This window comes from Rhea pennata, chromosome 7 (assembly GCF_028389875.1).
Source record: "Rhea pennata isolate bPtePen1 chromosome 7, bPtePen1.pri, whole genome shotgun sequence".
NCBI classification, from domain to species: Eukaryota; Metazoa; Chordata; class Aves; order Rheiformes; family Rheidae; genus Rhea; species Rhea pennata.
The window spans coordinates 6,229,170-6,351,335 of record NC_084669.1 but is presented as its reverse complement, the minus strand read 5'-3'; the positions used below and the strand labels follow the sequence as shown (position 1 = coordinate 6,351,335).

The following is a 122,166-nucleotide window of genomic DNA, read 5'->3' as shown; positions in this document are numbered from 1 at the left end:
ACACTGTAAAAATACGCAGTGTCTTGTAACCATTTGGCGACTCTAGCTTTTGGAGCAGCGTTGTAGGCATTCCAGCATTAGAGGTGTGAAAGTTCATCTGCCTGCATAATACTTGTATGAACTCACTTCAGTGACGCATTCCTCCAGTAGGATTGTATTTCAGTTCAGGGGACACGTCTTTGACATCACATGACAAAAATACTTAAATCAAGGAAAATCAGCTGTGAGTTCACACAAACTATAAACAAGGCCTGTGGAAGGCTTAAGGCTCTCTCTAGTTTCCCTTAGTGGCCTAATAGAAGCAATTCTCATCAAAAATACATCGTTAGCAGAGATGGCAATGTGGAAATTCGGATTGCAGTCATAAAAGCATGCTATTTCCAGGAAGTTGTAACTACACAGATGCTATCCTTTCAAAACGTCATCCGCAGCTAATGGGGCCTCATTCATGTTATATTATATAATGTTGGTCAGAGTAGGTGGAGTCAATTACAATTTTTAAAACCTTTTTATTAAGCAAAGCTAGGGCTAGAACTATATTACACTTAGCAGCACTTTAAAAGGATTTTTAAAAACAGTGATACTGTAGAATAAGGCACCAGTCAAAATGAGGAAAGGTTTCATGTTCTGCCCTAATAAGGGAAGTACATCTGCCTGTCCTGGAGCTGCCTGCTTGGACGGTCCTTGCTCTGAGTCACAGTCTCTCTTTGTTTCCTCTGTGGCTCAAGAGTAAATTACACCTGATCCAGCATGTATGTCCTGACACATCGGTATAGCTACAGATTCTGCATTCAGACTGTAAAGCGGGAGGAGAGTAGAGAAAGATAAAGCAGATAAAGCAAAAACTCCATGTATTATTTCACATGAGCTTGTGCTTACTCTCCATCTTTGCAGAGCCTGCTTGCTTCGTCATGTTGGTATCTGTGATGTGGGTAGCTGGCAAAAGAGGGATCCTTTGTAACTTAATCTCTGTGTAAGGCACTAGCTGCCCTGTGTTTTGACCCTCACTGACAAGCTGTGGAAACTTTATTTTGAAATTCAGGTAGAAATTAATTAGGCTTTTAATAGTAACAATAACAATTACATCACATTACATTTCAAATACAGCCGTATGCAACAAACAGCAAATGTGCTGTGCTGTGGAATACAAAGTATTCAAATATAAACGCTGGATTTGCAGTAGCCATTTTCAAACATGAAAATACTCAAAGGTTTTCAATAAAAAAAAAAAAAATAGAAGCGACCTGTTACTTATTTGAACCGATGTCAAGCATTTATTTTTTTCAATAGGCAAGTAATTCCTAAGTCAGTGAAAGGCAGCAAGCTTCCTCTGCTTCAACTCTCATACAAAAGTAGCAAGAGGGATATGAGAAGCCTCTATATAGAATCACAGTAAAAGCTTAGGCTATTTTCTTATTGCTCTATCTTGTCCCGCTAATGGTATTTTAAAGACTTGTAGTGGTCTGTTCTGTATATTTAAACTATCACAGCAGTGAGGCATTGTGTTTCCTACAAGTATAGCATTTTGACTATTTACGCAAGGCCAAATAATATCCTACTCTGAGAAAGGAGCAGCAGATATTTACATTGCCCCCAGGAACACCTAAGAGACGCTGTTGGTGTCAGATTCCTCCCTGTCTTCATGGGGAGGCACAAACCCTTTTTCTGGGGGGTGTTTGACTTTCAAGTTTGTGTTAGCTCAGCGGTGTTTCAGGACAGGCTGGAGAAGGAAAAGCGTACAAGGCAATCTCCACCCACAAGGCATGAAAGCAGCATAGCAGTTCATTAGAAGCAGTTCATCCTCCAGGCACTCTAGCAGCCATGTGAGCCAACATTTCAGACTTGGGGTACTCACCGAGGATGTCGTGTGGTTTACTTGTTAACATGACAGATGAAATACAAAAAAGGCTTCTGCTGGCTGGCATATAGCTGCTAAAGAGGATGAAGGCTAATCTCAGTGTGCTTATGAGAAGATTTTCGTTTGCTGGGTTTTTCATATCCCTCCTTTGATGTGCATGTATTGTTTTTTTTTTTAAATATGCAAGTAACCAAATAAAGACACTACTGCATCATGAACATGAATTAAATGAGACACACACTAACATAAACTTTGAATGGGCTCAGTTTAAAGGACTAATTGCAGATAGTAATTTCTGTGACTTTTGGACAGGTTATGTCCAAGTACTGAGATTTAGGCATGTTACGAAACTAAAATCCAAATTGTCAGTTGTAAGTATTTAATACAGGATCAATTTTGGTTTTGTTACAAAAAGTAGTATTGCCCAATAATGCAAAGTTACTCTGAGAGGAACAGAAAGTGAAAAGGTCAGAGAGGCTTTTAGAAATAGCTAATTGAACTCAGTAGTTCACACTATAGAATACAGTTTGAAGCTATTTGTTAATCAAACAACATATGATTTCCTAGAGTTTTAATAGGGTAAATATTAAGACTCAAAATCCAAATATTTCTCTGGATATGTACATAATGTCATTACGTACACTTGGACACAATCATTTTAGCAATAAAGTGATCTTACTAGCACATTCTCCTATTTATGTGAGTAGGAATATCTTATAATGGTACAGGACATTCACATGGAATAGTCTGTTTAAATTGTTTTTCTCTCAAGGCAAATCATTTGCTTAAAGATAAGTAGATGACGCTAAACTCATTAACCTTGCTGCACAAAGAGTGATTCTTTTATACTGGTACTTTGGATTTCCTCGCCCTGCACAAGCAACACATTCATTGTATTGTTTATAGTATCACTCTACATTCCTATGAATGACAATGTGAATGTGAACAGTATGTCCACCCTTCTCTAACTTTAGATACAAATGTTTTCATATGTCAACGAAGGGAATCTAAAGCAAAAGTTACTTTAAAATCAACAAGAACCTAGCTACAAAGCAGTTTAACATGTACCAATTTTCAGCCAAATACCTTTCTTTTCTGTTTCAGAATTTTAAATAGCCAACTTAAAAAGTGAAGAGGAGAGGCTCTTTAGTTATTGCTCACCTGAATTTTTACTAATATCTCTAAAAGATGGTATTCTTCACAAAATGAAGGAGCAGGTCTAGCCTTCAGTACCATATGCCCCTGCAATATGGTCAAACAGAAGTCAGAGGTCTCACAGTAAGTTTTAGTTTATAGAAAGAAAAGTGCATTTTCCATGCGTATTTTAGTAAGAATACCAAAAGGCATGGATCTATAAAGGTGCGGTTCACGTTTCAGAATTAAAAATGGACTATGGAGTTTTTCACCATTTGTCCTTTATGTTTGATGTCTATTCAATGACTGTATTCTGTGAAGTGTGTTGCACAACATGCAAAAATCCCTGTTAGAATTTCCACTAATTGATACTATTGTTGGAGGTCTCAGTAAAAAGGCTATAGACTGAGCAGTCATGAAAATAAATAGCTTCTCCCAATAAGAAATGATACCCACCTATGAATGAGGCAAGCAGGAAAGAAAATGTAATGAAGCTTGACGTGTCACTACATTTATAATATTCATTCAGCAGATAAACAGATGATATAAACATTCAAGGCTGTTCAGTTGCCTTCACAAATACCAAATTCATTTAAAAAATGGGGGGTTGTATTAGTTTCAAAAGAATGAAAAGAAATACATCGAATCTCACAACAAAGGAGTATAGAACTTTGCCTGGCTACTGCATTTCTGTGACATCTGACAAAGAATAGATTGTATTTACAAAACCATCTAAATGGCTTGCCTATAATGTGAAGCCCTGATTTATTGCTTTTAATCATCTTGTGAATTTGAGCTCTCATCCATTGCTGTCCTGTCAGAAAAGTTCAGCTCCTTCCATTTGCAGAAATGAGCAATATGTCCAGAATAATTATCTTGTTATATTTCCCACAGGGTTGGTGGGCAGGTGATGAATATTTTCTGCAACCCACATACATTTAGGAGAAAGAATATGAAGCATCAGCAGTGCAGACCTGGGAGCAGATCTGTTAGTAAAAACTACAAAATTTAATCTAGGGAGTTTACCCATTTAATTTGAATAAAAATGAGCTTAAGTTAAGTAAAACCTGAAGCAATATTGCTCAGCTGCCAAAACAGATGGAGATTTTTGCTTCCAAAGGATAGTTGAAATGGTAGGACATACCCCTAAGTAAGTTTTTCTACATGTGCTGGTGCTTGCTTGATCCCCAGGGTCCCCTTCAGTGTCATCATTTCTGATCAGCTCTTATCTTACCTCTCATCCCTGCTCTCCTCAGTTGCATTCCCAACCACCAAGAAACCTTCCTCTTCTTATGGTCCATTTCCCCTTAGGAAAGAGTGAGATGGAGCGTATTTGTATATGCAGATTTCTTGTTGGACAATTTAGAGAGTGTGAGAAACAAAAAAGTTTGTTATTCAAATCAAGAAGTGATCTTGATCCTCAATCATTAATCTCAAAACTTAACCAAAACTTCTAGATATCTAGGTATCAGATATAAAGCCAATCAAAGCATATAATCAAACCAAACCAAAGCAGGATTGCAACATGCCTGGGTGGCAATAACAGCATTTTGAGTCCTTTTAAATTGGGCTCCACCCAAAATACTGAAATTATACATTTACTCCAAAACTTTAGAATTTTGTACCTTTGGAACATGTAAGTGTCTGGAATAGATGCTGAAAGTGCACAGAATTACTACTGACTTTTATTGGCAGTAATTCCAATTAGCCAAAAAGCCTCATTCAAACTCTTTCAAACATTTTACTCATTTTTGAAGGTTATACAAAGAAAGAAAAAATGCTAGCAGTACAAGACATCCAGACAAAGAATAAATCTACATCAGAGATATTTTATAATTCTTAACAGTAATTACTTTAATCTTCCACTCTGTAGAAATAAAAATATCAGGGTTGAAATTTAACTATGGATACTGATGGAACAGTTATAGTGAACAAAGGATATAAGGTTATATAATGATAACATAAACAAATATTGGTGCCTAGATACAGCAAGCATAGACACATTAAAATATTTAAGGTATCTTAAATATTAACTGCCTAGCAACAAGTACCTGATTACTTCAAAGAAAACGTGTATTCCTTTGGAAGGCAGAAATCATAGCAATCATTATCAGAGTTTTTTTTTTTTTTTTTTTTTTTTTACAATAGCAGCTAGACATATCACTCTGTTGCATAACGTAAAATTACATGCATAGGGAATCCATACATTAAATAGTTTACACTTGACTTCACTATGAAACAATATATGATGATGAAATACAGGATATGTATTTGATACGGTAGAGGAACTGGCTCTGAATCACTGGATCCTAGTTCCTACTCTACCTATGATTTACAGTGTGACTGTAGCAATGCACTTAAGGATACATGTTCATATGTTGATACCTGCAATTATAATGTAACTGTGTCATAGTATTTAAGGTTAAAATTTTATTATCCTCTTAGAGCTTCTATATTTCACCATTGATGAATATTTACCCCAGACACTAACCAAAAGACTAGTCAGTCATGATGAAATGCCCAAGAGCTGAGCTCTCCTGTCAGCTGTTGTGCACAGAAGAATTTCAAGGGCTGTCCCAGATCCTTTACAAACATTTGAGCAAGCATTTAAGAGCTGGCCAAAGTGTTTCTTCATATGATGATAACGTGAAAGAGCCTCAGCCATGGACGAGCATCTCACAGTTCTAGGCACTACAGAAATACATAGTGAAAAGTTCTATTTTGAAGAATGTACAATCTAAATAAATACCTCCATAGTCCTCTATGCTGAAATAGAATGTGCATTTGGCTAGAGGATTAGTATGCACACTGTCATCTGAGGTGAGCGTTATCTGAAGCAAGTTGCATGAAATAGTTTGCTGAAAGAATCAATGCATGCTGTGAATCTTTCTTCCCTTAATGGTGCTCATGTTTCTTAATGTTACTATACATTACTCATGTAGTGGCCTACGGTGCTTTCTCATAAGAAATTCCCTAAGGTTTCTGCTCTGTGTTCCTAAAAATATCTGTACAATTGTGTGTTCCAAGAGTACAAGCCTAAACACAGAATTTCCTCTAACAGTATTTGTAGAGCAGTTGGACGGACAGTGATAGAATACAATTTCCAGTAGTACTTAAACAGACTTCCCAATGTGTTCCTTACAGCAGTGAGCAAACGTGTTGACAGGATGCTTACATGTTGTGGTGGCAGGCTCTAGTAGATGTCTACATTCTTATGAATGATTTTTTTAAAGCTCATGAAAGGTGTCAGGTTAATGTAGGTTTGTTGGATGTTGGAGGCCTTGGATTCCTGCAGTTCAAGTTATAACAATCAACTTTGACATATCCAGCTTTTTAAAAGCAAGGATGCATTCCAATTTGGGATCTGGACTAGTAGAACTCTACCTGCACATGATGCTTTTGAAGCTCCACCTAAAACCAATAAGCACTCCCAGTCTGGGACATAAATGAAGACAGTAACCTAGCAGAGAGATTAGAGTTTGGTTTATAGATTGTAAACCTTAAAAAAAAAAAAAAAAAAAAAAAAAAAAAAAGAGAGAGAGAGAGAGAGAGAGAGAGAGAGGCATTAACTGATTACTATGCATCTTCAATCCATAATCCCAGCTCCAATCATCATTCCAAAGCTTAACCCTACTGACAGCTCTAGTCAATCAACTCCTTTCTGCCTCAAAAGAAATAGAAGCCTGCAGATTCCTGCAGCACAAGTCTTCATTTTTTCTAGCAATATTTCAGGACCCAACACTAGCAGCAGTACATCATTTCCTGCATGCTTGAAACTCAGCACAAACCTAACTGTGGAAAAGGATGGTAACTGAAAGTAGAAAAACACTAAGTGAAGGTATCTCCAATTCTTTATTCTCAATGAAACTTACTTTTGAGATGATTTAACAGGTTAACATTTATGTAATATACTTGACTTTCAATAGGAAACGAGGGAATCAACACATTACAAAATCAGACCTATATAAATGCTCATCTAGGCACATTTTACAGTCTTTGCTCATTCATTTGAATTTGTGCTTTTACTACATGAGGAATGCATAATTTAGCCAGTTTTTTATTATTTGTGAATTTATATTGAGCTTTCTTCTGACAAACCAGTACTTCATTTCTTTGCCACAAAGTCATATTTTCTTAGTATCTCAAAAAATGCACCAGTGACTAATTTATGCAAGTATTTTCAGGCAGTCTGGGGCAACAGCAGAGAGGTACAAGCTGCTGCTTTCATGTCTGTGGTTGGTTAGCTTCAAGCTCCACTGTTTGGGAAGGATCATTGATATCACTTATCAGAGGATCTATGAGTGGTATGCAGAGAAAAGTGACAGAAGAAAACTTCACGCTGCTCTTTCTGGTTCCTTGGATAGTGAAGCATTCCTTACAATCACCACTGAAAGTGAATTACCCTAGACTGCCTCAATTCCATTAGAATAAAATACATGTTCTCAGAATTTTAAATGGATGCTCAAAGCGCTAATTTTTGTAATTTATTGTTTCAGATTCTGTACCATCCAAGCTCCTTCTTCTAGATGGTGAAGATGAAATTCTTCCAGTTTCACGTGGCTATGTTTTTGCTTTTTCCCCTATAGGTTTTCTATTGGGAATGCTCCATGAATCTTCAGTAGAAGTGGTTGGCAGAACCTAATAAATCAGTGTAACCTACACAGGATACCCCGTCCCTTGTAACACTCCTCTCTCACAGGGAAAGGAAAGTCAGGGACTTCTTTGTGCCTAGGAATTTCCTCTTTCTCCCCGGGTGGATCTTCTGTCTCGAAGACTGCATAACAGAAACTGCCTTCTTTGTCATCAGAAGTTGGAAATTAATCAGAGTAAATTTATGTAAAGGATGGACAAAGAAAAGACTGCTTTTTTATTATTAGCTAAAATGGTAATTTCAGTGTGTGATGCAAGTAGATCATGAGCTGCAGGCATGTTTTGGCAAATCAATTTTATGGATGTTTTAAACTCAAACTCTAAAAGACTTCTAGTGCTTGAGCAAAGTAATATGTTTCTAAGTATTTGCTGCATAGTGCTCTGATAGCAGCAAAATCCAATCAGTAAAGAAAAAACAATAGTGATAATTTAATATACATTTAGCCGATGGTTAAATAATAATAATAATAAAGACTATGACAGCATTATTACTAAATCCAGCATATACTGTGTAATTTTACACCATGAAAAATTTATATTTCTCACAGCCACCTGAGCCAAGGAGCTCCAGTTGCGTTACTGTGAGTGGAAAATACAGACCTTCTGTTCTTTCGAGTCTGCTGGGCCATGGTCCTCGTACATGGACTTCTGGGGTTCATGCATGACGTCAATAGCAGCTTGACGTTGGAATCTGGAGGAGATTTGCACCCCAGCGGCCAGCAGGGGGCAATTCATTCCCAGGGATCTGTGGCATCATCGCAGACTCTGCACCTCCCTCTCCCGGGAAGATTCTCCTGAAATTCCCTAAAAATTAGGCTTGGAAACAAGACTCCTTAATTTCCTTGATTTTATTTATGCCTGCTACGACCCTAAAAAAATCCAGATTCTTGCTCTAACTTGGCAATTTTAGGATATGAAAAATTCCATCCTGAGATCAGTGTAAGAAACAGTGACACTGAGGTAAGCATTTCTGTGCCAGAGCAGGTAAGGTTTATATCAATATTTCTTACGGTGTGTAAGCATTATTCTTAACTCAGTACAGTATTGTTCATATGGGGGTAGGCCCAAAATCACTCAATCTTCAAAACTGCAAGATATGAGCAGTGGTTAACTGTTTCTGTACTTTGTATCAGAGTGATTTTTCCTTATAAGGCACTAGGAGGCTTTTAGGACTAGCAAAATACAGTATTTCAGCCTTCCTTATCAGTATAGCTCTGCTTCAAGTGGGAGACTGGACTAGATAACCTTCAGAGGTCATCTAACCAATACTGCTATGATCACTTGCCTGTATCTGTGTTTTGATTTCTGCAAGGTTCATTTAAAATGAGCAAGGCGTTAAAAGCACAATAAATTACTCAGCAATACTTTCTTTGGTCAGTGATGCTATTTCTCAAAGCCAGACCAAACTGGAATTCATACAAGCCACTTTTTCTTTCAGATGGAGCAATTGCATATCCTATTTTAAAAGATACTATTGCAATGATTCATGTCAGCACAAAAGCTGCCAAAAGGTCACAAGCCAGCTGACTCGAATGGTTGCTCCAGTCTCTTTTGATTTCATAGCTGATGCAGCCTTCTTGTAAACAAATGAGGCTTTGAATAAAGAACATGTTAGCAAAAAGAAAAAAAAAATGCAGTAACTGAGCCCTGTCCACATAAATTCATCCTATTATCACAATGATTGGGATTATTTTTTACCTAATTTTTATCTCAGGAGGCAATTTTGCATGTTCTGCTTTGTACTCATATAGAATTTTAATTCTGTGATTCCGAAGTGCTTTCCAGTCACGAAGTCCTCCAAAATACAAAATACACAGTAAATTATTTGCCAAATCAGTAGTACAACACAGGAGTGTTGATTCTCTATCCATTCTGAATCCTATTGCTACAGGAATATTGTTGTGACATGACATCATTTTTCTTATTTTAACTTCCAAAAACTGAATTCAAATATATTGAACAAAACTTGCAGGATACATGGCTACTTAAAGTGACATGCCCTAACTGAGAATCAAACCTGTGTCCACAGTTGTTTTGTTAGCATTTAAATTGTATTTGCCTATGGATGCTGCATCTGACTAAGTATGGAGTAGTAGCATTTATTTTTAGTATTTTTAGGAAGCTTTAAATACAAAGTCTGTAGTTATTCTTTTCACCATAATTAACTGAGGCTTGAGGCTAATTGAATCAGCCAAACAGACAACTGGATGAAGAATGCATACAATAGTTGGGCTCAGAAACCTCACTTCAGGCCATTTTATCTGAGCAGGAAAGTTACTTGGGGACTTGCACATGCTTGCCTTTTTTGTTATTGTTGTTGTCACAGAGCCCCAAAAGCTGCTGGTTCTTTAAAGGTATTAGCATGGCTGAGTGGGGAAACATGGAATACTAGCTTTTTTCCTCCCCCTCTCCCCTCCCCAGTTGCTATGTGAACTTTTTTTTAGATCATTTTTTCATTTTTTTTTACGGAAAACATTGAAAACATTCTCCCTCAAGTTCTAAAGTTTGGAAAACAGATTCCTAGAAAGAAAGCATCAATAAAGAGCATAGAAATTAATAAATAAAGGAAGGGAGAATTTTTTCTTAATTAGAACAATAAATTAAGAAGCTATGACCCAAACTTTCTGACAAAGTATGTGCAGGACATTTGTGTGTGTGTATGAGAGAGAGCAATTTAATCCTATTTAGAAGCTCAAGGAAGCGCTAAAATGCCTTGGCTTGAAATTTGAAAATCTCACCACTTGTCAGGTGGGTCTGGATGGCTAATATCAGCTTGCACGTTATGCACAAAGGGGCAGGTTTGACTTAAATAATCTTGTAAGAACTGAGCCTTGGACATGACACTAATGACATTCTGAAGACTGAAGATAACTGGAAGAATATCAAGGGAAGGGTTAGGTTGGATGAATGCTGGAATTTCTGGTTGCCTAGAAAGTATTTGCAATTCCTAATATTTTGCTACACCTTGACAGGAGCTTTTGCTACTATTTGATAGATTCTCACGGTAGAAGAAAGACAGATTGGGATGAATGGAAATAAGGTTAAGGAAATGCAGAGCTGGGCAGAGAGACTAAGCTCTAAAAAATAAGCTTGCAACAGACCATGAAAAGTTGGGGAAAGGAAGAGATCATTTTACCTCCTTCTGTCTTGCTCTACCTGGTTTAAAAATCAGTAGTGGTGGATATTGCACAGATGACCTCAACGAATAGTCCATTCCCATGCTTATTTATCCAAACAGTTAGGATTTTTTTTCTTTATGTTTAATCTAATTCATTTTTCCTGCAACTTGAGTTCACTACTTCACGTCTTATGTAGGAGACAAGAACTAGGATTGTTTAGCCTCAAGAAGAAATGTCTTAGGGGAGATCTTATCAATGTGTATCAGTACCTGATGGAAAAGACTAAAGAAGATGGAGCCAGATTCTTCTCAATGGTATCCATTGATAGGACAAGAGGCAATGGGCCCAAATTGAAATACAGAAAAGTCCACTAAAAGATAAGAAAAAGATTTTTTATTGTAAGTGTGATCAAACACTGGGACAGGCTGCTAGAGTTGTTGAGTCTCTGTCCTTGGAGATATACAAAACCCAACTAGACACAGACCTGGACAACTTGCTCAAGCTGACCCTGCTTGAGCAGGTTGGTTGGACCAGATAATCTGCAGAGGCCTCTTACAACCTCAACCATTCTGTGATTCTGACAGCGGACAAAGAAAACAGCTATTCTTGTCTCTTTTCCAGCAGTCTTCCTGTATTTCAAAACTGTTTTATCTGTTTACTAGGAGTCTTCTCTAGATGAAACCATCCTAATTCTTCAAATCATAAAACACAACTTCTAAAACTCAGATTATTCTTGACTTCCTTTGGCCTATTTTCAGTTGGTTCATGTCATTCATGAAATGCCTGTGTCAAACATTACAGTACACAGTAAGTCAAGTCTTACTGGTAATAGAGTGAAAGGATTACTGCATAGGTCTTAGATAGGCCCCGGCACTCATCCTAGTATAACTGGATTTTTTTTTCTTTTTTTTTTCTTTTTTTTTTTTTTTGTAACTGGTTGGTGCTGTTGATTTATATTCAGTTTGTGATCTAGGATCACCCCAGAACTCCTGACAAATCAGTTGCTCCTGATTCTATATTCATATAGATGATCATCCTTCTTTGAAATTTTTCTTGTCATTCACTTCGAAACATTTCTTCAACCTGTCACAGTAATGTTGTAATGGAATACTGATATCCAGTGTGCTTTCAGGTCCTCATCACTTGCTAATTTACTAAATATACTGGTTATTCCATTATTTGAACCATTAATAAAGATATGAAATAGTACTAAACTCAGGAGTTAACCACCCTGCAAGAGAAATTTCCCAACTATTTCTGTATCTGCCTTAGAGGAGTCTTAGCCAGACCATATTTCCTCAGATAATTAAGAGAAAATCACAAGAGACAGGTTCAAAAGCCATATTAATGTCAGTATATACCCTATATGATACTTCATTACCATCCCCAAGGACAAATAGATTGTTGTAATAGGAAAGTATATTGATTCAATCTTAAATTCACGTTAATTGTTACTTAACTGTTGTCTTACAGGCATTTGAAAGTAGACACTATTTTTTTCTGTTCTTTTTTCAGTTAAGAAATGAGGCTGACTGACTTAAAACTCCGCAGGTCTTCCTTCTTTTCTTTTATCAAAGCTAAGGATTGTGGCATAGATTCAGCAATACATATAAAGTCATAACCCACTGATTTTGCAGACATCGGGAAAATAATTGTAAATAAGAAACCCAAACACTTTTTGCTTTCTAGATCCTAAGTGAGCCTCTGTTAGTTTTCAAAGTTCATCACTTACCTGTAGAAAGTTATAATGTATCCACCTGATCCTACTGGGTTGATGGGATACTGTACACTCCCACAATAACAACATACGCTTGTAACTTTTCCCTTTGATAAGTACCCAGAGACTTGAAATAGATCTGTTTCCTCCTACATTTTATATAGTGTACCTGGCAAGCCTATGATGACTTCATAAATTAAATTAAATCTTCAGTAGATCACATAATACTGATTAATATTATTCTGAGATAAACCTTACTCTAGGAATGGCAGGAATATGTATTGAAGAGAAAAAATCTCCTAGGAGACTCTGTAATTTTAAAGGATTCAAAATTACCACTGCCTGGAACATATGTTCTGAAGGACTACAGAAGTATAACAGTAAAAAAAACCTTCTTTAAGTAGTTAAAGCCTTGCAATTCTTTGTCTCTCTCTCTTTTTTTTTTTTTTTTTTTTTCTTTTTTTCTCACCAAGAAGAGGTAACTGACTATATGTAGTTTCTAGTACTTTTAAATATTTGTTCAGGAATGTCTTTGACCTTTTCTCAGAAACATCTTCTGGTAAAGCTGAGTCATCTATGTAGCTAAATATCAGTCATAGCACTCTAATTCTTTGATATATCGCACACAGTCTAGAGACAACTAAAATATGAATGTTCTAGGATTGCTGCTGGCTTTGTCACAGATGTAGGGTATAAAGCTATAAAAGATATGTAGTGTCTATATTTCACAAATATATATATATTATATAAACATACACAAATACACACACACACACATATCTGTTGTAGAATAATTAAAATGTCAAACAGTGAAAAGTGTGTTAGCCGAGTGTTACTAATTACTCTGATTCCACCTTGGCTTCTCACTGGTATTCCTCTTCAAAAATGTAAATGCCCCCTGACTCCATGGACAATACAGAACTTCCTTGATTTGTGTTAGGTGTAGTCTTAGGTCAGCTTTTTTCTTTTATTATTTTGATAAAATATAAATCACAACTTAATTTATCTGCATAAAAATGCAGTCATAATATTTTCCACCAGAGCATTTTAAAACACCTTACACATCTGTACAGTTTGACTATAATACTTTTGCCCAGCAGGGAAATCTTACCTTTAGTCATCTTTGTAAACTAAAGAAGTAAAGTCATTTATCCAAGGCTAGAGAGACAGGACAAGGAATCAAATTTTCTGATTTTCAGCCCTCTTTTTAAATTTTATGTCTATCATTTATTGCTAGGTTTTATAATGACCTACATATCATTGCACAAGAAATGCAAAGCCAGCAATGAATGTTTTAGCCTCTATATTACAATGATCATCTATCCTAGTTATTCAAATATAGAACATTTAATCTCTCCGGAAAATAAAGTTCTTTTAATCTTCTGGTTTAGCCCTTTGAGAGTCATAAGAATTCTAATTACCAGTACGGTACTTAACTGTGCATCAAGTGCTTGAGGATTTCAAATTTAGACATGCCTTTTTTATCCACAAGCCACAGATGAAGGAAAAAGCTAATAGTGTTTTTTGACCTAAATTATTCCCTAGCAGCTAGAGATTCTGCTCTTGGCAGAAAAAGATTCAGTGTCACTCTTAGAGCTTTATATATCCTTGATCTTTTCCTAGCAAATAGCGATGGGTTTATCTGCAATATAAATGCTGCTTTAGGTGGAGGTCTATAAACATGACTTCTGTTAGAGAACAGTAGATATGTCGGACAGGGTTTTATTATGGCTCTATATGTTATTATGGCTCTAAATGCCTATTAGAACACATACATCGGCTATGTTGAAAATAATCAGCTCTTCAGCCACACAGCTGTTTTGGCAAATCTAGTTTTGAAACATCAAGGCTTACAGACAACTGCTCTTATTGCTCCAGCTTACGTCATTTATCAAGGTGATGTAGCTTATGTCAGTAGAAAATGCCCTCCTGATGACATCCTCTGTGTCTCATCACAGGGCACTGCTGCTCTAAGCATGGATGCATCTATGGGCACATCTTCATTACAGCGTTTCAGATTGGCTCAGGACTATACTTCTAAGTAATTCTTCCAGTCATCCCCTCATGCTCATATTACAGGGCAGTTTTATGCACATGAACTGGACGCCTTTCAGCTGAAACCACTCCAGGACTGCATCTAATATGCTCCAGTTGCTAAAGAGTCCATAGGACAAAACTGGAGCTAATCTGAAGTAAAACTCCTGAAATGTGCACAGAACAGACATTGGATCCTCAGCTTTGCTCTTCAAATCCTTTCTTGTAGCGCTGCGCTGCTTGCTCACGTAGACGTAGTTGGCATTGGCGTATTCTTTGTCATATAGCCATGATCTAATTGCGCATTGCTCTGCAGCTCGTAATGAAGTGCCAAGTGAACAGCACTGAGGTGATGTTGACTCCATACAATTAGGCTTCTTATGCTCAGTAAGGAACAGGTGAGTTTACTGTTACTCTGGTTACTGTCACTTGGAGCCCAGTCTCACTAACAATATTTTAGTAGATTATTCCACAAGTAGATTAGTTCCCTGAATCCAGATCACAATACGCTGCAGAAATGCTTGTGGCTATACAATGCAGGCATGGTACAGGAATAGAAACACACAGCTGGGGAGGAGGAAATGATTTTTTAAGCTGGCTTTAGCAGTATTGTTGCTGAATGTCACAGCCTGTCAAACCTTACTCTGAAAAATTCCTCTGGAACATCTTTTGGGGTAAGGAGAGGAAAATTTGATCCTCATTAATTTATAGCATAGGCTTTTGCTACAACTATATAAGTATATATAGTATTTTAAAAACATGTTAGCGACAGCATATAAAAAAATGAATCAACTAAAACGACAGAACAGAAATATTCTGTATCATAATGTAAAAACTGAATGGAGTACATAAGTATGTTTTCTATCACAATTTGGTAATACTTAATTCCTGGAGTGCTGAGATCACTGGCTTCCAGACTGATTAAGAATGTTTTATCATCTTACATTCTACCTCCTAGACATCTGTTTCTGTTATTATTCCTTTTCTTTTGTAATAGTTTTAAATCTTTGGAGACTGAATAGACATTACGTTCTGGCTTTGTTCAGCAGCTAGCACAGAGGGGTCCTGATCCATAATTACAGCTCCCAGGCACCACAATAATGTAAACAAGGTATAATAAGGAATAAATGTTGTATAAAATACACAATAATGAGTGCTGTGAGAAAGGGGAGTGAGGAGAAAGCAATAAAAAAGAAAACAAGGAAAGCTAGACTTCTTTTACATTTATATCTATCACATTCCACTGACAGATTTTTGCACTGACTAACACACACATTTCTTTTTTTTACAGTATAGCCAAAACCAGGGTGAAAAGTGGCAAAAAGAAAAGTGCAACACCTCACTATTGCTACTCTTCAGGCATTATTTGATGTTTAGCCTTAACAGTATTCACAGCACATAAAATTCTGTTATGCCAAGAATGAAATACATACACTTTTCTATTTTGGTGAGCCATACTATCAAATTGCCTCAACGTTAAGAATCAGAGTAGTCATATTCATAAAGAAAAGACAGAAGGTATGATATATTTCAAGGAAAAAAATAGATCCAGTGAACCCAAATAACACTACAAAGATAATTGAATGTTTTTTTACTTCTATAATACTAAATCAGCAAAAACAAAACCAGGGAAAATAGAACTACTTACAAATTTGACTCAAATTGGCTGAATGATATTGGTTAAAAATGGATTTTCTTTTTGTAAAAAAAGACATATCAAGTTCCAGATATTCTAAAAAATTACTTTCAATTCTTTATAAAAGCAGAAGTTTTGACTTTCATTTTTAAATATGACCTATTTTGCTTTTAAAAAAGCAACCTATATTAAAAGAAAAAAAGTGAGGCAAACTTTTCAAAATGATAACAAATCACTTAATTTGGTGTCAAGCTATTTGTTTTGGTTTTATTTTGCTGAATATTATCATTTGAATGAGGTACCAATGGATTTCCATCCCATTTTTATTAAATTTGTTTTGCCCTACTCCTAAGACATTGAGTTTAATACTGTTTCTTAGCTAGGACCTACAACACGAAATCTTTGTAGCACTTCTGTAAAAGCCCAAGTTCTGACCTCATGCTGCCCTAATAAAGAGACATATAGTTGTGGGTAAGCCTATTTTAGAAGCATCCACACTGAGCCTCTAGATCAGAGAAGAACTGGTATATAAGAGATCTAGAAAGTTGCCTGTAAGGCAAAAGTGCAAAAGCCCATACTTGGAAAAATGAGTCTGCTGTGTAGAAGATTTCCTTCATAATTTCTGGAAAATTGATTTAATGCTTTATCAGCCGTTAACCAACAAAAAGACTGAATTGGGGCTGCAGAACAAAAAGTAGAATTTACTTCATGAAGGACTTTCTGTTTCTGAACTCTATTTTCCTACAAAACTACTGGAAAAGCAGTAGGCCTATGTGATCAAACAAGAAAAAAAAATAGAATCTGCTGTAAATTTTTGTGCACTTTATTAAAAAGACTATGAAGGCTGACCTGTCATTTATGATGGAGAAATGTATGAAGTAAATTTGGCCTTGATATTGGCTACTGTTATCACATATGTAATATGTGAAATTACATTGCTGCTCTTGTTGTTAAGAAAATTAGCTTACATTATATGTATACAATTTATTAAACATGTTGCCATTCAAATACTATCACAGGTCCCATATAGTATAAAAAGTATTTTAACTGATGAAAACAGACCAACAACACAGTAAAACCAAGGAATCATTACATGAGCGACTGTATCAGTTTGCTGGTTTACAACACTAAAATTGTAGTTGTAGGATAAAATAAAATAAAACAAAGAAACCATAGGCAGTCAAAACACTCTCATTTATTTTTGCAAATGGTCTCATTGATTTGATCTTAACAGTAAGTGCAAAAGAGAGAAATCAATACATTACCCATAAAGCATACAGTATATTGCAGATCTTAGCCATATGCACATTGCTTTAACGGAAAAATTACATTGTTTTTCTGTGGCTTGATTCAAAGCCCAATGAAGTCAACAGAAACATTCCTATTGGCAACTATGAAGTTTTCAGGGGGAAGAAGGAAATACCAGAGTCCCTCTTCCTTTAGAAATAACAACTATGGCTGCCATATGAAAATGTTATTCCAGTAGAAGGAAAGTAAAAAATATATTTAGACAAAAATTCTCATGCTGAACTATTTTCCAAATTTTGGTGGAAATTTTTCATGTTTTTGTTAAAAATTAATACTGATGCTTGTTACAAAACATAAAATGTAAGTGTTTTTCAGAATATTAAATATTAAAAAAAAAATTTATAGGTGCTTCACAAGTATTTTGTTGACAATTGTTGGCTGTCACAAACAAATCTCTTCTCATCTGTTAATCAATCTGCCAATCAGAAGAGCCTACTGTGTTACTTTTGTTCTGAAGTGGTTATTTCTAAAAACAGACTTTGAGAGCTTCAGTTTAATGCATAACATAATCTCTAAAAAAATACATAAAAACATTAAAAAAGAATTTCAGCAGAAGCAGTGCCTTGAGACCTTCCTGCACCATAGTTTTTTAAACATCTTACACAGTTGGGAAGTTGCAATATCAGATTAGTAAGTATGTGATTAAGGTTTAAGGAAATTACAAAAATCTGCTTGGAATACTGTAAGCCTTCATCCATGAGTATGATTTCTTAAGAACCATTTCTTAAGAAAAAAGGGATATATAGCATCATGGATTTATTATGCAAAGTTCTTTATGAATAGGAACACATTAAAACTCTCTGAGCTACAGAAACGGGCAAACCAGTTTGTCTTTTCTGCAAAAAAAAAACAACTTGCAAGAAAACCAACAGTGATAACAGGAGGCCAGGACTAAATGGGGAACTCCTAACTGAGCTCAAATGCAAAAAGGGAGCAGTGAAAGTGGGTATGGGCTACCAAGGAGGAATACAGAAGCATTGCCTGGGCATGCAGGGATGGAAGTAGAAAGGACAAAGCTCAACTGAAGGAAAAAAAACCTAATGAGAAGTGTCAAGGGTAAAAATAAAGGCTTCTGTAGCTACTTTCACAGCAAAAAGATGATCGAAGAAAATGTGAGCAACCCTACAATGAAAGATATAGAATAGGCTGAGAATAGGCATTTTTCTCCTCCATTTTCACTGGAGGCCTCCCAAGCTTCTGTCGATTTTCTTTTTGTAAAAAAAGACATATCAAGTTCCAGATACCCTAAAAATTTACTTTTAATTCCTTATAAAAGCAGAAGTTTCAACTAACAGTAAAGTTTGGGGTAGGCAAGTACTACCAGTGGTGGAGGAGGACTACTTAAATAGACTGGACATACTAAAGTCCATGGGACCTGTTGGGATGCATCCAAGAGTGCTGAGGGAACTGGATGATGCCACTGCATTGGCTTTCTATCATCTTTATCACAGCACTGGACAGTTCTGTACACAGCCCGACTGAATATACCCTAGGTGAACAAATGAGGCTGCAAAAATTATTTCTGCTCTTCGTTGGAATACACATATTCCATATGCATAAGTGATACGCAAACTACATAAGTGATGGTTCAGTCTCTCAGTTCAAAGCAAAGTAATAAATGCTTGTACCATAACACTTACACCAACTTCACTTAAGAACTGGTATCTTTGACTACCAAAGAGGTAAGATCTGAATATGAAGATATCATACCAGTAAATAGGAGTGCTTCAAATACATTATAGGCAATATTGACTGCCAAGAAGATTGTTCTGATGTTCATGTGGAAGTTACCAGGAGCAAGAAAGCCTTTCCAAACAAAAAAACAATTGTTCCACCACTTGTTAATCATTGGCATTGATAAATAAAGATCCTCACATTCTTTGACACTTTCGTTTTCAACACTGATATCACTAATCTCAGGAAGAGTTGCATATTTTTCTAATCCATTCAGTCAATTGTACTTCCAAGTATGTCTGTTGCTAAAACAGATTAGATCACTTCCCATTAATCAACTTATAAACTTGAAATCAAGCTGCAGGCAATCAGGTAATATTGAGAGAAAGAGTGAATGACTAATTGTCAGCCCACACATTTCCTTCCCATTAGCTTTTGTCAATGAATTACAAAGACGCAAAATTCCTTTCCTTTCCTTTTTTTTCCTTTTTTTTTCCTAACTAAAGCTGATAGTTTCTTTTCAGTTGTGAAAAGAAAATACACTGAATGTCAACAGAACACTGCCCAAGGGGGAAAAAACCCGATTAAAAGGTGAACAAGGGCAAAATGAAGTCTATTCTTGAATTCCTGCAGGTAGCTCTGAATGATTTTAATGGCAACTTTATGCATTGCACTACGTCATTAAACTACTTGGAAAATGCATGCAGAATGAAGATGATGCTGGAAATGGAGGTGAAAAATATTTAGCAAATGATAGTTCAGACTACCAGGAAACAGAGAAAAGAGATGAAAGCAAAAGTAAAGGGCTATATTTTGACCCACTGAGATATTCAGCACCTAGTCTTAAACCAGTTGAGTTCTGAAGCACATGCTCATCTTAAAAGATGTCCCATTAAATATATTTAATTTATACATCTAAAGTCAAGCTTACTTTTAAATGCCTTTCAAGATTGTATGCTCAGTACCTTCCAAAATCAAGCTCTTGCCTGGTCTTGAATGCAAACATTTAAAAAGGAAGGTTTTCATTTTGGAATGTCCTTGAGTGACATGTTTTGTAGCATAAATAACAGGTGTATTTGAATAATATATTAATGTAGAAATATTTCATGAGAGAGAAACTAGTCCTTTCACAGAATGGTATGAAAACAGCGCTGTTCAATGACAAGTAGTTTAATGATGATTGATATATCTTTTTATCTGTTAGCTGAAGAGGCTTACCTCCCCTGTGGTTCATCCCCCTCCATCAGTAGAGGCTTCTGTCCTCTCAGCTAGCGTGTGTCCAAACAACCACTTTATTTGGCATGATAGAGGTGAAGCAGAAACCTCTGGCAGGGGGAGGAAACTCCTAAAATGGATCTGTCCACAGAATGGTCACTTTCTGGAAACTCAGACCTCAGCTGCTAGTTCCCATTCCCACTCCACTGTTGTGACAAATGCAGGTCAACTGCTCATGCAGCCACTCTTTAACTGAGGAGGTGGAATCTGTGGCAGGAGGCAGGACATTTTTTTTTACTGTCATTTTCAAACTGATTATCCTTTGTTCTTACAAGAGGAATAATTATCTTAGTTAAAAGTCTCTAGAGGTTTCTCAGATAATTAATTCAAAATATGTGTAAAAGTGTCATAAGTAAAAGTCAAATGCTTACATTTATGAGGTTTACTTGCACTGTCTAGAACACAATAAAATATTTCAGGCACACAGGTGTATATATACAGTATATAGAGTCTGTCACGGTACACTCTCCCCTGTATGTTCCTCCTCCCCCCCCTCAGCTTGACCTTTCCACGAACACGTAGGCAGGGACTAATTGAGCACATGCCACCAGAAATCCACCTACTATGCAAATATGACCTAGTCCATCATCTTACCCCATAAACAAAGGGGGTAGCCCACTAAGCTCTCCTGCATGGCAGTGGGCTGCACTGCAGAACCTCCTCTCGAGCAGAGATGCCTCTCAAAGTTGCTCCTTGAGGTTGTGAGACTGCTTACCCAGGATAGATCCTTGGTAAGTGACTAATAGCATGCTAAAGCTTTGCAAACTTACCTAAGTTACATCTCTGATTGATTGGGCAAATAAACCTTTAGAGATAAACCGCTGACCAAATCTGAGACTAAGATAGGATCCAGCTGCACCCAAACTCCTCTGAGAAGGAGTTTGGAAAGCAAGGGGGTCCACTCTGAACCTCACAACTCAATGGGAGGGTCTCCTTGATGATTTTGTCTGATCCTCTCCTCTATGCAGTAAATACCTGAGTGAACCTTGCCAACAACCCTTGTTAAATCACTCTCTTATTTATCATTGAACTTTGTTAAATTACTGTCTTATCACAATAATACATTACTGCTTCTCTCTCAATAAGTGAAGTGCACCTCTCCTTACTCTTCTGTGACAGAGGCTCAATTATCATATAAGCATTGATTTATTGAAGGTTTGTAACATCCAATATGCACCCATAATCCGTATGCTTTTTCCCTTACAGTCTGCTTTTTTTATAGAGATATCTATATTCCTTGTACTTCAGCAAGACAGAAAACCAGCAGGGGAAACAACTACCCATAGGCTAGATTCTAGTCCAGAATACACACAGTGTTGAGAAGCTTACAGACCTGCTTTGATAATAAGACAGCAGGACACAGATGGGATGGTTTGTATGTACAGGCTGCGTTTTTGTTTTTTCCTTTTCACTTGTGACTGGCAGTGCAGATCATCTAAACTCATACCAGCATTGTGTGCAACCAGTATCTTTTACAGACCCAGAGGAACACAGATTATATCTGTATGCTCTTTATAAGGAAAAATTTCAAACTTATCACCAGTGGAGCAATTCCAATACAAAAAAGAGGGAAAACACAAGTTTCCATTAGTGTACATTCAAAGCCATCTCTTTTTTTTTTTTTTTAAACCAGTTTTTCCTATAAACTGCAGTTGTTCTTCCTCTCCATTTACCAATCCCCATTTACCTCACATTTCTGTTCTTCCTGTTTTCCCTTACCTCTCATTTTCCTTCTGCCCTTACAAAGTCATTTGCTTCCCCTAAAACCTTTAAAAGATCCTGAAACAGTCATTTGCTTCCCCTAAAACCTTTAAAGCTGCTGGAAAAAACTGAATTTCCCATAAGAGGAGCTCTAAATACATTCTATATAGTCTCAGTGAACACTTTTCAGACTGTATTTCACAGATGAGACATTAAATTATACTTTTACTCAAAAATACTTGGAATGAAAATTTTATTGGTAGTAGGCTTCTGATGAATAGTTAATATTTAATTACTTTTGCCTGTGTGATACCTTTTGGCATTATCATATTTTTAAAGTTGTAAAAATGTTAATCTTAAAAATGTTATATTTATTTATTTTTTTATTTTTACTAGTATCAAAATAAGCACTGTCTGAAATCTAGTTGGACTAATCAATATTAATCCTTTGGCCCACATATGTATTTGGTGAGGAACAGAGCTTCTGTAACTTCTGCAAAGTTCTAAAAATCAAGTATCAGGAAAACTTGAAGTTGTAATAAGGAGAACAGCTATTCCTCCAACACATGAAGCAAGTTGCTGCTTCAAATTTACTAACTAGGAAGCTGGTCCCGCAGATAGAATTCATGTCAGTAGATTTAATATTTTCTTGGCATACTTCACTAGTTCTCTGCATGGATATAAACCCTTTCTTAAAGACTGGACACAGAAATACTAAACTTCTGTTTTACAGTCAGTCTTGTGAATCAAGTGATAAAGTGACAAGATCACTTTAATAAAGCAGGACTATTTTTAACAGTATTTGGATGAGACATTTAATTGGTGGGCAGAGTCACCAGTAAGTAGAATCCAGAGGCCAGATATTCAAATTCAGTGTCAACATTCCTTTTCTAGTACACACTTATTAATTAATAAAACCTCACAAAACCTCAAAATAATACAAAACACTTGACAGCAGAGATCTTTCTTTTTTCTGACACTTAGAGAAGACTTATCCTTTCCTCACAGAAACTTTTCCTTAGTCAGAATGAAGAAATAAACAAACTAATGAGCTTGTTCCCTCCTTCCTGTGTTTCCTGTGTGACACAAATCCTGTATCTAATTTTTTTAGCTCTGTGTTTCAAAGATTCTAATTCAGAAAGCTTCAAGAAAAGCATTGAACTTGATGATATTAAGCCTGTGATTTGATTGTAACATTACTAAATCAGTCCTGAAACAATTTTCCCTCATGTTGGATACCGATTCTGCAGACTGTCCTTCACTGACAGTTCTGTACAGCTATAGAATTCTCTCTGATTTCTACATGTATTTGTTAAGAAAATTGACAGAATGGAAGATATAAGTAAAGCTATTCAGCAAATTTCATTTTAATTTTGTGCTTAAGTTCTATTTATTATAACAAGATTAATTACATTAATTAACAGGGATGGACTTAAGTGTACAATAACTGTTAAGCAAATGTTGAAATGCAGTTGTAGTGAGCAGTGCACTCCTTTGAATGACCTAAAGCTAACATATTGAGCTTTTGTTATCATAATAAGACCACAGGGTATTTGGGACAAAACCAGCGATGCTATTCAGGCATTCTACATAAAGTCTAGTTGGGTAATCATAACCCTGAAAGGTAATTAATCATACTCTATACTTAAAAATCCCTCTGAAATTTCAGACTTACGAAGTTTTATACATTTCTTGCTCATATTCTTGAGCATTTTTTCTTGTAATTTTTCTAGTGTATTCAATACCTATGTACCACTGAGATTTTAGAAAACTGCATGCAAGTAATCTTTAATGTCTTTATTAGAGAGTATTAACACTTTAAATATATCAACTAGCATTTGTTCACCCAAAATTTTGAGCTTGCTTTCAGATTCCTTCTTGCCTTAAAATACCCTACTTCTATTTAAGTCTTACGCCATCAAAGACAAGAAGTTATACTGGTGTATTACTGGAGAAAAAGATCTGTTTCTTCTAAATGCCACAAAACATGGATGGATTAATCTCAAAAGCAATCCTTTGTGAAAATTACGCTAACAGATGTGAACACAAAGTAATGTTTTCTACACAGAGGATAAAGTAGCTTCTTTTCCTTTGTACTTCTAGAATTTAATGAAATGAGAGGAAAGTAGTATAGCATAATGAAAGATGTGTGACCAGCACCCTTGGCTGCAGCTATGTATGGCAATACTAACAGTGGGTTGATTGCCTGTGTTTACTTAAATGCATACTTTTAAACATGTTCCTTCAAAGGAATTCTTTCAATATCAGACCTATGGACCAATTCATAATTGTACTTCATTTCTGTGTGTGTTTGATATGCCTTTGAAAACATATGACATTGTGCTCATGGTAAAATCAAGAAGAAAGTAATTCAGAAGAGAGCTTTTCAGCATTTTAATAAATAAAAAATATTTAAACTCTTCTCTTGCCTAGTACTTGCAGAAGTGACCTGAATTACTAACATAATTCTGTCACTGACATTGGCTGCTACATACACGCATCAGTAAGGACAGCACTACTATGCTGGAAGCTGTAGGGCATTCACAAAGCATAGCATTTCAAAATCAGGATCTGTAGTCCAGAAAGGATAGTAAGTCTATTTTACATAACCGCCATAGGGAAAACATTAAGAGTGACTAGAATCTATTGCCAAATCAAATAGAGCTGTGCCACTCATAACCTCTGTATTATTTTATATTTACTTAAACTCCTCCCCCCCAATGACATCAGAGAGCTCAGATCCCATTAGCATTTTTAAAATAAAAGTGATAAACTGTTTACACAGAAAGCTATATAAAGACTTGAAAAGAAATGAATTTCCTATAGACATTTGAAAAGTTAATCATTCTTCTCAGAAAGAGCATAGATCAAGACAGAGAAAAAGATGAGAAAAATAATTTTCTAGTACTTTATAAAATTACTTGTGAGCACCATTAATTTTTAAGATATGCTAAAGATGCTCTTTAAACTAAGCTGCTTCCAAATGCCTGCACATATGGGATGTTTTTTGTCTACGCTCTTCTCTATGTAAATTTAATAGGGAGTGGGACACTAGTTCCTCTATAACACTGTGACAAACAAAACAAAAGCTCTGGAAACCTGTGGAGAAGAGACGGACCAGGCTGGCGGGAGGGTCTGTAGCAGTGAAGAGTTTTCTGGCACCAGCAGACATTTTTCTGTATTGCCTGGAGATGAGAGATGGTACAATTACCATTTTATCCAGAGATGCTCCGTTCTGTGTAAATACGCAAAACCACCGCGAAGCCTGTGCTGTGGTGCTGAGGTTTCCTTTCGCCCCTAGCCGACAAGCTGTACCAGCTCCCGCCAGCTCCCTTCGCCGACGACCCAAGCGAGGGAGAGGAAAGGGCTTGGGGATGCAGATTGGGTGTGCACCCCCCGCTTCCTCCGCACTGGGTGGCTCTGGGGGCTGTGCTGGGGGAGGCACCCACCCTTCGGGGCTCAGGCCTGCTGCCCCGCGCCAGCACCCGGCCGCCACCCGCGGGCCCGCCGCGCCCCGTCTCGCCCCGCCGCGCAGGCCAAGCGCGGGTCGCTGCGGCCCCGGCAGGGCCCGCCAAGGCGCCGCGCGGAGCGGCGGGTCAGCGCGGCCCGGCCCGGCCCGCCCCTCCCGCCCCCGCTGCCGTTAACGGCCGCCCCGCCCCGCCCCGCCCCTCACCGGCCACTTCGGCCGCCGTGTCGCCGACGAGGGGAGGAGGGAGGGGCTCGGGCTGTGCCCCCTCCCCCCGCCGCGCCGCGCGACGGCGCAGAGAGAGGCGGCCGCGACCAGAACACCGCCCCCGCGGGGCCGCCCGGCCCCGCCCCCGGCCCCGCCCCCGGCGCCGCGCCGCGCCTTTAAGGGGGCGGCGGGGTCACGTGCGCCGCTTGGGCCGGAACCCGCGCGGCTGAGGAAGCGGCGCTCGCCCCCCGCCCGCCCGGCTCCTCGGGGCAGCGCGCGCCCGGCTCGCGGGAGCGCGCCCCCCCTTGTCCGCCTGCCGCGCGCGCGCGCGCTGGGGAGGCCGCGCGGCCGGGGCTGCGGCGCGGCGCGGCCGGGGCGTCCCCTCCCGTCCCGTCCCGTCCCTCCCGGCCTCCCTCCCTCCCTCCCTCCCTCCGTCCGTCCGTCCGTCCGCGCCGGCGGAGACGGGAAGCAGGGCGGCGGCGGCGGCGGGAGCGAGGATGGAGCTGTTCCAAGCCAAGGACCACTACATCCTGCAGAGCGGGGAGCGCGCGCTGTGGTGCAGCCGCAGGGACGGCAGCCTGCAGCTGAGAGCCGGTGAGCCGCGGCGGCGCGGCGCGGGCGCGGGCGCGGGCTGGGAGCGGCAGCGCCCCGTCCCGCCGCGGGGCTGCCCTCCGCCGGCAGCTCCGTGGCCGCGAGCGGAGCGCGCAGGGCGGCCGCGGCGGGAGGTCGCGTGCGCCGCGCCACCGAGGTGGCTCGTAAGGGGAAGAAAGGGGGCGGGGGGGGAAAAAATCCCTCAGTTCCTCGGGACCGTGGGGCTCCGGAGTTATTTCTGTGCCGTGGGGTCTCCATTCCTCTGCGAAGCAAACTGCCGCTGCCCGCGCTGCCGCCTCGCTCGGAGCAGTTCGGTGTTGAAGCACACTTGGTCACCTTGCCCGTGCATCGTTAATAAGGAGGGCCATCTTGTGTCGCCGTCGGCTCTGCGCGAGTGATGGGTCTCTGCTCCTGGCTGCCTGCATCTCTGAATGCCTTCAGGTTTCCTTTTTGGGAGAAACCGAGTAGCGTGTGCATCCTCTGTTACGAGAACGTGAAATGTTACACGTTTTCTGTAGTGACTGTGGCGAGTACAAACAAAAACTACCTAGAGGGACTACTGAAGTTAATTATAGGCTACAGAAAAGATAATGGAAGCAAAAAATGTCAGTATGCTTTGTTTAGGTTTTTAGCTTTTATGTATTAATAAAGAAGTCTTGGACAGAAATTCTGAAACAGTGCTGGATTATAACCTCGTGTTTGGGAGGTTAGTCACAAAAAATCACCTGGGTTGATTGACTAATCAACTAGATTATCCTTGGAAACTATCTTGTTTTGAATAACATATGTATCTGATAGGTAAGGAATAATACTGCAACTGACTATACTGCTTAAAATATTTTAGTGAAGTACCTGGCTATTTAAACTATAGCAGGTTGAATGAACGTTACTTACAGCCTTCTAAAATTGGGGTCAGGTAGGATACATACACCTGTATATGATCAAGTTGGCTATGTGAATACAGTGCATCTTCATAGGCTTTTAAAAGGCTGGAGTAACTATTGTAACAACAAATGTTACTGTTTGTTTATCAAAAGAATCAGTCTTTAATACTGGTCATTCTTGTGTTGTTACATCTTTGTCACGTTCAGTCATGTTACTGCTTCTCTCCTGCCAGTTAAATTCATTTGCATCTCTTAGATAGTACTACAATCTATCTTTGGCTAATTTGACTTATTACATTTTTGGTGTAGCAGTTTTTTTATGGTTTAAAGTTCTGGCAATTTTTATAAGCTGCAGGACAAGACACTTGATGTTAGATGAAATCCTTGTTGTAATAAACATCTCGTTTTTAGATTTGCTGTAGTATCTGCATAAGCATGAAATTTTCACTTTGCTTCAAAATAATAAAAACAAACTAGCAAACTATTCTATAGCTTGTGGTTTGAGAGCTTTCATTTAAAAGCATCATTCCCGTGTATTCCAGCAGCCTTTACTGTTAATTCCTGGATTCCATTGACTTCATGGAGGCTTTGCCAGTGCCCTGCAGTTTGTCTGCATACTATTGAACAGGATTTGTCCTTAGCATACCTTTACACTTTCAGCTCTTGTAAACTTGATTCCTACTCAGCTTGATGCTGGCTGATAAAAGGCAATATGATGTTGGAGTTGCTTAGTCTTTTTTACAACCTTGGTTGTTACAGTTGCACTTCCTACTTCAGTGGCTTTTTGGTTTTGTTTTTTTTTTTCCACTGTGCCTGGTTGTTTTGCTGTGAAATGAAATACCTTAGCATGTTGAAAGTAAACCTGAGAAGCACTATTCTCTCATAGGCGGTATTTCTTTGATCAGTAACTTTTGATGTTAATAACCCAAAGCTAGATTTTCTTGATGTTAACAATTTTATTACATTTGACCGTTTATAAGAAAGGTCATTGACTGGAAATGAGTAAATAGATTGCTGTGTGATGAGTCACTGCCATATTAAAAAAATGAAGTCACAACTTATGATCATTGACGTGTTTAATAGTCTATCAAAAGGCTGTAATTTAACCATGTCTGTACTTGTTTTTGGAAGCCTTGGTTTTGTTCTGTCCCACAGTGGCTATTCAAATTAATTTGTATGCATATATGAATTGAAACAGATAAGACTGGCAAATCTTGCTATATATCACTTTATATGATGAAGGTCTCAGTCCAAAGAGCTTAAAAAAGCTATATAGCCCCCCCCCCATTATGTTAGCTCTAAAGGCATGTTCAGAAACTTGATAACTTTGAAAGGTGTATTTCTGGCCTCTTTCTCTCATGGAGATAACTTTTTTTAAGCAAAGAATTGGCAAATATTTACTTTAAACAAAGTTTGAGGCTTGCCCTAGTTTGAAGGTTGTCTGCCTGTTTACAAGATCTCTGATGTTTTTCTCAAAAGTGAAAGCACTAATGAGTCACCTGTATTAAAAAAAAAAAAAAATCTTGAATCATTTTAGCAACATAAGTAACTATTAAGAATTTAGCTGCCCACAATCTGTGGAAAACATGCTTTGTTCTACCATGCTTTAAATGCATTATAACATCAAGTCTTGATCTGGATTTCAGTTTTAGGTTACTTTGTTTACGCTTTGCTTAGCTCCTGGCAAGGAGTCCTATATAGATCAGAATCATGGATTTATGTTATCGGCTCTTTTATCGATACCTACACCTATACTTTAAACCATAGTATTGAAGATACAGAAATTTCTTTTTCTTCCTTTTTTTTCCTTTTTCCTTTTTTTTTTTTTTTTTTGAGATGGAAGAAAGGAATGAGACCTTTCTGTTGAGTAAAAACTACTAGTTCCTCAAATTTCTGACTGTTTACTTTAATCCTTTGGGCAATAATGCCAAGCTAAAAAAATGATCAGGCGTAGTTTCTACTAAAACCAATGTAGTAAACACTTTTTCCATCCCTGAGGAGAACTGTCAGAAATATTCTGACTGCCATACAAATTGGAATTTCTGACGCAACTTTTGAGCACCTTATGCTCTTGGATTCCTTGGCTTCTGCTTTAAAAGGTAATCTTGGAGTAAGATGTGCTCTTACCTCTGGACCTATAACTTGATGCAAATGAGCATTCACTTTCTTCTTGTTTGCTTTTTCTAAACAGTGTTAGGAAACTAGTGTAACCAAATTTGGTTTTTATCTATTAAATGAATGTGCATCAGCAACTGGAGCAACACCTTTGAAATCTTTTTCTTTTGACAGGTGCATTACCAGGCAAGATTTTTGGAGATCAGGGAAGAGATTTTTTTGGACTAAGTTTCTTAATCTGATAGTGAAATCTGATATGAATCTCAAATCATGAAAAGGTTATCAAATATTCTAAGTGTATGTGTTTGCCTCACTCCTCAAATAGACTTTGCAAGATTCATGAAGAAATTATTTGCTAAAACTTGTTTTGTGGCTCTAGACTTTACAAGGGCTTGTGGTAGGTTTTTTTAATCTGTGAATGCTGATGTTATCTCACAGTTGATTCTCTCACTGTTTAATGGTGAGCGCGATGTTTCGGCTATGTGTGTGAACAAAAACTGAATAAAGTGACTTAAGTTGACATCTGTTAACTGCAGTGAAAGGCAATCATCTAGTTGATACACCACTTACCTTCTTTCAGTGTGACTGTTTTGGTTTCAAAGGTGACTTAGTCTTCATGGTCTGTAATTGAAACTGCTCAATACACAGGAGAGACCTTCTGTTGATAAAGTTATGCTAATTAAAAGGTGGCATGGCTGTGGGAGAGGCAAGGGAGGTTCTATCTACTTTTAGATATGCAGTGCTTGCAGTGTCCTTGACTAAGCTACAGAGCCTTTGCTGGCATGGGAAGTATCAGTGGGCAGTACACAGTGTGCAGAAACTTCTCTTTTGTTAACAAGCAAAATAGTTCATAATGAAAACATGATTAAAAATGGCTAATGCTGTAACTCAAGAAGCTACTTTTTAAGACCCTTGTCTGAAAAATTGAGGATCTTTGGGAAATGATTTGAGGCACAGGAAGGCACTTTTTGGCACTTTCACTGACAACAGTGAAACGGGTCTTTTTCTGGTCATCTTCAAACTGCTACATTGCATGGCAATTGCTGCTGGAGTTCTGAAATGTCAAGGGACTTTGCCATAACTTTTCTTAAATACTTCATTTGAACAGTGAGACTTCTCAGATGGTCATTTAGAACTTTATTTTACATGCGAATTCTACAGTGTAATATCAGATAGTTCAATATTTACTTAGGCTATATTTGAGAATGTGTTAGGAAGATTCATTCTATTAAGGCTGTGTATGGAGACTCAGAAGCTAGAGCCTGGCAGACTACTGCTTACATGGTCATATTTTTCTTTATGAAAACCTTCCCCAAGAGAAGTTTTTTCTTTTTTTTTCCTCTTCAAGTATAACTGAAGGATCTGAGACTACTTACAAGATGTTGAAAATGTCTAAAAGCATCATGGTTCATTTTTGAAGCTAAAAAGAATCTGAATTCTCAATATACATCACTGGCTTTGGGAGAGTAAAAATACAAACTTGCAATGTGAAGTTTTCTTCATATTGTTAAAGTTGTTATAAACTTCACTTGTGATTCAATAAATAGATGCGCTCTTTGAATGTTCTGTTTGTTACAAGTATGTTCTAGTTTTGAATGAAAAGTCTTGACTAGCTATCTGAATATTTTTTGAAAAATCAGCCTCCTAGTACAGTGATTTAACTTGATCCAGGATGATTTAATTATACTTCTTTTCAGTTGTGATTCAGCTGTATTATTTACACCTGCAAATATCTTTTGGAAATTTCTAAATCAACAAATAAAATTATTCTGAGACAGACTATGAATACAAAGGGTCCACTTAAGGGTATGTTTGTGTATAGTGAATTTCTTCTGATCTTCATTTGTTTGAATCTTCTATGAAGTATTAATTCCTGTCTGAATTTAACACCTCCAGCTGATGGTTTTTCAAACATGTCAGCGGATCATATTCTAATTATATTCTTATCAGTACAATGATTTTGACAATTGCATCATCTTGGCTTCATTGAAACCAAGTATATGGGAACAACCCTCAGATGAGTAGCTTTTGACCAGACTTCAGCAGAAGATTATTTGGAATTAACATTCAGCCTCTTTAAGAAATAGTGAAAAACCCATTCTAATGAAAGCTTTGAAGCAAGAATATACAGCCGATATTTAAGTATAATATTCCTGTTTTCCCAAACACTATTTATGCCATCTCCTTACTCAACTGGGAGAAGGCTTTTAAACTTAAAAATTTTCCTTTTAAGGAAGAAAACTTACTTGAATAGAAGCCTAGAAAGACTGTCCATTCAGTCTGAATAACTGAAAACAAGCAACTCTAAAAGTACTTTGAGCTTCAATTCTTATGCTCTGAAAGTAGTCCTGTAAGTCTTTATCTCTGATAATGTTAGGGACAGTAGACAAGGTCATACTAGTATATTGAAGTATATAACATAAAATATGCTGGCATGGTGATTCAAAGATAGATCCAATTCAGAATTTGGTTTTAAGAAGTATGTGACCTTACCCAAGAGGTAGTTGTAAAATGCAATATATCTCTCTATGGTTAATGGTTAAACTCCAGTTTATTTCCTTGTCTGTTTCTCAGAGTAGCTGGCTGTAACTATAGTAAAGCAACAGCCTTCCCACAAACCACTGATGCTTAAATATTTTTTTTTCCCGGTATTGAAATCATTTGCAAAAATGTTTAACTGATATGGTCTGCTATCATTTTATTCAATGGTCAATTTGGGTGATTTTTTCTGTTTAACTGTAGAGGACAAAAAAAAAAAAAAAAAAAAAAAAAAAAAAAAAACCCAAGCATGGTAGGAAATCCTTTACTTTCTGTTCCTGAAACAGATGTGGCACCCTCCACTTTTCTTCAGAGGGGAAGTTGCTTATTGAACAGAATAATAGCTTGTGGAGGGAGGGGAAAATGAGAAGCTTTTGGGTATACTGTTCTTATTCAGATTTGAAATAACTGTTCCAAATCCATGTTTCTCTGTATTTTGATTTTTTTTTTTAATCAGTTGGATGATCTGAGAGAAGTTAATTGTGGAGTGAGAAGAAAAGGTGTTAGTGAGGGGGCACCTTGCCTTCCTTTAACTTGGCTATATTGCAGCTATACCACTATTTCTCTTGTACCTCTGAAGAGGCATTAACACAAAGTCATTTGACAGTAATAAACACAAGAAACTAGTTTTCATAATCTTTTTGTTCAGTTAATTTGTGTTTCTATTTAGGTCTTCTAAGGATAGCATAGCTTTTTTTTTAAGATATCCCTTGCTGTTCAGCCAACTTCTGAAACAGTATATCTTCAGGAAAAGTGAACTTAGTGTTAAAATATTAGTTATCAAAATGGGTTCTTTAGAGTAAATCTTTCTCCTGCCTTTCTGATAACTTCAGTCTTGCAAAGTAAATATGACTTAGATGCAGAGAACTCACTGTTTTCCTAATACTAAGGATATAGCTTAGTGCAAACAGAGCTTCTCTGAAATATCAACTGAAAATGGAAACATGTTAGTGATATATTAATTATCATCACTTATTGTGGACTAACATATTAACTTTGGATAAATGGAACTCACTGCAGTGACATTCATGTTGTATTTCCCTGCCTCTATAGAGAAAGTGTGTGTCTACTAGCAGACTTCAGAGGTGGAGAAAAATAACATGTGAATGGGTGCTTGGCCACTGAAGATCAGTGTTTTTTGCCTTTTAGAATTTCCCTTAAAAATGAGTGGTGGTGATTCCCTTAATCTGAATGGTACATTTAAAGGTTCCTGCAAAGGAGTGGGGGACAATTCTAACCTAAATTGTGATTGAAATGAATGGAACAACTTCTCAAGTCTAGCGACCTACGGGATCAAATTCTGTTTAGAGGAAAGAAATTTTACCTCCTTTCCTCCCCCAGCCTTTATCTCTTCCCAAATGATCTTCACTAGAATTCCCCCCTCCCCCTTTTTTTTCCTAGAGAGTTCTGTAATCCAAACTAACTTTGAATTCCTTTCTTAGAGAGGAATAATTCACTCTTATCCCTTAAAAATAGATTTTTATGTTAAACTTATGTTAACTGTAAACTTTCATTCTTACAAATTTGACTCTTTAAGTTTCTGAAATGACTTGCTTTGTAGATGCAGATGTGCTGAACTACAAATTCCTGGCTGATAATTCCATGGCAACACTCACTGGGTTGAGATAACTTTGTATTTCAATTCCAGTTTTATTTGCTGTTGATGTGTACAGCTGCAGTCAGGACTAAGATAGTGGGATGTGTGAAGAGCAGAATAACAGATTGCAAACTATTCTGCTCCTTATGAGTCAATATCTTGCCCTTTTAAATACTGAATGCAGTTCAAGTACCCTAATATCAAGAAAGATGACGACTTAGATCTTTAACAAAGTGGTGAACTTTTCACTGTTTTGTGGTAGTCTTTTATGTTAGTTTTAATTAAAGCAAATAACTTAAGTGCTGTGAAGAAGTTTCTCACATACAGTTCCCTAGAGATTTACTTCATGAAAATTATTCTCCTATGTCTTATTTTCTTACTTTCCCTATACTTAACAGATCTTCTCCATACAGTTGCTCCATGCTCTTTCTTTACCGGTCATTTGAGAAGCTGAAGCCAACTGTTAAAAATGTTAGAAGGCTGTAGCTGCCTTGTGATGCTATGAAAGACTGGGATTATGGATGACACAGCATGATGCAGAAGGAGTTAGAGGGGGCCTGGAAGGGTTTAGCACCCCCTGCTCATTAGTTATCTAGTACATGGCTTCCTGGGAAACATGGAATTTGAAAGGTCAAAAAATATGCCAGTTTGGCAGACCTTTGAGCTGTATAGTGGAGACTTTGTATTTTTTCATTAGGAAAAAGGGGTGGGGGAGAAGGGAAATTTAAGACTCTTCAAGCACATAAAGTACTTGGAAATGAAGCACTTCCTTCAATACAGACAGTGGGCAGAAACCTGATAGCAATACATGCAGAGGGGAAAGCTACTAGAAGTCTCTTGAGGAGGTCACTAATTTTTAATTGTTTAATTGAATCTCCTGTGAATCTCTTAGAACCTGGTACTGAGCAACTGATAATAGCAATTTGTTACCACTGTTTAGTACAAGAATTCCTTGTGCAATTTCTTCTGATGCTAGATATTCTTGAGACAACTCAGCTTGTTCTGTACATGTGTTCTTGAACAATGCTTTTGCATGGTGGCTCAGATTTTATAACTGCAGCAGAATACAAAGAAATGTTCTTTATCAAAACAAGTAGTATGGATTCACTCTTTTTGCTGGGTACTTTCTGCAGGACTTACATTCCACTTATTGCCACAAGACTTCTTCCAGAAAGTAAGCAATGTATCTGTTTATCTTCCCCACTCCCTGTTAAATGTCTACTATCCCACCTGACTTGTGCTCTGTTTCTGTATATTTGTACTAACTTTGAAATATTGAAGAAGTGTCCCCCAAAAAGTAAATTGCCACTTCATTTTCCTAGATGCAAGTTGGAAGGATGTATATCTTCTAGTGTGCTGTACTTCTGCTGTTGAGACAGGCACTCTAAGAAAATTAAATGGAATTATTCTTTGGAAAACATACTTCTCGAGATTGGAGGGTTAGAAGGTTACTTTGAACAAGGCCATAAGATATAGTAGCAGTGAGAAGATTAAACTAGGATTTTGGAGAAAATTCTTCTAGTTTTATAAGAGGATTTAAGAACAAACTGGACAAATTACAAGCTTAAAGAAATCAATTAACCTCTGTTTCTAAATCTTCATCCTATGAAGAAGAGCACTTTGGTTAAGTTATTGAGGGCTCTCTAGTCTGTAACACTTGGAGCTAAACTATGTAAATAAGTAATTAAACTATTCCTTCAGTCACTTGTTTTGTTTCAAGTTTGGGGTGGAGGGAAGTAAGTAAATGAGTTTTACACTTCATGATTACTAGATGCTTGTACTGGTAAGGCTAAATGTCTAAATACTTTTCCATCTTTCTGCAAATAGTGTAGCTTAAATACAAATCCTGAAATCTGCTAGAATGAAAACTTAGGTAGCCTGTTAGTTTGTTATGTCAAATTTATTTTCTATTAGAGAAAAATTGCTAATCTTAATTCTTCCTGGTCAGTTTGTAATCTTTTAATATGCGGTAATATTTACAATACTATTCAAAGATGAACTGAAACTGAGATAAACTTTCTTTGAAAAGCCATGAGAGGTCATAAGGCTAAATAGCAGTAATAATGAACTCTTCTAGTTGTCTTTGATCTAAAGCAGACAAAATTTAAAGAAAAATTCATGAATCTATTAAAAATATCATTTTTCCTGAAAGTTAGCACTTCAGGTGTGCATATATGTAATAACTTGTGTTAAATAGCAAGAATGACTGTGAGAATTAGTGCCCTCAGGCTATGATGGAAAGAATTCTTGGGGAATAGCATGTGTATGCATTTAAATTTTTATGTATGCTTGAATGTTTCCTATACTCAGCACATCAATAGGAAGTAAGTCAGAGCAGAAGAGTGTTTCTGAATACTGAAAAAGCAATATTTTTGAAAGCCATTTTGGTAAAGAAAGTAAGAGTATTAAACTCCCTGAGCTACAGCAAACCTGGAGGATAAGTATCCTAAGACAGTAAGACAGACTTTCTCATACATATAGACAAAACTTGTCTATAGGCAATTTTATGTGAACAGAGGTGTCAAGTTTGGAGTTCTTATAGCTCCATGCTGAGAGAAGAAGTATTATTGTAGAGGTCTTGGACATTGTAGAGTAAAATATCATCCAAAGCATATAATTATGTCTAGGGCTACGAATGTCAGAGTAACCTACAGAACTAACAGGACAGCAGCATAAGGACCTTTATCTGTAATTAAAACAATCTTGAATATCTTTTGCAAGTTACTAGAGCAAAACCTGATTTGCTCTTCAGAGCTTTGTACTATTATCTCTTGTTATAGCAGGAAATGGATTTTAAAAAGTTTTAGGTAGTATTTGTATTACTAGGCTTGTAGCGACAGTCAATCAGTAGTGGTTCAGTTCTTCGAACTCCTCCTAATATACCTAGCTTTATTAGCTGATTGATGTATTTAGATGATTCCTTGCTGTCACGATGGAATAATGCTCTCATGCATATTTCTACATGCTAATGACTTTTGCAGTTCTTCAGCTAGGTCGCCCTTGCTTGTAAACTCTTATCCCTTGGATAGTTTAAGACTCTTTTAAACAAACTGAACAGTTAAACGAGGAGATCAATTATAGATGTCACAAAGATGGAAAAAAGTAGATGAAGTTTGAGGCAATTCAGCTCTGGAAGACTTCTAAGGGTGAAGGTGAGACTCTGGAGTATGAATGAGCAGGCAAAGGTGAAAGACTTAGAAGTCGGGAAATGGGAAAGGTTCTTGGATTTCTCTTTCCTGTAATGTCATGGTGCTGAGTTCTAGCTGCCCCAAATTTGCCCTCTGCTTAAGCAGGGGTCCTTTTTGCTTATGTGACCTAAAGCACTGGTGTTGTCTTCTAGAGCTGGAGCTCTGACTGTGCTTGAGTTCTAACTCAAGGTTTGCATGAACACTAGACTTTGAAGTACATAAACTCATCTAGTATCTGTATGTCAGAAGTATGCAAAAATAAGACTGACTTGTCAACAGCAGATCATAGACTTTCCAGAAGCAAGCTCTTATGGATAAAATGTATACAGTTATTCTCTTCCTCCTCCCCTCCCCTCCCCCTCCCCCCGCCATTTCTTGGGATGTTATGCAAGTTTTTTTGAATGTTCATTTATTGACTATAGGAGCAAAATTTTAACTTTTTTTTTATTATTTTTTTAGTACTGGGCCAATAGAGATGTATTGTAAAACCTTTCCAACCTAGAATTTATCAGGTTTTGTAGGTAGCAACAAACTTTCTGACATTCTCGGAACTGCAAATCCATCTCTTTTCCTTTTTTTTCCCTAGTTGTTGCTTTCTTAGGGTTGTTAATTGCTTCTACTGTTTTACTTTAATTAAAATATGTAACTTTTTAAACTAATTCTTTGCCATGTTCAGTGCCATGTTCTTGAACTCTTACAGGTGTTACACCACTAGTAAACTTTTACTGAATGTCAACAATAGGCATTCTGTGTGATGTATACTTCGTATAGTATTTTACTAGTTTGCATCAAATGATGGTTTGGCTATATGTTGACAGGAGTACCTTTCACAGCTGACAGTTGATAGTGTTGTCTTTCTGCTGCTTTCTCTTCTACTGCTTTAGTGGTTCACTGGAATTTCTTAACAGCAGGAGGCTTAGAAATCATATAAAGCATACAAAGCTGAGTTTTATACTTTGGTGTTACTGCATGTAATTTTGCATCTCATTAAGCAAAAGAGGAAATATTTATGCATACAAGATGAGAAACTAATTGTAGTAGGATAGAGATGGGAGCAAACTGGGGCTGAAAGTAAGCATCTGTTAGGTTTTATCTAGAGCTACTTTGCTAACCGAATGACCCATATTAAATTTTAATGTAGCTGTGTAAAATTGTGATTAAGATTAGAGACTCTAATGGCTATTAGAAGAGCTAAGTATGCATTAAACTGAACAACTGTAACTCAAAACAATTCTGCATTTTTCTTCCTAAAATAACAAAAATGCGGAGTGCAGCTTTAAATAGGAGCAAAGCATTTGGTCAGTTGGTTAAAGCAAAATAGCTAGCTGGTACCTACTTGATAACAAACTGAAACTGAACAGCATATGTATCTTATTCTTGTTGCAGGAATTGTAGAGTATTTTCTATCTGCTAGGTGAGAAAGTGGAGTGAATGAGTTAATTATGTTGAGTTCATCTAAAAAATCTGAATGCTATTTCTTTTGCAGCCACTGATCTTCTTTTGGCTTGGAATCCTATTTGTCTGGGCCTGGTAGAGGGAGTCATTGGTAAAGTTCAGCTTCATACAGGTATGTCTTTTCCCCCCTCATTTCCAATACACTTTGTTTTGAAATCAGTGATGCTACAAATAACCCATTTAAGCTATACAACGTTGTGTAGCCTCCTTCATAAAGGAGGAATACTCCAACTCAAATCTGAAGTGATTATTATAGCTGCAGTATACAAATTCTTCTTCTTTCCAGTGTATGTACTTTAGCTTTTCTGTGTTTTGTGAAAAAGTATTACTTTCATAAATGTGAAGAGTAGAAATCTTCAACTGAAGTTCTGAGGCATAACATAAAGTTCAAGACCTATTTATTCAAGAAGGTACAAAACCATTATGCTATCAAACTGTCTTGTGTGAAAACTTTGATCAGTAGTTTTTGCACTATACCACAAAGTTTGAATTCTCAATATTAAATGAAAACTTGAGGAACAATTACTAAATTGAGATGATTATTTGAAAGTAAAACAAACATTTAGAAGCATCTCTGTAGTTAAATGGGAATATTGTAAGGCACAGCTGTAAAATAAAATAGGAGCAGAATCCATTGTGATTAATAAGCTTACTTGCTAACCAATTCCATTTTTTTCAGTATAATAAGGTCTATATTCTCTTAGCTCTAGTCAGCTGTAAAGTCCTGTAGACAAAATAAATATGTATTTGAATATACCAGCTTTGACTAGAAGGATTTTTCTATGGGAAGAACTCTGCATGTGCCTACTGATGGATAGAAAAGCTAGCCATAAACTCTGCTTTTACTCTGTGCCATTCTTTATTTTTGTGAATGCTTAAACTCTGCATTTAAAATAGTGCCTGGCAATACAATCAATACAGGTAAAGTTTCAAGTGTTCAGGGATACCAGGATGGATTAAGCGCTGAAATGGATCAGATGTTTGGTTTGTCAAATAGAAACAGATACTGTGTGGTGTGGGGAACTCATAACTGTTCTAATTTAATGATGAAACTGATGTTATATTATGACTTCTATTCTTGATGAATGCAGCCCTAAAATGACAGCTAATTCAGGTGCTGAGACTACCAGCATTTACTGCTGTGAGGCAGGACGACAGAAAATGTTACGATGTCTGATTTGTACTGTGGGATACATGACTATGAAGCTCGAAGTGGCTTTGAATTCCGGTATGAGAGAGAGTTAATCTGAGTGTGTTTTTTAAAGCTGGATGGACTCTTTTACAGGAAATAGTTGAGGCAGGAGGAACAGAGAATAGAACTTACAGTAGTCATAACGTCTTAAAGTGTGTTTTCTCTTTCTTCTTTGATTACTTTAGCTATTATGGCCAACTTCAGTATAGGAGGCATCAGGTGAACTTGGTGGCATGCTCAAACAGAATGTTGAAATCGCAAGAGATATGAAGAAAGTAAAGAACCTGGTTTTATCTCCACAATCATCTCTGCTCTTAAGAGCCACAGTCTACTTAGTTGTTCTTTATGTGGCACTCATGATCTTTTTCCAGTTTTAGTACATACTTCCTTAAATTTGGAAGGGTGGAGCTTATGCAGAGCTCATGGAGATGTGCCAGACGGATATCACACGGACCGCTCTACCACTGTGTTTTGTTTTCTTTCTCTCTCAGTAATGCACCATTGCTATTTTGACACCTAGTTCTATAAAGTGGTCAGATCCATAGGTACTGCAAGCTCTAAGTATTATTCCTGACAGTTCATAGCCTATTTCTGAGGTGGGTTCAGAAGCCCATCTCGCTATAAAATTTACAATCACCTTCCCTTTTCAATTGGCACTCTCTTTAAATTTAATCTATTTTTTTCCTCTGTTCCTTCTATGGATCTTTTCAGCTCTTGTTTTTCTGATCTGATGCTTCAGAGTGGTTCAGCCTTTTGTCATCTCAGTCTTTCCCTTATCCATGCTTACTGAATTTAGCACGAACTTATGAAAGATGGCCGAATTCCTATCATGACCTCTTTCTGCTGTGGAAAATGCCCCTTGCTTGTTTAACATGATTGTCTTTTAACCGAGTGTTTAGATGCACAAAATCCTTCTGCTTTCTCTCTAGGGAGCCTAGTTTAAATGCTGTTGAAGGGGGGGGTCCTTATAAAATGTCTTTGTGAAGTGGTAGTATATTGTGGCAACTGAGCATCCTTGAATACATGCTTATTGTGAGGCACTTTCTGTTTATGAAAGCAGAGTTGAAACTGCCCAGCATGTGACTGTTAACAGGTGCCAGCTTGTTGTTATCAGGTAATAAGCTTGATCACGTAGTCTTATTTCCATGTTTCCTATACACATAATGTGTCAATTACGCTTATGCAGGCAATCCATTCAGTTGCTGCTTAGAGCAATGGAAGCATTTTGCTTTCTCTGCACCTTGTTTAAATGGCACTATCACAAATAGTGCATGGGCTATTTCCTCTTGGTGATATTCTGGCATCTAGCAGTGCAGCTATGCTGTGAGGAAATACCTATTTTCTTGATCTAAATATCTTGATGAGGAAAGATATTGTCTCTAGCTATTTGTTGTTGCTCTTGGGAAAACTACAATTCCCTTGATTCTGTTGAGAGGTACTAAGTGTCCTCCATTTGGGCTGCTATCAAAATAAAAGGTCCACTGAAATGACTTATGTAGTTCATTGTTGATAGGAGGTTTAGGAGGAACTCTCATTTGATTACATAGAATCACTCTTGAATATAATCCTCTAAATCATCTAACATTCTATATTCTATGATTCTAACAGTAACCTGTCTTCATTACTTATTCTTGTACCATTCTTTGTCACTTGGAAACTTTATCAGCAAAAGTTAAATAAATATTTAAATGCTGAACCAGGAAGCATTTTCTCTAGACTTCATAAGAAAACTGTGCTGTGGAAGCTGACTAAAATGTTCCTTCCAGAGTTGATCTGTTATCAATGGGAACAGTGGGACTATGATTTTACCCGCCTTGCTTAAAGTTGTAAGAATCAGATTACTTATTTTGAAGCTAGAATCCAGTAGGGGTTGTCTTGCTCAACCTTTGCTTATTAGCTGTTTCTGGAAGGAAATATTGTTTAAGAAGCTTAGCGCATACTGACTACTACTGGAAACTAACTTTTTTGAAGTACGCACTGCTGCTTGCACTCTTTCAAGCTGTTACTAACCCCGTGTGTACTTTAATGTCTTGGATGTAGATTCTTACGTGATCTTGAAAGACTTGCTTACTGAGTACTTCAGCATTTTTCAGAGCTTGAGATGTCCCTGCAGCCAAAGTCTTAAGATCCTTAATTTAGTGTTGAAATACCTTTGCCAAATTGCTGTAATTAGGGATGAGATTTTTAACTGACTCCTAATCTTGCCAATCATATTGTTGGCATAGTACAGGAGAATTTGGAGGAAAGCTTCCATGGCAGGGAAGCAGTTTTATGAGAAACCAGCTAGCCAGTTTTGAGTGGGTTTGTATTTTAATTCTTGGAAGAGTTTCTGACCTGCAAGGGTCAGTTGTATACTTAGATACGCAATTTCAAAAGGGCAGACTTTTCTGAATGCTGGAAGCCAAGACAATACTTGAAAGCATCCGGCCATAATTGAGATCAATTTCTGTTTCAGATTTCCTTGTTGCTTCCCTAATAGTGAAGAGTTTTTTAAAAGCATCCTATTATTTAATTAAAACCAAACTATAAGAATCAGATTTTCCTTATTGTCTTTTGGCTCATCACAAAACCACTTGTAAGAAAATGTGGAATAAAAATGGGAATATAAGAAAAAGGATTTTAGGATGTGTTGTTGAAACTAAGTTATCAACAAGTAACACTGCAAACTGTCTTAGTACAGATGCACAGGACTTTTTGTATGCTTGCCTTTATGTGGAAAGATCCTTGTCTCTTGCATAAACACAGTCTTCACTACCAGTTAGCTTGGGAAATCAACAGATATTCTCAAGTGACTAGTTTATAGAATAATTTTTGTCTTGTGGTCCAGTCAGTGCATATGCATACAAAATATCAGTGTAGCCGTTTAATTTCTGTTGGTCACAATCCAAATACTGAACAAGTAGAAGTTTTTTTTTCTATAAAAATGGAGACTTTTATCCATTGAAGTAGTGCTGGTAGCCAGAAGGTTTTTGAGTTCTGAATTAAGACTTTCTGACCTACTTAAACAGACAAACAAAAAACCTTTTTTCATTTAATGGGAGGACTCTGGCTTATGATTACTTAAGCTGTTGCTATTAGTACTCTCTACTAGTTCTCCTCACACTTTTTTAATGGTACGAGCTCTCATGTGGAAGCTTTAATCCCATCTCATCAGAGACCGTTTAGTGTGTTAATCCAAAATTGTAGTACTAGAATATGCTCAGAGTTAACGCTGCATATCTAACTCCATCTAAAGTTGAATTCCGATGTTACTTCCAGCTAACTTCCAATTCCTTTCCGCTACCACAGTGCCTTGTTTTTCTGTTGAGCTGCACTACTATGCTGTGTAAAGTCTGTACGCACATCAGTTTGGTTTGCTCTTCCTCTGCTTATTAATTGAAGACCTGTGTTAACGCTGTCAGCAAGGTTCTACAGCAGGGGGGAAGTGTGGTTTATGTTAACATGCCACTGATTGTTGATAGAAATGATGAGTGGTTTAGTATCTGAAATCTGCTCAGTTGGATAAAACTAATATGTCTAACTTGATCTAATAACTTACGGAGTTTTTTTGTGTGCAACTAAATTCTAAGTTGGATATAGTTGTGCAGATAATAAAAATAAAAGGTGGTGTAGTTGCTTTCTAGATAAAATCAAAACACTTGCAAAAAGCAATATTTATAGAGAAGTTGAGTGCAGTTAGAACTCTGTCACTGCTAGAAAGGGACTTGGAAACTACATGCTAGATTGTTTGAGAAGTGTTAGAAAAACTTAAGCATATAGCACTGCTGTGCTGGCTGGGTGTTGAAGGAAACGGAAGGAACTAAATTCCTGTTTTAGTGAAAAATGGCAGATAATAGCTTGTTTTAAATACAGTGCTTTAAATCAGTTGTTGCCATCTGTTCTTTCTTAGATCATAAAACAATCAAATCTTAAAAGATGGATGATTAAAACATGCATTTCACTTTCTGAAATGAGAGTACCTATAGTGCACTTCTGATTGTGGAAGGTATGATATATCCAGGAAGAGACAGTAACTAACTTTTTTAAAAGCTTTTCTATGGGACTTTCCTTATTTGCAGAAGCCTATACTCATCTGGGGACTTGTTTTTTTTGGCTACTACTAGCAACTTTTCCTTTACAGCATATTTTATCTGCGTAGTTCTTGAGTTTCCTTTAGATTTGTTGGAGCTCTTTATTTCACTATTCTTGAGTACTGGCTCAAGTTTGTCAAGTACTGTTTGGGCAGTGGTGAACTTGTTTTTTAGAAAACCATAGGCACTGAACATAAATGACAAATGTCTTCATTCCCTTTCCTGCAACTCTTTTTTTTTTTTTTTTTTTTGAGGGTAAGAGTGGTCTCTGGTTCTCACAGCATGCTTGTCAACGTAGGCCTGTCTTCTCTAAAGAGTGACATAACATCTAAATCAGAGTGGATTGTCATCTACACAATCAGCAGTCTACATAGAATCATAGAATCAGTAAGGTTGGAAGGGACCTCTGGAGATCATCTAGTCCAACCTCCCTGCTCAAGCAGGGTCACCTAGAGCATGTTAGACAGGGTTGCATCCAGGCGGGCCTTGAAGATCTCCAGAGAAGGAGACGCCACAACCTCTCTGGGCAACCTGTGCCAGTGCTCCCTCACTCTCACAGGGAAGAAATTCCCCCTCACATTCAATTATTCCCTTTAAATAGGAGAAATTGGCTCTTAAACATGTTGCCAGCTTTCAGTTTTTGGAAAGATGATCACAACTTTGATAAAACTTTTAATTCTATTCTAAAAGTATATTGGAAAAAGTAGGGAAGGAAAATCTGGGTGTATAAACTTAAATTATCCTGAATCTTTTTTTCCTTAAGCATTTGGAGAGGATAAAATATTGTTTTTAATACAGTGAGCAATGAAAAAAAGGTTGTTGGCTATAAAGCCTCAAAATAGACTTTTTTCTTATGAAAGCTGTATAGTGTATTCCAAAGCTTAATAATGCATGACATAATCCATTGTCCAAAGTGTGGCAGCAAGTGAAATTTTATCATAGCAGGCTTTTAATGATTATGTGTGATCTCCTCGGTTAAACTCAGCCTCCTGCTTTTAGGAGAAAGTGTGGGTGTGGGGGTTTAAAACTTTTTCTGCCTCTTCTATCTCAGACTTTTGCTTTTATCTTATAAAAGCCCAGCATACAGCTGGCATGCTACTGATTTAGCTATGGGATTAAAATCAAAGAAATTAATGTCCAGTTACTACTGGCAGTGGGAATGTTACTGGTCTGTTCTCTATCTCTTTTAAGTGTTGATGTTATTATAAGCTTTGTGGACAAAGTATATATAAAAGTCACTAAAATTGGTATCTTCATTAATCCTTGTCTCATTTATTTCTGAAGTACAGATATCTAAATGAATGTGTTGTTAAGCATTAAACGTGAGCTTCTATGATGAAGTCCAACTTTGCTCACCAGAGTTCTTAACTCACTTAACTCATGAGTTTCTTGCAAGCAGGTGCCATTTGCTGTTTGTTTTTTTTTTTTCCACTTAGTGGAAAGTACTGAGGGGAATATTTTACTGTGTGGTAAACTCCAAAAATGCCTTGTTTTTTCTAATTGCACTACCATAATGATTTTGGCAGGAATATGCCACATCCTAGAGGTGGTCTAATTGCCATAGGTGAAGCAAAGGTAACTTAACCCCAAGTGGACGAAGTCTGAAATTCATCCCCCCCCCCACCCCAATATAAGACATGGAATAAGTATTGTTTTGGGGATGTCTTTTTTTTTTTTTTTTTTTTAATAACAGTATATAGTATAATACTGCAATAACAAATCATCATTTGCTGGATTCTTCTAATCAAATGGCTTCTAGCAAGGTTTTTACATTGGAAAAGATCTGATTGATTAGTCTAAGTGAATGTGACTTTATAGTTAGATTTTAAACTTTTTCCAGATTTACCATGGTGGCTACTTTTAATTCGTCAGAAAGCATTGATTGGCAGGCTTCCAGGAGACCATGAAGTATGCAAAATAACAAAAATTGCAGTGATTCCACTTTCTGAAACAGAACCTCAGGATCTGGAACTAGAGGTATGAAAATCTTTGCATTCCTTTTCATGGGAGAGTACTTTTTCACTGCCCTTGCATCCTTTCCATTTTGGAATCTTAATCTTATAATTTGGCTTTAAGAGAAGATCTTATTTTACCTATTGAAGAATTTTGGCTAAAGGAAAAACAATACAAGTGAATAATATTAACTAACTTTGTAGTTTTAGATGGGAAATTAAAGTGGGTCTGGATACTTCAGTCATGTCAACTAACGTAATTTTTCTCACAGTGACAGTGGAAAATGGCTTTTGTAAAGATCAAGGGAAAACTAGACTATAAAGGGAAGCCTGCATGCTTTCCCCTGTATTTTAGATCATCTCCCCTAGGTTTGTGGACTTCTACATAGACTTGCTTTTGTAGACTTCTCTTAAAACTTCTTTGAATATGTTAAAGTATACTTAAATTTTGACTTGAATTCAATACTGTTGCTATTATTTAGCTTTGTAAAAAGCACCATTTTGGGATAAACAAGCCAGAGAAGATAACACAGTCTCCAGATGACTCAAAATTTTTACTGAAGACCCTTACTCAAATTAAATCAAATGTGTCTGCTCCAAATAAAAAGAAGGTACGTTTTTACCATTCTCTTGTATTTTTTCCAGAATTTTGTAGTCAAGTTAAAGGTTGTGGTGAGTGATCAGAATAACCTATATTAAATGACCTAAGAGAGCTGGTAAAATACTGCAGAATGTGACAGCTTTGTCCTGAAGTTCAATTGAATTTTTGATTATTTAACTGTTACTGTTCTTCCCTCCTGTCTTTTACATAATTCCTGAGGAATTTCTAATGCCTTTTAACAAGGCTTGTTTCTAGTAGATTTTGAATCTTCTGCAGAAGGCCTTGTTTAAGCATCTCTTTTATTAGAGTTGAACTTGAGATAAGTGTGCATAAATTTTTCTCAACCTACCATCTCACCAGAATACTTTTGACAATACTTAGTTTGGGTTTGAAAATATAAAGAATATGGAATACTTATTAAAATTGGGACAGGTCTGACTTTGCTCCAAATAATCTTCACAATGAATGTACTTTGCGTGATATTTTAGAAGATGTTGGCCTATGAGTTATCTCTGCTAGCCATTTTAAAAATTCTGCTTCTTGGTGAGAAAAATGTTTGCTTTGCAAGGTTAGAAGCATCATTTAGCAAATACAATTAGAATTCTGATATTTTGCTCTTTTATTGAAAGATATTCTATTACTTTTATTTCAGATTAAAGAAAGTAAAGAAAAAGAGAAGCTGGAGAAGAGATTATTGGAGGAATTGTTTAAAATGTTCATGGATTCAGATTCCTTTTATTACAGCCTGACCTATGACCTAACAAATTCAGTACAGAGGCAGAGCATGTGTGAGAAAACTAACTTGCCTCTGTGGAGGAAAGTAAGTAAAGTCTTCCTTTAGGAAGATGTGCAATGTTAAATATATGTGGTCCAAACCTGTCAGGCCACGTTCTGCATATAATCTGCAGCAACTGAAGATCTTGCCCTGGAACAGGCTTCTGTTCAAGGAAATGAAAGCTTCCTGCAGCATGTCTTGAGCTGTTTAATACTTGGAAGCAATGAACATTATGTTCATATGTGCTGTTGTAGTGAATGCCCTCAGTGTATCTACCAAAGATATATTCAAACCTTGGTTAAAATAATCCAAAAGCTATCTTTTTGTTTTAAATAGGTTGATGACAGATTCTTTTGGAACAAGCACATGATTGAAGATCTCATCAGCACTGATGTGAGTCTTTTCTCAAAACATAGCTATGAGTACAATTCTGTAGCCTTACTTAAGGCCTCATAAAAGTTGATTAGCAATCTGCATGGCAGCGAGGTCAGGATCAGGGCTGTGCCTGAGTTGAGCAACTGACTTCCTGGGCAGCTGACACTCCTTCCCCCAGCAAGCCTTCTCTTTTGCCTGCAGTCACTGCTAATGAATGAACACCAGCCAAACTATTATTAAAATAAAGCAATGCAGAATAACTTGTTCTGTGGTATAATAGTTTGTGCTGAATCCTGAAGGAGTACTTAAGATCGGCCTATCTTTGAAATGGCTTATCCCTGGACAGAGCTGATTTGCTTGCTTTTCCTTCTAAGAGTAAAGAAACAACACTGTTGTTTGGAACAAGATTTCTGTCATAAGTGGAGGCTTTTGTATACATACATATACATGCACACACTTGTATATAAAAAATGTCCTCCTTTGCAACAGAATAGCTGATCAACATAACTGTAGTATAAAACAAATTTTTCTGAACAGTTCGACCATGAAGAGACTTTTTCATTCTAATAGGCACACAATTTACAAAGAAGCAAGATCATACATTAAAGTGGTTACTGTACACTTAATTTAACTTCCTCTGATCGGAACAGATCTAACTACAGTTAGATCTGTTAGCTAACTACTAAATCCCAATTTAGTCCAAGTATTAGGTTCTCTTAAAGCTGACAGGCCTTTTACCTTATGTTCTATCTTTTTCATTAATGATTTTATACTCTATATGGGATTAGAGCAGGATAAACCTTATCTTATGGTGTATGAGCTTATGGGATCAGAGTAGGATAAGCCTAGGTGTTCAGTCAAGTTTCACACAATGCAGGAATTTAACTAGTTGGATCTTTGCTTTGTAAGATACACATGGATAACCTGAATTAGCATGGGCCTCAGATCTAAATTCTGTTTAAGAAATGGAGACTTTAGAATGAAAGGACACTACTGTGCAGAGCTGTGAAGCTTGGGCTTGGGTGCTAAAGACAGCTGAATTGGTCCATATGAAGCCTGTGTTTATAACCTGCTGAAAACAGGCTAACAACTTTACTAGTTTTTAGTGTATTTTAGGTATTTTTGGAAGTTGATGTGTTGTAGCAGGTGGTCGTGAACCTAGGGGAAATAACCAGTATCATAAATTTACATTGATTATTATTTAAAACAAACAAAAACACGAGGAATGTGACTCTCTAGTGACAGTCAAGCCTGACCTTGATGAAGGGCATCAAGAAGCTCTGCAAGCTTCTTAACCTAAAGAAATAGATTTTAGTTATTTGTGTCTGATTCTTTGACATTTTTAGCAGTGAAAATATTTTTTCAATAATATACAAAAATGTCCATATTCCAGATTTTTTTAAAACTGGTACAGCTGAAGAATGCTCTTCCTTCCCTGCTTGCCACAGAAGCTTACCTTCTAATGAATTGTTCAAATCTTACTTTAGGCTTGGCAAAAAGCTTTCACTATTTTCTTTAACCTCAATATTTTATAGTACCATACAATGCAGAATTTTTGGAGGTGAAAGTATCAATGGCTTTGAATAAACACCTATTAGTTTCATAGGGTCCCCTTGCAGGCGTCTGCCCTGTCACCCTGTAATGGTTGTATTAAATTAAACCATAACGCTAACAATTCTGTCATAGCTTAGGTAGCATAGAAAAAGACACTACATTTCCCTTGCAGGTAAGGTTCCTTTTACTTAAGGATGTTTCCAACAAATAATAGTGAATACCTCAAATATCTTTCCACCTTTATTTGAATTTCTCTCTAAAAGTGCTATTAGAATGCTACTACCTGAATGAATGTTTTCTATATGCACAATAATTTAATGTGTTTGTGTGTGTGTGTGTGTATATATATATATATATATATATATATATATATATGTAGAGAGAGAGACACATGTAAATGTAGATTATTTTTTATCTTAATAAAATGAAAATACCTATTCAAATGGTCTTGGAAGCTATTGTTGTGTTTATGGGTTTCAATTTCTTCCTTCACAAGAAGGAGAAAGGAAGATAGCTAGTTCTAGTGGGCTGGGCTGCTCTTACATGCAAGAAAAGCTCTGAAGAACATGACTTTTTTGGTAGGATGATGGGCATACTAATTCTTGCTTATACAATTAGTTTAGAGCAGTCAATATTGGCTGAAAGATTTTTTTTTTTATTGCCACACAAATGCACCTTGCTGGTGGACAGGTTTCTAATAAGGAAGAATTGAACTGATGTTCTCAAACCTGAAGTCTGACTTCTGAGGATGTGCTGTGTTACAATTGTGTGGGGGGGAATATTTTTTTAAAAATTGACGTTTTAGTTTGTTTTGAATTGGAAACGGCAGAAAACTTTAATTCACTAAACACACATTGCCAAGCTATTTATCTGAATTTATGGCTTATTGGGAAATTATTTTCCACCTTTATGTGGACGTGCAGGGTAAAACTGCTTTAAATCAGAAATTAGGTAATCCATTTACTTTTTTTCTACTTTATCTGACTTGACTTTCTTAATCTTTGGCATGAATAGCTATTACTCCAAGCTTTTAAACCTCATTTTGTATAACATTGTTTTATTAAAACTTTCTGTAAGGAAAGGGAAAGCTTTTAAAATTGTGGTAGGAATGCTAGGACTCTCTTAAATCCCTGGATAACTGGGAGCAGAGGAGGACTTTTTCTTTTCTTGCTTCCCCATGACAGAAATCCTGTCGAAATATGTTTCTAACCCACATCTCCAACCCTCTGCTTTTAAAATCCCTACAACCAGCAGAGGGAAAAATGGTAGTATCTTTTGTTGGGAATCAGACACAGATATGACAAAAGCTGCTTAAAAAATATGGAAAGAATATATAGCAACTGTTAATATACCTCATAAATGGTGGAAAAATTTGTAGGTAATGTAGAATAAAACCAACATATGTAAATTTTTTTTGTAATGTTCAGAATGCTGAAGTGGATTTCTGGATTATACCTATTATACAAGGATTTGTGCAAATTGAAGAACTTGTAGTAAACTATAGTGAATCTTCTGATGATGAGAAGAGCAGTCCTGAAACTCCTCAGGAATCAACTTGTATAGATGACATTCATCCAACGTTTCTGGTGGCACTTATTTCACGCCGGAGTCGGCACAGAGCTGGTAAGCAAACATAGTTTGGAGTATCAAAAGGCCCAAATATTGATAAACAGCTTAGACTGGATCTGAACAGACTATTTTGGACACTGAAGAGGAAGACAGAAGATATAACTTGGAAGACAGTACTATGTTGTTCAGCAGATGTTAATATCCTGTCAAAGTATGTGCTGTAGCCTTTCCTGCTTATGGGAGACTAGTTAATAAGGGAGCTTCACTGGTCTCTTGGGGGCTGAATGTATCCTTGGAGATGACTGTTTGGGGACAAATTTTCCTGTCCTGTTTTCAAAGAACACTTTGATCTGAACCTTGCTTACATCTCCGAACTGATTTTGGTACTTCAGTGGGCCTGGGTGGGAATGAAATTTTCAAAGCTCTGTCTTTGAAGGCTTGACAGCATCTCAATAGGAACTCGAAGGCACCTGAGAATTGTTTGTCATTTTCTTTTTTCTTTAACCTGAAGATGAGTAGGTAAGGACAAGGTGTGAAACAGGGACCATGCTTTGGTCTTGCTCATTATTTGACTTAAGTTTCACTTACCTCCTTCCTATTAAAATATTTCCTGTGTTTGGGAACAGGGGAAAAGATTGAGTTGCTTTGGTAGGGCCTGTACAATTTTGACTCTTTCTGAGCTACAAGCACTCTCCTGGTTCTCTACCTAGTCCAACTCCTCTTGTCGTTTCTACACAGCCAGTCTTCTAATACATCAGAACAAGAAAACCTGGTGAGCTTATCCTAATATGAGACTGGATTTCGTATCGCAACTCAATTCAATGCGTTTAATCTAGTTCCAAGGAAAACTATTGATCGGAACTTTTTGGAGTAAATATGTGATGGTTCTAGGATAGTGTCTAGTTTGCAATAAGACTTATCTATGCTAAATTGCTTTAAAAATACTGAAACTGAATTGCAGGGTAAATTGCTCATCAATTCACTCTTTACTATTAATGACCTATGACCATCTGATTCCTAGTCCGGAACACAAATTGTGTAGAGCTTTTTCTCTTAATACAAGAGGATTGTTCCAGTAAATTGATGCAATGCTTTGAAGAATAATTACAAGGTAAAACTGTTTTCAATTCATTCAGTAATGCTTAATTCTAAGTGTTCAAAGTGTTCTTATTTATGAAACTAAAATATGTAAGAGTCTCTCAGGCTTTCAAATTAGTGTTATACTGTTTTTTATTATTTTTCAGACAACTTGTTTATAATAAAAACACATTGCACTAAATTATTAACACTCTTAAGACATTAAAGAAAGGTGCCATGCGACATAACGAAAGACAGCTCTTTTTAAACTTAGAAAATAAAAGCATAGTACCTGGAAAAGTTGAGACTTCAAGAGTAAGGGAACTGCAGGTTTTTTTGTTTGTTTTTGGTTTTTTTGCAATGAGTTAGTTTGGTTTTGGAATCATGTCCTCTGACCTCTGGGAGAGGGAATAAGAAAAGGCATCTGAAGCTTTAGTCTGGAATCATGAGCCAAAAGCTCCCTCCTGATTAAATTCTATAGAATGGCATTGCTACTTTTTGTCTCTGTAAAGGCCTCTATGGTGGGTATCATACATTCTCTTCACTTTCCCATTTCTAACCTTTTCCTCTCCCCTTTATAGCCCTTAGCTGGTGTTGTGGGGTTCAGTTCAGAAGCTGGGCCCATTACTATTTCAGGACTCAGAACAAGATGTTCTGATTCTGCAGAACTGAATTTCTGAATGATTTATCTTTAGATTTGAATCTTTCTACACTTTTTAACTTATTCTCTCCCCCATCCTTTCTGAAATATTATAGCTTCTCCTTTACCTGATTTCTATATGTGAACACCTGTTACGTTTAATGACCAGATCAGAGGCAACTAGGTGAAAAATAGTGTGTATAGTTACAGGAGAAGTATCTGCTTTTAATGGACAAAATTAGATGTACAGATAAAACAAGAAAAAGCCTTCTCTTCCTATGTTGTAGGATGCCCAAATTTTTGGGCAGTTCATGAGATCTTATTGTGAGAAGTGGAGCATCTGTCAGTAAAAGGTGGCCATAAGTTGTGGGGACTGGAAGAAGATACTTCTACTGGACTTCTATTGTTTGATGTGGGAATTTGGCTGGAGCTCTATTCTTGTTACTGTTACTAAAACACTAACAAAGTTATCTGTGTTTAAGACTAATACTTAAATATGAATTAATCATTATTCTCCTTTCTTCTAGGAATGCGGTATAAGCGAAGAGGTGTTGATAAAAATGGGAATGTGGCAAACTATGTTGAGACAGAGCAACTGATTCACGTCCATAATCATACTCTCTCGTTTATTCAAACACGAGGCTCTGTGCCTGTTTTCTGGAGCCAGGTTGGATATAGATATAACCCACGGCCCCGACTGGACAGGAGTAAGTATTTTTGAATGGAATATCTGAAGATCAGAGTTCTGTTATAAATAAGGAAATTGGAGTGATTCTTTACTAATAGTTTTCCAGTGACTCTAAGAGCTAAAAATAATAATAGTGACTTGACTCAATTTAACTCCTGCTCTAATCCTGACTATATGAAGCTCTGACTCTTTGTCCCATGTAAATTCAGAGGGATCTTGAGCTGCAGTATTTAATCAAGTGCGTGTTTGTCTCGTCTTATTTGTTGCAGTGTGTTCTCAGTTGAGAAGGGAGATATCTGGTTTGCTCTTCTGAGAAAATATGCTTAGTGATATCTTAAGAATACCTCTATCTGAGGTTAATTTGTGCTGCGGTTGCCTGTGGTTTAAGAACTGCTAACTCAATGTGGGGAAAACAGACATTTCATATTGCACAGTTCTTAGACACAGCATGTCTTAGAATAATGAGGAGACTGAATACGAATGCTAGCATGAACTAGGTGTCCATTTCCTGAACTTCCAAAGGATTGTGTTGGCCTTTGTATCATCCTAGCAAGTTTAGTATTGTTAAGGAGACCTTTTTCTGGGAAGGAGGCTAGTATGTTCATGGTCTTGTGGAGTGACACTGAGTGGATTGACTGACATCTTAACAAACAAAACAAAACAAAACAAAAACACCTTTGATCTTCAAGGAGAGCGGGATGACACTTTGAATGCAGTACATCTTTGCTCTTTCGTTAACTGCCTAGCCCTAAAACAAGTGTGAACTTCTCTTCTGAAAGGCATGTGGTAATGCGTGTGTGGCACATGTGAAAGAATTCAACAGGCTTATAGAAAATATACTCTACACCAAAAGCAAAACAACAATTTTAAGAATGGTATTCCCTTATGTACTGTAGTGTTAAAAACACTCTCTTGTAGTTGATCAAATTGATGCAAGACCTTTTAGAAGTAATTCTTTATAATGTATTATGCTGTGTTCCATAGTATTTTAGTCTGAATCACACCCAGACGTATACTCTTGATAGTTCAAATAGAACTTGTTGCTGAACAAACTAGCATTGCTCTACCTTGCAGGTGAAAATGAAACAGTGTCCTGTTTTCGTGCACATTTTGAAGAACAGCTGAAAAATTACAAAAAGCAGGTGAGTACTACATGAAGTCATGTCATGTTACTAAAGTATAGGAGAGTAAAAAGAAAATAAGCTTTTTATCTCTTAGTTTGTTTTAGACATTTGGAAAGGTGGTATGTGACCAGAATTTTACTAACTTCCTTATTCTTCAATATTCATATATTCATAGCAGTGATATGTTATTAAAAATGCTTAAGCCCCACTCAGATACCTGGCTTATCAATTGAAAGTTTCTTTGTATTAACATTCAGGTAGTCAGGTAACTGTTAGAGCTTATTTGATCTCAAGTATAAACTAGCAAATACAGTAGTAACTTTAGCAAGATGACCTACAAACTTAACTCTTATCATATTTGTTACTCTATGATATGTCTAAGAAAGTAATGTTGCAGATGAAAGTTTTAATTAAAACTTTTGAACAGGTTATTATTAACTTGGTGGATCAGACAGGCAGAGAGAAGATTATTGGAGATGCTTATCTTAAACAAGTGCTTCTGTACAACAATGCAAATCTGACTTACGTTTCATTTGACTTCCATGAGCACTGGTAAGACTTTGTAAAAATATCACTTCAAATTTTCTTATATTAGCATGAAAGAGCAAGAAGGAAGAAAAGAGCTGTTATTTGTCCACTTCTGCATGAAACACGTTTTTTCAAAGAAAAAATGCCTTTTGGGAGTGAAAGCAGTGTAACGAACTTGAATTTGGATGACAAAACACTTTGGTATTGTGTGCAACTAATCTCCTTGCCTAGTAAATACAGTTCATGTTTAATTTTTTTTAAAAAAATTGTGCTGCCTTAAGCAAGACAATTGCCTAAAACATGCTTTGAACATAAAACTGTAGATGACCTGCTTTTCAAACTGTGATATTCTGCTCTAAATTCCTTACTAGAAACCATTCCTCTCCTGCTTTTTTCAAAATCCTGATGCTATTGCTCTATGATTTGGTTTGATCCAGTATAAATAGCTACTGTTTTCATGACTCTAGCCTGATATTGGCATGGATTACTGTAGTGTTTCCATGCTTAAGCATGCAACCTGTCACACAGGCATGCATTTCCTCTGTCTTCCTCAAGTAGATGGCAGTTATGGACAAACATGTGTGTGTTTTAAAAATTACTGTTTCATTTTTGTAACTTAAACTGGGAAGTGCACCTGCCTTGAAAAAAGATGCAGCATTGCTGACTAAGCATGTTAGCAGATACTTTGAGAGGAGCAATGAGGATTCCTCTCATTAAAATACTAATGACCTTTAAAAGACTTTTTTTTCTGTAGGACTAGAAACATCCTGAATTAATTCTGATTTGAGACTACTTATTTTTAACATGAGTTTTTGTTTCCTTTTCACTCAAGAACTGTTATAGCTGTAACGGCTATTTCCTGTTGCACTGTGACCACTAATGTGAACAGAACAATTCTGCAAGCTCCATCTTTGGGAAATGTGGGTGTATGTATGGGGTGTTATTTCTGTAGAATAGCTGATAAAGCTGGGCAGGCTATTCCAGTTTCAAAGATATAACAATTACTTTTGCTGAGGTTCTTCCTCAGATGAGTACAGTGTTGCACATACCTTAATACTTGTTATTCCTTGAATCAGTGTTTTCCCCATATATACCTAACTTCAACTTGAGCTTGATCTGATAAGAACTTGAAGACCGATGAAAGCATGAAGTTAAAACTTTAAGTTCCAATCTCTATAGCCATTGTTTAGGGAGGTTAGCCTAACACACATCCTTTTTGGGAGAATTGGCTAGCATTATGTGTGAATCAACATTCTTTTTGTAGCTGAGACCTACTCTTTTTCTGTAGAGGTTTTGAAGTTTTCAGGTCATGTTTGATGCTGATGTAGGTTAGTTTGCCTTTTCAGTTTGTACTTTTATTAAGCCCTCTACTTTCCTGCCTTTAATTTTGAAAGAAAAAATAGGAAAAATAGTATATAAAATTCATTAAAATACAGTATGGATTTTCCCTCATTAGTATCTACAGGAAGATGCCCTTTATCAGTTTAAATCAAACTTAGATAAGCTATTAGCTACTTGGGTAATAAAAGTATATGCATTCACATAAGCTAGCACCTTGATCATTATGAAATAAAAAAATATAAAGCAGCTTTTATCAAAGCAGATTAATGTACTCAGTAAACTATATTGCTTTATCTTTAATTCAAAACCAAATTCAACTAAGTTCTTGTTTCCCCCCACCTTTACCTAACAACTTGCATTCATACCTGTCGCCTTTGCTCTGACTCTCTAGGAAATTGAGTATTATTAAAGGTGTTAGCGTACTGCCTAAAACCTGAGTATACTACTTTTTTTAGTTAAATATTCCTAGAATCCTGTTCTGAGCAGTAGGGAAGGGATCTCTGTCCCTTTCCAAAACTAGGCTAAGCAAATAGGTATATATGCATAGCTGACTAATTTCGAAGAATGGCTGTATGAGATGAAAAGCCATATACCAAGCTTTGGCCACTTCTAGATGCATCTTAGATGCAGATGATGGGAGATCTGAGAAGAGAGGAATACAAAGCTTCTATCATTCTTCAGTTTGCTCTGCTTGTGCTTTCTTAAATGTCAAACTAGAAGTTTTCTCTGCTATCTTCTTGTACTAATTATAGGTTAATTCAAGAATTAATGCAAATTCTTGAACTTATAGACTCTCTAGTCTCGGATTTAAGTGTATATCTGTACTTTAAGTAATAGCCAATATTCAGAGCTATTTTAAATATTTCAATCTTTGTTGCCTGAGAGAATGTCTGTTTTTCTCACTTAGCTGAAAACCTATTTATTCCTAATAAAATTAATGTTTTTCTTTTTTAAAACAACACTACCTTAGTTCAAACTAATTTCTGTGAAATTCTGTGTTTTAGCCGAGGAATGAAGTTTGAAAATGTGCAGACATTGACTGATGCCATTCATGATATTATTCTTGACATGAAGTGGTGCTGGTAGGTACTTACTGTTTTCAGACTACTATGGAATATTTTTAGGAAAAACTAAAATAATATATATTCGGAGGCCTTGTTTGTCAAAACTGATCGTCTTTTATGTGCTTCTCTTGGTGCCTGGTTAGCCCATCAGCACTTCACATTCTGTGTTCTGAAGTATTTTTGTTCTATATACCTAACAGCAAAATCCTCAGATGCTCTTTTTTGCCTCAGGTTTACTGCCTTTAACTCTTCTAGCTTTTCTTATTTCTAATGTAAAATATTTTGCAGTTGATGACCTACAAACTGTAGAACTCCAACCTTACTGTTGAAACCCACAGGCGTTCTTGACCTTTAATTTGTACTGATTAAAGTTCATGTATTCTGGGGAGATATATATGGTTGTAGTTGTTTCATCAAATTACTGTATATTGTTCCATATGTTCTGTGTGAGTGAAATGTCCCTGTCAAATTACTTTCTATTTCCTGTTTTGATGGTCGAGTTTTAATTATCTTTTCTTTCTTGAAATCTGTAATTACATATGTATCAATTGAATTCAACATGTGGTTATATATAATATCAAGCTTATGGTCCAAGTAAGCTGTGTTTGGGTATCTAGGTGAGACTAGAGAGATGTGGCCTTAAAGAGTAAGGATAGGTGGGAACAGAAATAGCTAATTCTGAAGAGTGTAGCTAGGATGAAGAATGATACTAGAAATAACACTACATTTGTAAGAATTTTTAATTTCTACTTTTTACTGTTTGTAGAAGCTGATAAATTACACTTGATCTAACATATCTTAGTACAACTTCATTCTTTTTCTCTTGAAAGGGTTGATCAAGCTGGTGTTATTTGTAAACAGGAAGGAATTTTCCGAGTGAACTGCATGGACTGTCTGGATCGCACCAATGTGGTACAGGCTGCTATTGCAAGAGTGGTCATGGAGCAGCAGGCATGTATAGCTAATAAAATTGTTAAAGTTCTAGATGCCTCAGAACTTAATGATTATTCATAGGTACATTAAAAAAAACCACACAAAAAACCCTTTTTTGTTCAAATAATCCTAAACTAGCCTATTGTGGTGGGGATTTTCCCAAACTGGGGAACTGTGAAGCTGAGAAAGTAGAATGTACAGCTAGAATAAATCATTTTTAAACTAATACTTAGTCATTTCTTTCAGAGAGGAAAGGTCTGTCTCTCTTAATCCTGGAGATGATTCTTCTGTTACAATTAATTCATTTAATAGAAAAGCTGCATGGCAGTATAAAGTTAATACCCTTTTGCTCCTAACATCCCCTGCTCCCCCGAATCAATATGAAAGAACTAAAATCTAACTGGATTCAGCTTTTTGTAAAGCTAGATGCTATTTTAGGTGCTTAAGTGAAATACACTGTAGTGTAGCAAATTGGGGGATTTGCTGTCTCTTCTGTATATAGAGGAACAATTAATTCATGATGTATCAGGTAACTAACTACTGTGTTCTGGAACAGCAGTCCCTGCATAGAGAAAGCATTTCCAAAGAGACCGAAAGTGCTCCCACTTTTTCTTTCTTCCTCCTCCTTCCTCACCATAGATCTGACTTTTAACAAGTTTGATATGTGCTTTCTGTCACCTCAGTGATTATTAGTTTTCCCAGGAAGGACATAATAGTATCTGAAACTTTGAAGCTCCAGTTACAGCCCAGCATGAAATGGACAAACTTGCATATGCTTGGGGTAAAGGATAAACCATGGGGCAGGGCCTTTGTATGAATAAAGAAAAAGAATTAACAGTTCTGTTGTATCTGGCAGTTCCTGTTTGTCATCTGTGATTTGAACTCCTGATGTAGAAATCCTGTTCTACAATAATGACTGGGATTTTGGTTTTTACATCCTTCCCCCACCTCAACTTTTCTGTCTATGGGCAGTCTTTCCAACCTGAGAGTTGTATAGATTATGTAGAGGGCTACAGTAGTCACTGCTGTAGTACTAGATCAGAAAAAGTGTGCTACATTGTTCCCAGTTCATAGCTAAAGTACTTCAAAATGAATTCATAATTCAGAAATGCCCTAAGCTTTATAAAGTGACTGACAAGAAGTGAAATATTTAGTTAAATGCATGCTTGTCCTTGCATTTGCTGGGAACTGTGATGTGTTTTCTTCCTGCTGAGAGCTTGATAGTGTTTGCAGAGTTGAATAGCCTTGTATAAGTTACCTTACAAATAATGCGTGAATATTTTTTAAAGTTGCTATTTTAATGTAAACTTTGCTTCTGAATTAACCCAAGTTATTGCTACAGACAGCCTAAAATGTAGTGACTGCACTACAGTTACTTGAGCATTTACTTCAGAATGGGAAGTTGTACTATCTTACCAATTAATTTGGTGGGAAAAGGCTTAAGTTCATATAATACCCGAGACTTCTCTTGGAAAAACTTAAGTACTGGTTGTTTTGAATAGTTATGCGTCTTCCTTTCAGTATCAGTGTTAAGCAGTAACTGTCCAAAATGCACAAATATTAGTAATAAACATAACTAATAACATGAGCAAAAGATGAAGTCTATATAGTGTGCTTGTTCTTGTGACTAGAAGGAAAGAATCCATTTCCTTATTTTTAGACCTTTAAGGTTATGAAAGCCTTTGTTCTTAGTTATTTGTTTCATTGATCTTGCTTTTTTACAAGCTGCATTTTTAATCTCACATTCTAATCAATGGCATGGTGCTGTTAAAAAGATGTAAATTGACTATTAGCCTTAATCTTTTAAGGGTTAAGTTGACCAATAGCAAGTTAACGATGAGCCATACTGTCAGAGTTTCTCAGTTGTAAGTGTTGAAGTATGCACTTTTTTCAACCTAGAAAAGAAATCTTGCTGCTTTTTTCTAAGTGTAAAATTGAAGCTCCTTGCTTTACAATGAAAGAAATTGTGACACAAGACTGTAGCATGGATGACACAGCTTGAACAAGTTAGAGTTGAGGTCTGTTTTTTGATGGTTCCCTGTAGAAAACTGAAGCATTTCTTTTATTTTGAGTCATCTAGAATAACTTGTTTTCCTTCAGCTAATTTTTTGAAGATGTATTGAATATAAAAGTAGGAATTTATTACTACTGCTTCCAATGGGGATTCTTATGATGTTTAACAATGAACTTCCTCTCATAGCAAGCAGGATGGGCTCCTCTTTTTTCTCAATTGTTAAGTTTTAAATAGTCTTAAACTAGCAGCAGTTGAAACTATTTATCAAGTACTGATGTTGAGAATGACTTTATCTTGAACCTTATGTTACTATCAAATTCCAGCTCAAAAAACTGGGTGTGATGCCACCAGAACAGCCTTTGCCAGTGAAATGCAACAGAATTTACCAGATAATATGGGCAAACAATGGAGATGCCATAAGTCGGCAATATGCTGGCACAGCAGCTTTAAAGGTAAAGGGTAGTGTGTTATCCATTACGATGTTGAATAGCTTGTTATATAATGGCTTTTATGACCAGTCTTTACTGGTGTATGTAGCAAAATTAGCCATGTATTCGGCTTGCTTGTTCTTGGAGACGTGAGGCCTTTCGGTAAGAGAACATTTTGTGTCAGACCTCGTGCACATGAAGGAAAGACTTGAGTGGCAAGCTCTGCTGTGACAGTGTTGGCTAGACTTAATTTTGTTTTATGTTTAGATGCAAAATAGTTGAGCTAAGAGTTAAGATCTATAAGCATTTAAGCATTACTGCGCTTAAGTTTACACACAGTAGTTGCAGTTTTGTCAAGTCCTTTAAATGACTTAAAAGTGGGCTATGTAGGTAGACGTGTGGATATTGACTAGTTTAGTTATTTTATTAGTTGTAGTACAGTCTACCAAGATCAGAAATTTGATGTGAAGCTGCTTGTGGATCTAGTGATCTCTGAAAAGCCATAGGCTTATGAGCTACTTTCTCTGTTTATAGTCACTGTTGGAACAGTCTTAGTTTTCCCAGTAGTTGATGTTGGAAAAACCTGTATACTGGAAGTGCTTGAGACCTGAATCTTTTCTTCCTCTCCCCACTGAACTTTGGTTAGTCTATTTCACTGCTGTTCCTTGCAGATAATCAAAACAGCTTGACATACGTGTATTTGACTCTAAATCTGGAACACAGAGCTTCAGTTTTATAGACTTAAATTTTCAGCTTGGAGATTTTTATATTCACTAATGATGTCAACAAATTAAATTGTTTTCACTTTAGTTTCAAATTTAACACTTGAATTTTCAATTTATTTTAATTTGAAAATGAAATACACTTGCAATGTGTTTAATTCTAGTTGGCATGGCTTTTAGAGCTGCTCTGTGCCAATACTACCTGGCTCTTCTGGTCTGAAACTCTCAAGATCCTCTAGTGAGGTGACTGCCTTCTTTCTTCATTCAAATTCTAGGCCTCCTGTGGCCTGGAAGCTTTGTTTCAGAAGTTATGTGGATATGTACTATCAGAAATGCAATCTTTCTTCAGGATGTTATACTTGTTTTGGTAGCAGAAGCAAAAAAGATGCAAGCCTTCCTTCAATAATCTCTAATCTTCTTCATTGAGCCAATACTGTTTTTAAATATAGGACAAAAATAACTGAGGTGTTCAGACATTCCAACCTGATGCCTTAAATGTTTCTCTTTAATCCTAGTTGGTGTATATGTCCAAATTTTTTTTTAGGATATTGGATAGAATCCCAGGTCTATCAAAAGCATAAGATGCTCTGTAGAGTCAAACATACCATGAAAAATAAAGGTTCTTTTGAAAATGTATTTTAAGCTTTTATATGAAAGAGTTACTTGAACTTTTTGAGTAGTCATCTGTTCAGTTCTGAGTTTCAAAATACCAAAGCTTTTGAGAGCAGAGACTGCTGCTTCAAAGTTCTGCATGATTTAAATGTCTTGTGCAACAGGGTGACTTCACAAGGACTGGTGAAAGAAAGCTGGCAGGAGTAATGAAGGATGGAGTAAATTCTGCAAACAGATACTACTTGAATCGTTTCAGGGATGCTTATAGGCAAGCAGTCATAGGTAAGAGTAAAATGCCATCAAGTTTATTAAAATCATCTTGGCTTTGTCTTTTGACTGCTCTCTAAAGTGCTCTAAATGTGTATATACTGTTTGAGTCTATCCAGTGGGCACCACATAGAACAGTGATTTATTATGTGAAGATTAAACACCAGTCAGTTCAGTGGAATTATATGTAGTGTAGATTAGTGCAGAATTTGTTCATAAGTTGTTATACTATTAAATGTCATATGTTCTGTCATATGTAAAGCATATGTTCTGCTTTACGTAGTCAAGTTTATGTAGCGTAGTTTGTAAAGGTTTCATATCTTAAGATTTTTTTTTATTATGTCTGGTTGAGCTTTCTGTATAGAATGTTGGTTGAAATTGCAAGCTTAGTAAGTATAATACTGCCTTTCAGTGAAACAAGAGTTTGATTCTCCATACTGTACTGCTTTAAGAACCATTCTGAAGGCATCTGAAAATTAATCAGACTGCTGTTGTATATCTTATTTCTAATTGTTGCCTTTTCTTTATTAATATCTTGCTTCTCTTAATCTAGATTTGATGCAGGGTATCCCTGTAACGGAGGATCTTTACTCCATATTTACAAAAGAAAAAGAGCATGAAGCCTTGCATAAGGAGAATGTGAGAAGTCATCAGGAACTGATCAGCCAACTGTTGCAGAGTTACATGAAACTGCTTTTACCAGATGATGAAAAATTTCATGGAGGATGGGCACTTATTGACTGTGATCCAAGGTTTGTTGAATAAAGTCATAACCAATAAACTGCCAGCATGACACTTCTGTTACTGCTGATATTTTAAATGAGTAGTCTTAATTTGCTTTAATAGCTGGTATGTTAAACATGATACAAATGGGCAGTTTTGTGGAATGACTGACTTCTTGAAGGATTTGAATAATTGCGCTGAAAACATGCGAGAAGTTATGTGTAGTCAAGGTCTTCCAAAATAAACTTTTTCAAAATGCTATAAAAATGGTGCATAAAGGAGTTAATTTTGAGAAATTGTCTGATTATGCATCCATTTACTTAATATTGCCAAACTGTGATGGATAGAAGGAGAACTTTTCACCACTCTTAACCCTAAAAGAGGTTGCTGTCCTTATTGCTTTATAGGGGAAGTGTAACTTGACTGCAAAGCCATATCTTATTAGATTAAATTTTTGTCTAGTGGATCTGCAATATGAAAGCGAGAGTTCTCTTCATGAAAAGTAGTGAGTACAAGCTGTAATTTCATTGATAATCACTTTATCAAGTTTAGAGTACACTAACTTGTACAAGAAAATGGTTAGGTCTTCTGCAGATCAAACTTCAGTATCTAATCCTGTGAAGGATACTTGCACACACAACTCATCGTATGAATTGAGTCTAATCATTCTTTCTTCCCTTCACTTTTTGGAGATATAAAAAATACTGAACTATTGCTGACCTGATCTTAAATTCAATATCTGCATATTATTTAAGCTATTAAGTATCTCTAGAGCTAGGAGAATATTACCATGTGCATGAGTCCTGCTTACACTATGGCAAGTTTAACTTTGACAAAATGGTTTTGGTTTACTAATAGTGTTGTATACCAAAAATTTAGTGGGTCAGTCTATAGTTGATAAACTTCAGTGTACAAGCTATGGACAGATAGCGTCACAGCAGATAGCGTACCAAAATTGAAGCCTTTTGTTGTAAGGTACCTTTAATTGTCAAAGTGTCCCCAAAATATGCTGAATACCCTGAGGATCAATTACAGTTGTACCAATACCCCCTGCTGTGTATTGACTTTTTTCTTCTTTCTTAGTCTCATTGATGCCACTCATAAAGATGTGGATGTTCTGCTGTTACTTTCTAATTCTGCCTACTATGTGGCCTAGTAAGTTACAATTGCTCTTACTCTGTGTAATTCACTGTGAGTTGTTGTGTTCTGGATTAGCACCAAGCATTAACTCTGACTCTTTTATTCTAGTTATGATGACGAAATCGACAAGGTGAATCAGTACCAAAGGCTAAGCCTTGATGCTTTGGAAAAAATAGAGATAGGTGAGAGCTGAGTCACTGTGTATCTCTGTTTCCTTAGGTGCTCTTAACAAAAGCTTAACAAAAGCAGTTAGCCAAAACATTCTGCATGATACAGTGAAACATAAAGCCTCAACACACTGCATATCTCCTGTGTAGTCTACTGTAGCTAGAAATGTCTTGCTGTTAACAACTACCAAGCGCGAGCCTGTGTGTTCTCTCACAGTCATGACTGTCAAAATGCCTTCTGGTACTGCTTGAAATGGAAACTCTGACACCTGATAGGTTTCTAAAAATGTTCCCTTGTTCAAACTCTTCTAAACACTTTAATCAAAATCAATCTAAATATTTATCAAATTAGAGTAACAATTTGATCAGTGTAGTCACAGGTATGCATGTATGATATACAGGTGCTCTGATCCATACAGAGTAGACAGTTCTGAGTAAAACTTAGATTGTTCTACAGCTTTTAAAAAATTCTTTAGCCAGGTCTAAGTTTCACTACAGTGACTGCACTTTATTTTTCAAAATTAAAACAAAAATTAGCAGTTTGAGAGAGATTCCCTAGCTTGAGTGGGAATACACATAAACCCACCTATTTTTTGGCTTTAACAAACTCACTGTAAGTGTGCTTTAAGGAGTGTGTGTGCATGATTTAACAGTCAGAACTATGCAGCAAAGAAAAGCCATTTATAACTAGAAACATGCTATTATGAAATCATCTTGTTATGCTGATTAATTTGATTAAAGAGTATAAATAACATCCACTGGTTAAATCTCGCATTTTCAACTTATGGTACTGTTAAAGTAGGTGTGATACTTGTTTCTATTGCTAAAGCAAAAGCTTTTCAGTTGGAGAAGGGAGGGAATTCTGCCCTCTCTTTCCCCATGTCCAATCCTCCCCAATTTCATTACAGATTTGCAGTTCGTTAGAATTCAGTGGAAAGATCTGTCTCACTTTATTGTGAACTAATAGCCTGAGTTACAGAAACATCTAAACCAAATATCTTATCAAAAATCATTTCTACCTTTCTGGTTTATTTCTCAGGACCTGAGCCTACTCTCTTTGGCAAACCCAAGTTCTCTTGCATGAGGTTGCATTACAAATACAAAGAAACAAGTGGGTATTTTCACACCCTTAGAGCTGTGGTACGCAACCCTGAAGAAGATGGAAAAGGTTTGTTTCATACATGAAAGCTTTATAGTTGAAAGTTTACTTGATATACTAACACTTATTTCTATATAAACACTGTTTTCTATGATTCTTGGAGTAACTTCTAAAGATAAATTTTAATACAACCCACTTCTCTGTGAGAAGAAATGTATGTATGTAGCTTCTTATGTGAACACTAAACTACTGCTATTTTTGTATACAAAGAAACATACAGTTCAGATGGTTTTAAAGCAATATTTTTCTATGTAAGAGCTGGACACTGGAGTTTTTTTTTTTTTTTTTTTCTCGAAAACCTGATAAAATACACTTAAATCCATTTCTTCTGTCCTAGGAACTTATTTAGTGAAATCAATAACTAGAGATGTCTTGCTTCTTGCTTAACTAAATTAAGTGAATACTAATAGGAGAAAAATCACTTACCTAGAGCACTGAGGTTTGTAAACAAGGATTAGAATAAACAATTCATGTTTTGTTGGTTCTCACTTCCAAGATATCTTTTGAGGAGAGAATTCACTTATATCCAGTTTTTAGGGTTTAATGAGAATCTTTTCTTAAGCTTATTTAATAAGATTTTAAATTTGAATTGTAACTTCTGAGATTCAACTATTAGAGGAAAAATAAAACATTTCATTAAGTGACAAATTAGTCTAATTTTAGATTTCAAAATAAAAGATTTTAGGCTTTCTAAGAGTCTGACAGGCTGCTAATTGGATTTCAGACACTCTTCAGTGCATTGCAGAAATGTTGCGAATCACAAAGCAAGCAATGGGATTAGATGTGCCCATTATTGAGAAAAAGCTGGAGAGGTGAGTACTTAAGTGATGTGACTGTGTCCCACTTTTCCTCTCTTCTCAGTGGTTACCATTTCATAGTAAGTCATGCATGAGATGTCTATCTGAAACTGTTCTGTTTCCTAGCTATTGTGTTAAGAATTACTTTTTATACTGTTTTTGATAAGTCGTCTGCAGGGGTTTATCTAAAAGTATAAGAAAGAATATTATTTTTCATTGATTTCCATGTACTAAGGCTCAGGCAGCCTTTGTACATGTGGGCTTACATATGAACAACATATATTCACTATGAAATGCAAGTGACACTGTAAGTTACATGGTTTGATTAGTCTGTCAAGTCTAATTTGTCCTGTCTGAATTTATTAATCTGTCTTACTAGCTCTGTAGTAAGAATTCAGCCTGTGAAATAAATCTGGTTTGGAGTATTTTGCAGTTGAGTATTTAGCAAAACAAGATAGCATTACAGGTCTTATGTGAAAACATACATAGAAGCTGAGGTGATATTCAGCCCTTATTTAAGAAAACCTTATCGTGTATCAGTGGACAGAGTATTTCTCAATGTGGAGTTAGTAGTTTTGTGTGTGTGTGTTTTTTTTGAGATTGGACTTATTTATGAACCTACAAAATGGAAAAAGTCTTCAGTATCTTGCTGAAGAATGTATGAGTGAAAATAGTAGAATACAGTAGCATACAGGAATGTAATGATGCCAGTACTTAGTAAATATAGTAAGTACAAAAACTTCACAGAATTACAAAGGTTTTGGTTTTATTGTTTATTTCATCAGATAAATGCAAGAGTTGTGGTATGAAGTTTTAAAAGCAGAAATGGAGAATCTTTCTTTTCTTGGAAAGGAAACAAACATTCTTGTGCCTCTGATCTAGTGTTATGTCTGCCATGGCTGGAAGTTAAACATCCTTGTATGTGTCGGTCAGAATGAGCACACAAGCTTATGCAATGCAAGGCCATTAAGAAAAGAGGGCATGTGAAAGCTCAGTTGACAATTAAGCATACTTACTAGAATTTTTGTAGGCAGTGTTCTGCCCCATGTCTAAAGTACAAAACTTGCATGGGAACTGTAGTGTTTTGGTTTTTTTGGACCATGAACCAAACAGTGTCAGTGGATTCTGTATGTAGCAGCTGGTAACTGGAGTAGCCTTTCCCTCCCCCTTACAAACTGTCAACAATTTTATGTTCTTCTTATACATTCTCCGGAATGTCCCTCTTACTGCTTTGTCACCTAACAGTGCAAGTGTGTGTTATGTGACTGCCATTATGTAGCAATATTGCAAATGATGAGCACAAGTATGACAAGTAAGGAGTTGCCACAGGGCAAGACTTAATGTTTGTATTTTAACTGTGGTGGCTCGTAATTTGTACATATTCTATATTCATTTTTTTTACTGCAAAATGAATATTGTGGTTGATTGGGAGGAGGCCGGTATGCTGAATCTCCTTTGCTACCCATGCTCGGGACACTTACTATGACTTGAGGGAAAAATGCAATGATTTCATATTATTTGCTTAAAGATATTTGTATTTGACAAAGTTTAGTCTAAATTCAGTGGTCATGAAAATATGCCATGTAAAAGGTGGTATCTTTTGGGGTCAAAACTGATATTTATTGGGTAAGCTTTACATTGAAAGGACTTCCAGGACACTTACTTGTATGGGAGTTCCTGAGAACAGGCCTTTTGACAGGTACAGACTGGTACAGGATTAAAAACAATGTAGTTTAATCACCAAAAAACTTACCATTATCTTAAGTTTAATCCTTAAGACTAAAATGCTGTTATCTTTTCAGCTTGTTTATATGTATTCGATAAATACTTAGTAATCGTTATGGTTAAATTTAGTAGTCTTTCTTATTTTAGAGGATAGCTGATAAGTGCTGTTTCTCAGTGAATGAGAAGGAAGTTTGTCAGAGTATTTCACTCTGGAATATTTAATATTGGAGAAAGCAGAACAGGAGCACAAGGTAACTTTGGGAAGATGATGTTCCCCATAGACAGGAGGTAGCTCAGTACTGGGTATTCCTCCTCCCTCCCCCCCACCCCCAATAAAAAAATGTAGAAATAGTTTTAAAACTACAGAAAACTGTAGTTCAAGGTGTGTTCTGGATGATTTCTCTTTGAAAGGATGATTTCAGCTTAATTGTTTACCCAGCGTCCAGTCAAATTTCCTCGTGAGCTTTCTTCTAACACAGGATGACAGCCATATAAGACTTCAGGAAGGCAAATATGAAGGTTTAGTCTGGGAAGAAATTTTCAGCTCCACTGGTGAGGAATCCTAAGGCTCCAGTGCTAATGAAGATGCAGTAGACGTAATTGCTCCTGAAATAACATGAGGAAAAATCTAAAAGGATTTAAAGTAAAAGTCTATGGTAGACATGAACAGAGAAGAGAAGGTGACTTGTAGGCAGTACTACTGATAACTAGCAAGGCTTATTTGTAGTCAATGGAAGCTTCAGAAACTTACTTGACTCTGCATGTTTCTTGAGGCTAGAGAATGGTGCTATTGCTAGTGTATTTGGACATGAATAAAGAACGTGAGCAGAAAGATAGGTGAAAACATAGATAAATAGTGGTGATGAAGCAAGCGGAAATGCTCTTTTCTTGCAACCTCTGATCTGTTGAGAATGTATTTTTTTTTCTAACAGTTCTGTAGCATACAATAAAAAGATAATGATGTTGAATAACAGAACATTTTCCATCATGAAACTCTCAGTAATTTGTTTGTTTGTTTGTTTTTGGCCAGTAATCTTTTTGGCATGGGGGGAGTTTTTTTTTGAGGGGGGGAGGGGGGGTTTGTTACTAAAACAGCTCAAAAACCAAAACATTGGTATTGAATGCCCCCCCCCCCCAAAAAAAAACTCCAAAGCTAATTAGTTCTATTTTAAAAGCTAAGTTCACTGTCCCTAACTAACTTAAATGGAAGTAAGCCATATATGTAAATATTGGAGAGGTGTTAACACTGAGGAATGAAGAAGAAAAGGAAAGTTAGCCAAAGTTTAGCAGATGCTTTACCGGTTGATATGTAACATGTCCCATGGACCCTTCCAATTCAGACTGCATAAGCTACTAAAAAGTGTATTGTGTAGCACAAATATAAGTTGACAAGGGAAAACTATTAGGGCAATGTTTCAACTACTTTTCCCTTGCATTGATCACTGTGCCACTTTCAGTTTCTCTTTCAGGCTGAGTAGAAAGTGTAACAACAGTTTTTGCTTTTTTACAGGCACTACAGATTGTGAATATTTTCTGTATCTGGACACTGAGTACAACATAAATATTTATAACCTTGGTATTTTATATATATATATATATATATATATATAAAAGGCCATTTTTGTTACAAAAAAGTCTGCATGAGCTTGTTTTTCATCTTGTTTTAACTAAAATTCTTTAGCAACCCTCTATTTTGTTCTTATTGTACTCAACTAAGCGAATTAAAATATGATAATGAAAGGAAAAGATGTAGTTAATAAAATGTCCATCTTATGAAACTAGATGATGGAAGGTGGTGAATACTTGGTGTTTTATAAATGAAACTGCTTTGTTAATTGTACATTGGAGATTTTATTTTCTTCCCTAGGAAAAGCAGCAAGCCTCATGAAGACATCATTGGCATTCGGTCTCAGAACAGAGGGTCCCTGGCCCAAGGCAAGAATTACTTACTGAGCAAGTTTTCATCTCTCAATCAGAAAGTAAAGCAAACCAAATCCAATGTAAACATTAGCAATCTTCGGAAGTTAGGTAGCTTTACCAAACCTGAAGTGAAAGTCAATTTTTTAAAACCAAATTTGAAAGTTAATCTTTGGAAATCGGATAGTAGCCTTGAAACTCTAGAGAATCCAGTGGTAGATACTAAAGTCCATACTGAATCTGATATAGAAATATCAGATAATGATTCATTCCATTCAGATGACTTCCTGACTAACTCTAAATCTGATGAGGACAACCAGTTAACTGACTCCCTAGAGAACATAGGACAGACAGACTATGTGCTGCCTAGCTGTGGTATCATTGCTTCAGCTCCCCGATTAGGCAGTCGGTCCCAGTCTATAAGCAGCACTGACATGACCATTAGCATTCATGCTCCATCTGAGATCCATGTCACTCAGGCTAGCACGTCTGAATGTGAAGACATACCCATGCCTTCTGCTGACAATGTGGAGATGGAATTTGCTAAACCTATTGATGTGTACTGCCAGAGGTTTGTACATGATGCTCAAAAGATAGCAGATGTTTTAGAGGCTGAGGCTGGCTCTCAAGAGCTCCATCAAGTAATAAATCAAACCAGCAATAATACTTCTAAAAAGGCAGAAACTAGGGCTGAAACAACCAGAGACATTCCTTCCAGGCCATCAAAGTTGGACGTACTTTCTTCTGAGCCAGATCCTCAGCTCTTAGCTGTTGATGGGACCTATTCCAGTAAATCTCATAAAAGCCCAGGAGCTGCATCTGGTATAGTTGAGACAGAACTCCATATGACTCCTTCTCCAGCTGACAGTAACAGCAGCAGAGCCGTCTCCCCCTTTGCTAAAATTCGCAGTTCTATGGTCCAAGTTGCTAACATCACACAAGCAGGATTGACTCAAGGGATTAATTTTGCTGTGGCGAAGGTCCAGAAGAGCCCTGTGGAACCAGAAGCTATAAATCAAGTCAAGCAAAAAGAACTGAAAGAAATGTTTATGCAATGCCAGACACGAATAATTCAGATTTAGTTGGTAATTTAGGAAATGCTCTTCTCGTTGTGGCTTTTAATACAATACTAAAAAGATCACATCAAAGCTCACTGTAGCATGAACTGCTACTGAATACTGGGATCAAAAACATATTTTGTTTACAGGAAGTGTGTGATGCAAATGAATTTGGTTCTGACCAAGCTTCAGAATTCCCTTAAGCAGCCGAGACAAAAGGGTAAACCACATTTGAACAGGTAGCCTAGACACTGGGATTTGTAAGTGTGCTGTCCATCTTAAAAGTGTTGCACAGGTTTCTTTGAGACTAGTTTTGTAGGTTCTGACTTTAATATAGAGTATTTATACTAAAAAGGTGATACTGCACTTCTGTGACCTTACTTACCTTGCACTGCACCAGCAAAATAACTGATAAATTTACATTTTATTTATTTTTGGACTAGTATTTTTACTTGTTTCATTGGAAATTTTAGACACAGCTTTCTATGAATTGTGCCTCTACAATGGGAATTGATATATTTTTGTTGTATTTGGGTATGTTAGCCAGGAATTTTTTTCTCCTTTCTGCTATCCTCTTCCTCACTTTCTGGGACACTTAAGGAAAGATCAAGTATACTGCTGCAATTTGAAATATCCATGATCCTGCAGTGCAAATTTACTTTGTAGATTTTTTTTTTTTCCTTTTTGCTGGATAAGGGGGAAATGGAGTTAACCTCTAATTGTCTTGTCCATGTTAAAGCGATCTTGTTCCCCCTTTTCACTCCTGTCAATCTGTGCTTTTTTTTTTTTTTTTGACTCTGTATAAAGCAAGATAGTCAACAGATCTTCAGACAGTGTGGCTCTCTGTGGGAGTGCTATAATGTATGTAGTGGGTTTTTTTGCTATGCTGTATTCTAACTGCCCAGATGCAAAAGCTCAAATAACTTCTTCCAAAACAAGTAAAGTACTGTTCCATAAAATCAGTGTTGACATTGGAGCATAGCTGTCAGAATATCTAATCAAATTCATTACTAACTCAAGCTTTGCATACTTGCTGGCTAAGGCTAACCTTCCACTTGTGCTGGGAATTGGATAACAAACTTACATATGTGTGTGTGTCAAAGGATTTAGTTGTATCTAGATTACTCCATCTTTCCTGGATATGCCTTGCAATGCCATTCTAGTATAGGGCTTTATCCAAAAGCTAGTATTAAGCAGGATCTTACTATGCTGTGGTTCATAACTTTACCCACCATTATAGAGCCAGTGCCTCTGTGTTCTAGTACATGTACTGTAGATAAGCTGCATGTGGTGTTCTAAAAAGTGTTATATTGGTATTATAGTGTATTAAAACTTTTAGTATCTGAAATGATTATCTACTAAACCTGATTGTCTGAAACTTTGATAAACAAGTTTGACGTATTTATTTATTAAAGTGATGTGGTTTGGGGTTTTTTTTTGAGTGTCTAAACCTGTGGCTATATTTAAAATACTGTTGTATTTTAATGTAAGCAATATACATATTTTAATAAAAAAGTGAAATCAAATACTATTTGACACATCATCTTATCAACAAATTTGCATATGCTTTTAGGGAGTCAAGTTTAACAGGGTGGTAGTGGTGGGTGTTGTCTTGACTTTTTTCTGACCAAAAGTTAGGGAATGTTTTCATTAATGAAATCTTTAATCACTTTCTAGTGTTGTGCTGCTAGAATCTTAGCCTCAAAAAAAGCAAGTCATAAACACTCATAAATATACTCTTAATTTGTCTAAGTCTTGGTACTTGCAAAACTTCTGGGGAAGGGAGAAGAAATTCCACATCCTTGGGCTGCCTGCCATTATTTTGATGGTAGGAGAAAACTGATCTGTTTAAGTTCTTGCACAGTGAATACCTGCACTCTGAAAGTACTTTTAAAACTTAGATGCAAGACTACAAGGGTATCAGTATCTGACAAGTCATTCCTCTATTCAAAAAAAGCATGGACTTTAAACAATCTGGGGCATATTTTCCAGGCAATTTAATTCTTGATCTCCTGTATTAGTCTAAGTTAATATTTGACTTGCAGGTATAATGTCCTTTCACCTTATGAATTATGAAATATTTATGCATACAGTACAGTCTCAAACTACACCAGCATACATTGTACCTTCCTGCAAGCAGCCTTGAAGAAAACTAAGAAAAAAAACATGTTTTCCAGCTAGGCTGCAATTCTTTTTTTTTTTTTTTTTTTTTTCTTTTTTTAAAAAGAAGAATTGACTTGGTTAGTCGTCTTAGGCTTCATTTTTTTCCCCTATTCATTCAGTTTTCTAGCTTTTATATTTACGTTGCAGCAAGCAAGCTGAAAATGTGCATATTCACTTTTAAAATATTAAAGAGAAATTAGGACCAAGTGCTTAGAGAAAGACATCAAACTCATGTTTATCGATTAAACTTATTCTTATGTATTTCCCAGTGAACCTAGGTCCCTTTGCAATAACTTGTTTGCCACACACTTTTACTTACAGCTGCAGTAGATTAGTTTATCTCAAAATAGTTTTCTGTAAGCAGGCACTTGATGTTGGGGCTAAGATACAAGCAGTCCATGTAAAATGAGCTTATCTGAAATGATTAAGACACTAACTGCTCTTGATTTTTCTAAATATTTTGAAAAGGGCATCGTAAGTCTGTGAAATAGTATCATAAGCTGTCCAGCAAGAATAGGCTGATACAAACACTTTCTATAATTTGTCTTGTCTTCTGCATGACACAGTACAGTAAGAATGACCTTGTTTCACTAAGAAAATACTTGCAAGCTGCACTTCTGCGTTTTCCAGACTGAAGTCAGAAGGCTTTAGATAAATATAACTTTAGTTAAGCTGACAAAACCATAATGCCTCAAGTTAAGATGTACAAAAATTATTTTTCATAATAAATCACCAAATTAGCATTAGGGTATACACATAAGACAGTCTGAAACTGTTCCTGTAACAGAGCCAAAGCCTTGTTTGTAATAGAAAATGCCATGAAATAGTGACTTCCTGTCTCCACTATCTCTGCAATGAGGAAAGCAATAGTAAAGGTGGTATGGGCTTATTTTAAGTCTAGCAGAAGGCTTTTTAAACTTGTGCTGTAGTTTTCTCTTAGAAAATTAGAAAGTCAGAAGAGGTTTAATTTGAAGCAAGCTATAGTTTTATCTTACAGGAACTCTACTGATGCTTGCAGCTTTCTCTTGATCAAGAAGTTCTTAGTGAGTTGATTGTTATTACTGTCAGCCTTATGTATTACTATTATACTAATTCTGGATTACATCAATTTCATATTGGTTTAATGTTTTTTCTCTTAAACCACCTTCAATATGACTTTTATTCCCCCTTGTCTGACTGGTTCTACATCCTCTGAGAACATGATCAAACAGTACATTATGAATAAGAGATAGGTAAAGACAATTCTTAATGCTTAATTGATCACTGTTCAAGCACTTAGAACACATTCCTCATCATGTTATGCCTAAATGCATTCTTCATGTAGATAGCAAGCAATACTATTGTATTCACATTCAGATTTTTTTGAAGGTAGCTACACCAGAATAAAACTGATCCTTAGTAGCGGGTTTGACAAGTTAGTCATGGTCTTCTATGCTTAGATTTAAAGATGTAATTTACACTGGAACCTTGTATTGGGTAAGATCAAAGTGGTTCTTTACATTCTGGTATAATCTATTGTACTGCTGAACAGTACAACTCACCTTACATTATTTAATTATGGTACCCAGTTGTGATTACTGAAGTTAACATTTCTGTTACAGATGCTGTTTAGCAGAAAGATCTGATCCTGGAAATCCAACAGTTTAAGAACTATATCACAATCTTATTCCATAACAAGGCTTACCACTACTGTATAAAAGGGCTAAGAGTTATGTTTTCTTATTATTAAAGAAAATAAGTTTACACAACTTCAGTATTAAAGTTTAATATGAAACAATTTGCTCATTGTTACCAATTCTCAATTACAAAACAGGCTCCAAAAAAATTTCATAAAATATGTTTAACTTGCTGAACACTGAGTTAAGTGTGTTCAGACTTTGAGGGTAAATATCCATAATTTTTTGGTATAAATTATCTACAAAAACTGGTATAAACAATATCCAATCTTAGTGTGGGTTCCATCTAGGATTAGACAAATTTTTATAGTGACATCCATAAAATATTAAGAATTAAAGTTCATTCCCATTAACACATTTTTGCTGCTGAAGTCTGGCTTTACGTAATGCCTCCAATTGTTTTGCTCTCAGCCACCTCTCTCTTGACAGTGTTGTCTGCCCCGCACTCAGAGACAAGAACCTAGATGAGCAGAAATTGGAAGTAAGAGCTTGGCAGATCTGACACACAGAACAAAACCAGTTATTATTTTGCTGTCCCATGAACTAGCAAGCATACATAGAAAGAGGAAGAAGTATTCTGCTTAAGTAAGTAAGAATATCTAACAGCATATCAAGAGATAAAATTATTTCTTTATTTGATCACTAACCATATAATAGAACTTTACTCAACTATAATGAAACTATGGGCTACAAGCATTTATTAATTTGGTTCCAGCTTGCTAGTAAGACTTCACACATGACAAACAGGACTACTCACCTTGCTACAAGCAGAGTCCTGTGTAGATCATCAGCTGTTATGCTCTCTGGGTCATTCTTGCGCATTTCTACAAAGTCTTCTTCTACTGCCTATAAACAATACAGCAAGTAATTGAGTTGCAAAAAAAGGAGAGAGAAAAGCTTTTTAGGAGCTAAACCATAACTATCCTTAGACTGCAGGAGAAAAATTTCAACATCTAGCAGTCAGGAAGCTAGCCTTGGCAAGAACACGCTAATTCTCATCTTCAAGAAGAATTAAAGTTTCAAAATGAGTTTTAGAAAGGTTTACTTGAAAGCATATGTTGAAATACTCAAGAGTACAAATCCTCAAAGGTACACTCAGGACAAGAAAATGCTTCTTTTAAAGAACTTTGAACAGAATCACTGACAGAATAATGGGAAGAGTCAACAGCCTTCTATAAAACTGCTTTATTTCTATCTGAGTATACAGTTGAAAAAGTGTCAATGAAATCTTCCATACCTTGGTCACTTCATCAGATATACTGTAGTCCAGCAGCCTCAATAAACTTAGATAAATTCGAAATTTGTTCAACACAGAAGGGAGCACTGCCGTTAGAAGGCTATTCATGTATTCTTCCATGTTTGGTGGAATTATCTGTGGTTGTAAGTGGACTTGGCAATCTGACTGAAAAACAAAATTACATATCTCTTTTCATATCCTTTTCTTTTTCTATTGCAAGACTAATTTGAGCACTAAGGCAACAGAAGTCATTGTTTTCCAAAATTAAGATAAGAAAATGCATTCTTTAAATACTTAATAATTCCTTTTTTGAAAACAGCATGGAGTCCTTACTCAAGACTGCCCCTCCCCAGTTCAAGAAACTAGAATGCAAGTGGTAAGCTATTCTGTAAAGTTAGGCTACTCAGATTTTTCCAAGGTCAGTCTCAGATCTGTTGCTCTTTATTCATGTGCCCATCACCTCAGGAACTACTGCACAAGAATAAAGCTTTAAGAGAAGCAATTTATCTGCAGACTTTGCTCTTTAATGTGATATCCATTAATTACTTCAGTCACTGTTGTGCTCTTGCTCTCACTACAATGTTCAGCCAACAAGGAGGAAAGGTCAATTCCTTTGTTTTCCTTTGAATAGTTTTTTGGCCTGGCTGAAGCCAGGAGCATCATAACCAACCCAATCACAAGAAAAGTTTCCTGACTTCACTTGTATCTGGAATGGCACACACTTATGTTTCTAGTAAGTAGCTACTAACTGTAATTATCTCCCAAATTAAGACAACCTTGCCATACCGGTAGGAGTGATCGGCCTTCTGAAGTGATAAGAACATTAATATTGCATGGAAATTCCATCCGGTGGTAACTGAAGTCATAATCCACCTTCTGCCAAGTTATCAGATTACCCAGTGCTGTCACATTATGTACACCTAGAGAAGCAAGAACAAGTTATTTGACAACTGGTTTTAAACAAAACTTTTTTCCCCACCGGTCTGTTTTTTAATGAGTAGCTGGTAGAAAAATTCTTGCAAACTTTGTTTATTTACAAAGAACTGAAATTAAAAATTCCAGAAGAATTTTAAGCCTAAATCAAATCTGGCCTAATGTAAATGTTAGTAAGTAGAGCTTTCCATCAGTTCTACAGAGCTAGAGACTACTGTTTACAGAGGAAAGCTTTCTCCTCAAAAGGAGATAAAACTCTGCTACTTTTCTGACAGAAAACAAGCATTATTTAACAGTTTAAGAAAAAAGTCTTGCTAAAGAACTCATTAGATTGGCCAGCAAGACTTGAAAAGCCGAAAAACATATTCATCGTCATCTTTCCAAACAGTTCTAGATAAGACTAGTCATTTCTATTTAAAAGTTAAGATTGACAAGTTAATTGGTTGACTCTTGGAAGTCCCCCTTTGAAATACTGACATCTACCTGACAATTCAGATATCTCTTCAGCAGTGTTAGTGCACCAAATGACACATCTACCATTATATTTTTGTCCCTAATAAACGAGGAAAACATTTACTACTAGAGTAAATAAAGGTACTTCTGGGGCATTTCCCCCCCTGCAAATCTCAAAGCTATAGCTTTCAGTAATTCCAAATCAACTAGTAGATCTGTGGATGGCTACTCTTTTCTAGGATTAAATTTTGTTCCCAGAATTCTTACAAGAAGTTTTAAATGTTTACTTCCCCCCCCCCCAAATTCAAGAGAACATTATCACCAAGGGGAATGGAATAAAATTAAATTTAATAAGTCTTTTTACCTGCAACTTCTTTAATGCTTAAATATTACTTTTCATCAAATGTTGTATTCTGTAGATTTAACAATAAACATTTCAGAAAAGCTACAAATTAACACAGCAAGATTTTTTTTGTAAATGGGAGGTTTTTTTCCCCAGATAATGCTGCAATTTCTACTAGTTTTAATATTTTCCTTTGCTGCAGTCAGAGTATCTAACAACAAAATAAAAGGCTCAAAAAGAGGTGAATAATACTGAACAACAACTTTCAGTACTAGTAATAAAAACTATTGTGTTTCTAAATAAGATTAGTCTGAAATCTAAGCTTGGCTAGTTCTACCAGACTTGCTCTTAGTCTGCTGTTAGTTAGTCTGCAATGGAACAGAGTACTAATACTCACTAAAGAGAACCAGTAGGCTTACAGCATTGGTCTAGTAGGCTTGTAAGGATGGCATTTTTATTTTAAAATAAAATCACTTTCAGCAATTTCATATCCATCTTTACTGGAAATCACTACAGATAACTGTACTCTGCATTCTCCAGTTTCTGAACTTTTAATAGGTACTGAACTCACTGCTTTTTTGTAGGTTACACTTCATTGAATAAAGCTTTGTAGGATGCATACTCCACAGCACTACACATCAGCCTACAAGACAGAATTACCATCCTGTTCCACGCAATATTAGGTTGATTTATTATCTTTAGAATTTAGCTAGGTTTTCAGGAATGGTTTCTACATCTACAATAAGTATAAAGAATATAGCAGCAGCATATGATTCCCCCACTTCTGTATCAAAGAAAACTGACAGGCCATTCTGAAAAAGAATCATTTGGTCTAATGGCTTATTTAAATCACTGGCATTTTCCATCAACTGTCAAAGACACTGTTCAGAGCTCCTGTAAAATAGATAAACTAAACAAGATACCATCTTGTTTCATTATTGGTCATTTGTTTCTAGGATGCATATTAGTCCCTAACTCTTGGGGGATAAGGGGGAGGGGGAGCAGGACATACAGACATATCACTGCTTGCACTGCTTGTATTAAGTCAAAATGAATAACTAATCATTTTTCAACTGAAATGTCAGAAACTTCCAGGAAATAAAATAGACAGGGTTAAAAATAATCCATGAGATCAAGCTGTGTGTCGAAGAAGGCTGCTGACTAGCAGCAAGCTGGTTCAAGCAAAAGAATAGATCGTGGAAACCACAAACAGTTTTGTAACAGAGAGCTATCGTTAGTAAATAATTAACATCACTGTCTTGAAATGTATCAAGGTTTAACCTTCCAGATGAGAAATTGTTGTTACAAAAAATGTCTACCTGTTGTGTCAAGCTGTCCTTGCTCAAGTGTAGTCTCATCTACTACAAGGGAAGTGTTGCTGGCAAGCTGCAGTACTCCACTGACTAAGCGATTAGCTGTATAGTCTTTGTGTGGGATAAATTGTGAATGGTTCATATTTTCAATGGTCATTTGTAGACGATAGGACTGCAATGAGAAAAGAAACTGATCAGCACATTTGCTCTCTTCCAACTTCTCTAGTAGATAGATACTTCTTCCTTTTAGAAAGAGCTATAACTGTGAGCCCCTGTAATAAGTAAAACAAAATTTGTTACCATAATACAGAATATTTTTCCCAAATTTCCAAACACTTGGAAAAAAAAAAGCTCCCAAGAAAAAATATACTAAATTACATTAAATATATATCAATATACATTAAAATAACATCATTTAAGGGTATACACATATCCATCCAAAAAGCAAAGTAAAGTATGCAGCATGTCTGTCAGTCAGTTTACCACTTTTGAGGAACATGACCTTATTCCATATTCATCACAAATGACCAGGTAGCTACAGACTCCTACTGAAAGAAAAGTCCCATCTCCACTTTTTAAATTCTAAACTGCCCTTTAAATGGACAGCAGGAGCCTTAGTTTAAGGACTCTGCCTTTACTAAAATGTTGTCTATCTGATTACAAGTTAGCCTAATATCTACCATTAAAATAAAAAATCTCTATACAATCAGAAATTCGTTAAAACACTTTAATGCCCTTCTTACTGCTGGAACAAGCTGCTGGATAATGCGATATATGTGCTCTGTGAAGATGCTGTTTCTTGGACATCCACTCAAGTTGACTGTGAATTTTCCCAGAGGAAGCACATCTCGTCTTGCATAACTAAACCAAAAATAAGACATGTTAGGTAAACACCAGATTAATCCAGCGACTACAGGCTATCACTGAACTTCAGTGCTATGTAATATCTGTAATAGCTAGGAAGATCTTAATACTGATACATACATAAGTAATAGTCACATTTTTCTTCCTTCTGTAGTGTCCGAGGAGGTCAGTTAGACTAAAGGCTGTTTTGGAAAGCTTTGTAACATTGCACATTTCTACATTTATTTATAATTGCACATGTATAAGTTTATAGTGCTTGAAAGTCTGCAATGTGCTTTGTAAACGTTCCGTTCTCCTTTTGCTCTACTGTTACTCAGTAAACATACTCCATCTTCCTTCTTATTACAAAATCTCATTTTCCCTGTTTATCATGCTTGTTTCCTCCATCTCCCCTCCCCATTCTTGGGGGATTTCAACATTTTTTGTAATACCAGCTATGACAGAAAACACATTCTAGCCTAGGTCTACTCAGACCTGGTGAGGCCACATCTGGAGTACCATGTTCAGGTCTAGGCTCCCTAATACAAGAGAAACATGCAGCTACAGGAGTGATTCCAGCAAAGGGCTACTAAGATGATTAAGAGACTGCAGCATCTCTCATATGAGGTAAGTCTGAGAGAGCTGGAATTCTTCAGTCTGGAGAAGATGGAGGGGGTATCTTATCAATCTCTACAAATATCTCAAGGGAGGATGTCAAGAGGATGGGGTCAGACTCTTCTCAGTGGTGCTCAGCGATAGGATGAGAGGTAACGGGCACAAACTGAAACACAGGAAGTTCTGTCTGAATATGAGGAAAAGCTTCTTTACAGTGAGGGTAACAGAACACTAGAAGAGGTTGCCCAAAGAGGTTGTGGAGTCTCCCTTTTTGTGGATACTCAAAAGCCATCTGGACAAGATCCTGGACAACGTGCTCTAGGTGACCCTACTTGAGCAGGGAGGTTGGACTAGATGATCTCTAGAGGTCCCTTCCAACCTCAACCATTCTGTAAGTGTTACAGCATTCACAGTGCAACTTGAAAGAACAGAGTTCTTACTGATATTGAATGATTTATGTTCATATGGGAATTAGAGGTGTGATTACTACCTAGGCAAATACTTTCCAGTTGTGAAATGAAAACAGTAATATACATGGTGGGGCAAGTTATAAATAAAAACCTTGTCAGCTGACAGTTTTGCTAGCATGGCATTATGGTTTTATCTATGCTGATATCACATGTCTCACTGAGGCAGAGATATATCTTACATCTTTTTACACATTATTCACAGGTATGAGAAAGGCAGGATGCTCAGACCATAGGAGCTCTGAAAACATTTCTTTCATATAAATACATGCTGTGCTAGTTAGACTTTTCATAGCTTAAGGATAAGACAATATTTTCAAAGTATTCCCTTTGTATGAAAATGAAATATTTGAAACTCTAAAACAAATACTTAATATATATAAAAATGTAATTTTCTTTGAAGTGGAATTCTTTTTTTTTAATGCTAAAATTATATTTGAGTCGACAACTATACTTAAAAATCTATTCAAAACATACTGTTTTCACACCTGAAATTTTAATGAATAAAATGATGATGCTCTTTCATCCAATGATATTTTAAACCAACATACAAATGTTGGTTTCCAACATCCATTTTATAAAGGTAGATCAGATGCATACACAATTCAGCTGCAGCATCATCTCAGGTGGTAAATTCAGACAGCATGCTAAATGCGGGTCACTTGAACTTATCATTAAACATACATCTACATTTAATTAAATCTGTTCTCAGGATGTACCTCATGGTATCTTTTAACTCTAAAATAACAATCATTATAGTTAGTAAATAATGATAATAAATGCCACCTTTAGGAAGTCAGCTGCACACTGTATTCAATAAAATGTTAGAGATAGAAAGATGTTCTCATAACTTCGTTTAAACTTATATCTTGGAGATTTTGTCTAATTCAAAGCATCACTGAAAGGATATATAGCCATGAAACTGTCCCTTTAACAGTATCTACTGAGATTTCAGACAATGGTATCAGTTTACTGTGTTTATTATGAGAGGATAGCAACTCTAGCTGGGCAAAGTACTACTGGACTAAATACTATTTAAACATTTCTGGCAATTAATGTAAAATGGTGAAGAAGCCGTAAAAGGAGATTTTTTTGAAAAAGAATGAATATATAAAATTCTAAGCAAGCACTTAAATACTTACACAGTAGAGATGAGATGCAATATAAGGTACTCGGCAGCCAAACTGTCTCCTAAGAGGGCATGTGTGAGGAAGCCAAGCAACTCTGCTCTAACTGGTGACAACTCCGACATGAAATTAGAAACAACTGGTAGAACAACAAAAGAAAACAAATATCAGAAAATGTGCTGCTCATCATTCTCTTCCCTCTATATAAAGATTGCGTTATATTACAATATATTACAATATATTACAATTCATGAAGAAAAATGGTTACTCCAAAGTAAATTACGAAAAATAGCAAACATTCATTGGTTTTTCCAAGTAAATAATTGCTGACTTTGGATAATTTCAACTGCATAGTATTCCCTTGGAAATACTTTCACTTTTTTAATTAGAGAGTATATAATGCATTTGTAGAAGGCTATAAGGCTTGAACTGAAAAATGTAAGATCTATAGCCTATCTGTACTATCTTAAAGGCAGAAAAAAACCCTTACATAAAGCACAGCTCAGGACAATCAAAAAAAGGCATGCAAGGAGGAAAAAGATAAATATTAATTAGAAGTTTAAAAAGTACACATAACAGTTTATGACAAAAAACAACAACAACAACAAAAAAAACTTACAGTCAAATAGTCCACTCAGAATAGCACAATTGCTTAAAAACAGAATCTCCTTATTGACTTGACAATATTTTGATTCTTTCTTGTTTAGGTTTCTTATTTTTACTGTTATGCTAAGCTGCATATCTGATTTTTAAGCAATTAAAATCTGTTTGAAAATAAAATATTTTTTCTATTTGAAAACAAAAATATTATGACTACACAACTCAGTAAAATCTTCAAGCTTATGCAAAACAAGTTTCCTATTTATCACTTTTATTTCAGAAAAATAAGCACTTAACACTACACCTTGTGCAGTTCTATAGTGTAGAACAGTTCTTCCATAAAAAACAATTTAAATGCCAACCTTGCCAATGTTGCATTTGTCTCTGAACAAGCAAGTATTTGTTAACAAGTATGAAGAATGCACATTTACATGTGCACAGAGAGAATGCATATCTACAGTAAGGCCAAGTTCTGCTCAGAAGCCAAGTTCAGATACTCACAGGTTTTACTTTCTTCTTCATTAAGGCAGGCAGGCAGTAATGGATTAATGTGTTGTAATTTCTGTGCCAAAATCACATGGATTCTGGGGACTAATGAGGCAGGAGGACTGTGTACTCTCTGTTCTTCTACTGTGTCCATACACTCCATAGGATCGAGGGCTGAGTTCTCCCTAGGAAAGGGAGAACTTGGATGTAAAAACATTCCACACACATTTCTCTCCATTTGACTAAGTGCATTTGGAACCATGCCAAGAACAAACTGCATCAGAAGAAACAATATCCATTCCCACTTCTGATAAGTCTTCCTATATTCAAGCTATAGGAATACCTTCTTTTATGATTTTATAAACACCATGAATAACCATAAATAACTAATGGTTATTAACTTATATATATATATGTGTGTGTGTGTGTGTGTATATATTTACTGGAAATATTTCTTTCTGAAAGAAAAGAAATACATTTATTATTTGCTGCACCATCCAGTAGAAGGTGCAGCTTAACCTAAGATATTAAGCATTGTTATGGTCAGCAGGTACTGAGCAGAGTCTACATGGTAACTTTTAAGATAAGATATCTTATGTTTATTTATGTATGTACATGTGGGATTTTAATATTCCACCTGCTTCCAGAGCCTGACAATGAGATCTTATAGAGAGTCATAGTACAACTATATCAGTATCTGAATTAAAAGAAAAAAAAAAAGTAATCCCATCAATCCAAACTTGAAAGCATCATGTCTTAATTTAAGCGTTCAGATATACAAGCCTTGGTCTCCCTGATGATGCCTTACAAATTCATGTCCAGGAGCTTTTCCTTTGTTATCTAGAAATTAAAAGCCCTAAGGCAGATGTATGAGATACTGGTAAAATTCAGTATCAGTGTGATAAACTTGCACTGATTTTAAAAGCCAAAAGGCTTTATAACTTGAATTCCTTTTCAGCAGTCCACTGACAGACTACTATCACTTTAAAAGTAAAGAAATCTCTTTTGTTTAGCATCTTTGTGTTGAAAACATTGCAGAATGCCATCATTTTGTCTATTTGTAGCAGAATGACAAGCCCCCCCCCCCCCCAAAAAAAAAGGGCAAAAAATTTGTGAGACACCAATTAAGCTGTCAATCTGATACTAGCTTTCTGTCAGGCAGATGATAAACCAAAGCTAGTTGACTGGGCTGAGTTACTTTAAAGAAGTTGGCACTATACAGGATTCATAATGCACTCTTACTGTACTTCAAAAGAGAAGCAAAATTACCAACAGGAATAACTTATTCAAAGCATAATGATTCAAAACATCAATAGTACGTGTGAACATTTGTTGACAGACTATTTAAGAAATCTGACAGAATTCAATCTAATCCAGAAAGACACATGAAATCAAGTAAGTAACTACGGAATAGCCAGTAAAATCAGAAGTTTCTGTAGGTGGTATAAAGTGGCAATAAACGTTAATTAATTAAATCAGCCTGATTTACAATCACTTTGGACACTTTGACTCTCCATACTAACAGGCAATCCATCATTTACATCCTATGGAACTGTTTACGGTAACAACTTTCAGAGAGAGAATTACAAATTATTTAAAAGGTATATTTTATTACTTTAAAGACTATTTGGATGCAACTGTTCACTCCCTATTAATTCATTCTAAGTTTAATAGGTGTGTAAACTCTGCTGGATTTTTAGCTACAGAAGCACTCTATATACTGAACAGCAACCTAAAAAAATGTTTATTGTGCAACCAAGAGTATGGATATACAACAATATGAAGTTCAATAGACTTCATTTTATAGGACTGTAAACCTAATACTGCACATAGGGATTTTATCACTTAAAAAAGATTTATCTTTAGAATTATTAAGTATTTACACATTTTTCAATCTGTATTAAGGAGACAGCCAAAAGTAATTTGCTCATTAAAATAACAAGTCCCTTCATTTCAGGGACACATTACCATCTGAGCCTTACCTCTCTTCATTGTTTACTATACTCAGCACTGGATCCACAGACAAAATTCCATATACCTCCAGAATATCATTGACTTTGAAGCTATCCCAGCTCTCATAGACCTGCCATGAAGATAAAACAATAAAATACAGAGGCAGATGGGCCAGATTCAGGCTGTACATAAGCACACACAACAGGAAAACTCTCAGGAGACTCAAGCGTAGATTGAGAACACTCTGTGTGAAGACGACTCTTCTAGTTCTCAAAGTTTCAGTAAGCTTATATTGGACAAATGAACTTCTACCATTGCATGCTTTTCGCAACTGACATTCTTCTGCTACATGACTGTAAACAACTGTATTCTAATCAGGTTTATCAAGAGAGGCTGAATAAAAGAACACTTAACATAACAACAATATAGATATTTCATGCTGGAAGTTTTGTAGTTGCATACTAGTCAATGAAAGCTTATTTCAAATACAGTCTGAAAATGTGTACGTGTTTGTTTTCCCTTGTTTCATAGCAAGTTTTTCCCCTTAAGAGGGCAAAATTTCAAGGAAAGCATCAGGATCCAATACCAACTAAACATTTGAGCATTCAGTAGTGTAGAGATTGCACAAGCTGTAATACATGCTGTTCAGTGATGTCAGCAATGCAAATATAGCAGTAGCAAAAGGGAGACAATGTAATTATTTGTAAAAACATTTTTGGACTTCTAATAGTGTATAGGCAAAGAATTTGTCTTTCTATACAACACTATTTATACTCTTATTTCAGGCTCTGTCTGCCTCACTGAGGACATAGCTACATTTATTATCTCTCCATGTCTGTTACCTTTACAAGACATGCTGGTCCCTTCTCTCCTGGCAATGGAAAATTTAAGTCAAGTGGAGGGGAGCAGTTTGGTGAAATGAGATGATGTCCTGCAGAAGCTTCAGTTTCTAATCTCTTTGGCTCTCCACATCCATGAATATCGCCTACACTGCCTGAAAAATAAAGTATTCATAGGCTCTTTAAACAGAAACGCAAAGGTGAACAACTTGCTTCAGCAAGCAACATAAGAGTCAAGCTAGTTTAATAAGATGCCTAAGGGGGGAAAAAGAAAGGAAGCAACATATTTGAAAGAAGATATTCTGACTCAAAACAGAAAAGTCTCACAAACGTATACTTTATTACAAAGACAACATGAGAGTGATTACTGGTAAAGATCTACATGCCCTAGAAACTAAACATAGAGATCAATCTGATTTTCAAAATGTGATGCTTAAATTGTATCAACAAGATTTCTCTAGTTCTGTAGGGCTGTAAAGGCAATACTTTTCTGCTTATTATGTTTAAAAAAAGAGCTTTTAAAAGTGAAGGTGTACAGTTACAAAAGTTTACATTAAGAATCTCTACAGGCTCAGCAATAATAAAGCTATGAAAATATATTCTACAATTGATCAGGCTGAATACAAACACAAAACAGGGTAAACTAATAGAACATCTGCAAACTGATAGGAATACAAAAACAAAATCCTAAAATCCAACGGATGAACCTGATGGACATAAAGCACCAAACAAAATGAAGCAATAGCTTCTGTAAAACTTTTTTCTTCTTCAACAGGGCAGACAATTTTAAGCTAAATATACCTCTCTTTTGAAAAAGGAAATTTGTCAAAATTTCCCCCAGTATCCCATATCAGTTTAAGTGAAGTTATCTCCACAGAAGAATATTAGGACAAATAGTTTTTAACTTAAACCACTGATGACTTCCACAAAGACAGCAATATAGTTTTGAAGGCTGCATTAACACTACTGATTGAACCAACTGAAAAGAGTTCAATTTCTGAAAATGAAATTTCTGCAAATCCTTGAAAGATACCATAGTATCTAGTCATCAATAATGACTATTACCCATATGTTGCTCTTTCTGTTTAGATGGATGTAGTTCCATATCCTCATCCTCCTCATAGCTCCTCTTGTGGCGACTTGGTGTGTAGGACGTTGAAGGACTAACTCGAGCTTGGCTTGCACTAGTATATGCGTAATATTAAGGATTAAGGACAACACCAGACTCAACTGAGAAAACTCAAGAAAGTAAGCTTAACAAAACATATTATCCTGTCTATTTTGAATGAGAGATTAAAACAATTATGCACACCATTACCTAGCTGCCATTTCTTTAAATATCTTAAGTAACCTGCTAAGAACTGTACAACAATCAGTGGCTTTATTGAAAACAGAATCTAAAAACCCTGAGTTTTTGTCCACTATCAATCTCTCTAAAGATTTTCCTTTACACCCCAAGAACAAGTTTGTGGTTAGGAACAATTCTGCATCTCAAGGTTTTCTTCTCTTCCACATATTAACCCTAAAAAACAGGTGTGTAAAAAATATTTAAAAGTTGCTGTCAAATTCAATTAAATATTACAATTACTTTAAAATGACACAAAAAATGTTCATATATTTTTAAAATACTTGCTCTAGCACTTTATATAATTGACTTTAGAAAAGCTAACGAACTTTCTCTATTTTGTTTTTCTTAGTTTGATATTAAGCATTGAAATCATGTTCAATATTTTTATAACAGTCAGGTTCACATTAAATTTCCACTGCTGCAGTATATTGATAGAAGCATGATTCACTTGAAGACTGAATCTCATTAGTCATTTTATTATAAAAATAGCATTAATTATAAAACCACTGATAATCAGTAGTTTTCTTAAATTATAAACCCAAAATATGAAATATCTAAACATACTGGATTTACCCTCAAGTTTCCTTTGTTTTTACAAAATGCAATGCATCTTAAGTTTTCTAGACCTTCCTTCACTGCCTTGGAGAAGAAGAGAATACAGAACTCCTAAAAGGTGTTAAAAGAAGCTTGTCATATCCATTCCATTTACACAATTCTACTTCCACTTATTTGAGAAACTAAAGCTGATTCGTTTTTCCCCAGGATGTTTCCTGTATTCATTTAGAGAGTGACAGGCTGTGTCTGAGTGACTAAAAAGACAATACTTAACATTCTGGAATGACTGTCTCAACCCACCCAGCTACAGGTGTTGGTACTTGTATTAGATTGTCAGTAAGTGTCCTAATTTAATCTGAATACCCCAACGAAATGTTTTTGCCTCTACAGAAGTTTCAAAGTTTCTTAACATTTGCAAATAGAAATGAGCAGAGATTTTCAAAATTCTCCCAAGCATACATGAAAATCTAGTTCAAATCCCTACCAAATCAATAACCAATTCTACTAATTTCATTTATATCCTGTTTGTGCATAAAGTACAGGACAATTTTTTTCCCTTCGATTTTTCTGCATCTATCACCTTTTCTCCTCATCTGTTCTGAGTCACTCAAAATCCAAGAAACTTTAAATAGTTTTATTTATAAATCTATACATACTTATAAATCTAATGAATTAGTTGGCGATAACTATTAGTATAACACAGCATTAGTTCAGACAAAAGATATTTCTTTCACCCATGCTGATTCGCCAGGCACTGGAACGCAGTAGAATGTCTGTCTCTCCAATGTGACTGTTTGTGATGAGTTCAAATCAATCTCCTGCTGAGGCTAGGACACCAATAATAAATGATGATGTTAAAATCTGGTTTTTTAAAAAACTAATTCCACAGAATCATGTATTTAGCCAGAAGTTAAAACAATCACAGTTTCACAAGTGTGTCATCTTGCAGGTTTCTAAACAGTCTGAATTGATAATATTTTGATACTAAAAGCATGGCATTGCTGAAAGTAAATTGTTTTCCATATCAGGAAGTTCCAAGAGGCTTTAAAAAAACACCATTGCCAGTAGCCCATACTACGGAAGTGGCTTGAAGCCTGTTGAACTTAGCATGCACACGACCAATCGGGAGTTCTCTGCTTTCCAAACCTGGGCTTAATTTTGAATTTTAAGAACAGTATCTCCAGAGATTTACTGGTGAGTGCCAAATAAGTTATAGTGCACTTATAAAATGCATTTTTTTTTTAAATCTGAGTAACATTTTTCTGTAACAAATTTTGAGATGAAATACATAACTTACCCCACATTCCGCCACATCTCTGTATTTACCAAAATGCAAAACCTGTTAAGAAGACAAAAGCAATGCAATCATTCTGTTTCTGCTAGTACTCTGAATATGGATTATCTGCACCAAAATTATTGCAATGTAAAGCCCTTCAAACATATACTGCTCAAACTTTCATTATCTTAGTAATTTTGATCCCCCCAAATTACATTTGCAGTAATAACCTTTACAATTTTGTTTTTAATGTTTCATAAATGGAAAATAAGAAGCAGTATGCTACTGATGCTGTTCGAGTCACTTAAACAGAGTTAGTACTAGGTAATGCCTGGATTTGATATGTTTAACTGAGAAACTAGAGAAGTATGAAGAACAGAATGAAGAAAATACTAAGCATTTACCAAAATAGTATTTCACTTACACGTGTGTTCGTGTTTGGATCAACTGTTTCATAGATTCCCATGTAAAACTCAGGATCAAACATATCCTGAACCATGCAGCGAAATTTCACTAAGCTGTTGGGCTTTAGGTAATGCAGAGGAACATCATTCAGTGATGGAACCTGTAAAAGAGATTTTATTCTGAACAATTGCTATATAAATACTGAGAAGTACCCTGAAGTAAGCCAGAAATTGCACATCAGCTGTCATCAAATTATTCTCCAGTCATTCAGTGTTTTATACTGTTGACTTATTTGCCTCAAAGTCTATCTTACTGTCAATAAGATTAACTGCCTTTAACAATTCAGTACCTCATCAGGTAACAGATTTAGTATTTTCCACCCCTACCTCCACCCCCTAAATCTACTGCCCCAATCCAACTGGTAACAATATATCTAACAACACTGGAAGATTCTGTAGTAGCTCTTACAGGTAATAGTTATAACTATACTTATATATAGTTATAGTATAACTGTCAGTATATACACTGACAGTTCCCAAATTTTTCCACTTGCAAAGTCACCATTCTCATTCATTTCTCAGTCCCAATTCTAAACAAATTTATTCAGTTCATTGAAACTGTATGTAAACCTGGGGATTACTGCAACTTAAATATTACATAAAATTTATTACTTATTTTATACCCATTTAGCAGCACTTTGACCATGTATTATGCACCAGTGATACTGTAGCAATTGTATGTACAATTTCTTATAACAAAATATTTGTATTTCCAAAAGGACAGGGAAAAAAAATCTGTATCTTAATGTGCAAATCCTTCACCCTAGAGGAGTCTTTTTTGCATGTTTCTAAGATAATAGAAAACCAGAAGGAAAACGGATGTCCAGGAATATGGTATAAATCAAAATAATGAGATCTGACATAAGAATAGAGTTTCTTTTTAATTTTGAAAATAAACTCTTGGTTGAGAAAACACACCCAACATTAAAATGCAATGAAACTAAAAGTGGCCCTGTAAAAATGCCTTAAAAAAAACAAAAAACCCCCAACAATCCATGTACTCCCTCATGTTCATCTTGAGTACGAAAATATGTTTATATTTTAGTTCCTTCTAGTGCTAGAAATTTAACACAATTCTGCTGGAGGAATAGAATTGTTCCATTACACTATGATTTATATTGTCACTGAAACTCAAACAATCCTCTCTCACTGTCAGAAAAATTGTTTTAAAATTTACATTTATTTTCACTTGTTTTTTAACCATAAATAAAAGAGATTTGATATGAAAGTTCTTAATCCAATTAGCATAGAGCTCCATGATGCCAATTTTCTCATAGTCTTTCAGACTAGTAACACCATTTGAGCTCAAGTTCGCATGCTTAATTTTAAAAATAAAAGGATAGCTTGCTTCCTAAACTTTCAAAAGCAGGCCTGATCCAGCCTAATACAGAACAGTTTTTAAACTGACAGTGTTCTTCTCCTGAAACACAAAAATCCAAGCAGCTACTTCTTCAACCCACATGAAATTTACAGCACTGCAGTGAAAGACCACGGGAGAAGGAAGGGGTTTATTAACAGCAGTTAAGAAACCTATGGTACACGAATATTTGCTGCAGCCTAGCAGTAGAGAGAGCAGGCGTTAACACTCCCCAAAATAACAGTGTTTGTCAGCTCCTGCCATCTACTGGATTGCACCTCAAACAGGCAGTACTCAGCAGTTATGGCTCAAGGCAAAAAAATACCCGAAAGTCAAGGGGACTGGCTTTGGCAGGGCTTCAGTCCGGGTTTTACATCTTTGTTTTACATACCATCAAAGCAACTGAAATGTAAATAACGTGTTACAAAGGATAGGCATAAAATTCAGAAGCGTGCTTATGAGGAAGCCAGGACTTGCACGTTTCTAAAGGAGGAACTTCTCACAAGCATGTCGTTACAGTAATTAGGAGATAAGAGGAAGAAAACTTGAGAACGGCACAACTCCGAAAGAATAAAACAATCTTACCCAGTTAGTAGCATTATTTTCTTTCAGCTTCTCTTTGAAATACTCAGTCACCTTCTTTTCCCAATCAGAGTTTGGATCATTTTGTGCTACGGAACAGAACGGGTTTGCGGGCGGGTCAGCACCACGCATCGGCGCTCCCCCGGCACCGGAGCCCGCGGAGCACCGGCTCCCGCTCCTCCGGGCGCCCAAGGGTTTTCTCGCGGCAACCGAAGCCACAGCGCGCCCGCGGCGCCCCGCAGGCCGCCCGCGGCGCCCCGCAGGCCGCCCGCGCCCGCCCCACGCCGCCCCTCCGCGCGCCGGCGGAGGAACCTGCCGCTCACGCGGGCCGCCTCGGGCGAGCCGCAGCCGCCCCGCGGCGCTCCCGCAGCGCTGCGCCGCCGCCCGGGGGCCGCCCGGCGCGCGCCGCCCGAGAGCCCCGCCGCCCTCCGCGGGCGCCTCCCCAAGGGGAACCGGCCGCGGCCCCTCCGCCGCCCGGCCGCGGCCCCCCGCGGCGGCGGCGCTCACCGAAGATGCCCTGCACGATGCTGAAGGGGTTGTTGAGCCAGTCGGCCACGCACGGCATGGCGGGGGCGAGCCTCGCCCAGGGAGGGGCGGGGGGCCGCCGCCGCCGCGCCCTACCGCCGCCGCGCCCTGCCGCCTGCAAGCCCTGCACAGGGGCGCCCGGCTTCCGCCCTCTTCCTCCCCCTCCTCCTCGTCCTCGTCCTCCTCTCGCGGCGGCCGCGGCAATGGCGGCGGCGCCGGGGCAGAGCAGGGCCGGGCCCGCCCCGCCCGCCTTCTCCTCCTCCCGCACCCGTGCGCGGGGCGGGGGCGGGCGCGCCGCCGCCGCCGCCATGTTGGGAGCGGGCAGCGGCGAGGGCGGAAGGGGCCGGGCGGCTGCGGGGGAAGAGACGTGGAAGCGGCGCGGCCATGGCGGCGGCGAAGCCCGGCGCCGGCGGCACCAACCTGCTCTTCTCCTCCTCCGCCACCGAGTTCAACTTCACCGTGCCCTTCATCCCGGTCAGCCAGGCCCCGGCCGCGCCGCCAGGCCCTGCTCTCCTTGCGGCGGGTACGCGGGTGCTGGGCGCCGGGCCGGCCGGGCCGGGGGATGCCGAGGGGCGGCGGCACCGGAGGGCCGGCGGGGCTCTGCCGCGGCCGAGCGGGCTGTGGGCCCGGCGGGCGGCGGGGCCGAGCCGGGAGGGCTGCCCTGCTCCGCCCCGCCCGGGGGCTGGTAGCGGCGCTGCGGGCCGGGGGGCCGCGGGCGCCGGAGCGGCCTTCCGGGAAGCTCCGAGTGGTGGGGTGGCTGGGCGCGGGGCAGAGAGCGGAGCGCCCTTCCTCCTTCCGTTTTTTTTTTTATTTTATTTTTTTCTCCCTTTTGCTACGTCTGTTTTGCGCAGTTGTATTTGGGTCCGCGTGCCCTGCTGTCCCCCGAGCAACGGGGAGGTGGGCTTCCTTCGGGTGTCACATCTCTGGCTGGCTCAGCCCTTTCCTAAGTGAGGTCTGAGTTTCCCTTCGCTGTAGTCACCTTGCTGTAAGGTTCTCTGAGCTGGTCTTCACTGCCAGCTGTTGGAGTGAAGGCTTTAGGGGAGACAGGCTACTTCAGATGTGCTGCTCTCAGGCATGGACTTAATCCTTGAATTTAGTTTCTCTCAGATGAGAGGGGGAGAGTCTTTGTCATGTTTTCAATTAATAGGTTAGTGTACTTGTTTGAACAATTAATTTTGTTTCAATACTTCCATGCAGAGAACTAGTTAATATTTTCATTCTTAAAAGTAACATTTACTTCGGTTTTGTAGGATAAGTAGCCTTCAGAGGACTTGCTGATGTCATCTTTTTCCCTGTCTGAAAATAAGCGGATACCTCCAATTTTCTTATTAACTTAGGTTTGGTAATTAATATTGTTTCCTTACAAAGCCTACAATCTAAAATCTTACGTTCAAATAATTTCAGATACAGGATCAAATTTTTTGGAAATGTGTTCAGTTTGAGAGTAAAAGCCCTGAGCAGTAAAAATGCATCTAGAAATCAGATATTTTTAAAGTTCACTGAATTGGCACACACTGAGTACAAAATTCAAGACTTGATTTCAACAGTATTGTATTTTACTTAGGGTAAGTATTAATCTACCTAGAAATGAATGAAGTATATCCCTATGGTTTTGAAAATATTTTTAAGTATGGCTTAGAAATACTTTTTTATTTTCAGTACTTCATGCTCCCCCCAAAATTAAAAAAGCAGTTCATCCTTTAAAATGTTAGAATATTGCTTCTGCCTAAATGAGGTATCAAGGCAGCAAATACATGCACCACTTTCATCTGTGCAATCCTTATAGTTCTTATTGCAACTGTACAATATATTTCGTTTTAAAAAGAGTTATTAAGTAGTTTTTACAGAGATGGCTTTTCTGTGGTAGCTTCCTCTATGACTTTGAAGCTACCCATGGTGAAGACATGATGGGATTTCAGTAATAAAAATTTATGACTGAGTATGTATTCTCCATCTCACTTAAACTGGTCGAGTGAAGACGTGTAGTTTTTCAACAGGAATCAATTGCAATGGCAGAGGTCTCCTACTGAGGATGTGCCACACGTTGTATCCAAGTAAGGCCTCAGTCCTTTTAAGTGTTCTACTTCTGTTGTCCTTGCATTCACAAGTTGCCAAGATGTCATAGGGATCTGCCTATAGAGACTAATTTGCTTCTCGAATCATAGTTTGAACCAGGAAGAAGCAAGCTGTTGAATTTGAATCCTTAACTATATAAAAATTGTTCTCAGGAATTGCTTCTGGAAATCTATCTGGCATCCAATGTTTGGAAGCTTTGCACACTCATAAATATCTCATATCTCTTAAGAGTGAGTTACAAGTTTTTTGTGCTTTGCAATCTGTTGAGAAAAAATCTTTTCCAACCCAGATGCATATGAAGTAACCAATAAAGGAATATTTCTGATGAGAAGGTGGAAATCTGTCACTTGTGATTGTCAGAGGATGATCTGTGAGTGTGAAGATGATGTCTCTGAGGGATACAGAAGGTGGTCAAACAGTCACTATTGAAGAAAGAAGACTATTTTGTATGCGAGAAGAAAACTGTTCTTGTGTGTCAAAGTGGTACAATCACAGGATAGCTTTTTTCATTTGTATTGAAGCATGTGCTTTTCTACCAGTCTGTGCTAATGTTCCTGTGTAGTTCTTGCAAAGTCAGATTTCTAGAAAGCACACTTGTCCTCTCTCGGAGTAGGCAGGTATTTATATTTGTTTTGGAAGAACTTTAGTCAACTCCCTGTTTTTCAAGGGAACATACTGTTAGACTCAATCTCCCAAAAATAGTTGAAACTGAGGAGTGATAGGTGTTTTGTGCACAAGTGTTTGGTAAAGGCCTTAACTCCTTTTTTCCAATTATGATTAGCATGTAGCGGTATACTGACATTATTATGAGGTAAATTGCCTGTTCTACTCCCAGGTATTTTGGAAAGTGGAGACTTGACTATGTGGTGTGCAATGCGCAGCTCTGTATTCCACAATACTTATTAAATATGAAAGAAAAAAGATGTGTATTTAAAAAGAAAGATCTTAGTATAAATGGCTATTCTTTTTCTGTTTGGATAATTCATATCCACAGCTTCATAATGGTCATTGCTTATTATTGGAATTTAGTATTCCCCACAAGATCGCTTGCATGCATCGGTTTTATTTTTTATTCTTCCAAACAGAATAAAACACACAAAGCATCATCTGCATTTGCCAATTCAGACTCTTTGAAAGAGCTACTAAATAAAAGCAGGTTAAAATAGTCCATCTTAGTGGTGGCAGCTGTTTGTTTTCTATTTACTGAATTAGAACAGCAGCTTCCTACTATGAGTTCTCTGTGGATTCCCCCTATGCTCCCTTGGTATTCCATGTTATAGCTGTTTTGGCTGCAGACGAATGCATTCGTTGTTGGCTGCTTGTAGCTGCAGAGTTGTTTGGTGTCTGAGCTCTTTGGTGACTGAGTAGTAGAGAAGGAATTGTCACTCTATGTTTTCTTTTCCACAGTCTGGGCATTGTTTAACTACTAGAGTAGATTAGAGCACTTTTATGATTTCTGTAATTTGCATTGGCTACTTGGAAGAAGCTATTCCGTCAGCAGCAGGGTGGCAATGCTCAGATCATCCCGCATTTGGCTGAGTTTACTGTGAGACCTGTGATAATATCAGACCTCTTGTTTTTCCATTTGTTACTGGATCATTGCAAAGGAGAAAATTGCGATTTTGCCAGGACCTATTTTTATGTACTTTCTCTTTCAATGCAAAAGGACAGGCATACGGCATTACACCTTTTAAGTCCTCTCCTGAAATTATTGGAATTACTTGTTTTCCTCTGCACCAGAGAGGTAATTCTTGTTCCAGTCTAGAATAAGATATATAGACAGAACTGAAATAAACTGTGCTCTTTGAATGACATAGATTGTGTTTTTGACAAATGAGAAATCTTAACAGGGTCCTTGTGAAGGGGAAGGTGAGACTGGACTTTTTAACCAATAGATGTGGCCTCTTTGGGAATCTTAAGCTCTTCTAAATATGATCTTGGAAGCCTAAAAACTAGAGGATGAAGTGCTTAGAGGCTGTTTTCCTGGTGAAAGGAAATGAACTAGAGATTTTTTTGCATGTGGTAGGCATAAGGGGGAATTGAAAGGGCTTTCAGTGTCCTGGAAGGAGGGTTCTTTGCCAACTTGGCATGGGAAGGTCCTAACATCAGCCATTTATTGCTGAGCCTTCAGTTGTGCTGAGGCAGCTGTTCATGACGCTGCACTGTGAAATGAGGTCACTGAGTTAAAATACTGTTTATATGGAGGATTATCTCTTAACAGTGATCTTTTCGGTGATCCCCTCTGTATTATGCTCCCTTAAACAGTTCTAGAAGCCCATCTTTCAGGAGAGTGAACCTGTGCCTTGTAAGTAGGAAACTTCTTCCCTCTAAAAGAAATATCAGAGCTGAGGTTCAGGATGTTGCCTCCTAAAGCTGTCTGTTTCGGTTTTGCTGCACACGTAAGCATTTGATCTCAGCATTTTAAGGCAAATTGCAACCAATTTCAGTTTACCAAATGTATGGTGTAAGTTGTTGTGTTGCAGAGCTGAGCAGGCTTGAGCACCAGAGACAAGCATCATAGCTGATTCAAGGAAAGGAATGGGACTCTGGCTAAGCACTAGGAAGAAGGGAAGGGCAGAATCCTATTTTTAGCACAAAATATTGTTGAGTTGGCTGTGCCAATTTGCAGAGCCACACTCCAAGATGATCTTCTACCCATGGTGCAGAACTTAAAATTACTTTTTTTTTTCTTCAGAGATGCCATTGGTTCTCACAGTTTCATACGGGAGCAAATAGATGGAAAGTGAATTCAAATGTACACAGTGGGTGGTGTGATAAGCTTATTATATTTTTCATCTTGCTGTGGAATGCCTCTTATTTCCAAATCTTAACTTTTGCTGCCTTGTCTGTGTATGCTGAGATTTATGGTCTGTTTTAAGTTTTCTTGAAGACTTGATATAATTCGTTGCACTTTATGGCATATTTAATTTTTAGGGATGTAATTTATAAGCTTTAATACTTTTGACTTTATGAGGACTGATAGTTTCAAAAACAGTTCATAATGTTAAAGAACATCTCTGTATTCTAAATGATTCAAACCTCTCAGGACTTCTCTAGTGACTCACTTCTTCCTCTTTCCCTCAAGATGATTCTGCAGATGTTGGTGAAGAGGACAGCTTCTTGGGTCAGACTTCTGCTAGCCCTAGTCCACCACAGACTTTCAGCTATTTCTCTCAAGTACCTAGCAGCAGTGATCCATTTGGAAGCATTGGGCAGCCACCCTTAGCAGATGTTGCACCACCTGTTGGAGCACCAGCCTTCTCCAAGCCTCCACATTCTCTTCCTCTGGGGTTGGAAGATGGGCAAAATGCTTTTTCCCCTCATATTCCCAAGACACAGTCCTCTTACAGCGCACCACCTACTTCACAGGTGGGAATCACTGCTTATCAGACTCCTCAGCAGAGCTGCCCTCCACCTGCAAATGTTTCTGCTCTTCCCCATGGAACATCTCAGCAGGGATATAACCCTTATCGCCATACCACCTTGAGTAGCAGAGCTAACCCGTACCTGACTCCACCACAGCTGCAGCAGAGTCATCCTCCAGCCCAGTCTGTTCACCCACCACCATCTATACCACCAGTCCAGATGTATCAAGCACCTCCAAGTTCTTTGACACAGGTACATGAATCATTCCTGACTTGTTGATAACCAGCATAAAATTAATTCAGGTATTTTCTTCTTCAAGTTGCATCTTTTTTATGTTACTGTTTTTTTCTAATTGCTTTCCCATATTTTATCTTTTAATGATACTTTTTAAAAAAACAAAAAAAAATTTCAATCCATTTCTGATAGCAAAAGGTTTTTGCTGGAACTACCTTGGAACTATTGCTTTAGGAAAACATCTTGATCTTTGAAGTGAACATATCCTAAGGCGCATGAGCTATTGGTTTCAGTGGCAAAGCCGGGTCAAGAAGTTCTGTTGCTCTTTTCTGTCTGTGTACCACAGTTGGCTGCTGTCTCTCAGCTGTGCCTCTACATTGTTTGTGCCTCTGTTGTAAAACAGGTCATTCATTCATTCATATGTAGGTTAAAAATTATTTTCAAACTGTTTTTGCTGGTGAAGCCAGCACTTTGTGAAATCATGGCTTAAGTCACACAAATTACCAGCAAACCCTCTGAAACACACCAGTTGAGAATTTTGTGACGTGAATGTATGATGTAAATCTCCCATCTTTTCTTACATTCACAGCAGCATTATTAAAATCTTACTACTTATCTGTACAACCCATTCAAATTATAATAACCTGGCAACTTTTCCATGTAAACAACGACAACAAACATTTTTGTTTTGCCTAAACTTTCTTGTTCCATTTGTTAATAAAGAATAGAAAAACTATATTATGACAAAAATTTAATGAAGACAGTAAGACCTGAACAATCCAGAGTTTTATATAAAAGGATTTCAGAACCTCTGAATGTTTGATTTTTACTTTGTGTAATACACTATTTTTTAAAAAATGCAACAAACAAAGAGGTTTTTATTGCTGGCATCATTTGCAGTTTTCTTTCTGAGGGATTGTTGTACAATTGCATGAAATCAGCTCTGTGTAGAATATGATTCCTTTCAAAATCAATTAATTTTCTTGAATTGCTGTGGCTAAGGTCAAGTTTAAAGATTGCTTGTCCCGATCAGTTTGCAGAAAGGTGGCTTTTGCTGAAGGGAACATAGCTAATTTTAACAATATCTTTATGGAAAATAAAATTATGTATTGTTGTATAACTAGAAGAATGTTTTTATTAAATTTGGCAGCTTTAATAAAGATGCTCAGATTGACTTCTGCAACCTAAAACTAGTAGATTTTCTCTTTAAACAGGCAAGGAACTAGACCATGAGAGATTTTAGATATTTTTGTGATAATAAATTCATATTCCCTTTTTAAATTGAAAAGGTATGAATTTCTAGAAACATAACAAAATAGCCAGCTTGTCTATAAAACTTTCAGACTAAAAAGCTAATGTTCTCTTAAAAAGTGTTAGAAGTTGAGAGTATTCTCTATAACAAGGTATAAATCAGTTCTGTAAAAGCTATGTGAGACTGAGATGCTAAGATCATGTGTATTTTTAGTTTCCACCATCTCAGGCTTCCAGGCCCACAGGTCCACTGGTCCAGGCACCTCCTGTTTTGCTGCAGAACCAATATGAGCCCGTTCAGCCTCACTGGTTCTACTGTAAGGAGGTGGAAGACAAGCAGATATGGATGCCATTCAGTCTTCTAGATTCTGTAAAACTAGAGGAAGTCTATAACTCTGGTAAGTTATGAAAATCTTAACTGTATCTCTTTCAGAGCGAATGGGAAAACGGAACGAATGGGGAAAAATAGAGAAGAAACAAACATACTTCAATTTTGTCACTTGTGAAAAAGGGACAGGGGACTATAACATGTTAATATTTATCATGAAGTTGCATATTTGCCACTTACTCAGTTAGTCTCTGTGCCTTGATACATTTTCAAATAGAACCCATGATTATTGTTTTTGTTTTGTCTTATTGTTACATCATGGTAACTCTGGGATAAGTATTCAAATTTGGGAGTTGTTTGAAGCTTCTTTTTGTTGTTGTTGTATACATAGCCTATGAAGTATTTCAGGAGCTATGCAATGGTAGATTGAGAGTCTAGAGAGATTCTCCCTTCCTGTTTTCCTATTTCTTAGCTGCTGTAGCTTTCTTTACCACCTTTTGTGGTCTGTTTTTACTTCTAAGTTCTTTCCTTGTGCTTATATGGTACTTGAGTAGTGTTCTTCCTGCAAATTTTACTCTTTGTTATATAGACAGGCAGCTATAGCTTGCTGAATCTTTTGTATCTTTGAGGGCAGCTGATTGTATGGCTCAGTTCAGTAATATATTTTCACTTAGTTGTCAGTCTATTGAGTTCTGTAAGTGGAACAAAGTAGAATGGGGGGAAAAGTACCACAAAAATTAAGTCTAAAGAAATTGTTTAGAATTAGAACTTTGAGTAATTTGCATGTTACTTAATTTCACTGTTGAAATTTACTTTCAGCTATCACTTGGAAAATGTACACCATCTTTCATATGAAAATGTGTAAATGCAATGCCAATTATTCAAGAAGAAATAAGAAACATGTTTTAAATAGAACTTAAAATTCTATTCCATAGTATAAATGTTTGTCTTAATGGTTTAATGTTGGTCACAAAAGTGATTGGGGAAGGGTTGAGAGAGGAGGAAAAAACCAAAAATGTATGTGTTAATATTGTAACTGAGTATGATATTTGTGTTGTAGTCCAGCCTGATCCTGAAAGTGTGGTTTTGAGCACTGATGGGGGACGCTACGATGTGTACCTATACGACAGAATGAGAAAGGCTGTTTATTGGGAAGAAGAGCCTTCTGAAGTGAGACGATGTATGTGGTTTTATAAGGGAGACAAGGATAGCCGGTTTATTCCTTACACTGAGGATTTTAGTGATAAGCTAGAGGTTAGTATTACTTTTGCATAAACCTCATGAAGAATTTGATAAGTCTTTATATTTGTCACCTGAAATACTTTCTTTTGTCTCATTAAGATGCTTTTCAGAATGCACTTTCTGGAACATAAGGAAGCAAGTGCTAGAAAGTGGAGTGGCTGGAGGCCACATTGCTTATGCATAGGTCCTGCATAGCTGTGGAACACAAGTTGGTTTTTAGGTCATGTGATACTTTTGTTTAAAAATATGTAAATTATAAATTTAACTTTTTTGGCCTTGTGCATTGTCTGTAGCTTGTATGAGAAGACCTACTGATTTTATGTAACCTGTTTACTGTTTCAGGCAGAATATAAAAGGGCTGTAACTACAAGTCAATGGCATCGGCGACTTGAATTCCCAAATGGGGAGACAATTGTTATGCATAATCCTAAGGTAATAGTTTTAGGTGATTGGTTCCCACAGAACGAAATAGAAGTGAATGATCAGATGGATGCAAGCATAAATTGAATGCAGTGCTAGCCTTGCTTGGAATTTACTTATTGATTGCCTTGGATATCTCTGCATTAGAGATGATAAAGCTCATAGGAAATGATAGAGGGGGGAGAGGAAAAAAGATTATAAGAGATCATAAGCTTATACATTTAACTGCTATTTGCTTCCATGTGGTATAATGTGATTAAAAACCAACACTTTCTGAAAGCTGAGAAGAGAGGAGCCTGAATAATGCTTATCCAAAGAATCAAAATTGTTAATTGGAATTGCACAGCAGGCCAGCCTCTGCAGCTAGTGGTTATTGTTATTTTGGTTTCTTAAGTCTCTAATTGCTTTTCTTAAACTAATGACAATTATCTGTGTTATTTCTGAGTCTACTTTCAGTGACACTGTCACTGCCACAGGATATATCCCTAGGGTTTTCTAAGGCTTTTATTTATTCCAATATTTTCACACTAACTGTAAAGATTGTAAGGTTTTTGGTATTTACAGTTGAACAATGTATTTTTCTTCAGGTCATCGTTCAGTTCCAGCCCTCTGCCTCACCAGATGAATGGGGCACCGCTCAAGATGGGCAGGCAAGACCAAGGGTAGTAAAACGTGGAATTGATGACCATGATGAAATTCCTGATGGTATGTGAATAGTGTATGTGAATCCGCAGTCTGAACAGTCAGTACAGTTCCATACAAAAATTGGACAGTGGCTGGAGTACAATGTGCTGTTTGTATCTGGAGTATGAAGATTAAAGTTGCTCATTAGGCTGCTTGAAAGACTTGTTTTCCTTTGTCCTCTATATGAAACTTTACACACTGATGTCCACCAACCGCTAGAGAGAGTAAATGTACTTGTGTGAAATAAGGATAGCCAATGGAAGGTTGTATGTAAAGCTTCTAGTGTAGTAACATATGTTAAGGAAATTCTGACATAATATTTAGAAAGCATAATGTCCAGAAGCCCAAACTTAGTTTGGGAAGGCAGATAATAAGATGCTTGACTGATGAGGGTTTTTTCTTTCCGTTCTCTTCATTCAAAGAAATCTGTTGGGCTAAGTTGTATCCTAAACCATGTTATGTAAAAGACTTTATGAAGCAGTGTATATTACTATATTATTATATACTAATGCCTGACACTAAACAACACCACTGAAATACATATTAGTACTCTGAATCTTTTATTTTCTTTTTTAATAGGAGAAATGTCTCAAATTGACCATTTAGTATTTATGGTTCATGGCATAGGTCCTGTGTGTGACTTGAGATTTAGAAGCATTGTTGAATGTGGTAAGTTTTTTGCTTGTTTAGCAGGTAATTTTATTCTTACCTGCTTAAACTGGGTTTCTGAGTGTTTAGATAAGCTTGTTTTAAATAATATGGAAAAACTGTCTTCACTATTAAGAAATTCAGTTTCTGGTAAGAATATTTTCCTTGATTATTTTCCAAAACCAGGATCTGCTTTCTCAAACTTATAAGTTTAGCTGTTACTATTAGTTTATTAGCATTACACTTGCAGTGATTTTTTTTTTTTTTGTAATACACTGCAAAGCAATTGAGCAAATTATATCTTAAATTGGTTTCTAACTGATGATCTGTATTCTTTGTGAAGAAAATCATGTTTATTCATGGATTGAATTGCTTTTGTTTTGAGAAGTAGAAGTTTACTGGGAAATCCACATTTTTTTCATTATTTTTCTTATACCTAAATAAGTAATACATACAAAGATTTTTCTACTTGGAATTCTCTTCCCTTTGTATTTTGAATGAATATTTGTAATTAGGTGTCTTATTTGAATACGATTATGATCACATTTTCATTACTCTGCTTCTTCACAGTTGATGATTTCAGGACTGTCTCTCTGAAGTTGTTGCAGACTCACTTTAAGAAATCTTTAGAGGAACATAAAATCAGCAGAGTGGAATTCCTGCCAGTTCACTGGCATAGTTCTCTGCATGGTGATGCAACAGGTGTAGACAGGTGAGTTTTTTTTTTTAATGCTACAGACACTATAGAAGCTGCATTTTGTAGATTTTATAGAAATAAATAAAAGAAATATACATACACATGAACACAGACTTTTTTTCTACATTTTCATGAAAGCAACTGATGCAATTGGTAACAAGGTCACAGAATCACAGAATGGTTGAGGTTGGAAGGGACCTCTGGACGTTGTCTAGTCCAACCCCTCTGTTCAAGCAGGGTCAACTAGAGCAGCATGTTGCACATGATCGCGTCCAGGCGAGTTTTAAATATCTGTAGAGATGGAGACTCAACAACCTCTGGGCAACCTATTCCAGTGCTCTGTCACCCTCACAGTGAAGTTTTTCCTCATGTTCAGACAGAACTTCCTGTGTTTCTGTTTCTGCCTGTTGCCTCTTGTCCTGTTGCTGGGCACCACTGAAAAGAGTCTGGTCCCATCCTTTTGACACTCTCCCTTGAGATATTTGTATACATTGATAAGATCCCCTCTCACTCATCTTTTCTCCAGGCTTAACAGACCCAAATAATATATGAATAAGAATTCAGGTTAACGTTAAAGTGTTGGACTTGGAATTCAGGTTAATACAGAAGTATAATCCAACTAATGTGTAATGTTTGTAATTCATCATGTTTTCTTTTCATTCTGTTAGAACCTTTTCCTCCCTCCCATACTTTTACCTTCTGTTTTATATGGGAGTACTTATTTTTTTCCACTTCCTATGTTCAAAAGCTCTGTGTTGAGGGCAGTGTTCCAGCAGAGAAGAGATTGTCAGGCATCCCTTCAGCCTGAAGGGAGGAAAAAAGGTGGTGTCAGCACTAATAGTAGCGATGGTAGCACTAATATATGAATGTGTAACAAGGCCAGAAAATTTTTTCTCTTCTAATGCCTGTAGAGGGCGCACATGCAGTATTTAGATTTTGTTAACTTTTGAAGTGACAGGAGTGGAACTGCAAAGTACTTACCTGCATTTCTTTAAAGGCATTCATACTTTTAATGATTCTATATTCCTAGGAACATTAAAAAAATCACTTTGCCAAGCATTGGACGTCTGCGCCACTTCACCAATGAAACGCTCCTTGACATACTGTTTTACAACAGCCCCACCTACTGTCAGACAATTGTGGATAAAGTAGGGCTGGAAATGAATCGTTTATATGCACTCTTCATGAGTCGAAACCCAGACTTCAAAGGAGGAGTCTCTGTGGCTGGGCACAGTTTAGGTAATTCACTAAGAAACTGGCTTTGCGTAAAAACAGCATTTCTACACTAAAGAAAATGGAACCTTCATTAAGCTTAGGGCTAAAGTTAGTGGATAGGCCATGGCTATCTTTCAGAATGTTACTGACAAAAAGTCAAACAGCTCTCAGCAGATAAGTTTATAAAGTTTTGAGAGAAGGTTAGTACTTCTCAAGTGCGTGTATTGCTCTTCTGCCTCTCTCCCCCAGTTCCTTCATGAAGACTTAATATTTAATTTGTGTTTAGAAATTGACATGGTATCTGTCATCTTGTTAGATGGGTAACTTTTGTGTCTCAGAAACACCCTTAGTAGAAGAAAAGTAGTTTTTGGAACATATTCTAAGCATTATAAAGAGATACAGCTTATTGGTTTGGGCTGGTATTTTTGTTCTAATCTGGCAACAGACTGCAGTCTAAGATGGTGAGGAAAGATGGTTTGGTCATGGCAACTGTGTAAAGCTATTTCACGTGAACCAGAAAAAAAAGTTTTTCTTTTTGTTGAGAATTATCAAAGTTAATATACATATACATATACATATATATATATATATATATATGTATTTAGTTTTAACTCAGCAGTCTTTTTGATCAATCCGTACCTTATTAGTACTGTCTCATGTATATCTTGCTTAGGATTTATGGACAGGAAAATCTGAAATATTTTCCGAGGCAACTTAATTTATTTTTCCAGGTTCCTTAATTCTATTTGACATATTGTCAAATCAGAAGGACTTGGCTTCATCAGTAGATACTGGATCTTTCTCTGGTGTCAACGGGACTGTAAAAGATGTGGCTGTTCATGATAAACAGGTAAACAAGCAAATTAACGATACTTTCAGTAACTTTTTATTAAGTTGTCAATTTTTTTTAGCAGAAACACTGTTGCATGTTCTGCAACAGTTGTGTGTACATTTAAAGTATTAATGGAAATGTGCAGTTTTGTAAATAGTATGTCTTGAGAATTGGCAATGTTTACATTTGTGGTTCTTGGCCTTTGCTTTGACCTGTTGTAATATGGAGAAGTAACTTGATCTTAACGGTATCTGAGTGGAAGGGAGGAGGCATAAGAAGGAAATGATCTGTGTTCAGGCTAGAAACTGGTACTAGTACTTTGATTAAAAAATACTTTTGAATTATGTTATAAAACTCAAGGATCGTACTGTCTCTTTTTTAAAAAAAATGTTTTTCAGGTGTAATATTAGCATAAAATCTGGTATCCTCTGCATTAAAATGTGTATAAAATCAACTTAAATACTAATGCTATTTTTAAGAAAAAAAAATTTGCCTGCTGCTTATGGACTTCTTTACCATCCAACAATGTGATTCTGTTGCTGTGCTGTCTTCTTAAGGTGGCAGAAGATACCAGTTCCTTGGGCTCCTCAATTGCAACTTCCGGTGATGACCTTTGTGAGCCTGAAGTAGATGATGATGTTCCTACTTTGCAGAAGACTCTGGAAATGCTTAGTTTGTCAGAGTATATCAGCACGTTTGAAAAGGAGCGAATTGATATGGAATGTCTGGTATAATGACTTTCAGTTGACTTTTGGGGATGGCCAAGGTGTGGAGGGGATGTTTTGCTTTAGAGGTTAGTGTATGATGAGTCATGAAAGTAGCTGCAAAGGTTAATAATGTCTGGTATGAAGACTAAATGTTATGTGACTTCATTTTCTGAACTGTGTTATTCTTGCATATGACTTTTATCTTTTAGTAATTTCTGTTGGATTATAAAATACTTCTCTAATTCATAGGTCTTTCATAATAAGCAATGATGATATATCTTACTAGACAAGTTAAAAAGTATATTTTAATTAACTCTTTTTTTTTTAAGCTGATGTGTACAGTTGATGACTTGAAGGAAATGGGGATACCTCTTGGACCAAGAAAGAAAATAGCTAATTTTGTGAAAGAGAGAGCAGCCAAGCAGGTAAATGTTTTTTTCAGGAATGGATTAAGAAGTTACTAAGCAAATATGACCAACTCTTTTGCTCTGGAGAAACTTCTGTTCTTTAACAAATTTAATTTCACAGCTGCATTAGAAGAATTTTGACAACTGTGAATTAAACTTTCTTTTTTGAAAACTGTCTTGATAGGAACAAAAGAAATCAGCAGCCGAAAAGAAGGCAATGCAGGTTGCTATGCTCCAAACTCAAGAAGCTGCCCAGAAAGCAAAAGAGGCTATTACTCCTGTCTCTCCTTCAGAGTCTGGTCGGCTGCCCTCAAAGAGGAAGCTTCCAGTTGGTGCCTCTGTTTCCTCAGTGAACATTGACTATGAATATTTTGAAGTTGGAACTGGTCAGGTGAGACTATATAAGTTTAAATGATTCAATTGGCTTTTGTTTTGTTTGTTTGTTTTAATTTGTCTGTTTTTAATATGGACGACTGTTCTCTCAGTCATTGTGCAAAAGTTATGTTTATGTGGAACTTTGCTCTTTGAGAGGAGGGAGGGCTGAGTTAAATTACTGAAAAGCAACGTAATCTAACAAGGATGGCACTGCAAGTCTTTTTTTTTTTTTTCTTTCAGCAGTGAGTGAGCTGTAAACAAAGCTTTATTCTGAAATCAGCTGTGTGAACGCTATAGTACTGAATAGTTCTTTGGTATTTAACGTGGTAGGCTCAATTGACCCATTTATGCTGTTATGTTTAAATTTTGCCTGAAAAACTCAAAAAATCAAACTTTTAAGGCTAATTGTTAAATGCATGTATTTTTTTTACTTAAAATTTTCTCAAAATACAGGAAAATATAAGAAAACTATCTTAATACTATCTTAATTTATAGGAGAATTGCAGCGCGGCTAAAAACTGTGGGAATATGCGTAGGTATCCATGAACATGTAGTTGACTTAACCCACATCTAAATTTTATTTCCTAGCTAATAATTGTATTAACTAGCTGACAGTTCTAAAAAATTATTTTTCTAATTTCTTTGTGTGGTAGGTTTCTGTGGTTTACAGTGCATTAGACTTTGAACCAGATATTTTTTTTGCTCTGGGTTCTCCTATTGGTGTATTCCTTACTGTGCGAGGAATAGAGAAGATTGATGAAAAATACAGACTTCCTACCTGCAAGGGATTCTTCAATATATATCATCCAGTGAGTAAGAAATACTTTAAAGATTTGATTTTAGCTAATGTGGATGATGGAAATACAGAATACCAAGCCTCACCTTCAGAGCGTTCTATCTTCTTTTCCTGTCCATATTTTTCCCAGAATACTGGCACTTAACCCTAACTCTTCTAAAAGATATAACTGAAATGTGTGATTATTCCAAGTATTACTGAACCTCACTGCAACAAAAGTAGGGCTGGCTATAGGTTCGTTATCCAGAATGATGGGTTGGCTTGATAATATTTACCCTGTTAATTTTTCAGAGCTTAAATGATATTTTTGTTAATTTCAGGTCATTCTTGTAGATGTTTATAAGGTAATTGTATTTGAGCTATTAGCAAGACTGTTCTGGGGTTCTCGGTAGACTGGGAAGTATAGAGATCCTTACCATGTTTTTTGTAAATACAATACATTTGTCCTCTTCTGCCTTGTCCTGTTTACTGCTTATAGTGACATGTTGGGAGAAACCATCAGAATGTGAGATTTTTACAGCTTTTCCACTATTTCATTCCTCTCTCAGAATATCTTCCTGTAGGAGAATAAGACCTAAATAGCTAATTGTAAGATTATATAGGTTCATTAAACTTAATGGTAGTGAGTTAAGTTTCTGTGAACGGAGTTAGAATCCAAAAAATAGTTATCTTCGCTAGTAATCACAAATGGGTATTTTTCATTAAGAAGTAAGGATTGACATTTATTTATCTAAAAAAAATATTCTAATGTATTGTTTCTTAACAGCTTGATCCAGTAGCTTACAGGTTAGAACCGATGATCATTGAAGACATGGATTTAAAACCAGTTCTTATTCCACATCATAAAGGCAGAAAAAGACTTCATCTGGGTAAAAAGAAAACTTAATTCATATGTGTACCTCGTTGCTAAATTATTCACGTGATACATTAGAATGTTACGGAATCTCATGAGACTAATGAATGCTTAAGTTCCTGGATATCTAGCTGATATGTTCTCAGAGAGTCTAAAATTAACAGGGAGTTGGTCCCAGCCCTGTAAGTTAGACATTCATAATTGCATTCAGAAATAATAATTCTAACTAAGGTCTCCAGGTTTAGCTTGTAATGAGCAGTCCCATTTGGAAGTTGCTGTAAATCACTCATCCTTTTCATCTTAATTTCTGAAAATGAGAGACAAATTAAACCTGTTGGATTCCTTTACCTTGTGTGTAGTGACCTCTATCGTGTGTTCATCCAGTCTCTGTCTAGTATTGTTAGAAAAATGGAGAAAAAGCCGGTTTCATAGCCATTGGCAGGCAAGGATTGGATTCTGTTGCATATTTGCACACATCAGAGCAAGATGACAGACTCTTAAATGTCACATACTTAAGGAGCATCAGTTCTGCTATTCACTTGACATTGCTATTATTGTAGAAGTTCACAGAGCCCTCTGAAAGCCTGTTTTCAGGCGCTTGGAATGAAATTTTCAGGCACTTGGAATGAAATTCTGCAGCATCTGTACTTTAGAAGGGTAGGTTAGAATGAATGTTTTCCTAGTTTAGTCGAGATACTTGCTAAAGAATATTTTTTTCACAGCTCCCACCATAAATGTGCATAATAGAGCAAAAATATCTATTGCTCTTTACAGAAAAACTGACTTTTCACTGATGTGAGTAAATGTTTCTGCGTTTAGTTTCTACAAAGGTCTGAGCTCTGATTTTTACAAAGCCACATGGTTGTAACCTGCTTCGTAAGTTTAATATGAAGAGTTCTCACTCACTCATAGGTTCCCGCCACTATTGAATGGCAGGTCTGTTACTTCTGAAGCAATTACTGAACTGCAGCAGGATTACAGGCTAGAGTTGTCTGGGAAAACTGTTTTGAGTTGTCTGGGATTGCTTCTCTTAAAAATTCACTACTACTGCAGAAGTCATGGGCAGCAGTTCAAGTCTCTTCTCTTGTACAGTAGTTTGAGATAGATTCCCTGTACTTCAGTGCAAGATGTTGGGAGTGATTCTAGGTGGTGATGTGAGGGACTGGCTGGTATAGACACCTTTGGGTGATCCTTCCCTACTTAGATACTGTCAGATTATTTCCTCTGATTGTAGGTATTAGCTCATCGTTGCCTTATCTAGTGAGAAATTGTTCCATATTTATTGCATACCATCTAATCTTTTAGACGAAATAGAGATGTGAGAAGTGCGTGTGCATAACATAGCAGGTCTGTTTCTCCTAATAACTGAGATATTTGTTAAACAGTGTTTAATTTTTCCCATTTTAGTTTAATATTTTAAATCCTTTTACTATGGTGATCTTTTTAGAGTTGAAAGACTCTCTCTCTCGTATGGGATCTGATCTGAAACAGGGTTTTATCAGCTCTTTGAAGAGTGCATGGCAGACCCTTAATGAATTTGCACGTGCTCATACTTCAACTCAGCTACAGGCAGAACTGGAGAAAGTAGCTAACCAAATAAAAGAAGAAGAAGAAAAGCAAGTTGTGGAAGGTATGTAGACATGCTGTTGGTTTTATAATTTATTGATCTCGGATTAGAAGACACTTGAGCCTCCTAGTGATTGTTCAGTATTTATGGTCGTGACCCTGTTAAGCCTATGTTTTTTCAGAATATTGATGTTAAATGTAATATCTGTGGTAGCATCTCTGTATTTTTATGAAAGTAAATGTTAACAGATTTTATTGAAGGATAATTTGCATAATTTCTCAACTCAAGTTTTTATCAGAAGGGCAGGTTTCTAAATCATTGTTTTCTTTCCTCTAAGACCAGATTAATACAAATAAAAATTTGTGAGATTCGTTCTTCTAAATAATGTTCTTCTGAGTAATGGTATAAGTTAAGAGCATGTGTTTTAACAGAAATAAAGTGCTGCTGAGGAAAATCTACTAGTGATACCAAGGGCAGGCTTGGCAATTCTGAGTTACCTGTCAGTGTTCAGTAACGCCAGCTTTGCCTATACCTACAAAGAAAAAAACTTCTCTCGTTTAAACTGAGACTAGTGATGAATTCTGTGCAAGTGGGGTGTGTAAGTGGATTATTTCAAGTTATTTACTTGTAGAATGACTGGATCAGTCTGTGTATGGACACAGAGGTTTGCTTTATAAATTGCTGAGCTACTACTTTATGAGCTATTCTTCAGACAAACTCCATTTAAATGTTATAACAGAAACAATACTTTCGTTCCAGTAACTATTTTGATTTGTGCAGTGGTATGCTAGTTGGTGGAGGCTATTACTGTCTTACTGCAATCACTTGGAAATTATGATATAGAAGATAAGTGGTATTCTTAAACCTGTTATCTTAAATCTTAATCCGTTTAAATCTCAAACCTTTTAATTTTAGCTGAAAAGATCACTGAAAGTCCAGACCCTCCAAAAGATGAAAATATCTTAGTGAAGGTTGGAATGCTAAATGGAGGACGTCGTATTGACTATGTTCTACAAGAAAAACCAATAGAAAGCTTCAATGAATACATTTTTGCTTTACAGAGTCATTTGTGCTACTGGTGAGAAATATCTGTGATTCTTGATTTTCCTGTGTAACTGTATATCTTTAACTATTGATGATTGCTATAACTGCTGGAGTTGTTTCCTGTCTTTAGTATTTTATAACAAAAACTTAGATTTCTGTCAAAAATCATGCGATAATGCTTCACTTCAGGAACATTTTGACGGAAATAGATGTTTGGGTTTTGTACATAAGTATTTTCAGACTAATACAGAAGAGTGAAACATTTACTGAAGGACTATCCTATTATAAAGCTGCAAAAATAGAAGTTGTTCTAGTTTTCAGTGTGTATGATTTAGGACACTTGAATTTTCTTGGTCTTTGTAATCGTTGCTATATCCTAAAATACCACATTTTTGATGAGGATATGAGTGTGAGATTGTGTCACTTAATTGTGAAATGATCTCTCATTTGAGAGGACATTGCCTTCCTGCACAGGTATACTGTGCGCATAAATCCATCGTATTCTGGACACCTAATTATTATGTAAATGGGATGATATAAATATTAAGATAAAAGTATGATGTATTTGTCTGCTGGCATCTCCACGAGGAACAGTTTCTTCAAAACCTTGTGGGCTGTGGAAAAGAAAACTCTGAGCCTCCTCAGGATATGTTTTACTACTGAAATGCTGTCTTCAGGTCTCAATAGAAGTCGCATTCAGAAGTGCCCTAGCATATAGCAGTAGGGCTTGAAACATTCTCAGGCAGTCATCTAGTCTAGCCTCCTACTCAGAGCAGAGATTGTGAAATCTTTTCCAGTGCTTCAACCTCCTTAATGTCTAACTTAATGTTAAATGTTGCAATAACTTTGACTTGCTGCTTAATGCATTGTCCACCATAGACATTGAGAATGATGTGTTACTATCTACCCTGCAGCAGCACTTTTGTTATGATTTAACTTAAATACATTTTTCTGCTATTTTCTCCTCCTATATTGGCTAAGATCTTGATTTAAACTTTATTCTGAAGCTGTCTAGAGCCTCTAAAATGACCTGTTTCTAGTGTCTTGTTCGGTATGGTTATGCTTTATATTAATTTACTAATTTATTTATTTTCCCTTTTTTCTTTGGAATGCTTTTTTTTTTCCTTTCTTTTTTCTTTTTTTTTCCCCTCCCTTAGAATGCTAATGGAAAGGAGCTTTTAAAGCTGGAGAGAGATCTCTAGGTTGTTGCAAACTTTGGATCTCCTTGCTAGCGTTCTGTTACCTTGAGAAACATTTAGATAGTTCCTCTGAAAATATATTATTTTACCTAAATCTGATAGAATGGATTTCTGCTTTCTGTAACATCATAATCGTTTATCAGCTCCAAACTGGAAAAGACAAATTTCAACTTGCTTATTTAATTAGTTCTTTTCCCTCTTGAGGCTATCTATTTTTTTTGATTGAACAATTCCATTTCTGGCTTGGGTTATTTTTTGCTGGTGATATATTCTTATTGTGTTCTGCTTAGTTTGTGTTATTTTAGAAGTTTTGCATACTTCTCTTTTCTGACATTGTCCTAAAATGTCGTCTTCAAGATGTCCCACATAGATTTCACTGTTGTGATATAGTCCTCTTTTGCAATCAAGACATTGCAAGGTGTTACAATGCCCCCTTAAAATCTGACACTCAAAACACATGCTTTTAGCGATAATCACGTGCAAAACAAGAAGAATTTTTTGAGCATTTTGAAAACTATAGCTTTTTTGAAATAAAGTCTTTCCTGAAAATTGCATTAGACTAGAGTATGTAGTAAAACTTTATTCCCTCTTCACATTGGAATGAAATTTCTCGATATTGATGTTCTGCCATCAAAGTTAACAAAATAAAGCAGGGGGAAAAAAGCCATAATGGATTTTCCTTTAAAATTTGAATTTACTATTTGTATATAGTGATTACTCTTTCTGTAGAGTAATTTATAGAAGAAGCAGATTTTGATATCTTAATGTGTTCAGACCTGCAGTGCACCATTGCTTCATCAGAATCTGGATTTACTTTCTTTTTTTTGACTTTAAGTGCTATATGCTTTAAATGAGAAATATATAACTTGATTTATAGGAAGAGCAATAACTGTTGACCCATTGTATTTGCTGTTATGTATTGAGTTGCTCTTTTTTGGTGTATCTTAATCTTGTGCTTCTTACTGCTTTCAAAAAATTAAGCATACATAAAAATACACAGGATTTGGAATGGTAGAGTAGAAGACATATGAAGTCGTATCAAATACAGTTTATGCATAATGAATGGTAAACAAGTTTAGGGATCAATTGGTGACTTGTGGGAAGGTGCTGTTGGGGGGTATGAGGGTGTGTTGTGTAGGAGGGGGGGAGTGACTTTTGTATTTCAGTAAACAAAGTATTAATCTATTCTGAGTGAGTATGACTGAAGTTCTGTTGTTGCTTTCTTAATAATACAGGCACAAGCAGCTTATGGCACTTGTTAATAGATGCTGAACAAGTGGCTCTTCACTATGGAAAATTGAAGTCATTTACATTATTTCTGAAGCATTCAGTAATAGGCATTTTTCCAGAGGCTAAAATATGGTATTCAAAGCACTACCTGAAAGATCTGTTAAGAGTTAATATCACTTACTTTGTTAAAGATCAGTAATTCCCCTCAGTGGAGGGGATTATCAAGTCTGTAGTGCAGCATTAAGCATTGCACCCTGGCAGAGCTTCCGTATAAGCAGTCAGTGACCCAGTGGTGGCAATGCTGTTCTGCAGGTACAGTGGAAGTACCTTCAGTATTTACTGTAGAACAGGGAAACTTTTCCACAAGGTGGCAGCCGATCATTGCCTGGTCTTCAGGCTTGCTGTTCGGGGCAGGAAGATTAGTTTTTGTCATTCAGGTAAGGAAAATAAACACAATGGTTCCTGATCCAAGAACTGAGCTTTTAAGATGATGTGGAGTATTGCTTTCCTGTGTACTGTTATACATCTTTTACCCCTAGTAGGTAATATTCCAACATTTTTTATCATTCCTAAAGTAAAAATAAAGGGTGGAACACACAAATATGAGAGGGTTCTTTGTAAATACCTTAAACGAAATGATTTGTACATTGAGGAAAATGGAGCTTCCATGTTGAACCTTCTGCTTTGTATTACCTGTTTAATATGGGAGAATATCAAGAAATGTGGTTACTGTCTCCGTGCTCAGTTGAGGAAAATACTTGTAGTCCCTTAGCTTGCATGTCTTGTTTTAACTCTGTGCTGTACTGTTGCTCTCTGTAAATGTTTTTCATGTTTTAAGGATCAAAGTTCTCATTCTGTCTCCTTTGCTGTCTCCTGATATGATTTCTCTTGAAGTGACACTTATAATCCAGCAGCTCTTACAGCTGTTAAAAATTATGTTTCACTTCATAATTTGAGTCTTTTTAAATTGGCGTTGTGTGTGTGTGTAACATGTTATAGACAAATAAGAAAATGAAGCCTGTGCATGTTAAATTTGAGTTTAGATTGCCTAAAACTTTAATTTTGAAAAGAAAAGGGAGAACACTAACTTGGAAACATGTAACTTGGATTATATGAATTCTTAAATGGTTTGAGAACTTTCTCATTTATGGTGGTAAGGAGGAAAAGTTCTGAAAGAATATTTAACATATTAAGCATTATGGAAAACAGACAAAAGAATTGCAGTAGTAGAAGGTAAAGTATAGGCTAGGGCTGACAGCAGAGTTGATATAAAAACTGATAAAGTATTGTGGTTTGAAGGAAGTTGGTAGAAGCAAGGTCACATGTCTGAAAGGTAAGGACTAGGGTGATAGGTCCTACAAGCTGTTTAGAGAGTTGGGATTGGATGAAGTGTGCCTTTACAGGAATTAGAATGCAGACAATGTAACACCAAAATAACACTTTCTTTTTAATTATTTGTAGGGAATCTGAAGACACTGCCTTGCTATTTCTCAAAGAAATATACAGGACAATGAATATCAATCCTGAACAGCCACAGCATTGATGTATAGATATACGAATTTGTAAGTTTGTTTTAATATAACTTATGTGTTCTGTCAAATTCAACTTAAACTTAGGTCTCTTTACTTTTCCTGTTTCTTCTAAAATTTATATTATGAAGCAGGCAGCTGCAAAGTGTCATTTTGATATTGTGGAAGAACTGATTTTAATTTTAACTATGAGGGAGTCTTCAGGGTCTTTACTTTCCTTTTCCAAAAGATATCTGATGTTAGAGGCTTTGATAGGAGGTAATAGTTACCAGTACAACTCTCTTTATAGAAAATATGATCTGTCTTCGCTATGTCTTCTCCATCAATCCAGTTGTACATCGATTGTTCAAGTATAGGGAAATTTAGTGATATTGGATATGATGAAATTTTATTTACAGTGCAGCAGTACAGTGCAGTGAAGAACACCAAGAGTGTTCCAGCATTGTAACATGCAAGTTGTAGTATTGGCTGATTTCTGGTTGATCAGTTGTGTACATATATGCCTGGGAAAAAAGCAGCCTTTCTCCTAAGAAGCAATTAAATGCTGATCTTGATAAACTACTGAATGAAACCTTTATATATGTCAGTATTTTATGTTTATATGGCTTAAGATTTCAATAGAACAAGTAGAACGTTGTAGCATGGAAATTGGTTCACTTTGAAAAGAAATTGAATGTACACTATTGAGTATCTTAAGTCTAAAATATACTTGCAGATAGTTTTATTTTAAGCTGTGTGTTCCCTAATTGAGCATTTGTATGGTACCAGTTTACATCACTGGATCTTGTAGATAAGCCTGTGTCCTCTTTTGAGAGGAAAGGGGAAAGAAATAACACCACAATACCTTTTTGGAATTGCACAAAGTAGTGTTTGATGCATTTCTCCATTTTCCAGAAGAATTGATAATGGGAAGGTGTATAAATACCTAGTATGAAGGAAAGTACCTTAATTCTTCAGATGAATGTTATAGATACCTCTGTTACTGTACAGTTCTAATAGACTTCTGTAATGGAATGCTTCTGATGGTCTATGGATTAAAATAGTTGCATAGAACAGTTCTGCTACTATTCTTTTATTTCTTTGTGACTGTTCTGGGTGAAATAGTGTGAAACTCGCTGCTACGGAAATAACTTTTCATGTCCGTGGGTAGTGGGAAGTGATAATTTATCACTACAAAATTAGGAGCAGGTTTGTTGCTTAGCTTTAGCAAATGATGGAATAACTTTTGTTTTTATTTTTAAGAGCTACCCAGAGCATTACTCACAAGGTCTATGGTTTTATCAGGAAGTCTTGCAACAAAGCGCAGTCAAGGATATCTGTAGTTGTAATATTATCAAGAGTTTCTTACAACTTGTCACAGTTCTTGCTTGGCTGACTAGCATTTGACACCAGAATTCAGATTCCAGAGGTTTAAATTGTGGGGTAGCTAAGGCCCTCTGGGATGCATTTAATGGAAAATGGTATCTTGGGAAGGCTGCAAGACCACAATCTTTTTATTTATTTATTTATTTTATTTTATTTTTTTAAACACAAGCACTATCTCCACACACACTATGTAAAACATTCTTGCATGTCTTCACTGAGAGGAGAGATTCTCCCTCAGGGGTGGACAGCAGTCAAGTTTGGTTAAATCCAAGCACTCATCCTTGGATGAGTGTTATGTAGCTTATATGGTTTCAAGGGTATGTGGTATGTTTTTTTTTTTTTTTTTTTTTTTACCTCCAAGTCTAAAGGGTGGCCTTATGAGAGTAGTGGATTATTCTGCATTATCTACAACAGCAACATCCGTCTACCCATCTAGAAGCATCTATTTATAACTTAATCTTAGCTAAAATTACTTATGAATAAATTGGTTGCCTTAACAATTGGTGATTAGCTCCTATATTAATTTATTCACTGATTAAATAGTCAAAATCATATTAAAAAAACCTTGAATTTTTTTGATTTTTTTTTTTTTGAGCATGAGTAATTTGACTTGCTTCTTCTAGATCATCTTGAAGCTGTTATTTGTGAAACATTTATACTTTCTAAACAAAACCTTGTATATTAAGTGTTTGGGGCAGCTTTTTTAATAAATGAATTGAAGACATTGTGCAAAATATTTCCATTTCTTGTATCTATTTTAAGTATATCTTGATTGAAAGGAAAATTGAAAATAGTACTATATTTATGTTGAAGTTATTTTTTTCTTAAAAAAAATGACTCTTGACAGTTTTCCGTTATTAAAACATGGACACAACTAACAGCTTATTCTTCTTACTATAGTCAAAGGAGTATTTTTCACTGTGTTGGTTAGAAGAGTTGTTTAAGACTTAATGTACTTTTTTTTTTTCTTTCCCTTTTCTTTTAGCTTTGCAGTTATTTTTGGAGACCCCACTGGCGGGGGGAGGAGGGAGGGAAGAAGTACCAGCGTATTAAAGCTCTGATGTATGAATTAGAACAATTTTATTTCTATCTCTAAATACTGCAGGATAACCTGTACCATAAGTTAAAGACTCCAATTATTAAAATGTTTAGGGAGTGATATCTTCTGAGCAGGAGATGTAAGCTCCTTCTCTTTGAAACTGTATTTACCTTTTTGTGCCTGGAAAAAGTAGATTTAATAACTTCTTTTTATTAATGGAAAAAGTATACGGTTTGTTTTTTAGATATTTTTCTGTCATTTTGAAACTGAATATTGGCACGTTTCATTTTTTGCAAAGATAGAAAACTTGATGGTTTCACATGTGTTCATGTTCTCTTTTTTCTCTGCACAGCCAAACCTGTTGCTCTGACAAACCTGGTCCTTAGCTACAGGGGAAGGGATAAGAGTGGGACTCTTCTCCTGCCAGTCCAGAACTCATTTGGATTCTGCTGCCTTGTGTCACATGAAGCAAAATTAAATTTTGAAAAGATCAACACCATCATTCAAGGAACAAATAGAATGATACGATTTTGGTCTTAAATCGGTTTAATTGTACAGTTGCCAAAGATAGTGATCACTGAAGAAGTATTTTTGGCATGCAAATAATTTTCTCCTTTCTCCTATCTTAGCTGATTGTCAAATGTGTTGCTATCAAGGCAGCATGTCCTTTATTAAAAAGGACTTGTTGAGAAACAGCAATAACCTGCTTTCCTTGAAACACCTGTTGATCTATCTTTTAAAAACAAATGTGAACTGTAGTTATAACCAGCTTAAATACAAATTACACGAAGCTGTTTATTTACTAAAAGCTAGCAACCAGAATCATTTTCTTACTATTGTAAGTGTCGTATGGAGATTTTATAAAAGACCTTTTTAAGCCTCTGTGCCTCTGTTAAGAGTTTTTTTTTTTTTTTTTTTTTTTTTTTTTTTTTTTTTTTTTTGGGGGGGTTGGAGGGAGGGGTGGTTTGTTTGAAGTATAAATAAACTTTTGTTGAAAATGCTAGAAGTTTGTTACAGCCAGTTCAGTGTTCAAGTCTCCTGAAATGAAGCAAAGAACTTTTTTTTTTTTTTTTTTTTTTTTTTTCCTATTGGCACTTTGGTAATTAAAGTAATTTTAGTGAAATTAGTCTGCAACTGTAAGAACTAAAAAGCTTATCTTGACCTTACAGTTTAATATCTCAAAATAGTTAATGTAAACAGAGGCACTTGAAGCTTATTGGAGCTAGATGTAACAGTGCAGGTCTAGACCCATAATCCAGACTCCATTTTTCACTTACTGGAGTTGAGTGGTGTGGAGTCCTTTGAATTTGTCCAAGTGTTGAGCTTCTGCAGCTTTCTTCTGACTTCAACTTATATGCAAATTGTGACTTTTATTAATATTAATGACTTAATACTGACTGTTTGCTTCTGTTATTGCAGTAGGTGCATTTTGAAATGCAGTGGATGTGGAGTATTTTTGTTAGCTTAGTAAATATAAAATACACGTTTTTGTGTATATATTTTTGATATTCTAGTTAAAAATACCTCACTTCCAGGGGGGTCTTTAGAGCGAAGTTTTCTACTTGATCATAGAAGAGGGTGGAAGACACCTCTGGAGGACCCCCGGCCCAATTCCACTGTTCAAAGCAGCACCAACTTAAATCATGTGGCTTAGCACCTTGCTCAGGGAGGGAGATCTATCACCTATCTGAGCTCTGTCCTAATATTTGATTACTATCAGTGTGAATTTTTTTTTCCTAATATATAGTTGGAATTTCTTGTGTTGGCTTTTTGTCCATTGCTGCTTATCATTTCTCTGTGCACCTCCAAGAAGAGCCTGGCTCTGTCTTGTCTGTACCTTCCCATTAGATAGTTGAGGACAGCAATGAGATTCATGCTTCACCCCCTACTTTTCCCACCCGTTGGCTTCTCAAGGCTTAACATTTTTTTCACATCTGGCCATGTGCTGCCATGTAGCCCTCTAGTCGTCTTGGTAGTTTCTGCTGGATTTGTCTCAGTTTGCCAATATTGGACTTGTTCTGGGAAGCAAGTCTTTCAAAGGAAGTTTTTGTCCGAGAACAATGTACTTGTGTTTTTGTAAATTAACCTCTGAAGACTAACTTTTCTAAGCCTTAGAATTACTTTGGTAGCTAGAATTCAGATAGCATTAAAAAAGAAATCACTGACTGCATTTTCGTATTAAAGTATAGAATGGAAAGTTATACACATATGTATCAACTCTGTACAACATTGAATACTCTGATGAATATACTTAAATAGCGCTGAGAGCGCCTTGTTCATTTTCTTCTACTTAAAGCTGAAGGGCTGTAATACAGTCTCTTGAGAAGGAACAGCAGCCCAGTAAAATTGCTGTTGCGTGAGGGACTCTGGCCGTTACGGTGTGGCACTTACTCTGCAATGGAAGGATACACAGGAGGATGTTTTGGGTGAATGAAGACTGTCTGGAACAGAGAAATTGTTTTAGGAGAATAGTACTAAAGTCAGTTCTTGTAAATTAAAATGGGTGCAACTACGGTAATGGGAAGTGCTTAAGCAAATGGAAGTTCAGAGATTAAGGAGAAAATGCCAGTGTAACCAGTGATTTATATAAAACACAATGAAAAATTGGCAGCCCCATTTTTTTAAAGATTAAATTTATATCTGCTGTAGATATAAATTTAGCAGAAATTTCCTCTTCAGCAGAAATCTTCCTAGTGTCACATCAACTTATTAGGCAGACCATGTACAGCACAGCCTCTAGTATATACTACTGCAGATTTTTTGCTGTTGTTTATATTTTGGCTTTTATATGTAAGGAGTACATATAAATCAATCAATATATCAGTTGCAGTTATAAATTTATTATAATTGGATTAATTAGTATACTATGCTTAAATGAACACTAATTCAAAATTTAATTAAGCCATTCACAAAAGTTTAAAGTTGACACTTATTCTTTGGCAATGAGGAAATAAACCAGACTTTAGTCTCTGCCAAATTGATCATAGGGCTACAAGATTGTTTTCCAGAAGACTCTCTATTTTATTTTTTCATCCAATGTATTTGTTAGCAGTGCATAATGGCAAAGGAGCAGGAAGGGGAATTTGCTCACCTACCCCAAAGTTTTGGGAGTTAAAGCCGTCCCATAGCTACTCTGCTTTCTGCACAATCTTCACTGTCTTTCCTTGTAATCTGCCCGTATCCATAAAAAAAAGTCTTCAAAAAAAACCATCTGTTCCTCCAAACTTGCATCCTGATCCTGGAACCTCTATAGGAGAAAAGGTTGAAAACTTAAGGTGAAAATATCTAAATGAACTTACTGGAAAAAAAAAATGGATGAGGGAAAACCTAGTAGAAAGGGAGAAAAGAACCACCAGGGTAGTGTGCTGGGAGGGGAGGAAAAGCTCTTGATTCTGCGATGTTGTTGGTACTTAACCGCATTCATGTGTAGCAGCGTGAGTGATCCTAATAAGAAATCAATCTTATACTAGGTGTTTTGGGATCCAACTAGAAAAAGCAGTTAATCATTTCTGCTGTTAAGAGCTTCGGTGTGTAGAGAAACAGGTAACATGTTCTGTCAGCTGCCCGTACTGTCTGTTTACAAATTTGGCTGTGCACTTTAACATAGTAAAGATTTCCAACTGAGAGGGGTAAGTACTGGATACTTTCGCTGTGCATATTACACATCCACAGCTGCCACAGGTGATGAGTGATGTGAAAATACAAACTTCAGTCATGCTAATCAAGTGGAGTGTATGCTCATAGGAGGCTCATGGGAGCATTCAAAGATATTGGAGAATAAACATGGTGTGAGGTGCAAAATGATACCGGTAACATATGCCTGTCATAGGGGGTAACTTCTGGTGGGGCATTTGTACTAGGCTAACGCACTATTCAGTGTTTAAAACATTCTCTAGACAGCTAAATTGCCGTATTGCTGCATTAGTTTATGTCAGAGAACAAGTCTCATATCAGAAGGGTAAAAACGTGTGCCTAATTGCTTATAGAAGCCCCTTATATAGTGCAAAGTAAAAGACTAGTTTCACCTTCTGTAGCTGTGTAGTTTTACCTTCACACTCTGAGGAAACTGTGTGTTAAATGGCATGCAGTACTTTTAGATAAGATCGTATTTGTAAATAAGTTCATTGATGGATGAAAACAATCAGAGATGATTTTAACAAAAACAATTCATTCTCTGCAGGGTGGATAACATTATGGCATAGAATATGTGCAGGAACAAAACATTGTTGGTGTGTTGCACAAAGTGGCAGAACTGACAATCTGATTGTTGTTTTCAGACTCTTGTAACAGCAACTGTTAACATAAAATACAAGCTTGGCTCCAGATTCCTGTCTGACGTTCATAATTGTAAATCAGGATTAACTTCCTAGAGGCTAATGGAACCACTCCAGTGTAAATAAGATTACAAATAGGCCCACTGGTGCTCAGCCTTTCTGTTGAGTTAGTGATTTTTTTTTTTTTATTTGCTTTGGATTCAGAATATTAACACTCCTCTAAAGTATTAACTAGTAATAGAAATTTCCCATGGCACAGAGGTGAAAGAAAGGAGAAGACAGGCTCTGGGTATTGCAGACCTCCTGGCTGTTTCTCAGATGGAGTAGGGGAGCAAGCTGAGGCAAGAATGAGTATCACTACAGTTAGTAATGATTTGGTGCATCCAAACTGGGAGTAATTTAGAGCATCCTTGACTCTGCTCACTTTGGATCAGAGAATCTCGCATTTTGTGAACTTTATATTCTATTGCTGAATGATGAAAAGAGCAGCCTAAAACAAGAATCTAGACACTATTCAGAGATTCATGGAATTACTGGGTTTGGAAGGGGCCTCTGGAGATCATCTGCTCTGAGCCCCCTACCGCTCAAGCAGTGTTAGTTAGAGCAGGTTATCTGGGACAGTATCCAATAGGGTTTTCAGTATCTCCAAGAAAGCAGTCTCCACAGTCTTTGTGGGCAATCTGTTCCAGTGTCTGATTACCTTCACTATGAAAATATTTTTTGTCTTATGTTTAAGTGGAATTTCCTGTATTTGTCTATTCCTGTTGTCTCTTGTTCTGTCACCGGATACTACTGAGAAGAGTCTGGGTCTGTTTTTATTCCCTCGCATCGTGTGTTTATACACACTGGTAAGATCCCCTTGAGCCCTCTCTATGATGAACACTTCTAGCTCTCTCCTTGTATGTCACGTGTTCCTATCCCTTCATAATTTTTGTGGCCCTTTTCTGGACTTGGTTGAGTAGCTCCATGTCTCTCTTGTCCTGGGGAGCCCAGGGTGGACCCAGCAGTGTATTTGTGGTCTCACCAGTGCTGACTAGAGTGGAATGATCACCTCCCCCAATCTGCTGGCAGCGCGCTTCCTATGGCAGCCCAGGATGCTGTTGGTGGTTTTTGCCACAGAGCTGCACTGCTGGCTCACGTTCAGCATGTTGTCCGCTAGGAGCCCCGTGTCATTTCCTGCAAAGTTACTCTCAGCAGGTTGGCCCTTGGTGCCCAGCGGTACCTGATGGTGCATGGTGTTGTTCCTCTTGAGGTGCAGGATTTTTACTTTTGTT

At 36.7% G+C, this 122,166-nt stretch overlaps 3 protein-coding genes across 5 annotated transcripts; 2 read left to right on the top strand and 1 right to left on the bottom strand.

Annotated features, from left to right (window-relative positions):
• Nucleotides 1-26,152: 26,152 nt before the first annotated feature.
• On the top strand, nt 26,153-71,885 carry INPP5F (inositol polyphosphate-5-phosphatase F). 3 transcript variants are annotated; one of them, XM_062580611.1, is made up of 20 exons: nt 26,155-26,373; nt 38,179-38,259; nt 45,250-45,386; nt 45,844-45,972; nt 46,615-46,782; nt 47,074-47,130; nt 50,094-50,289; nt 52,480-52,659; nt 53,715-53,782; nt 54,192-54,316; nt 56,638-56,715; nt 57,528-57,648; nt 59,968-60,096; nt 61,571-61,688; nt 62,227-62,425; nt 63,480-63,551; nt 63,645-63,718; nt 64,743-64,871; nt 65,587-65,674; nt 69,252-71,885. In XM_062580611.1, exons 1-20 carry the CDS (start codon nt 26,277-26,279, stop codon nt 70,381-70,383), a joined length of 3,378 nt encoding a protein of 1,125 aa, XP_062436595.1. In that variant the 5' UTR covers nt 26,155-26,276; the 3' UTR covers nt 70,384-71,885. The 3 variants fall into 3 exon arrangements, with proteins under 3 accessions (XP_062436597.1, XP_062436595.1, XP_062436596.1); XM_062580613.1 differs by lacking the exons at nt 63,480-63,551; nt 63,645-63,718; nt 64,743-64,871; nt 65,587-65,674; nt 69,252-71,885 and adding an exon at nt 62,804-62,896 and having other exon boundaries at nt 26,153-26,373; XM_062580612.1 differs by lacking the exons at nt 26,155-26,373; nt 38,179-38,259; nt 45,250-45,386; ... (2 more) ...; nt 47,074-47,130; nt 50,094-50,289 and adding an exon at nt 51,268-51,346.
• Nucleotides 71,886-74,261: 2,376 nt separating this feature from the next.
• MCMBP (minichromosome maintenance complex binding protein) lies at nt 74,262-92,027 on the bottom strand. The gene is made up of 16 exons (XM_062580615.1): nt 91,935-92,027; nt 90,993-91,078; nt 89,011-89,151; nt 88,608-88,649; nt 88,036-88,137; nt 86,473-86,602; nt 85,411-85,562; nt 84,598-84,698; nt 82,631-82,800; nt 81,545-81,668; nt 79,221-79,338; nt 78,484-78,649; nt 76,222-76,355; nt 75,436-75,600; nt 74,956-75,044; nt 74,262-74,658 (listed from the first exon to the last, which is right to left on the bottom strand). The coding sequence occupies exons 3-16, from the start codon at nt 89,083-89,085 to the stop codon at nt 74,532-74,534; spliced, it is 1,695 nt and encodes a 564-aa protein (XP_062436599.1). The 5' UTR covers nt 89,086-89,151; nt 90,993-91,078; nt 91,935-92,027; the 3' UTR covers nt 74,262-74,531.
• On the top strand, nt 91,502-117,500 carry SEC23IP (SEC23 interacting protein). The gene is given in 22 exon segments (XM_062580614.1): nt 91,502-91,584; nt 91,586-91,805; nt 91,808-91,870; nt 91,872-92,037; nt 96,676-97,208; nt 98,656-98,839; nt 99,830-100,023; nt 100,354-100,443; nt 101,019-101,136; nt 101,695-101,784; nt 102,334-102,475; nt 103,491-103,699; nt 104,407-104,525; nt 105,065-105,235; nt 105,544-105,639; nt 105,806-106,012; nt 106,650-106,805; nt 107,559-107,661; nt 109,093-109,275; nt 110,128-110,290; nt 114,147-114,247; nt 116,971-117,500. Coding segments are annotated over 21 exon segments (3,372 nt in total). The 3' UTR covers nt 114,229-114,247; nt 116,971-117,500.
• Nucleotides 117,501-122,166: the final 4,666 nt, after the last annotated feature.

Excerpts from the sequence above, each read along its gene's own strand:
- INPP5F (XM_062580611.1), top strand. The coding sequence starts at position 26,277 with ATGGAGCTGTTCCAAGCCAAGGACCACTACATCCTGCAGAGCGGGGAG. Across the intron at positions 64,872-65,586 it reads CCCTGAAGAAGATGGAAAAG|ACACTCTTCAGTGCATTGCA; the intron begins GTTTGTTTCATA and ends ATTGGATTTCAG. Across the intron at positions 65,675-69,251 it reads ATTGAGAAAAAGCTGGAGAG|GAAAAGCAGCAAGCCTCATG; the intron begins GTGAGTACTTAA and ends TTTCTTCCCTAG.
- MCMBP (XM_062580615.1), bottom strand. The coding sequence starts at position 89,085 with ATGGTTCAGGATATGTTTGATCCTGAGTTTTACATGGGAATCTATGAA. Across the intron at positions 75,601-76,221 it reads AAGGCCGATCACTCCTACCG|TCAGATTGCCAAGTCCACTT; the intron begins GTATGGCAAGGT and ends TTTGTTTTTCAG. Across the intron at positions 74,659-74,955 it reads AGGACTCTGCTTGTAGCAAG|GTTCTTGTCTCTGAGTGCGG; the intron begins GTGAGTAGTCCT and ends CTGCTCATCTAG.